Source organism: Urocitellus parryii, chromosome 2 (assembly GCF_045843805.1).
Source record: "Urocitellus parryii isolate mUroPar1 chromosome 2, mUroPar1.hap1, whole genome shotgun sequence".
NCBI lineage: Eukaryota > Metazoa > Chordata > Mammalia > Rodentia > Sciuridae > Urocitellus > Urocitellus parryii.
Window position 1 is genome coordinate 159,431,452 of NC_135532.1, and position 144,179 is coordinate 159,575,630.

The window sequence follows — 144,179 nt, forward strand, 5'->3', positions numbered from 1 at the left end:
GAATGTGGCCCATAGCCCACCAGTCTGGGAGTTGAGAGCTTTAACCATGTAGTTCAAGCTGAGAGTCCTGTCTCCATCGGTGATACTGGAAACTGGTACCCAATATACATGGAAGACTGGAGCTTACCTGCAAACTTGCCATTTGGTCACCCTAAAATCTAGTTCTCTAGATTTCTGATTAGCTCTCTAATATATTGGAAGATGTTCTGGACTTCACATGTTCTGAAAACCTTTTGCAACATTTTCTACTGGGGAAGTTGGGCCATCTTTAAACCTAGATTAGGGAATTCATTGTAGACATACTCCAAGTTAAAGGCATCATCTAGAACAAAAACAGTCTCTTATTTTTCTCTGGCTACTGCTATTTGCTGAAAATTTATGATACCTTGTAGTGCTCTCCAGATTAGACTCTTTTGAAACTGACATTCACTTGAATCAAGTCCCTCTAGGTAAAGTGCCTGTTAGCGTGCTTGGAATCACAGATTGCCTGTCTTCACTCACTACTTAGTCAGCCCTGGCTCTGATCCCCAGTATTCTCAGTGCACTCAACATCAACATGGCTTATATTCTGATTCTACTGACAATGAAAACTTTTAGAAACTGGTTGCATAAATTTAGATAGTATGCCAAGGCCTCTCGAACACCAAGAGAGTGAGAATTTGCATGTTTTTGCCATATTTATGTACTTGGCGTTTTATTCATTAGTTCATTTAATCTTTGCAGGAGTCCTCTGAGGTATGTTTTAACAACCCAGTTCTACAGAAAAGGAAATCAAGACCCAGCAAGGACATAAAATTGCCCAAATTTATCAAATTTAAAATGAAGAATCAAATTCCAAAGCCCACTCTTTTATCAGATTAATTTGTTTTCAACAGAAGGAATCATTCTCAACATAGAATTCACAGAAAATCTGGAGAGCAAACAATATAATAGTTACCTACAAATTACTAGCCAAAAATGACCATTTGATTTAACCATTGTATAACTTTCAATTTTAAAATAGCTTTTATTTTATAGTATTGGGATATCACTGTGTATATGTTAGTTTACAATAGCTGATGGACATTTGCTAATCATTGATAGTCTTTTAAGTGTCATTTTAAATATCTACTGGAAGTGTCTTACATATTATATATTTAGCATTATTTCCCAATTGTTGGTCATTTAAGTAATAATGCTTTATTCTCTTATAAGGAATGCTGTAGTGACTATGATTAAGATTATGTTGTTGAACCAATCATCCATGATATAATGAGTGAGTTGAAGTTGAGACATGATGTTAAGATTTGCTTATTCAGAAAGTTTTGACCTATTTAATTTCTTACCAGCAGTGTGTGAAAGTTCTTTTTAGTTACTTACTTGCATAAGTCTCCAGTCTTGTACCTTATTATATTGACTTCTTGTAAATAGGGTTAAATATTTTCCCCAATGTAATGCAGTGTCATGAAATTAGAACTAGAGTTTCTAGTGAATGAACTTTTACTTTAAATTTATTGGAGTTTGAATCTAAATTCCTCAACCACTAAATCTATGTTTTAGGGCAAGTTACTTAACCACTCTGTGGCTTAATTTACTCCTCTATAAAATAAGTAAGAGGTTAATAATAGAACTTTTTTGTAATACTATATACTCAGGTAGCTTGTTGGTATATTGTGTTAAGGGTTAATATAGTAAAGTGCTTAGAACGTGCCTAACACAATTACAAGTGTCCAGTAAGCATTTGCTGGCATTAATGCTTATATTTAACTGTCATTTGTATTTCTTCTAAAAAAATAAATCTTCATATTGTGGTGTGCTTTTCTTCTGGAGGATTTATTTTTCTCATATTGATCACTAAGAGCTCTTTGAATTTTATGGATATTTACCACTTGTAATATATCTTGGAAATATTTTCCCCAGCCTGTCATCTGGTTTCCAATGTTGTTTATGGTAGTATTTTTACTGTCATACATTCCTTTCTTTTATGTGAACTGATACAGTAAAGATTTCTTCTTAGTGTAAACCATTTGATGAGTTCAAAAATAAACACATTTTTGAAAACATCACCACAATCTATACCATAAACCTATCCATCACCTCCCCAATTATTTTTTTGCTTTCATGTTTTTTATTATTTTTGCTTCTGATAAAAACTTAACATAGAGCTACATTTTTAGAAAAATTTTAAGTATACAATACATTGTTATTGACTGTAGGCACCAGGCTGTGCAGTACACCTCTAGGATTTACTCATCATAGATAACGGAGATTCCTATATCTCCCTCCCTCCAATTGGCCAACCACAATTCTCTTCCCTGCTTCTGTGGATTTGGCTATTTTAGATTCATCATATAGGTGGTATCAGAGGGTATTCGTTCATGTGTGTATGATTTATTTAACTTAACATCTTTCAGTTTCATTCAATTTTTTTCACAAATGTCAGAATTTTCTTCTTTTTTAAAAGGCTGAATATTCATCATGTGCAAGTGTGTGTGTGTGTGTGAGTGTGTGTTATATTTTTAACTCTGTAGTCTGTTCAGGAATATTAGGGTTATTTGTGTATTTAGCTATAGTGAATAATACTTCAATGAACATGGGAATGTAGATATCTTTGCAAAATCTTGTTTTCAGTTATTTTGGATATATAATTTAGAAGTGGGATTGCTGGGCCCACTTTTAGTTATATTTTTAATTGTTGAGGAAAATCCCTCCTGTTTTTCATAGTGGCTTCACCAATTTATAAACCCGACAACAGTGTACAATGGTTCCCTTTCTTTACAACCTCATCAACACTTGCCATCTTTTGCTTTATGATACCAGTTTTTCTAAAAGATAGGAGATGACATCTCATTGTGCTTTTTATTTGCATTTCTTTGATGATGTGATGTTAACCACTTTTCATATATCAGTTATCCCATTTGTGTGCCTTCTTTGGAGGAATATCTATTTAAGTAATTTGTATATTTTAAATTATTTGTTTATTTGCTATTCAGTGTTGGCAATTCCTTTTATTCTTTGACATTAAATTATTTTTTATTTGATCATTTATCATATATGACAGTAGAGTGAATTTTGACATATTATACATTAATAAAGTATAACTTATTCTAATTAGGATCCTATTTTGTGATTGTTTATGATGTGGTCATATATTCATATATGAACATAGAGAAGTTATTAATTCCTTACCGACTGTATGAATTACAAATAATTTCTCTCATTCCATAATTTGTCTTTTTATTCGATTAATGGTTACTTTTGCTGTATAGAAGCTTTTTAGTTTGATGATGAAGTCATATATATCTCCTTTTTTTTTTCCTGTTGGTGCCTTTTTTATTTTATCCAAGAAATCAAGGCTAAGGACAATTCCAAGAAGCTTTTTCTCTATGTTGTCTCTAGGAGTTTATAGCTTTGAATCTCAGGTTTAAGTCTTTATTCCATTTTGAGTTGTTTTTTGCATTTATATAAGATAAAGGTACATAAACTTATTCTTTTGCATATAAATATCCAATTTTCCCCTATGCTTTTTATTGAAGGGACTTATCATTTCCCCATTCTGTATTCTTAACACTTTTCAAAAAGCAGTGAGCTATGCATGCATGGGTTTATTTCTGGGTCTAATTTCATTGGTCTAAATGTCCGTCTTTACACCCCTTCAATACTATTTTGATTACTGTAATTTTGTAATAATTGTTTAAATTAGAAAGTCTAATATTTCCACATTTGATCTTCCTTTTTAAGAAGGTTTTGGCAATTCAGAGTCTCAAGAGTTCAAATAAAGTTTAGAAGTTTTAATATTTCTGCAAAAAAAAAAAAACTTAAAAATACCTAGAATTCTGAAAGGGATTGAATCTATTGATCATTGAAGGTAGAATTGACAACTTAACAATATTTTTCCCAATCCATGAATATGGGGTGTCTTTGCATTTATTTGTATCAGCTTTAATTACTTTACCAATGTTTTATACTTTTCATTATACATGTCTTTTATGTATAATGATTTTTAAGTATCTCATTCTTTTTGACACTATTGTAAATGGAATCAGTTTATTAATGTTTTTTCACATTTTTATTGACAGTGTATAAAAATGCCAATAATTTTCAGTATGTTGACTGTTTTCTGATAATTGGCTGCATTGATTTATTCATTACAATAGTGTGAGGACACATGTATGCATGTGGGGAGGCGTCTGTATAATCTTCAGGGTTTTCTACATGTAAGATTATGCCACTTGCAAACAGAGATAATTTTAATTCTTCTTTTTTTTTCATTTGGGCTTCTTATATTTCTTTTTATTATTTTAGTAATCTGGCACGTATTTCTAATACTATATAGATTAGAAGTGGTAAAAACAGACATCCACGCTTTGTTACTGATCTTAGGGGGAAAAAAAAAAAGCTTTCAGTGTCTCACCATTGAGTGTGTTTGCCATTAGTTTTCATAAATGGTTTATATTATGTTTAGGTGGTTTGTTTTTAATTCTAGTTGTTGCAGGATTATATATCATGCACCTATGTTAAATTTTGTCATTTTTCCCCACATCAATTTAGAAAACTATATGGTTTATCTTTCCCTTCATGCTGTTTATGTGGTGCATGACATTTACTGATAATTTTACAATGAGCCATTCTTGCATTCCTGGAAAAAATTTCACTTGGTCGTGGTGTATAATCTCTTCAATATGATACTTAATTCATCTTTCCAGTATTCCACTGAGTTTTTCTTTCTTTTTTTCATAAAGATTGATAGTAGATGTTGATCTGCAGTTTTCTTTACTTATAGTATCTTTTTCCATCTTTGGTATCAAGGTAATACTATTTTCATAGAAGGAGTTTAAAAGTGTGTCCTCCTTTTGAATAGTTTTTTTTTTTTTGAGAACGTTGAAAAGGACTGATGTTTGTTCTTTAAATATTTTTTTTTTTTAGAATTCACCAGTGAAGCCATTAAATCCTGGGATTTTCTTTGTCAGGAGATTCTTGATTATTTTTCTCAAATACCCTAGTAGTTATAGGTCTAATCATATTTTTTATTTCTTTATGATTTAATTTTGGTGGATTTCCCCCTAGGATTTTGTACATTGTTCTACATTTCAATTTACTGACATAAAATTGTTTATAATACTTTCTTATAATCACTTATTTTTATAGAATAGAATTTGGTGGGAGAGGGTACTAGGGACTAAACTCAGAGGCACTTGACCACTGAGCCACATCCCCAACCCTATTTTGTATTTTTTTTTTTTATTATTTAGAGACAGGGTCTTACTGAGTTGCTTAGTGCCTCACCCTTGCTGAGTTTGGCTTTAAACCATGATACCCCTGCCTCAGCCTCCCGAGCCACTGGGATTACAGGCATGTGCTACTGTGTCCAGCAGAATAGAATTTATAGATTTGGTAAGAATCATTTCAATTCTGACTTTGGTAATTTGAATCTTCTCTCCTTTCATTACTACTCTATCTAATTAAAGATTTTTCAATTTTGTTAATCTTTTCAAAGAATCAACTTTTGATTTCATAAATTTTCTCTCTTTTTATAGTCTATTTTATTCATCTCTGCTCTAGCTTTTATATCCTCCCTTCTGCTATCCTTCAATCATAGTTTATTCTTCTGGTCAGTCTTTCTTTTTTTTTTTTCTTTCTTCCATTATTCTGGGGATTGAACCCAGGCAAGTGCCCTACAACTGACCTATATTCGCAGCCCTCTAATCCCTTTAATTATAATGTTATGTTATCAATTAAAGATCTTGTATTTTACTTATTTAAACATTTATATTCACAGATTTCCCCTTAACGGAGATTTCACTGTGTCCTATATGTTTTGATATATTGTCATTTTGTTTTCATCCATCTCTAAGTATTTTATAATTTTCCCTGTAATTTATTCTCTAAACCTAATTCACTAAAAGTTTGATATTCCTAAACAAAGGTAGGTTCTAGTTATGTGTACTTGCTTTTAAAATTCTCTATTTAGCCCAATCAGTAAATAATGTACAAAGACACCAAACCTTAATCCTTCATGTTGAATTTTTTACATTTTACTCTGAGAGTCAAGAAAGGGATCGATCGTAGATGAGAGATAAGACTGTTATTTGGATAATATTCATTTTATAAACTAACTTCAAAAATATACTTGGTGTTACTACCTTAAATCAACAATTACGAATATTCAATACATTACACTCAGAAACATGATAATATTTAATAGAAAAAAATTTTAATAAAAAGTCAAAAACAATTGCTTTTATTACAGCACCTAAGATATTTCTCTTTAAACATCAATTTAAATAAATGACATATAAATACATTAGAATGTCCTCTAATACCGTTTTACTTCAAGATACAAATGATCTATTTGTATTTGCTAATACCTTTCATTGTGTAATACACACATTTGTTTAAGTCTTTTTTTCATTTATCCATCAGGTATTCTTATAACTCAGAAGAAGAGAAAAAAAACATGAATGCAGTTTCATATAAGTACTTACATGGAAGAATTGCAAAGATTTAACAGTCAATATTAAAATTAAAAAAAAAATAAAACTGCAATATAAAGAAGAATGATGATCTATGGTGTTAATGTAATTAAGCTTGAAGACCTTAGGGAAATAGCAAAAACCATTCTTAATTTTGCCAGTTAAAATCTAAAGGACTTGAATCTCCTATTTCTATAGTATCTTTGAATCACTTTTTTTGCCTAAATCATGTATTATCCATTTCTTTTAGTGACAATCAGGAATTCTCAGTGATTCAGCCTTCCATCTGCTTGCTTTCTCCTTTTGCTCCATATTCTGATTTTATCAACTTTCCTGTATGTAGTGTCTTTTGTTATGGGCCATTTCAAAGTCATTGAGTAAAGAAGTAGTGTGAGACTAAAACCGAACACACTGTACTGCCTCCAACAAGCATCTTATATTACTGAAGATATTTCATCTCCTACAAAATTTTCTTGCTTCAAATACTTAATATTTGTTCATTTCAATTTCTTCATGGCATTGTATTTGCTGCCTCGTGGTCATCAAAATCTGAAATACTCTCTGCATTCCATTACTGCTCTCATTATTCCTCACAGAGCTCGAGACCAGCTCCAGCCATTTGTTTCAGAATGACTGAGAGTAAGTTTGACTTTCACTTACAGAACTCATATCCCAATGGTACTAAAGCACCTAAATCTATTCTGCTCTCTAACAGTTCATCCAACTCCACCGTTCTGAATTACATTCTCTTACAGAAGCTAGTATATCTGTGTAAAAATAGTGTCTAATTAATTTATTCAACATCATCTCACAAACCCTGCTTCAGGAACGCATTCATAGACACATTGTTTATTGGGTCCTGGTCTTGTAAAACATAAGGCATTCAGGCCTATATGGTCTTGAAAGGCACATTAAAGAGTTTAAAAGCATAAAATAATAAGGCATTCAGTTTTCTTTCTTTTATGTTTCATTTTTAATGATGAAAGGATATGATGAAAGTTGAATTTTAAGAACATTCATCTGGTCTTTATATATTCAACAACCTTACCAATAGATCAATATGTGTTATATGACTTTTATAGCCACTCATGATATATCACTGAATAAGATGGATAATATATATAAAAATATATAAGTGTTGATGGGAAAGGTGATAAAGAAGAATACAGAGTTCAGGAATGCAGAAAATGAGCATAGTTATAGAAACGTGTTGTGGTGTGTGGAGGGTTTGCTGGATGAAGTGATATTTGAGCTGAAGAATGAGGGATGAAGGAGAATATATAAAGCAAGGATGGTGAAGGAGGGTGCCCAAAGCAAATGGAGGAGCACATTAAGAGCATGGAAGATTTGAGGACTAAATGAAACCAAGGTGGATGGAGTAAGGAGAATAAGCAGAGAAGTATGGGCAGAAAATGTTCAGTGCTATATTAGATAACTCACAGCCTCAGAAGGCCTCATAAAGGATGTAGATTTTATTGCTGAACAAGTGATACACTCACTAATTGAAGACTTTATTCAAGGGTCCTGACAATCTAAAAAAAAGCTCAGTGGAAAGTTGTAGTATAAGGAACTAGTGAACAAGGTATGCCAGGACTGAGGCATTCCCCATAATCCCAGTGAAAGATGACAGAGGCTTGGATTACAGAGCTTGTGGGGAGCAAGACAGAACTGAAAACTTTGACAAGGTGGAAAAAGACCAAGTAGGAAATGGTGATTGAGCATAAGTGTGAGACTTGGGATTTTGACTTGAGCAGTTAAATGTTGGTGACATTATTTATTATAAGAAACCCTGGAAGAGACCCAGGTTAGAACATGCTAATTTAGAGGTATGTTTGAATTAAATTGAAATGTTAAGTGGAACTGCATGCATGGTTTGGGGATAAGAGGAGAGAACTAAACTAAAGAAATAAATTGGAGAAAATCAATGGAGCAATGATAAGTTAGACTCCTGGGCACAGGCGACACTCTTAGGTAGAGCCCATGGAGTTTAACAGAAGCAAGCCAAGGGGCACCCTTTGAAGGATGTATCCCTTAAGTCCAAAGGAGAAGGATGTTAGCAAAAGAAGCAGGTAAGCAGTAGAAGGAAGAGTAAGTGGAAAGTGATGTGTTATTAAATCCAAGGAAGGGGAGTATTTCCCACAAAGGAAATAATAGTGTGAAAAGTTGCTGAGATTCCAGGTAGAAGAAGGGCATGTAAGAATATATTTGAGGGAAGGGCAAATGGTAACTGTAACTACAATTCAAAAGACTAGCAAGTAGGCCAAATGAGGCCCTTGTGTATGCAGTGATAGTACCTTCAATTAGGTCTCAGGATAAATGAATGAATGAAAAATACGTGGTGGCCAGAAAAAAACAATAAGAGTTGGAGAGCTGGAATTAACAGCTTGATGTGAGATAATGAAATGGTGAGAGAAGTGTCCAAGCATCTAATCTACCTTCTTGGAAATTTTAAGGAGTTAGTGAAATTATAGTGTTTGGAAAACAATTCACTTGAGAGAATATAATGAGTTTCCATCTACTGTCAACACCTATGTCACAGACATGGAAATTTTCTATGTTCAGCTTAATCCATTTATAAAATCAATTTGGGAAAATTTGGGACAATTAAAAATTTCATGATAAAAGTGAAATGTGATGTCCTTGGATAAAAACTTGGTCTCAAATTTGGCATTGTGCCTTGGTTAACTTAGGCGATATACAGATAATAAAGGCTTAGAATATAAATATGATATTTCCACAGATGTTTCCAGTTAAAACTTTATTCTCCTTGGTGACTTGAACCGTCTAGAGAGCTATAGCTGAGGCTTATTTCATAAGTAATTTCAAGTTGCAAAATGATTTTCTATGTAAAGGAATTGACTGATGAATATAGATGACTTCTGGTGTGCTTGCAAAATATTTCCTGTAAACCATGTTTTAGTTGAATTTATTCCATCCTTTTATGCTTGCTAATAAGACATCTCCTTGGCTGAGTCTGGTTTCTGGCTCATCCAACTAAAACTCACCTGCTGTGAGGCTGCAGAGACAGAGCGAGACTTGTCATTCTGTTCTCTTCGGCAGAATGTGACAGGCAAGAAGTGAGCCCAGCAGGCAGAGTGAAGAAGCCAGCAGAGGGACAGCTAAAGGGTTTATAGCTGTGGCAGCATGAAGAGTTTTACTTCCTGAGGATCCCCATGACATGCCAAATTAAATATTTACATTCCCTGGGTTATTAACATTTTAGTGACTGTTCCTAGCACCTCAACTACTTTATGACACGGTAGATGTCAAAAGAACTGTGTGTTTATATGAGTCACATTTTGAAAACAGTATGTGTTACTCAGATTGCTTAGTCCAAAAGATGTTACCAATTGTGGGCTAGGTTAGCAGGTCATAAAATTGGACAAATATCAACACTTGCTACTTGTATGCTTCAAAAGTTGCATTGCAATCCCACCTCAAAAGCCATTCTTTCTCATACAAAATTTTGTTTCATATACATCCAGCCCTAGTCTCAAAGACATGCTGGTAAACTCATGAGATTCTGTTCAGCAAAAATGCCTTAGAGGAAATGAATCACTGAAGTGGTCTCAACAACATTCTGACTTTAAATCCGAGGAATGAAACAAAACAAAGACACTTAGGGAATGGTCAAGAGGAAAATACTTATGCCCTTTAACAAGTTCTCAAAGCCAAATTCTATTAATTTTTTATGGCAAATCTTTTTCTTTAATTCCAGCACTCTTGTGGAATCAATACACCTGAAAAGCATTTGTTATATAAATACCAGTTTAATCCTAATCTCAGGCTATATGGGCCCAATGGAGATGTCTTCCAAATAAACTGGTGCCAAAGGCCAAAGTTTAGATGGATTTTCCTGATGGAGATATCCATGGTCGCAAAAACTAGACAGATAAATCTGAGTCTGTTTCCTTCTGTGTGCCAAATATGGATCTAAGATTCAAAAATACAAGAAAAGCAAAAACAGTTGACAAGCTAAAGTTAGGAATCAACGAAAAGAAGAAAAGTTAATCAATTGAAATAATAACAATTAAAATTGACAAACAGCTGAAAGCAAGCCAAATAGGGTACATTTAACTGAAGTACATGGGGTTCATTCTATGTCATTCAATTCACTTAAAAATCTTTGTTGAACATCTCCTACAGGGCAATCACTCTTTCCATCACTTAGGATTTTTAGTGGGGGTTGGGAGAATCAAAACTCTGGTCTCTTAGATCCTAACTTCTATCTAGATTTCGGGGTAGAAGAAGTTAATTCCCAATAGAAATGTAATTAAGTGAACTATATAATTATAAGTAATCAGAGTTATGAAACATTCAAACTAGGACAGGGAAATGTGGGTTAAACATGAGAAGGGGGAAGTGTGCAATATTTAGAATGATCAGAGCAAACTCCATGAAAAAATATTGTTTAAACAAAGATTTGAAGAAGATGAAGATGAGGGGGTTAGCATGTGATTATCTGAAGAAAGAGTGTCCCAAGAAGAATGAATGGTTATTGTTTGCCCTATAGCAAAAGCATGCCCTAGCCAAAGGAAGTTGATGTGTGTGTGTGTGTGTGTGTGTGTGTATGCGCTCGAGCACACATGCACTTGCTGAATTGTCTTTAATAGTGAAGGAATATCTCAACATGGCAATATCACCATAGCTTATTGACTGACTTTCTTGACTTTCTTTTTCTTTTTTTCCAGAGTTGGAGAGAGGCTTACTTAAGGAAGCAGAGGCACATTCAAGGGACAATGTTCACTATGTCAAGAGTGAGAAGCTTTGAGGATAAAACAAGGAATGTATATTCCAGGGAGAAGGTGGATTATCTCTTATAATTTCTTTTAGGCTGTTCAGAGTGTTTAACTTTAGTAATCTGTGTTAAGTCCATTAACCCCTGAGAGATTCGATCTCTGTGCTTGTGTCAGAATCAGCTACTATTCTTCCCAGTAGACAACTAGGAATCTATATTCATCCAACTGAAGGTCCACCAACAATCACCAAGCACTGTTTTTGAGAGTAGAGTGGATCCAGATGGACTCACTCAGTTTAGCTATATGTAGTAGACAGGATAAAAACCTCTAAAGTTTTAACCCATGAACATGTTGCTTATATGGTAAAAGGGACTTGGCAGATACAATCCAATTGAGGATCTTGAGATGGAGAGATTATGTAGGATTATCTGAGTGGGCCAAATAATCAAAAAGTCCTTATAAGAGGGTGGCAGGAGGGTCACTCATGGAATCTTTGTAAGAGAGAGACCCAGAGGGTTAGAATCACAGAGAGATTCGAAAGGCATGTTTCTGGCTTTGAAGATGGAGAAAGGAGCCAAGAACCAAAGGATACAGATTGTCTCTACAAGTTGAGCAAGGCTTCCCCTTAGAAATTCCTAAAAAAAAAAAAAAAAAAAAAAAAAAATCTTGATTTTCAGTTATTCTACCTCTGTAAATAAGAGAAAAACGTAACGTTGTGAGGGATTAGGCCACTAACTTTGTGGTAATTTGTTAAGACATAAACAGGGAACTAACACAGTATGTCAGTCATCTGGATTTAAATTTCATAGGGAATCCCAAACTAAAAATTCCTGATGGTCCCAAAGACCAAGTAGGAATCTGAACTTTGTGGATTTAAATGAAATTTTGAGACCAAAGTGTTCTCAATTTCTCCCTGATCTTTCTGAACACAACCTTGAAGCTTAGGGAGTCTGTTCACCAAGTGTATCAGAAACCTTCAGTACCTCACGACATGTGCTCCAAAGAATCAGGCAAACCCCAGCTCAGCCCAGAAGCTCAATGAAACACACAAGTTTGATTAACCTTGCCTGATAGGAAACCAAAGAGTTACTTCCATCACTGTTTTTTCTTCTGTATGCTTCATTGTTCTTTTATCTTGACAAAGGTAATGCTTTTAATCTGCACTGACAGATATGAAAAGACTCTTCTATTTATAATCTAAGATTTATAGTTCTAGAACATAGATAATATTGAGAACTTTTATATTCTAGTTTATACATTCAATGTAGAATACTTCATTATCTATTTAAATAAAAACACAGTGGATGTCATAGAACTGATTTTTGTTTTAGATCTTTTTTTATATATATTTATTTTTTAGTTTTCGGCGGACACAACATCTTTGTTTCTATGTAGTGCTGAGGATTGAACCCGAGCTGCGTGAATGCCAGGTGAGCGCGCTACCGCTTGAACCACATCCCCAGCCCTGTTTTAGATATTTTGTGTGGCCTTGAACAAGTCACTTTGCCTTCCTGTGCTCGCAAATTAGTATCTTAAAAGTATAATAATACACAGAGTGATTAAGAGAATAGTTGCACCAAGCTATACATAAGAAGAATTCAAAAGCAGAATATCATCAATATTTTAAATACAAAATGTTGGATTGGATCTTAGATATAAAATGGTTCAAACTTCACTTTATGGGTGGAGAAACTTTTGGATAAAAGAATAAGTGGTTTATAGAATGGCACAGAGCTGGAGAGGGATAGGCACAATGTCACATAGCTACTGGAACTCAGCTTTCTTTGAGTCACCCCAGACTCCAATCCATTTTAACATTTTATTCCCCAAAAGAATTCAATTGCTCAAAAGAATAAGCAAGTTCTTTAATTCTTCATTACATTTTTCTTTTCTAATATTTTAGTAAGTTCTGTCACCAATAAATAACTGCTTCATTAAGACTAAAAGTGGGGATAATACCCACTAAAATAGCAGTTCACTGTGGGAAATGGGCCTGAATGAGTAAGAAGGTAGAAATGGAAAGACTTTGAACAAACAACTTTTAATGAAAATTATGGCTTTCTCTAAGTTTCCTTTTGTTGTTTCTGGATTGAAAAAAAATTCTATGCAATTCAGTTATAGTAAATGCCATGCAACAAATGTTATCTTTATGAGAAACTCTAAAATTAATTTTGGCTTGTATCAGGAGCTTATACCAGATCAGAGAAATTTGATGAACCATCCCAAACCTGAAGCACATCTCATTGGCCAGGTTTGTTTATGTTCATTCTGTTCATGAAATGCTGGGAAACATATATGACAATCACACACACACACACAAACACACACACACACACACACACACACAACTATACACACAAAAAATTAACTGTCACAAAATTAGATATAAAACCAACTTGGGGATGGGAATGTAGCTTAGTAATAGAGTGCATATTTAGCATATGAGGCCCTAAGTTCAATCCTTAGTACTAAAAATATATATATATAGAGAGAGAGAGGAAAAATCAGTTCTGTAAGGGTGTAATTGTGTGTACATCACTATAAGCAAATATAAAAACATAGCATTTATAATAGGAATAATTAATATAATAAACGAATATAAATAAAAATATTTTCCTTGCCAACTATTCATCTTAAGTTTCCATGTTTTTTGGTTTTTTTTTTTTAACCTCATACAACTAAAACTGGACCTTTTTTTTTTTTGGACCAGGAAGTGACCCCAGGGGTGCTTAACCACTGAGCACAATGCCAGCCCTTTTAATATTTCCTTTAGAGACAAGGTCTATGTTGCTCAGGGCCACTCCAAGTTCCTGAGGCAAGCCTTGATCTTGGGATTGTCCTGCCTCTTGCCTCTGCCTCTCAAGCCACTGGGATTACAGGCATGCTCCACCAGACGTTCAAGAGATTTTCTTGTTATCTAAGCAAAAAAAAAAAAAAAAAAAAAAGATAATAGTTTGTCTTCTATTTAAGGTCATCTAATTTAACACCTCAGTTGAAACAAGGAAGAATAGCAGGACACTTAAAGGGTGTGGAGAAGAAGGAAAGGATTCCATAAATGATGAAAAACAAAATGGGAAGTTTTTCTGAATGCCTTGATTTATATGTCACTTACCTCTTAAAAGTGGTTTAAAACAGGGAAAATAAAGGATTTCTGGGAACCCTAGGAAAGGTATATGGTAAGACTGGGTGTGAGCCTCAGGTCTGGAGTTAAGCCATGCAAGGAAGTCATGTCCAAGTTATGGAGCAAGAGAATAGAACAGGAGAATCACCAGGTGGTAGCACTAACACCACAGGGTACAAACTCACTGGCGTGCAAGAAGAAAGCACAAGTAAGTTGCCGTATTCAAATAAAGAGAGGATCATGGCCAGAACATCACTTGAGTTGGGCACAGGAGTTGTGAAAGTTGTCAAAACCAAAATGGAATAACTTATGTCCAATGCTATTAAAATGGAGTCAGGAGGCCTCTCCCACACACGCCTACCACAAAAACTATGAGAAGAACTTTCTGAGAACCATGGCCTTGCACAAAGCCCAACACAAGCCCACACAATAAGATACTTCCGCAAGCATAGCTTCCGACAACTAACTGTTTATCCTTGTCATTGATCCTCCTAGCCAAGGACAGTTGCTTCACAGCAATTTACGCAACCTTTCTCAGTTCACCTTGACAATCCTCCATCTTCATTTACCCTGAATGCATCAACTATCAAAACATGCATGTTCCAGATTGCAATCCTCTCCTTGTTCCCACACAAACTGATTATTCCTACACAGGGCTTTTTCTCTGTTTTTAGTTATGTTGATATATCTACTGAAATGAAATTTTCATAACTTCTGTTCTAGACCCAGATCTATTCTGTAGTACAACTGACCTACCCACTCAGTTGTCCATATTTAATATGGCAGAAACAAGGCCTATATCTTGGAATTACTTGGCATATTTAAAAAGTTTCTCAGCACCATTTATATGTATAGAACAAACTCTTGCTTGAGTACTGAGAAATATGAAGAAAGTGTCCTGCCCTTTGAGAAATTCACAATTGATCACTCAGTGAATTTGTATTTTACTGCTTTTCCTGTGAGAAAGACATTCCTTAGTTTACAGGACCTTGCAAATTCTGAGATAGGTGAATTTGCTTTTATCGATGCCAAGAAATGTCATTGCCATTATGTTTTTATGGTTGGATCCTTGGGGGTTATCCATTATCATCACAGATAACAGTTCCACACTGTGCCACTAAGATTCCAATATATAGAGAGTTGTATGAAATCCCAAGAACTGCATGGAAATGTGCCTCTTTTTAAAAAGTACTTTGAAAACAAAGTACAATGTTTCTTAAAAAATGTAATAAAATCTTAGCAAATAAGACATTATGACTCCAGTCACTGGTGTGATAAAGATTGTAGGCTAAACCCTTAAAGCAGCATTTTAGAAACTTTATTCTAATCAAGTTTGTTAAGGTCATCCACAGCAATTCTTATGTGCTGTGAATTTCAAGAATCACTTATGTCTTTATTTCTTAGATCTACCAATTCTTTACTTCTGAATTACAACATTCCAATTAAAGCATCTTTATGCTGTTCTTGGGAAGGAAGGAAGGAAAAGGAAAGGAAATTCTAAAATATTCATCTCTTCCCATAACAAAAACAGGTTTTCCTCTGAATTAGAAAAAAAAAATTTAACAGAGTTTCCATTTATGTCACAATTGTCAATATTTTTGTTTTTTTTTTTTAAAAACTATATTTACAAAGAGATTATGTTGCTGATAGAGTCCCTCCTGGTACCAAAATGTATTCTAACCAGTGCTGTTGAGGAAACTGGAGAGAGAGACAGAGGGAGGGAGGAAGGGAGAGAGAGGGAGAGAAAGAGAAAGTGGGGGTGATGGTGAGAGATTCTAAAGAATATCCTTGTGCAATAAAGGCTTGCCGAATGTGAAATTTCATGGAGTGGTTAAGCAAGCTGAAAATCCAAGGGGGAACTTTGGTTTCAATCCGAAAGCAGTTTTCTGGCAGAATTCATTTTTCCCTGGGAGACATGAAGTTTTTGTTCTCAGGGGACTTTATTTCTTCTTGCCGAGAGGAGTTTTTGTTCTATTAAAGCCTTCAACTGATTAGATAAAGCCCACTCACATTATAGAGGATTATCTGCTTTATTCAAAATCAACTGATTTAAATCTTAATCTTATTAAGAAGGCAGAGTCATAGAAAACACCCAGAATAAAGCTTGACTAAATATTTGGATAACATGGCCCAGCCAGGTTGATACATAAAATAGACTTTCTAAGCATAAAGGTATAAAGCCAGTTTTGTTGACAGAAGATGGAATAAGGAGAGAGAAATATTTTATCATATATAAAGGAACAGGTATTCATTTCTCCCCTCAGCTCATCTCAGCTACATCTGCAATCTACATGGGACAGCCTGGAGCCTACTTTAACCAAAACTATTACTTCTGAGAATAATGCCTGTACACACACATCCTAACACAGAGGTATTGTTCTAATGACAGAAAATTCAAACAATATAGAGTGATGATTCAGAATATGATGACTCTCCAGTATCACCAGGTAGCCTGTGGCCCCTCCTCAGACACACTATCCACCATTCTCCATCCCCCAAGAGCACTATTGTGTTTATTTTTTCAGCTTCCTGACTTAGCCAGGGTTGCCTTACCACTCAGATATGGAAAATATTTTATGAGAAGTTATATTAAACACTTTCCTTCTCTTTAGTAGTATTCTTCTTAAATGACTCTGCTTTGTTAGACTTATGAAACTTCAAAAGCCAACCATTTCAAACCTTTCAAAGTTGCATGTATATCATTGTGTTGACCATCTCAAAGGACAACAGAAATGGAAAAACAGATCATTCATGCATTATGAACTCCTACAGCCCCCTGGAATATTCACTAAGAGATGGTGATCATAAAGTGAGGATGGCAAGGGTGGGGGTAATAAGAGAAGAGGGTGTAAAAAGAAATTTAAGAGAGGTCATGAATTAGTCAACAAGACTGAGCATAAAGAATCATGATGCAACTTGAACTCTACCACTTAACATGGCATTATTTATCATTTTCATTTCAACCATCTAAATTTGCTGTATTTTCCCTGTCAAGGTTGATGAGAAACCAACAAAGAAGTATGTTTCAGATGAAGAACTTGTACCTTGTTACAAAGACTGATATGAAACATAATTACATTATGAAACATAAAGAAACATAAGGACATATTTGAGATATATATGAAACATAAAAATGAAATATGTTTTGAATTGGATCCATTCCCAAGATATATTGTTATATTTATATGCAAATATTCCAAAATCCAAAAAAAGCCCCAAATACAAAACACTTCTGGCCAAAGATTTTGGAAAAGGGAAAATCAACCTGTATGGTAGCACCCCCCTTATCTACAGTTTTGCCTTCCATAGTTTCATTACCCATAGTCAGTAATAGTTAGAAAACATTGATTAAAAACTCCAGAAATAATTTGTAAGTTTTAAATTATATAACATGGTGCAAGCTCCGATGCCAATCTTCCCTTTGCCCACTGTGTACATATTATATATGCCACCTTCCCCTCAATCACTTAGCAGCTCACTCAATTATCAAATCAAGTGTCATGGCACAACAGAGCTTATTTTCAAATAATCCTTATTTTAACTTCATAATACTCCAACAGGCAAAATTTGAATATGCCAAAGAAAAGCCAGAAAGTACCTTTTTAAAATAAAAAGGTAAGAGTTCTTAATCTAACAATGAAAGGAAAAAAAATTGCATGCCAAGTTTTCTACGATCTATGGAAAAAATGGATCCTCTATCTATGAAATTATAACAAAAGAAAAAGAAATCCATGCTGCATTTATTTTCACATCTCAAACTGTAAAAGTTCCAATAGTGTTTTGTTAAGATGAAAAAGATTAAATTTTGGTATGAATGTATAGTGTATAAAGAGTTTAGTATTATCTACAGTTTCAGATATCCATGAGGGGGTGCAGATCATAACCCCCATGGATAAGAAAGGACTACAGTATTGAGAAGACAGAACACTTCAGAAAAGAGTCACTCATCCTGTACCCTTCAGGGGTCTGTATGATTTGCTAGTCATGTGCTCCTGAAAATCTATGTGACTTGCTGCCCTCCATCTCTCAAGATCTTGCATTATCCTTGCACAGAATGATTATATTAGATATTTCTGGGAGTCTCAAGACTTTCACTTTGCTGTTTCTGTGCATGCTGTGTTTGGTGTTGTCCATTACCTTTTCTTAAAGATAAGTAGACAGTGATGGTTAAAACCTATTGTGTTTCTTGAATTTGTTAATCTGAACTCATACATCCACATGACTGGATATATAGACAGAGTTTTCAAAGAGGTTACTAAATTGAAATGAGGCCAATAGGACAGGATCCTAACCCAATATGGCTTTTATCCTTAGAAGAAGTGAAAGAGACAACAGGGAAGCACAAGTACAGAGTGAAGGTCATGAAAGAACACTAAGAAGGTGACCATCTGCAAGCAATGGAGAGAACTCTGAAGAGAAAACCTTCTCACGCCTTGACCTTGATCCTGGACCTCAGAACTGCAGAACTATGAGAAAATAAATTTCTGTTGCTTAAGCCATGTAGTCTATGGTATTTTGTTAGGGCAGATCTCCCACTCCCCAAATTAATACAATATAAAGTGAGATATTAAGAGGTAATGTGAAAATTGAATATATATATGTACATATATGTGTATATATATGTATATATAACTGAAATTAAAAAACATTGCAATTTGATATTAAAATATTGTATTTCATGTTCTTGACAGATAATATTTACTTCTAATATTTTTAAATTCTTTGCAAAATAGCAGTGCAAATGCACTTGATTTTATTTGCTTTACTTTCTTTTAAAAAACAAATTGAAGTTTTGTGGTAACCTGCATTGGACAAATCTATTGGTACCATTTTTTTTTTCACCATCATGTGTTTACTTTTTATCTTTGTGTCTCATTTTGGTAGTTCCCACAATATTTTGATTTTTTTTTCTATTACTATATCTGTTTGATAATCCATGATCAATGAATATTCCGACAATGGCCTCTAAGCATTCAGGTAAAATATTCACATGTCTTTCACTTTAAATGAAAACCTAGAAATTATTATTATTTCTCTTCAGACTTCTCTCCACTGCTTAGTGATAAAGGCATGGTGGAAGTCAAGATGGGCTGAGAGATAGGCCTCTAGCACCAAACATTAGGCCAAGTTGTGAAGGCAAAATTCCTTTTAAATTAAAATTGCTATTCCAGTGAATACATGCATGATAAGAAAGCAAAACAGCCTTATTGTTGATAGGGAAAAATTTTTAGTGCCTAGACAGAAGATCAATCCAGCTATGACATTCTTTTAAGCCCAACCTAATCTAGAGTAAAACTCTCTCTTTCATTCTGAAAAGGCTGAAAAAGATCAAGGAGCTTTAAAAGAGAAGTTTATAGCTAATAGGGTTGGTTCATTAGACTTAGGGAAAGGAGTTGACTCTAGAATGTAAAAGTCAAGGAGAAGGAGTAAGTGCTGATGTAGAAACTACAACAAATTTGCCAGAGGATCGAACTAACAGAATTGATGAAGGTATCTACAAAACAAAAAATAAAACAAAACAAAAAACCAGATTGTCAGTGTAGAATAAATAGACTTGTTTTGGAAGAAGATGCCACCTGGGACTTTCATAGCTGGAGAGGAGGAGAGGAGAAGTCAGTACCTGCGTGCAAAGCTTAGAGGACAGCTGACTCTCTGTTAGAGTCTGATGCAGCTGGTGACTTTAAATTGAAGCCAGTGCTGTTTTACCATTTTGAAAATCCTAGCTAGACCCTTAAAAATTATACCAAATCTACTCTGCCTGTGCTTTGTAAATGGATCAACAAAGCCTGGATGACAGCACATCTATTCACAATATGATACACTGAATATTTTAAGACATTATTAAGAACCACGCTCAGAAAAAGAGATTCCTTTCAAAGTATCACTGCTCATCAACAATGCACCTTGTTACTGAAGAGCTTTGATGGCATTTCACAATAAGATTAATGTTGTTTTCATGCCTACTAACACACTAAACACTTTGCAGATCATGGATCAAGGAGTGATTTTCAATTACAAGTCTTATTATTTAAGAAGTACATTTTATAAGACTATAGATGCCAAGGGTAGTGATTCCTTTGATAGATCTGGGCAAAATAATTGAAAACCTTCTGAAAAGCATTCACATTCTAAATGCCATTAAGGAAATTTGTGATTCCTGAGAGGAGGCCAAAATATGAACATTAACAGTAGTTTTGGAGAAGTTGACTTGAACTTCATGGGTGACTTTGAGTGGTTCAAGACTTTGTGGAGGAAATTATTAAAAATGTGATTGAAATAGCAAAAGAACCAGAATTAGAAGTGAAGCCCACGAATGTGACTGAATTGCTACCATCTCATATTATTCTAATAGACCAGGAGTTGTTTCATATGGATGATCAAAAAAAATGCTTTCTTGAGATGAAATTGACTCCTGGTGATGATCCTGTAAACAATGAAATGACAACAAAGGGTTTAGAATATTATATAGAGTCATTGGAGAAGCCACAGTGGGGTTGGAGGGGATGGACTTCAATTCTAGAAGAATTTCTACTGTGGGTAAAATGCTATCAAACACAGAGAACTCTTTTGTGAAAAGAAGTGCAATAAATGTGATAAACTTCATTGTTGTTTTATTTGAATAAATTATCATAGACATAAGTAAAATAACCTTTAGTAATCACCCCCCTCATCAATCAGTGGCATCAACACTGAAGCAAGACCCTTGGCCAGCAAGAGGATTATGACTTATTGAAGGCTCAGAAGATTGTCAGCATTTCTAGCAAGAAAATATTTTGACTAAAGTATATATATTGTTTTTAGGTATAATTCTATTGTCACTTAATGGAATATAATAGAGTGTAAACATAGTCTTTTATGCCCTGGGAAATAAAAAATAAATTCATGTTACCTGCTCTGTGACAAGATTCACTTTATTGGAATGATTTGGAACTAACCCTGAGTATCTCTGAAGTATGTCTATGTTGAAAGAGCAATCATTTTTCTCATAATAGTATATATCTTCACACCATGCCTGTAAACCATTTACTGTTTTCAAGACTAAGAGGTAATAGAATGTGTATTAATTATATTTGGTCTAGATATTTCTTTCTAAGTGTTAGAAAGCACTTAGCAGTAACAAAGCCAAATCAATTCCTTGTATTGACTCAAGTGAACATTTTTGATATAGAAAAATTATCTTTTATTAATGAAAAACATTCTAAATGTAAATAAAAAATCTTGTCATAAATCATCTATAGAATGTGCATGAAAGTATTAAAAATCTTTTAAATTCTCAAAAACTTTAGACAGAGTTATTATTTTATTTTTTCTTATTTTTCTGATGTGTAGGCAAAAGAAAAGCTTCCATCATATATTTTTAAGATGAAATAAATATCCATGAATACTATTCGTTTAAGGGTTGTTTATACAAGCTTCATTTTTCTTCAGGGTTATAGTCCTATGCTTTGTGTATTGCCCTTTATAATATTATCTGTGAAATAAGCAAAATCAACATTTGTCATTTAGACAAATGACTAACAAGGCACTGACTTTTTATTAATAAAGCACTTATCAGATAAGACCAATTCATTTTATTGTCATTCTACTAATAAAACTATTCACAAATAGGTAAAAGGATTTGGATGGTCAAAGGCTTTCATTCATCTTGAACAACTTCTTAGAATTTCCAATGCTCCATACTAGGCTTACAATGATACTATGTCTCATATGTGGCAAAATTAAAACTAACTGAGAGAAAGAAGCAAATTTTTAATATGATCAGGTACTTCAAACAATGTTGTTACATTTTATCTAGCTTAATCCTCAGAAAAACATAATTATGAGGTAGATTAACATTTATATTAAGAATTAAGAAATGGAATTTTAGCAAAGTTATTAAATTTGGACCCTGGTCTATTGAACTCTAAAATGTATGTTCTATCTGCTATTTTCAAAGGTGAAATATATCATTATAGGTTTAAATACACCAAATTAAACACTAGTTACATTTAAAGTATTCAACAATTTTGCGTGTCACATAATACTCTGGTGCATACATGACCCATATACATTTCTTCACACTCAATATTCTAGGGTGAAATGTTCTGTCAGTATTGAACTGTACTCTCCAGAATTCTGTGAATTTCATAGGGCTGCTTTAAGGTCATGCAGTGTGCTTCTGTGGTATCCCCACCCTTTAAACAGCATAACTCCTCTTCGATTTTTTTTACATATGGACTTCATAATGAAAAATGTATCACACTGACTTTAAAGAAAAATTATTTAAAAGTATGTGAGGTGATAATTTCCAAAACGCTTTCCACCTGGGATATAAATAAGCATAGGAGACTTTCCTTTCATTCTATGAAGAAACATGTTGTTAATGCCTTCAAGAAACTTGGAGTTTAACCATAGAAATAAAACACACAAAAAAACAAAGAATGCAAGAGGGTCTTGAAGACAGAACATGACCAAACACCAAATAAATGGTCATGGTGGCTGGGAAAGCAGCATTCCCACTCAGTTCAGGACCTTTTTGACACAGCCCAGGTGACTCCCTCTCTGTTGGAGAACATAGGAGCTTTTTTGTACTCTACTGCTGGCAAAGATGTATCCTGGACTTCCCTTGATGTAAGGAGATTGTTAGAGCCCAACATTCTGGAATTTAAAACTTATAAATGTAAACATAGAGTGTGATTTTTGAATAATTTAAAGCTCCATCTTATTAAAAATGAAATTTTAAATAGACAAGGGAGAGGAAAGATACACTGCACCACCTACAAGATAATAATGAAAGTAACAAAGTTAACTATCTGCTACTTTTTCCTCTTAAATCGCCTTTGATAATATAAAATCACCTTTATGAAATATAGATAGAAGATTCTTCAGTAACCTTTACTTTCCATTTTGTGAGTTATTTGGACTTGAGGTGCTAATGAAAACATCCATATTAAAATGGGGATAGGAGCTAAGCAGATAAGAGGTAAGCCAGGAGTTTATCACTGACAGTTGTTGAACTGTGTGCCTTTAGGCTCATTACCAAGTGGGCCTGCTAAGAGTTTACCTAACCCACTCAGAGACACGGACAGCTTAGAACAACCCCTAATCCACTTCTTCTCCCCACAAAATGGTTAAAGTTTTCCTTGTCTTGTGCAGAAGAATTACATATGTTTTCTTCTGGAAGACTGAGCTTTTACCCAAACTCGCCCATTGGAAATACCATTTCTTCCTCAGAAGGTAAAAGGAAGGAGGCCAAGGACTTGACGTTGTCAGTTGGCCCAGACATTTTGTTTCCTTGGCTTTCCAGGGCCTCTTCCATTTGGATACATTTTGGTGTGTGTTATGTGTAATACAAATATTTCTACACTTGGTATCTGTTCTCATATTCCCACCACATTGCCCTACACAACATTTCCTTGTCCTGCAATTATTTTTCTTCCATGTCATTGACTAATTAACTAGGTTACTAACCCCTGATCAGAGTCCTGTATGTATACTTTTCTCACCTCCCACCATGTTCATTCCAAAGTGTAGACAACTAGATGAACCATTTTCAGCTTCACTCCTTTTTTTGTTTGTTGTTGTTCTAATTAATTATACATAACAGTAGAATTCATTTTGACACATCATACAGAAATGGAGTATAACTTTTCATTCTTCTGGTTGTACATGATGTAGAATCACATCAGTTGTATTTGATTCATGCTACCGTCTTTCCTTCCCCCACCCCTCCCTTCACTCCCCTCTGCCTAATCCAAAGTACCTCTCTTCTTACTATTCTTTTTCCAAACATTTCCAACTATTTCTAAAATACAGCCACATCCATTTTTAACTTGTACCCAAATAAGGACCCAATTTGTCCTTAAGACAAAAAGAAACATTTTTCTCTTCCTTCAGCTGGTTATTTAGGACTTTTTCCCAATACAGCTATAGGGAACACACAGGTCCTATGGTGATAAATGATATGAGACTCCATGCTATCTGGTTGCTCGGATAAGTTGGGCATTCTAGTTCTGCATGAGCAAAATAGCATAATACCATTTCCATCTTATGATGGACTGATACTATATCTATTTTAATAACTTAGCAATCCCAGTTGAAAATGGGTTTTCTGGTGGGCATTATAATCACTCGGTAATTGCTATATAATCAATATTTATGTATTATATGCTAAAATTTATGTGTTGAAACCTGATGCCCATGGTGATCCATGGTGATGATATTTGGATGTGGAGCATTGGAAAGGAAATTAGGTCATGAGGATAACTCCCTCTTGATAGGATTAGTGCGACTATAAGAATAAATATGAGATAGTAGTCTTCAGAACTGAATGTTGGCTCAGAACCTGGAACTGAGCAAGAGATCACATCTTTTAATTATGGTGACTACCCTCAAACTCTTGCTTATCCTTTCCTGCCATCTTTTTATTGATGATGTTAAAAGTACCCAGAAGCTGTTCAGTGGCACACACCTGGGAATGCCATATTCCATTATCTATCTTCACAATTCTTGACAGGTTAACCTCCCTTGGGTTTCTCTCTGATTTTTCTACTTGCTATGATAATGTGGTCCCCAGTTTCTGTCAATTAAGCTTGGCCTCTTGGTCACTATTACTTAGAGGCCAGATCCCCATGACAAGTCATTTCTTTAACCAGCTACCTTAGTGGTAGCCCTTTTTTGACAAGGACACACAGACTTGGTTCTGCTGGTGCCCTTTTACTAGCACATTCCTAGGAGCTAAGTGAATATCACATTTTTTGCACATTCTCAAGAAACATACTCCACTGGTGAGTTCCCTGGCTTCACATAATATTCAAACCATCATAGTCACGTTCAACTCTGACTCCTTTCTTTTTAGTATGCCAAGAAAACTCAGGTCATCCATTTTTCTCAGCATAAGCCAGGTAATTAAAAGCCACCCTAATAACATGTTACCCTAACCCCTAAGATTCCTGTCAGGATACTAATTAAACCTTATATCTCTGCAAAAACTGTCCACCAAAATCCATAAATCCTTATTTGTCCAGTATTATGTTCCAGGTGCCTGATCAAAATAAAACCCCAGAGGCGCCACCATGGCTCCTATAGGAACAAGCCTGTTCATCCTTCCAGTCTATTCAGGATGGAATCCTTTCTCTCCTTGTTTAGACATTGCATGTTTCCAAATATGTTATAAGTCAATCACATATACTGACCTGATTACGAGAAAACTAAATGGAAGGGTTCGTAAGTAAAATATCTTCCTTGGAAAAAAGTCAGGGGCTTCTGTTATGTTCCTTTCTAGATGGTATCATCCAGCAGTGGGTCACTTCCCCAAGTTCTGGGGGCTCTAGCAGATCTGAAGATACATCGAACTGAAGATATTTGCAGATGCCTTCATACCTACCGCTATGGTTTGAATGTCCCCTCCAAATTAAGTTTCACAGTGAAGCTTAACTGCCATTGTAAAACTATTAAAAGGGAAGATATTTAAAAGGTGATTGGGCATTAAGGGCTCTGACCTCATAAATTAATTGACGCTGCTATCATAAGTGTGGGTTGATTACAAGAGGACAAGTTCAGGTCTCTTTGCTGTCTTTCACTATTTCTTTCCCCTTCTACTGTTCAGTCTTGGCATTGTTTTCCCTAATACCCCTTCCCTTTCTGGAGAATGCTGTGTTCAAGATACTCTCTTGGAAGCAAAAAAAAACAAAGCAAAAAAAAAAAAACTAGGACCTCCAAGGCACCAAGCTGCCAGTAATTTGATCTTAGACTTACTAGTCTCCAGAAATGTGAGAAATAAGTTTCTACTCTTAATAAATTCCTCAGATTCGAGTATTCTGTTATAGTAGCACAAAATGGATTGAAACCTTAACTTTGGCATACGAATAGTGAATTAGTTAAGCATATACTAAGGTCTATGATGCTTTCAGACATCAACTGTCACACCCCAAGTTTGTCCTCATCTGTGTTCTGTTCCTTTACTACTGGATATAAGGGCTCTTTTGTGTACCAAAGAACCACTTTCTTACATTTAGCCTTTGATTTTTGTTCATAGCCCTAAGTTTCTCTTTACCCTTCTCCTGGCATTAGCGCCTCTTAGTAGAAAATAGCCAATTCCACAGTCCTGGCTTCCTCTATATCTTTCAAATGCCATATTGGCAAAAGGGTTCTCTTCAACTGAGACATGTTTTCCACTGATGGAATCTTCAGCAACTAAATCCTCCTCTTGTATTAGAAACTAACAATGCTGTCCTTTGCATTCAATACAGGGTCTTCCTGGCCTATAAGCAACGAGTGAGACATCATTATGTTACATATTTCCTCAGAATTTCTTAGACCAATCTCAGCACCACTTGTGTCTGTCCACATTGTTCTCAAAGCAGACACTAAAAATGAATTTAAATGTGCAAACAGATTATTAGAAGAAATGCCTTTGAAGTGACGAAGTGGCACAGAGCAACAGTAGACAGGGCTGTGATGTGGGTCTTACACCTAGGGACAAAGGCAGGATGAGATAGAAGGAAACTCAAACTGCCATGCACTTCCCCAGCTCAGCCTCTAGGGAATCCCACAGACTTCCCATTAGAGAATAAGGTAGCCCATTGGAGGAGGCTCATAGAAATGGTACTAGCCTGACTGTAGTACTCCCCACTGTGCTCAACCACTAGCTGGAAGCAAACTACAGCAGCAAAATCCTTGGCAAGCAGTGTCATTCATCAATAGAATGATGAATGTATCCAGTGTATCCAAAGGAATAGCAGCCAGGGTGGTCCCCAGCAGCAGGTTCTCCTGAAGGGATACGTGGAGTGCATCCTCAGGCCTCGTCCCTCTAGCCATTAGCTTACAACCTTTAGAAATTGCACTAAAGTCATTCTTGGAATTAAAACAAGATTCTAGAATAGAAGATCAATATCAGATAGACTGATACTGTCTAATATAATGGAAGAACACCAGATTAGCAGTCAGGAGAATCATGCTTTGGTTGCTATCAGTATAATGCTCAGCTCCTCCAAAACCTCATTTTTTTTTTTCAAATCAGTTAAATAAGAATAATTGAGTTAGAAATCTCTTATCTAAAGTTATTGGATGGGTCACTAAGAAAAACATCACTTAAGGGGGAAACAAGTTGTAGTGATTTATGTCCTTCACCTATATTGTTTTAATGTGGAAAAAAGTCACATGCATTTATAATCTTTTGATCTAGGCTTTATATGTTCGAGTTTGTATCTACTAATTAATTCTGACTTTTTTACGTTTGCATTCTGATTGATGAATCCTTCTAGTTTTAAAAATTAATTTACTTTCATTATAAATTGACAAGTTAGAGCTATACATGTTTGTGAAATATCAAATACTTGATATTTCATTTAAAATATCAAGTCCAGTCTTCAGCTTCACTTAATCATATACATGTTCTTATGTCCTTTTACTATATGGTCAAAACCAGGTGCTTAAACCATTAAATAGTTCTTAGCTAACATGTTCAGTGCAACAACTCCTGTTGATCTTTTATCATAGACAAGACATTACGCAACAAGGAAACGGTTCATAAAGTAGTCCTTATCCTAGTGAAACTGACAATGAATTGGGTAATTTTAAGAGAAATAATGTTCACAAAATAGTGATGGAAATATATTAATTTGAACAAATTGTATTAAAATTTTGTTAACTAAAACAAAGAAACATGACTCAAGGTACAGTGACAATTTTAGAAAGAAAATGAGGATGCCAATATTTGAGCTAAGATTTGGAGGAATGAGAAACAGCCACCAAACAAAGATGAGGTCTAAGGGTATTCAAGGCAGAATGATCAGGATGTATCAAGTCCCTCACATATATAAGCTAGGTGCAACTGAAGAGAAGACAGAGTTCAAAGTTGCTAGAATATAAGAATCTTAGAAGAATATGGTATAAGGAAAGGTCATAAGGCATACATTCACAGACCTGGACTCTTTTCTAAATTCTAGAGTGAAATATTCAGAGAAGATTTTAAATGTGTGTGTGTGCATGTGTGTACACAAAAACAATTAATTATAAAAGTAATTTTTACTACTAAAATTGATTAATACTACTCCTTCTTTGAGGCTGAAAAGACAGAATCCAGTATTATGAATATTTTTCTTTTTTGGGTTTCTTCCAATACGGTAGTTTTGTGATTCTATCCATTGATCCTTTACTTTGATAGGGCCTTAGATACATGACTCTTTCATGAGGTTTTGACACCAAAAAGAGAGTAAAATGACCGAGACAGAAAGATGGCCCATAGATATTCCAAAGGCAGACAACATTCACCAAATTCTCCAAGTACTCTAGTGTATCTTCTAGTTCTCATTAGTAAGTTGAGGCCCTGGAACTAGTAAAACAGCAGAAGTTACTTTTGGGTTAAGCCAGTTAGGAGCCAACACGCCTCCTCCAACTCTCTGGGTTGGAGATGGTGTGTTGAAATGGTTGGGTTACAGCTGAGTGAATCCTTTTTTCATATCCAAATGTTTCCCCCACACTGCTTCACTTTTCATAAGAAGTAGAAGTACATGTTCATGCTCAGCCATTGAAACTTCTCATGGATATTTTTTTAACTGTAGCTGCTAATATCAATTACTCTAACTTATAAAACAGGCAGCCTGTTTTTCCAAAGCAGAGGGAAATGAATCTAAGGAAGGTCCCATTCTACATCTCAGTTATAAATGCCTAATACATTCATTCCTCTCACCACTCTAACATCACTGTGTTGGGCCTAATTGTCCTGTACATTTGCTTGCAATTTCAAGTTTGTGAGAAAAATTCAGGCATGTTATCTCTTGTGATCTTCATTAGAATTAGGATGAAAATCAATTTTGTTTTTAATCACCGAAGAAACTGATCAATGCAACTAGCTACCAAAAGAAAGAAAGATTTTTAAGGCTCTTATTCCATTTTGATCATATGTATGTATGTATGTGTTTGTGTACACAAAAAAAATATGTGTGTGTGTGTGTGTGTTCACAAAAAAATGGCAGATGGTTATAGAAAGAATAGGTCTGAGAGTCAGAAGACATACGGAAGCATAATGGCTGGGCAACATGCCAGTTCTATATCCTTAACTAATACCTGTGAGTTTCAGTTTCCTTGTCTGTGAAATAAAGGTGCTGGAATCAATATTCCCTAATATGTGGTTTAGATGTGAAGTACCCCCCAAAAGCCCATGTGGGAGAAAATACAAGAAGGTTCAGAGGAGAAATTATTGGGTTGTGAGAGTCTTAACCCAATCAGTGAATTAATAAACTGATAGGGATTAACTGAGTGTTAACTGAAGTGGTAGGGTGTGGTTGGAGGAGGTGAGAATTGGGAACCTGACTTGGGATATGTATTTGATTCTCACAAGTGGAAACCTCTCTCTCTGCTTTTTGATCATCATGTGATCCCTCTGTCACTCTCCTCTCTCATGAGATCCTGCCTCATCTCCACCCCAGGAATGGAGCCTGCTGTAGATGGATTGAGACTTCTGAAACTGTGAGTCCCCTCTACAATTGTGCTGGTTGGGTCTTTTAGTTGCAACAACAAAAAAGCTGACTAAAACACCTAATAACTCTTAGATTTTGATATACTATGTCTTTATGTAAAAAAAAAATTAACAAGAAAAAAATCAGATAACATCTCAGCAGTAGAATATTTTAGTTCCCACTGTAAGAGCAGCCAATGATGATTATTATACTTAACCTGGCTTTAAAGATGCATTGCTATAATATAAGGAGTTGGATAGAAAGAATCAAGATATATTTTCAATGGACTTGGTGATTATTTTAAGTCACGGTAACTTTCAGTAAAACCACTTGAAATTTTTCATTTCTTGAGCTCCAGCTTTTAAGGTTATTTTCAAGAACCATAATAGGTGAAATGCAATATAGAGGTCTAGATTTTAATTCTGCCTTCATTATCAACTTCTTTCCTCACTCAGGGCAAGTAAATTAGCTCCTATAGTTCTCATATTTTTGAAAATTGACTAGATAATAGAGGCCTGCTGTGAAAAATTATCATTATAAGGAGTTCTTTTAAAAAATAAAAGCATACCTTTGCACTGTCTTGACTCATAATGATTTAAATAATGATCACTTAGTGTTTATCATTGAGAATCTACTAAGTGTCCATCACTTGTTTTCACTTGAGTATTTAGAAAAATTTAATCTTCCTAACCTATTCCATTCACTGTCTAATGATCAACTAAGTATTCACTTTTAAAAAAATCAATAATTTTTCATTAGCTTATTTATTCTCTAGAAGTTGTGAAATAAGCAAAAATTTACTTTTTCCTTCTCAACTTTTACTTTCTTGATTCTCAACTCTTATGTTATTTACTTTTACTATGCCCCAATTCTGTTTTCTCCCCACTCACATCCTCTCCTATCACAGGTAATTGGACTCCCTCTAGCATGATGCCTTCCTCAGTGCTTCTGAGAAAGTCCATGTATAAAGGACTCTTTGGAAAGATCTAATGAATGTATTATTTCAAATGTGTAAATAATTAGTATTGCTTAATAATTTGTTGAGGATAATCTGAACACAAAAAGCATAGGCTAATCTCTATTTCTAAGTTGGTGACGTTTCAGGTTTTTAAATACATTTGGGAGAAAGCAGTCCTATTTATTGAATGCACAGAGTGTACCTGACACTGGGGAAGGAATTTTACCATATTTTTACTTCTTTTATCTGTAGAGTAACCTCATGGATAGACACTGTGCTTTTTATATTTTGATAGAGAACTGTATTTGAGAAAGATTAAGCAATTTCCTGAAGGTCACAAAGCCAGTAAGTGGTGGAACTGGAATTCATATCCAGGGCTGTCTTAGGGCAAATCATGCATTTCTTTCTCAGTCACATTGCATCTTTGCATTTATGAAATGATGCTTTGAAAAGAGCTGTAAGCCCCTGAGGGGGCTGGTCATGTTTAAAACTCCACAGAAGCACAGTTTTGGCTTTTATTATTTGCCAGGTAGCACTATTTAAATTTTAAAACATCTCTTGCAGTTTGAACCTATTTCCCTATTCAGTATGGGTCCCATGTAAACAACAATGCTCTGAAAAAGACAAAAGAATAATGAGAAAAAGAAAAAGCAAACAGAAAAGCAGTATTTTCCATGCTCCAAGGATAATTGTGTTAAATACCACTTATACCACAGACTTATTTTTTTTTTGCTCATTTAATGTAAATTTACCAAAAATATAAACCCCAGTGAATAATAAAAATGATTTTCATTCTTTAAAGGCTCTCTCTAAAAGGATGAAATAAAAGCTTCATTATTTTTATATTTTAAGGATAATCTGAATTACTTCATTTTGTAGATGCATCACAGTGAGGTGCACAAGACAAAGTTTGAAACTAGCTAAGCAAGTGAACTGGGCCCGCTGCACTGCCATCATCTATGGCTTTAGCATGAGTGACAGCCAAGCTCAAACCGATGGACAGTCTGAGGGAAAGTCAGAAAATTTAGCAATAAGAGAAAGTTTAGAGTATAGAAAATGCTCCAACTCTCTTTACCAGAAAAATACTAAGTAAAGTATAATAAAGAAAAAGAAACGCACAACCCAGTTATGAATATAAAAAGAAAAGTCTTAAAAATAGGCAAAAAGAACTCAGAAATACATTATAAATGACAACATACCACACATAACACAATTTTTCTCATGAATGTGAAGATAGCTTAAAACTGAAAAGTGTTAGTGTGTTAATGTTGATATTAAGGCCCATTCTAAGAGGGGCAAATACATTTGGCAAACAACTTTTTAAACTTAGTAACAAAAGAATACAAAGAATGCCAATTCTCCACACATTTTTTAAATTCTTCTCCTTGAAATATCATAAAAATTTACCTAGAAGAAAAGACTTTCAAAAAAAGGTAATAAAAGTTTAGAAAATTCAAATCATTGCAGAACAATTTTTTTTCTAGATATCATGATATATTACAAATTTGCAATTCATGAAATATCATGATACTATTAAGTATAGCTAAATATATATAATAAAATGGAAAGTGCCAGATCAGAATGCTTATAAGAATTAGTATTTTTGTATTACTATTATTTGGGGTATAGTTTTGTGATAAATACAGGGGCAAAAAATTCACCAAAGCTTGAGATGTTACAAATCTCTAGATGAAATAAATTATTTAAATATAAAAATAAATCTATGCAACTCATAGAAAAATATAGCCAATTATTTCTTCAGTATTATAGAAGGATATGATTTTAAAAGTTTCCCAAAAATCATAAACCATCAAAGAAATAATTGCTAAGTTCAGACTATTAATAATAATACATTCATTGAGTGATTTGACTCCTAAAGATGACCATAGTATAGTTTCAGTACCAAAGGTCACTTAAACAAGCAGTGTGTAGAATAGTATTTTGCTTGTATATGTGGATGTACCTTAGTATGGATCAACTCAGTATGGATCAACATGTCTATACAGAAAATGTCTGCCAGTGCATTCAATAAAATAGTAGCAGTTACTATGGTAGTGAAATGATTGACTTTTGAGATTCCTTCTTTGCATTGCTTGGCTCTTGTGGAATGATAATATATTAGGTTGACATAATTTGCAGATCTTTAAATTCCAGAGAAGGATCACTTTTTGCATATTTGCAGTGGCAGTTTTGATTCATTTATGAATGAAAATGTGGGCTGAATCTCTATTTTGAACACATTAGCAGAAAAAAAAGTAGAATACTAGACAAACTATTTTAGCTTCTAATTGAAATTAAGATCTATATTTAGACCAGTAGCTTCTGCTTCTGAAATCCAAAATCTACATCTTTTCTTAGTGATACTAGGACAAAATTTTCATTTAATTTTTGATTGTAAAACAACTCCCAACTTCAGCATAATTCATCCAACAAGGTCGATCTCTATTCCAACTATACATGCTAAAGTGCAGAAGCACATTGAGATATTGTGCAAACTGCATATCTGATTTATATGATATTTATATGGCTGTATATTTATCTTTTATTGTCTGTCCATTTGATTGGAGTTATTGAGCTTATGTCATTTCCATGGAAAATTTTTAAAAGAGCAAAATTTGTTAGTACACGTAATCTTTTATGAAGGACTATTTATCAACCCATGTAACTAGTGTCATTATTTATGATGTTTAATATAACTAGAACCCTATGAAGAAATGTGAGATCTGAGGTATGTTCCTTCCAAACTGAAGTTGCTCAGAGTTGTTATCATTAAAAGATGTTGAATTAAATATCAAACACATTTCTGCATCCATTGAGATAACCATATGACTTTTGTTCTTCATTTTCTTGAGACAATTTTATTTTACATATTTTGATTTATGTATGTTGTCATATACAAATCCACACAGAGATTTGGGATTTAGGCAGCTTAATTTATTCAGAGGTTGATTCCACACAGATGCTCGTGAATTTACACCCTTTAATTCATTCATCAAATATTTATTAAATATTTTAAAAATTCTAGATACTGCATTAAGACCTGAAGATTCAAAAACTAAAATGGCATGGCAGTGAAGAGATTTTAGGCAGAAGTCACTAATGAATATCTAGATGCTACAAGTTAGATATTGATGCAGTACATTCCTTAGACATTAGTTATGGCAGAGAGTAACTATGAGAGACATGAATTCTGTCTGGAGTATCCTGGAGGCATTTCTGGAGTGAATTCCACGTGTGTAGCCTTTCAATACCATGTGCACATGCTTTGCAAGCTATAAGTTGTATCTAGTGTAGTCTACCATCATTGGTATATTTTTATAAGGCAATCTGTTCCTGGAAAAGGCCAGTTAAATCCTCTCAAGTGAAAAATCATTACTCATTTTTGCTCAGCCTAGCAGTGCTTTCTCATTGAATGGATGCTAGACTATTACCTAGTGTCTAATTGGTGAGCTAGGAGTAGCAGTGTTGGGGAATATATTATTTAAAGATATATTTCTTCAATAATCCAAACGCAGAAGCCGAGAAAATTACTGGTACATTTGGCCCAGGACTGAACTTTAAATTACCTAGTCCAATGCCATATATTGTATGTATTAACATACATTCAGCAATGTCAAAAACTTGTTTGTTGTATCTGAATACTATTAAGAATTTAACATTATAAATAACATTATAAATAACAGAGCAATCCACATTAGATTATCTAACTGTTATACTATTAAAATTGCCTTTTAAAAAGAATTGGTATTATACTAATTCTTCTCAAATTTTTTTCAAAATTTAGAAAAGAATCTTCCAAACTCATTGTATAGGGACAGCATTATCCTGATGCTGAAACTAGACAAGGACACAATAAAAAAAGACTAGTATTTCTCTCAAGCATGTGATGAATTCAATAACATCTCCAAAAGGTCATTCATAATTATCTAGTAGGATTTAACACAGGGATATAAGAATAGGTCAACATATACAAATAAAAAGTATAAAAATCAAATCAACAAAATGATGGAGACAAATATTATATAGTTATCTCAATAAATTCAGGAAAAACATTTGGTGAAATTCAACTTCTCTTAATGATAAAAATCTGAACAACTTTGGTATAGAAGGAACATGCTTCCAAAAAACAAAGCTGATATAATACTGAGTGAAGAAACACTGAAAGCCTTTCATCTAAGATCTGGAACAAGCCAAAAGCTGCACAGTGTCACCATTATTATCTAATGTAGTACTGAAGCCTTTGCAAGATAAATTAGGCAAAAGAAAAAAAAAATAAAAGGCATACAAATAGAAAGGGAAGAAGTCAAATTCCCCCTGTTGGCAGATAGAATACTATATGTAGGGCTGGGGATGTGGCTCAAGTGGTAGCGCGCTCACCTGGCATGCTTGTGGCCCGGGTTGGATCCTCAGCATCACATAAAAACAAAGATGTTGTGTCTGTCGAAAACTAAAAAATAAATATTAAAAAATTCTCTCTCTCTCTCTCTCTCTCTCTCTCTCTCTCTCTCTTTCTCTCTTTCTTAAAAAAAAAAAGAATACTATATGTAGAAAAACCTAAAGACTCCACTAAAAGAATATCAGGACTAACAAATTCAGTGAGGTTACAGGATGCAAAAATTAGTAGAAGTTTTGTGTACTAATAATAAGATTACTGAGATAAATCATGAAAGAAAACATGCTCACAATAGCTTTAAAAATATCTAGGAATACATTTAACAAAAGAAGTGATACAATGAGACTTGAAAAACTGATGAAATAAATTGAAGAGGAGACATCTAAACTGGAAAGACCATCCATGTTCATGAATTGGAAGAATTAATATTGCTAACATGTTCATATTTTTCAAAGGAATTTTTAGATCCAATATAATCCCCATGGACATATTAATGATGTTCTTCACAGAAATAGAGAAAACAATCTTAAATTTCATATAGAAGCACAAAAGACTCCAAATAGACAAAGCAATCTTGAGTAAAAAGATCAAAGCTCATGCTTGTATAAATGTATCAGAATAGATTTCACTGTCATGTATAACTAAAAACAAAAACAAAAGCAAAAAGCTGGATGTGCCATACTACTTGACTTCAAAATATACTACAAAGCTGTAAAAACCCAAACAGCATGATATTGGCATAAAAATATTTACACAGTCAATGAAACATAATATAGCATCCAGAAATAATTCCATATATTTATAGACAACTTTTTGAAAAAATGGTGCTGAAAAATTTGGGTATTCACATATAGAAGATTGATACTTGATTTCTTTCATTGACCCTACATGAAATAAACTAAAAATAAATCAAAGACTGAAATGTAAGAACTGAAACTATACAACTACTGGAAGAAATTATAGGGGAAAAACCACAAAGCGTGGTATGGGTGACATATTTTCGGATGAGATTCTAAAAGCATAGGAAACAAAAGCAAAAATAGACAATTGAGATTTTATCATATTAAGAAGTTTTAGCACAACAAAGGAAACAATCACTAGAGTGAAGAGACAACCTACAAAATGGGGAAAAATTGCAAACTGTTCATCTGACAAAAGATAAATATTCAGAATTTAAAAAAAATTAAAACTCGATAACAAAAAATCAAATAATTAAATTGAAACTGGCCAAAGAATATTTATAAATAGAAATATTTGTAAATATTTATAAAGAATTTTTATAGCTGAAAGTGGTGGCACTGTCTATAATCCCAGATGCTCAGGAGGCTGAGATAGGAGGATCTCAAGTTCAAAGCCAGCTTCAGCAATGGTGAGGTGCTAAACAACTCAGACCTTTTCTCTAAAAAAGCACAAAACAAGCCTGGGATGTGGCTTAGTGGTTGAGTGCCCCTGAGTTCAATCCCCAATATCCCCCCAAATATATATATATATATATATATATATATATAGAGAGAGAGAGAGAGAGAGAGAGAGAGAGAGAGAGAGAGAGAGAATATTTATAAAGAAAAAATTCAAATGGCCATTATATTTATGAACCTTCATTAATCATCAGGAAAATGACAGTCAAAACCACAATGGGATATCATCTCACCCCAGTTCGAACGGCTATAACAAACACTGGAAAGGATATAGAGAAAAGGAAACTCGCATACGTAATTGGTGTTAATAGCACTTGCCACTAAGCAGAATAGTATGAAGGTTTCTGAAGAAACTAAATATAGGTCTACAACATGATCTGGCTATACCATTTCTGGGTATATATATAAAGGAAATGGTACTAGCATATCAGAAAGACATCTGTACACCCTTGCTCTCTCCTTCACCATTCACAACAGCCAAGGTATAGAATCAGCCTAGGTGGCTGTCAATGGATGAATAGATAAAGAAAATGGAAAATACATACACAGTGATATATTGTTCAATCATTTAAAATGGAGTCTGTCATTTTCACCAAAATGTATATAACTGAAGGACATCATGTTAACGGAAATAAGTCAGATTCAGAAAATCAAATTGCTCACGTTCTCTTTTATATGTGGTGGTTAAAAAAAAAAAATAGCTGGTCAGAGGACTGCCCTGCCAACAAGAGCAGGAGCCTAAGCCCAGGCCTAGGTTGTTCCTATCGACCTCCAAGGGAGCCAAGGCCAACGTAAGGCCCAGGACCACCCTGCAAACTGGCAGACCCATGAGAGAGCCCAGGCCTAGCCCACCTCCATCTTGAGATTCTGGAGCCATTGCCATAGCCCTCCACATGCAGTAGCCTCCACCCTGGGACAACAGATAGGGCATGGAGGCAACTACATCCCTGAACAGGCAACCCACCCTTTCAGCCTCATCTCTGAAATTGGTTGCAGCCTTCTTGGGACACCCCCACTGCTATCTTGAGTTACCTCCACTATTGCCACCACCACCTTTAGATGCAGTTGCATTTATCAGTGGGACACCAGCCAGGGACTATAAGCCCAACACCAAGGAAAGGTACAGATAATCTGAAGGGACACTACAAGATTATAGGGTAGAAACTATAATACTTCAGATCTGCACTGCAAGAAAGGGAGACACATAGAAAACATGAAAAGAACAGGGAGGAAAGTGCCCCAAACAAACCAAGATACTACAATAATAGAATCATCCATGGACAGTATACTTGATGAAATAGATGAAATATCAGAGAAGAAGTTCAGAATTATGTAATTAAAATGATCTATTAATTAAAGAATGATGTAAGTGAGCAAATACAGGCTAAATTGATCACTCAAAAAAAAAGATATAAGGGAGCAAATAGAGGTAACAAAAGCTTACTTTAAGAAAGAGATAGAAATTCTAAAAAAAAAGAAATAAAGAAAGAGTACAATCAGAAATCCTTGAAATGAAGGAAACAATAATAAAGCTCAATAGAAAACATCACCAACAGACTAGATCACTTCGAAGACAGAACATCAGGTAATGAAGACAAAGGATACAATAAAATAAATAAATAAATAAAGTTGACCACACAGTGAAGATGGTACTAGTATATCAGAAGGACACCTGCACACCCATGTTTGCTCCTTCACCATTCACAACAGCCAAGGTATAGAATCAGCCTAGGTGGCTGTCAATGGATAACTAGATAAAGAAAATGGGGAATATATACCCAATGAAATATTGTTCTATCATTTAAAATGGAGTCTGTCATTTGCACCAAAATGGATATAACTGAAGGACATCATGTTAAGGGAAATAAGTCAGATGCAGAAAATCAAATTCCTCATGTTCTCTTTTATATGTTGTGGTTAAAAAAAAGAAAAACAGTTGAAGAAACTATGAGCAGAACATCCAAGAACTATAAAATAGCATCAAAAGACCAAATTTAAGATTTATTGGGATAGAGGAAGGCGCAGAGATTCATACCAAATTAACGCATCATCTCTTCAATGAAATAATATCAGAAAATTTCCCAAACATGAAGAATAAATTGGAAAATCAGATACAAGAAATTCATAGGACACCAAATGTACAAAATTATAACATATCTACACCAAAGCAACATTATAATGAAAATGTCTAGCATACAGAATAAGGATAGAATCTTAAAAGCCTCAAGAGAGAGAAATCAGATCATGTGTATAGGGGGATACCAATTTAATCTCAGCAGATTTTTCAACCCAGACCCTCAAAGCCAGGAGATCATGGAACAGCATATACCACGCTCTGAAAGAAAATGGATGCCAACCAAGAATCTTATATCCAGCAGAACTAAGCTTCAGATTTGATGAAGAAATAAAAACGTTTCATGATAAACAAAAGTTAAAAGAATTCACAGTGAGTAAGTCTGCACTATAGAGAATTCTCAGCAAAATATTCCAGGAGGAGGAAATGAAAAACAACAATGAACATCAGCAAAGGGAGAAACTACACTAAAGGAAAGGCTAATCGAAGGCGGAACCAAGTCAAGATTAAAAACCAAAAATAAACCAAAATGACTAGGAACACAAAACATATTTCAATACTAAACTTGAATGTGAATGGCCTAAACTCATCAATTAAAAAACATAGACTGGAATATTGGATTACATAAAAAGACTTAACAGTATGCTTCCTTCAAGAGACTCATCTCACAGGAAAAGACATCCACAGACTGAAAGTGAAAGGATGGGGGAACATGTCATAAATCACATGGAACACGTAAACAAGCAAGTGTTTCATCCTCATATCAGATAAAGTGGACTTCAAACCAAAGTTAATGAAAAGGGATAAAGAAAGACATTTCATAGTGCCTAAGGGAACCCTACATCAACAAGACATAATAATCATAAATGTATATGCCCCCCAAAATGAGTCATCTAGGTATATCAATTAAACCCTTCTCAAATACAAGAACCAAATAGAACACAACACAATAATACTGGGTGACTTTAATACACCTCTCTCACCACTGGATAGAGCTTCCAAACAAAAACTAAACAAAGAAACTATAGAATTCAATGATACAATTCATAAGTTAGACTTAACAGAAATATATAAAATATTCCATCCAGCAACAAGTGAATGCATTTTCTTTTCAGAAGCACATGGATCTTTCTCCGAAATACACCATATGTTATACCACAAAGCTTGTCTTATCAAATACAAAAAAAAATAGACATACTACCCTGCATTCTATCTGACTATAATGGAAGGAAATTAGAAATCAATAATAAAATTAAAAGTAGAAGTCCAACACCTGGAGACTAAACAATACACTATTGAATGATGCATGGATAACAGAAGACATTGGGGAGGAGATAAAAAAATTCTTGGAGGTAAATGAGAACTCACAAACAATTTATCAAAATCTATGTGAAACTATAAAGGTAGTGCTAAAAGGAAAGTTCATTGCATGGAGTTCATTCATTAAAAGAATAAAAAGTCAACAAATAAACAACCTGACATTATAGCTCAAAGCCCTATAAAAAGAGGAACAAACTAATACCTAAAGTACTAGAAGACAGGAAATAATTAAAATTAGGGCAGAAATCAATGAAATTGAAATGAAAGAAACAATTCAAAAAGTTGACAAAACAAAAAATGGTTCTTTGACAAAATAAATAAAATTGACAGAGTCTTAGCCACCCTAATGAAAAGGAGAGAAAAAAACTCAAATTACTAAAATTCATGATGAAAAAGGAAATATCACAACAGACATATTAAAATACAGAAGACAATTAGAAACTATTTTGAAAATTTGTACTCCAGTAATATAGAAAACCTCAAAGACACTGACAAATTTCTTGAGGTATATGATCATCCCAAACTGAGTCAAGATGTCATACGCAATTTAAACAGATAAATTTCAAGCAAGGAAATAGAAGATGCCATCAAAAGCCTACCAACCAAGAAAAGCCTGGGACTAGATAGATTAACAGCAGAATTTTACAAGACCTACAAAGAAGAATTAATACCAATATTCCTCAAATTACTCCATGAAATAGAAAACTAGGGAACCTTTACAAACTCATTATATAAGTCTAGTATCATCCTGATACCAAAAGGAGACAGAGGCACATCAAGGAAAGACAATTTTAGACCAATATCCCTGGTGAACATTGATGCAAAAATTCTCAATAAAATTCTAGCAAATCGCATACAAAATCATATTTAAAAAAAAATAGTGCACCGTGATCAAGTGGGGTTCATTCCAGGGATGCAAGATTGGTTCAACATACAGAAATCAATAGATATAATTCATCACATCAATAGACTTAAAGATAAGAATCATGGAATTATTTCAATTGATGGAGAGAAAGAGTTTGACAGAATACAGTACACCTTCATGTTCAAAACACTAGAAAAACCAGGGATAGTAGGAACATACCTTAACATTATAAAAGCTACCTATAATAAACCCAAGGCCAACATCATTCTAAATGGAGAAAAATTGGAAGCATTACCTCTAAAAACTGGAATAAGACAGGAATGCCTACTTTCACCTCGTCTATTCAATTTAGTCCTTGAAACTCTAGCCAGAGTAATTAGACACAGGAAAGAAATTAAAGGGGTATGACTAAGAAAAGAAGAACTCAAACTATCATTATTTGCTGACAACATGATTCTATACTTAGAGGATCAAAAAAACTCCACCAGAAAACTTTTAGAATTAATAGATGAATTCTGCAAAGTAGCAGGATATAAAACTAATACCCATAAATCAAATGCATTTCTATACATCAGTGATGAATCCTCTGAAAGAAAAATTAGGAAAACCACCCCATTCACAATAGCCTCAAATATGTGCGCACACACACACACACACACACACACACATTCAATTGTGAATCATCTTAATAAAAGAGGTGAAAGACCTCTACAATGAAAACTACAGAACACTAATTAAAAAAATGGAAGAAGACCTTAGAAGATGAAAAGATCTCCCATCCTCTTGGGTAAGCAAAATTAATATTGTCAAAATGGCCAGACTACCCAAAGTGCTATACAGATTTAATGCAATTCCAGTTAAAATCCAAACATCGTTCCTTATAGTGATAGAAAAAGCAATCATGGAATTCATTTGGAAAAATAAAAGACTCAGAATAACCAGAGCTATCCTTAGCAATAAGAGTAAAGTAGGAAGCATCACAATACCAGACTTTAACTATACCTCAAAACCATAGTAACAAAAATGGCAAAATGGCATGGTATTAGTACCAGACTGGACATGATACAGAATAGAAGACACAGAGACAAACCCACATAAATACAATCATTTCATACTACACAAATAGCCAAAAACATACATTGGAGAAAAGATAGCCTCTTCAATAAATGGTGCTGGGATAACTCAAAACCCATATGCAGCAAAATAAAACTGAACTCCTATCTCTCACCATATACAAACTCAACTCAAAGTGTATCAAGGATCTAGGAATTAGACCAGAGACCCTGTGCCTAATAGAGGAAAAAGTAGACCCAAATCTTCATTACATTGAGTTATGCCCCAACTTTCTTAACAAGACACCTAAAACACAAAAAAATAAAATTAAGAATTAATAAATGGGATGGATTCAAACTAAAAAGCTTCTTCTCTGTAAAAGAAACAATCAATGATGTGAAGAGAGAGCCTTTGGGAGCAAATTTATGCTACATACACATATCAGGTGGAGCACTAATCTCCAGGATATATAAAGAACTCAAAAAACTTAACACCAAAAAATTAAACAACCCAATCAATAAATGGGCTAAGGAGCTGAACATATACTTCTCAGAAGAAGATATACAATCTATCAACAAATACATGAATAAATGTTTAACATCTCTAGTAATTAGAGAAATGCAAATCAAGACTACTCTAAGATTTCATCTCACACCCAGGAAGAATAGCATTTATCAAGAATACAAGCAACAATAAGTGTTGGCAAGGATGTGGGAGAAATGGCACACTCATACATTGCTGGTGGGACTGCAAATTGGTGCAACCATTCTGGAAAACTGTATGAAGAGTCGTTAGAAAATTTGGAACAGAACCACCATTTGACCCACCTATTCAACTTTTTGGTCTATACCCAAAGGACTTAAAATCAGCATACTATAGTAATGCAGCCATATTACTGTTTATAGCAGCTCAATTCACAATAGCTAAACTGTGCAAGCAACCTAGATGCCCTTCAACGGATGAATGGGTAAAGAATCTGTGGCATATATCACAATGGAATATTACTCAGCATTAAAACAGAATAAAATTATGGCATTCTCAGGTAAATGGATGGAGTTCGAGAATATCATGGTCAGTGAAGTAAGCCAATCCCCCCCAAAAAAAACAAAGGCCGAATGTTCTCTCTGATAAGTGGATGCTTATCCATAATGGAGGGGAGCATGGGCTAAATGAAGGAACTTTGATTGGGCATAGGGGAGGTAGGAAAAGGTGGGGTATGGGTGCAAGAAAAATGGTGAAATGCAATGGACATTATCACCCTAGGTACATATATGACTGAACATATGTTGTGACACTATATCGAATACAAACAGGGAAATGAAAAGTTGTGCTGCAATTGTATACAGTAAATCAAAATGCAGTCTGCTGTCATATGTACCTAATTAAGATAAATAAATAAATTTATTTCAAAAACAAAAATAATTGGTCAGAATGTATAATATTGATTACTAGAGGCTGGTAGATTAAAGGATAGTGGGAAGTTAGAAATTGGGTATCCCAAACTCAGAAAGAAGTTCAAATGATTACTACACAATAACCTATTATATATTTCATGAGAGACTAGAAGAGAGCCTCAAAGTCTCTAACCACAAAGTAGTGATGAGGAGATGGAAAAGTTATTTACCCTGATTTGATCACTACATATTTTATGCATTCATTGAAATATTGCATTGTAATCCAAAAATATGTGCCATAGTATAATCCATAGTTATGTACAATTATTATGTGTTCCTCAAAAATTTTAAAAAGAATGTTTAAGGAGATGGAAATGTTAACTACCTGATTTGATCATTACACACTGTATAAATGATGTCCTGGTGGAAGGGAGTGGCAGAGAAAAGTTGTCCAGCTCATAGCTGCCAGGAAGAAGAGAGAGAAAGGGATCAGGGACAAGATACAGTCCCAAAGGTCACAAACTAGTGTCCTTCATGCCTCTAATCATGCCTCCCTGCCTATGGTTTCCACCTCCTCCCTAGTAGTGTATTCAAATTATTAATCCATCAAATAGATTTATCCTCCAATGAAGTTATAGGCCTCATTATCCAACCACTTCACAAAAACCTCAACCTCCGGACGTTGTTACATTAGTGACGAAGTCTTCAACACATAATGATTTTCAGGACATTCCAGATTTAAACCCTAACAGGAAAAAAAATAGATAAAAGTTTTGGGGGAGTGTTTCTTTTGGGAGGTGAAAAAAAATGCTTTAAAAGTGATCATGGTGATCTGGTGAACAAACTAAAAACCATGGAATTATACACTTCAAATGAGTGTGTACAAAAATTGTATTTCAATGAAACTGTTACAAAAATTTAATTAATAATGTTGACAACAGGATTTAAGATTCTTAATTAAAGTATGCTGCATAAATTCAAAAACAAATTGTGTGAAACTAACTTAATGTGTGGACACATAGATCTTGCCAAAATACAAAAACAAAGATTACAAAGCTAATACAATTAAATTCAAAAAGATCAAAATGTTGGAATATTTGTCCGTCTTCTGTTCAAAATAAAAAGTTGATATTGGTTTTAATGCTAGAGAAATAGTGCCTCAGGTTTACTTCCAGGCTTAATTATTACCTGCATTTTGACTTCAATGATATTAATGATCAGAATAACTATGCATAAAATTGTTCTTGTAATAGGGCAAGAATGGCCTCAGCTGGTATATGTCCTTAATCACAAGTTTTTAGTGAGCTGTAGGATGCCAATTTATGCATTCCATCCATTGATAAACGTCTTAACTTGTTCTTACGAAGGTGAAGGTAATGTTTTTATATTATTGAAATGGCATTAAAATACATGAATTTTAATCACTGTTGCAATTTGGAACATAAGATGCCTTTATTCCATATTAACAGTTTCATGAACTGCTAAAAATGGCATTTTTACCTCTAGCACAGGTTTAATTTTTCAATCTTTAATATTGGTATAATCCTGTATTGTATGATAACACAATCTTCTGCATTCATTTCTCTTCAAACTACCTTTGAAATATTTGGATTTTTATTTGTTTTAATTAGTTATAAATGACAATAGGATGCACTTTGACACTTCATACATAAATAGAGTATAATTTATCATTCTTCTGATTATACAGGATGTAGAATCACACAGGTCATGTAGACATATATACACATAGGGTAATAATGTATGATTCATTCTGCTATCCTTCCTACCCCTGTACCCCTCCACTCTCTTCACTCCCCTCTACCTAATCCAAAGATCTTCCCTAGCATCCCCCCCACTCTCATTGTGAATTAGCATCAGCATATCAGAAAAAAACATTCAGCCTTTGGTTTGGGGGAATTGGCATATTTCACTTAACATGATATTCTCCAGCTCCATGAAATATTTGACTTTTACAATGTTCTCTGAGCTCATGGTAACAATAGGATGAATGTTTTTAGTGTGAAAGCCCAATTATGGATATGGACATTATGGGACACTACTTGAATATTCAGGGTTAATAAATAGATGCTGATATTTATATTTTCACTTGACCCTCAAAGAGAGAATTCAAATATAAAATATTTCACAGGTAACTTCTCAGTCCTTGAAACTATCAGAAAAAAAGGCAGACACTTCCATTTGGGCATAAGTAATTAAGAATCCAAAGGAATAGTTTATAAATACTTTTATCCCTAGAAATACTATTCAAAAATCTGATGTGGATGTCCCAAATGTAAGCAGATGCCAATCTCCCACCCCACATGTATTAATTTCCATGTAATCTTTTCTTAGAGAGTAGGTATAAGGACATGACCAATGTGAAATTTGTGGGCTAGAAACTTTATTCTTCATTATGAATTCCTTTCGTGTTCTGAATATACTACAAACAAACAAAGATGAATTTGAAAACTGAATACCTTTCAGAGAAGTATAGAATCAGGCATTTACATCCACCAGAGAACAGGAGCTAGAAAGAGTAATTGATCTGAAATTTGAAGCAATACTCCTGGCTCCCTTTTCGCTTAGAGAGTGCCTAGTTTGGGGAACACCAGCAAAGCACTACTCTGCTGTGCTGAACACTACATGACAAGGTAAGAGAAGGCTGATATTCAGGTGGTCAGTAGAACTCCTGGCTGATGTCCTTTGGTTAAGCAGCTCTGAAGGTGTATGGACCACAGTGTCATTATCTGGGTGAGCACGGTAACGGAGCAGGCATCAAGGAAAGCTCCTCCTGCATCATCATGCTGTGTCATGGTCATATGAAAAACCTACTGATGTAGATGATTAGCTATTGGCACTACATGCCTTCATTAACTTTCTGCCGTGAGTCTATGTTTCCTTTAACATTCAGTTCAGAGATTTTTCCTTGAGGTAGATACAAGTTATTTTTTTCCACAATTATTTTCTCTAAATGTCTTTCATCTAAATTTGCAATTTAAATTATTTTAAAATTTTCATAAATGTTGAGACATACAAATAAGAAAGAAGAATAATATAATAAAGATCCATGTGCCTACAATATAGTGTAAGAGAGAGAATTATCAATAGATTTGAAACCTGTTTTTCTAAGCATGGACACCTCTCTTCCTACTCAAGTAGATTATGATCTGCTTTCTCTTTATTCACGTGAATCCCTTTATAATTTTAGTGTCTACACTTCTGTATAAGGGTTTGCCAGAGGGGGAAAAAAACAATAGGAGATTCACACACAAACACACACACACACACACACACACATACATATAATATTTTATACAAAGGCAGACAGAGGGCAGATACAGAGAGAGATGTTAAGGAATTAGTTCATATAATTGGGGGAGTGGAAAATCTGAAGTCCATATGGCAGGCTGACTAGCTGTAGATTTAGATAAAAGTTGATGTTGCAGTCTTGAACATAATGGCTGAAAACTCAGGCAGAATTTCTGTGTTGCATTTTGGTGTGGAATTCTGGAAACCTCAGTCTTTGCTCTTAAGAACTTTCATTGATCAGATGAGACCCAGCCACATTGTGGAAAACATCCTACTGAAAGTCAATTGACTATAAATGTTAATCATATATTTTAAAACGCTTTAGAGGAGCATCTGGTGTTTGACAAAATACTGACCACCATAGTCTATCAAGTTGACACATAAAATTGACCATCATAGTTTCTGTTCTTAAAATATTCACAGTATTATTTTACATTTGGAAAAAACAAGCCTGACTGACTGTTCTCTCTGATAAGTGGATGTTGACCCATAACAGGGGTGGAGGGCATGAGGAGAATACAGAAACTTAGATTGGGCAAAGGAGAGGGAGAATAGGGGAGAGGGAATGGGGGCTAGGAAACATGGTGGAATGAGATGAACATAATTACCCTAGGTGTATGTATGATTGCACATGTGGTGTGACTCTACATAGTGTACAATCAGAGAAATGAAAAGTTGTACTTCATTTGTGTGCAACGAATCAAAATGCATTCTGCAATCATATATAATTAATTAAAACAAATAAAAATAAAAATGTTATAAAATATTAGATCTCAACTTTTCACTTCATTTTATTCACAGGTATTTACAAACCCTGTCCATGTGATTATACTTGGCTGAAGTTTGTTTTTTAATACAGTACAGACTCTCTTCTACTATTTTCACATTCCTCTGGTAATAGACAGTGGGTTATTTTCAATTGCTTATAGTTATGAACTGCACTGCTATTAACACTCTTGCTCATGTATCCCAATGAAAAGTACTAGATTTTCTCTCTAGGAAAGACCTCATTGCTTCTGGATATATATGCATTGTATTAATCTTTTCTAGATGTTGCTAAATTGTATTCCAAAGTTGTTTAATAAGTCTGAGATCTCTAATTCAAAACTCTTAGAGCAGCTGTTCTTTGGAATTCATAATGTTTAGATTTTAGAAAGGTAATTTGATGATTGCTCTCATACATCATGCAATAATAATCCAACAGCACAAAGGTAGCATCTCATAAACAATATGTTAGTATCTTGCAGTGAAGGGCAGAAATATCACAAGTAGGTTAAGACTATAAACATCACTTCAGTAAAGATCAAATTTTACTTCTGAGTAAAGGTAGGTAAGGTTGGATTTTTCTGCAAAACTATTAAAAATAAAACTTGGGCTTTAGAATGTTTTTGAATTTTCATTATAAATAAAAGCCCATTTGTTCTATATCATTGCCTATTAATAGAATTTTATTTGTGCCATTCCAATGTAGATGAGATTTTTAAAAGTATGGTTTACACTGGCATTTCACTGATGAGGCTGAACATCTTTTTAGGCCATTTGGGTTTCCTTAAATGTGAATTGCTTGTTTGTGGTTTTGCCAGATTTCTATTATTTGTGTGTGTGTGTGTGTGTGTGTCTTTAAATGATTGGCTTATAGGAAATTTATGCATTTTCTTACGTTAATCCTTTATTACACACATTATTAATATCATATTCCAGTCAGAGTTTTGCCTTTTCACTGTTAATGGGGTGTGTATTTGTGGTGTGTGTGTGTGAGTGTATGTTTGTTGTGTATTTTTCACAGAACTTCCCTAATGTCTTCTAATTTATCAGTCTTCTTTGCAGTGGGCTGCTGCAAAATTTAAGACATTTATTTTAAGAATCCTTTCCTACTCTGACATCACTAAGATAAGCCCTTAATTTTCTTTCAAAAGTTTTATATTTTGCTTCCCAAATTTAGGTCTTTAATTCTCACTGTAATGACATTTAAAGCACTTATAAGGAAGTGTTCCAATTTCATTTCATTCCATGTGCACAGCCAGTTGTTCAAGAAACATGTACTCAAGAGCCCATACTTTCCCATTGATGCTTGCTGTCCTTCTTGTCATATCTATGTTTGAGTTACAGTTCTGTGTTTTCAGCCTTTGCTCCATTGGTTAACTTTTTTATCTCTAAATCATTAGACTCTCCTAATAGTTTCCCTATCTAGAAAGATTTTTTCTGTATAGTATTCTTAGGTAATCTGTTCCTTTAACTTAAACATAAATTATAGAATCAGATTTTTTCATAAGACCTCCACTCACACTTTTATTGTTTTTTTCTGTTTTCCTCTCTAGCTTCCATGTATGAGAGAAAACACATGACTTGAGTTTGGCTTTTTCACATAACATGATGTTCTCAAGTTTCATCTATTTTCCTGCAAATCACATAATTTTATTTTTCTCTATGGATGAATAAAACTACATGTGTGTGTGTGTGTGTGTGTGTGTGTGTGTGTGTGTGTGTGTATCACATTTTCTTTATCCATTTATTTGTTGATGGACATCTAGGCTGGTTCCATAGTTTGGTTATTGTCAATTGTGCTACAAATGCCAGTTTCTAAATATAAACCTCCTGTCTCTCCCTCCCTCCCTCTCTCCCTCCTTCCCTCCTCCTCCCTCTCCTCCTCCTCCTCCTCCTCCTCCTGTTTTTCCTCCTCCTCCTCCTCCTCTTCTTCTCCTTCTCCTCCTCCTCCTCCTCCTCCTCCTCCTCCTCCTCCTCCTCCTCCTCCTCCTCCTCCTCCTCCTTCTTCTTCTTCTTCTTCTTCTTCTTCTTCTTCTTCTTCTTTCTCTCTATCTCTATCTCTCATTTCTGTTTCTCCATTGGAACTTTACTAGTAGAATGCTGCATCAAAAAATTACAATCTATGAATTTTTTTTAAAAAAATGGTAGATTCAACTGCAGGTTTGATAAGTTGAAAATTGAAAGTTTTTGCTAGTCAAAAGACATAGCCAAATGAATAAGAAGACAAATCACAGATTAGAAGAATATATTTGCAAATTACATGTCTAACAAGGGCTTCATAATGTATATGTAAACAGTCCTCAAAACTCAACAATAAAAATGTAAACATACAATTCTAAAAATGAACAAAAGAGTTGAATAAATGTTCCATCAAAGGACAAGCACAGATGACAGGCACATGAAAATATGCACAACACAGTTGTTCATTAGGGAAATTCATATCAATACTATAGTGAAATGCTACTACGTACCACTTAGAATGTCAAACAAACATGATAGTACCAAGTGGTGACAAAGATATAGAACAACATGAATTTTTTACATTGTGAGTGAAAATTCAAAATGTTCCAACCACTTATCAAAAAGAGTATGGTAGGTTATTCCATTCTTAGGTATTTACCCAAAAGAAAAGAAAAAATGTTCACACAAAAACCTGCACAATTGGGTTGCGGCTCAGAGGTAGAACACTTGCCTATCGTGCATGAGGAACTGGGTTCAGTTCTCAGCACCACATAAAATAAAGATATTGCATCTACCTATAACTAAAAAAAAATTAAAAAAACATGCACATGGATGTTAGAGTACCTTTGTTCAAAATCATGAAAAGCTAGAAACAATACAAGTATTTGTCAAATAGTGAACACAAAAAAGATAAAACCATAGAATGTAGCTAAAAGAAAAAAGGAATCAGCTTTGATGCATGTGACAAACATAAATGAATCTCAATTTTGTTGATAAGTAAATGGTGTCAGAGCTAAAAGTCTAAACTCAATATAATTCAATATGACATTTGGAAAAAAAAATCCACTGAAATAGAGAATAGACCTGTGACCTCAGAGGTAGGAATTGTAGCAAAGGAATGACTGAAAAGGGGCAACACAGGTAATTTTTTTTCAATAATGGAACTGTTCTGTATCACAACAATATTGACAGTTATACAACTCTTTGTCAAAATTCAAAATGTGGATGAAACATTTATTGCATAGCAATTAAAAAGCTAGATTATAAGATATTCACAATTCTTAGTGCTCCTGTCCCAGGTTCCTTGGTGTATGTGTTGAGTTGAAACTTTTATTTCTATTTTCTAATGAGGAGCTGTCTGATGATTTGTATATTACAGATCTATTTCCAAGGAAAGAAGTTGGGATAATGGAGAATAATTAAAATGGTGATGCCCAATTCTGATCAAGTAAAACATTATATGTTTTACATTCATAATGCAATGAAATTCTCACAGTGATTTTATGAGATAAGGTGTTACCATATAGACACTTATTTTATAGAGAGAGCAGGAAACCAAGACTTGCAAGGCTAACCATGCACACTACTGATTCCACATTTGTGCATCTCCAACAGGGTATAATGGACACTTTTGTATTATTAATTAGGATTTTTGTGATTTATAGATGGAGAATGTGAAAGCAAAAAAAAGTAGTCTGATTATTTCTGGTTGTTCTCTCCTTCCCAAGTGACCAATTGTGTGGTTACCTTGAAGAGATCATAAGGCACATAGCTTTGAAGAGAAAATGCCATGAGACAGGTGGTCTAGATGAGAAAATGTAACTTAATATAAATGAGTCTCTTCAGGAGATTCCTTGTCTTCCCAGGGCTTGCTGGTTAGGTGGTAAAGTGTAGCCGGTGTTACACAGTAACTAAATAACATACTGTTAACAAATTAATAGGTTCTGCCTTTCCTGAATTCCTTGCAAAATTCCGAAGTCATCAAATGTATAATCATCAAAAAGTTCATCAAATTATTTTTCTGTAAATAATACAGCTGATCTTAACCATGTTTTTTTGAGTCCACGTTGACAGGTACACAGGCAAATGAAACATATTTCTTTGAGAGAAAATCTGAGTCATTAAGTTGTCTAAGTAATCATTTACTTTGCAAACTGTGCTTCATGTGTTATTATTAACATTTAGTGTGAGTGGAGCACTCTACCTAACAACATTCCTTTGAAATGACATGATGTAAGGTTTCTGGGATAAAGTAGCTTTATCAGCATGGTGTTGAAGCCCATCCTGTGTCATGTTTGTAGATGGCTGACTGAGTTAGAGAATGAGGGAAGGTGCTGTTAGCAGCCTGTTAACCGTGGGGCAGAGTTCAGAAATGCATATGAGTCAAAGACAGGACATTTCAGAACCTTATAAAATAAAATAGTACAAACTATTATCTTTTATTTATCTTTAAATCAATGGGTGTAAATAGTATTATCTAGTGATTATTATCTATTGGGGTATTAATTTGTGTAAGGTTTTGGTTTTTTAATTTGTTCTCTCCCATTCACACAGATAGCCAAGCCTACTTATCGACCCATATTATTTTATGATAGAGGAATCAGAGGTTCCCTAAAAATAGTTGTCCTTTATTTTGTTGAGCAAATGAAGAGGCTATATTTAAAATATATTGAAGAGACTAGATAGAGAATTAAAAGGGGGAGAATTCTAGAAATCAGAAAGAAACAAATTTCAGCAGGCACTTGTGACCTACTTGGAGGTAATGTCCGGAGGAGAAAGCAAGACCTCAGAGAGGAGAAAAGCTTGACACACAGGAGGAGATTGGCTTTTGGGCAGATGCCCTGGCCTCTGCAAGAATGCCCAGGCCCCATGAGGATCACAGAGCTGAGCCCTGACAGATGTAGAGAATACCAACATGATGCAGTAGACACTGAAGGACCTCTCCAACTTTCAGAAGCCACAGAATCTTCCCAGCCTCTGGGGCCATCTTGTTGAAAGAGTTCTGACTCTGATTAAAGAGAGTTTCCTTGGGGGTTAGCAATGTGGTTCAGTGGCGGAAAATTTGCCTGGCATGGGTGAAGCCCTGAAATTGATCCCTAGTACTATTAAAAAATCTAAGTTTCCTTCTAGAAGTACAGGAGTAAATAGGGGAAGGTTAGGAATCAGTTGTAAGTTGATTTAAAGAGAATTTAAAAAAAAAACTTTTTGGAATCCCCTGAGTTTGCAAAATAATAGTCATGACTGGCATGTGCTTAATCATTCTATTTTATATAGTAAATGAGCAGGGCTAACTTAACACAGAACTTAGAAGGTCCCACATAGAAATGCTGGTCTTGTTTAGATTTAATTGGCATTTCTACATGCATGTTTAATTGGTGTTTGCTACATTTACAGAACTGTAGAAAATTAGGAAGAAACAGAAAGGGTCATTTCAGCCTATTTCATTTTATTTTGTTGTTGTTGTTTTAATATTTATTTTTTAGTTGTAGTTGGACACAATACTTTTATTTATTTATTTATTTATTTATTTTTATGTGCTTCTCCATATGGTACTGAGGATTGAATCCAGGGCATTGCACACACTAGGCAAGCGCTCCACTGCTGAGCCACAACCCCAGCCTCTTTGTTGTTGTTTTATAAGATTAAGTATTTTCTGAAATACAAAGTTATGAAATGACACATAGGATTAGGCTGGTTCAAGGGTGGAGGTGGGATCTGGTCACAGACATCCTGAACATCACAGCAAACCCCACCTTCCCACATTATGTTTATAACAAACCCAAGCCAGTCTAGCCCTACTTCAAAAAATGCTAAACTGAAGAAACAAAGAAAACTTTGTCTTCATCTATGTTAAATTTGTCTGGTTGGTACTGCTGCGTTTAGAAAATAATATTCTTTCAATAGATTTTCCACCAAACAGAACCTCTCTTTACAGTGAACTCCAAAGTATTTGAGACCCTAATTTGGATTTATCATCTGGCTCTACTTTCACCAGTCCATATGCGAGACCTGAGGTGAGAAATTCTAAATAAAAAGATGAGCTGTTTTAACAACAACAACAACAAAAAATCTCTGCAAAGAAGACATAACAACAGACCTCAGTCTTATTTCTGGTCCATGTAGCAGAGTGGACAGCACAGTAGGGGAGGAAAGAGATTATCCCAATTGTCTGTGGGTTTGTGTAGTGTGTGCTGGGAAGAATGCAGTGTGCATTTGGGATCGAAGCCTTCAGCATCTTAGCAGAAAAATGGGGAGGGCAGGCATAGGAAGCAGAGAAGGCACCTTTCCCTAGAACCTCAGACCTGTGGAAGACAGTGTGCCTAAGACCACAGCCATTGAAGGCTGTGGCATTGAAAGAAAGATACAAGTGGCAAGTATTGCAAGGTAGCGGGCAGAGACCAGGAGTGACACCTGTGCAGGACTCCCAGAAGAACAAGGCAAGAGGAGAGGTCTGCAACTTTTCAGGAAGTTAAAATTCCTACACGTCTCTGATGGAAGGATATATCCACAGAAACAGAATTTTAAGATTGTTAATGTGATCCATTGTTTTCCTTTGGGCCACCATGGCATAGAGACAAATGGATTAGGCTGGAGGAGTCATGCAGTATTTGCATATTTATCCAGTCCCCATTGCCTTCTTTGTCCTCTGCATTCCTCCTCCTCTCTGCCTATCTCATAACTGCTTTTCCAGTTTAATCTGAACTTCACCTCTGAGAGCTATTTTGTCCTACCTGCTCCTGGATCTGATCTTCAATGTCACTTCTGCTCTGCACCATCCACTTATAATTTACCCTTCACTAAGGTGTTTTCTTGGTCATTTTTTTCATGAGTATGTAATTTTCTTCCTCTTAGATAACAACACTGATTTTTATTTCTGAGTAATATAAAATGCCCAATAGAGCACCTTAAACCCCTTGTTTTATTTAATTTTTTCTTTCACCGCTGTGATCAAAAGACCTGACAAGAACAGTTTTAGAAGAGGAAAAGTTTATTTGGTTTCAGAGATCTCTGTCCTTAGATGGCCAACTCCATTCCTCAGGGCCCAAGGTAAAGCAGGACATCATGACAGAAGTGTATAGTGGAGGGAAATAGCTAAGAACCTTGCCCAAGAAGGAGAGAGAGCTATGCTTACTAAGAACAAATATAGCCTAAAGGCACACCTCCCAATGACCCACCTCCTCCAGCCATACCCTATTTGCCTACAGCTATCACCCTGTTAATTCCTATTAGAGTATTAATGCACTGGTTAGATTGAAACTCATAAGCCACACATTTTACCTTCAAACTTTCTGGCATTGTCTCACACATGAGTTTTGGGGGGACACTGCATATCTAAACCATAACACCCTATAAGACTTTAATAAATGTTTATTGATGAAATTCTTGACACCACATTTAAGGGTGAGTTAAACATTGTGTATACCTCTAGTTAAACACACATATGTAACATTAACCAAATTCTACAAAGTGACTGTATTCTTATAGTTACATGAATTAAAAATGTCATAGTCATTTGTACTGGTAATTGAAAGACTTCCTGCTGTATCTTTGCGCACTTAAAATGGTTGTTGGATGAGCAGTTATTACCACAAATAGATGATAAGGGTTTTTTGGTTTTTGCTTTTTGAAGTGCTCCTAAATATCTCCCAATTAAAAAAAAATAGGAAGCTGTAGTGCTATTCAAATGCACTATAGAAAAAAAAAACAATATTATAATGTGGATTTAAAATTTTAAAGCATTAAAAATTAGATTAAAACAGCAAATACTACATTTCAGACTTTTTAAAAAATGTGCACTAGTCAATCTAATTTCAAATAATAACCATAAGTTATGTCTAATTTTTTTTCCTTTTAAAAAGACTTCCATCAGGATTCTTTTTTAAAAGTTGAGTTCCATGTTACCTTTAAAAACCTAAATCAACCAAACAAAATACATTTTAGAATAAACAAATTAATAAAATATTTAAAGCACAGAGGGCCTCCATGCATCTCCTGGTTCAGCAGGGGACTTCAGGCTAGCCCTCACCTGGTCTTACCTACTCTTTGTCCCCAGTGTCTAGTTTTTCCACATTGTACCTTATGTGCTCTTGCAATTCCTGAAAGATGTCCAAGCTTTCATGACCTGCCCTTGCATTTGCCTCTTTGTCTACTTGGAAGGTTTCCTTTTCTTTTCCTTAAAGACACAATTTACACCCTTTCTTTGGGAAAGTTTCCTCTTCTCTAAAGTATTTCTTCCTAGCTCTCAGCATATCTGGACATGGCCATTGTGTCTTTTCAGCTCAAAATGTCCCAAGACAGAGACATTTCCCCTGACCAGGCACAAAGTGGCTTCCCTATTTTCTCATTCACTGGCTCACTGTCTAATTATGGTTATGGACAGTTTTAGATTTTCTTGCCCATTAACTTTTTTACTTTTTGATTGATCACCCATGTAAACAGTAGTTGTCTAACTGAGATAGAGACCTTATGGCACTTGCTCAGCCCTCTGCATTCCTAAATTCTCCTTCTATTCCTGTCACGTAGCTGGTCTCCTGATAAAAGGAATGGGTCTTCACATGCCTGAGGAAAAAGATATAAACAGGGACACCTTGGTATCAAGAAGAGTGTCAGGAAACCTTTGAGACCTTCTGAAATCTGAGAAATGAAGGCCAGCCATCAGTGGAGTTCTTGCTTCTGGCTGTGTGGTGGAGATAGCTTGAGATCTGGAGTAGGTTAAACTCTATGGTTCTTTGATTAATCTTCTATTTTATATTCTAGCAATTAAATTGTACATGCCTTTAAAATAAGCAACAGTTTGTACTACATTTTTTTTTCTTTTTCAGAGTTAGTGTCCTACTTCACAGAAGAACCTGAATTTTTTTGTTTTGTTTTGTTTTGTAATTCAATATATTGACCTGTAATCTGAAAGGGCAGGATGAGAGAAATATTACTGAAGTTGCTTGGAGGGTTCTCTATCCACTTGTTGTTGGTTTATGGGTTTACTAGTTTATGATGGAGAGGCTAATGCAAGCAGAACAGAAATCAGCCTTCAGAAGAGATGCCATTAGACTGCTGCTGGGATCTGCTGATTGAGGCCAACTTCCTATTACGTGCAGGTAGAAATGTGCACATCTCCTGCCTCCCCTGTGCTGTAGTAATTCAGTTAAGATTGAAGTGTCTTTAATTGATAGCTAAGATGATAAGACAATTGGCATGGTGCCTGGCAGATAGGAAGCCTTAACTAAAAGTTTGCTGAGATAGTTCTTAAAAGCTGTAATCCCAGTTTTGATTCCAGGAATGACAAAACAATAGCACAGGTAGTGGTAGCTCAAGTGCTGCAGGAGTGGGTATGTCACTGATTTAGAATTGCCTACCATCCTAGTAATTGATACTTTTAGAGTCCCTACACGCCCCACCCCACCACCGAATGTTTGTCTTTCTCTTTCTCTCTTTCTTTTGTTTGTTTGTTGTGTTCTGTTGTGGTAGTGGTGGTGCTGGGGTTAAACCCCGGGCACACAACCACCTTTGAGCTATATTCCCCTTAATCTTATTAAAGATAAATGCTCCTGTTTTATTCTGTTTTCAGTTGTTTACTAATGGAAAAGCTAGATCACTCCAAGATGATGATGTGATGACTTGGAAGATCCATCAGATAGATTTCCAGAATTCAAAGGACACTAAGTAACTGTGTTTCCCAGAGGATAACCCTGTCATAAAGTTTGGACTTATCTGATCAAATACTCTTGGTTGGAAGGTGACCATACTGAAATTTAAAGTGAAAATACTTGAGATGTTAAGTGCAATGGTCTAGAGTTTCCTGGATGAGTATCTGTAAGCTCTGCTACATATTAGGTATTAGGTCACTTTTAGAAGATTATTAATCTGTCTGTGCCTGTTGCCTCAGATATAAACTAATGCAGTATCGTACCTTACTCCCTAATAAGTACTTTTCAATCATTTTCTCTTTTGGCAAAAGTCCTCCTAAATGGAATGCTTGAGAAATCGCATGACTTTGGGAGGGATGCCCTTGGAGAAGTGAGAAAGAAGGGTGCCTACACCTGAGCGTAACCAACCAGGTTAATGCTGACGATAACTGATGCAGCAGTATTACTTTCTGAGACAGATGAGCCTGGTAAAAGACATAAGCACCTCCACATCCCATTATCTAAATAGAAATTACATCATCACTAATTACTTCTTTAGGCATTTTATAAATATCAGAGTGTATAGTACCTGAAAATAGGATTTGGAATTTGAAGGCATATGTAACAAACTTTCTAAACTTGTTGACTGGTAATGTGAATCATCATAATTAGGAAGCTGAGTGGGAGGGCAAGTGAGATGGAAGGGAGAGGTAATGGATTTTCAATCTCTCTTAACCTCACTTGTGAAGCAATATAAACACATGACCATGTGATAATAACTCATATATAAAATTTATTAATTATTTCAAATAGATTTCCAGAATTAAGCAGTTGCTACTAAACATTTATGGGCAGAAATAAAGCCAATAAAAATGGATCATCATTTTATATTGTTTCTTTGAACCATTTCTTTGGAGACATCAATCATCAGTTCCAATTTTCCAAGCTTTACTATGTAGATATAGTGTGAAAGTCAAATTGTAAAATAATAGTTATTTTAAAGAATATGTGAAAACTTTCATGGACTTGTGCCATTTTTATGCCATTTATTCTGTGTTTTCATATTTTTCTGAGTGTCTTTCTTTAGTTTGATTTGGATTACTCTAGTCTGGTTTAGTTTGGAGAGATTGTCTTTATTTCATTCAATTTTTCTATCAGACCTATGTAGCTACAATTTATACATGCTACCTATGTCACTACAATCTAAAAACTTTGACATCCAGCATATCCAAAACATTTGTGAATTTTGTGTATGTATTAGCATATTATGTCAGTGTTAAACACAAGACAGACAATGTTAAGGTTTAGTATGCCTGTTGAAGCCCCCTAAGTTGTTGATAGATCTTTTCTATATATAGTTTCTTTTTAAATTTATTTTTATTTTTTATTACTTTTATATTACAGTGAAATGTATTTTGACATATTATACATATATGAAGTATAACTCCCATTCTTCTGGTTTTACATGATGGAATTACATTGGTCATGTATTCATATATGCAGATAGGAAAGCTATGTCCAAATAATTCTATTTTTCTGATTCCTATTCCTTCTCCCTTCTCTTCATTTCCTTTTGTCTAATCCAAAGTCCTTCTATTCTTCCCTACTCCCCATCTTATTGTGAGTTAGCATCTGCATATCTGAAAGAACATTCAACTTTTGGTTTTGGGGAACTGGCTATTTCTCTTAGCCTGACATTCTCCAGGTCCATGCATTTACCCAAAAAGCCATCATTTAATTTCTCTTTATGGCTGAGTAGTATTACATTGTGTATTTATACATTTATGTTTTCATTATCCATTCATCTATTGAAGGACACCTAGGTTGGTTCCATAGGTAAACTATTGTGAATTGAGCTGCCATGTACCTTGTTGTGGCTGAGTTACTGTTATGCTGATTTTAAGTCCTTTGGGTATAAACTGAGGAGTGAGATAGCTAGGTCAAATGGTGGTTCCATTCCAAGTTTTCTGAAGAATCTCCATACTATTTTTCCAGAGGGGTTGCACCAATTTGCAATCCCACCAGTAATGTATGAGTGTACATTTTCCCCCATATCTTTGCCAACATTTATTATTGCCTATATTCTTTTTCTTAAAAAAATATTTATTTATTTAAATTAGGTATATATAACAGCAGAATGCATTTTGACTCATTGTACATGATTGTAGCACAACTTTTCATTTCTATGGTTGTACATGATGTAGCATCTCACCACATGTGCAGTCATATATGTACCTAGTGTAATGATGTCCATCTCATTCCATCATCTTTCCTACCTCTCTGCACCATCCCTCTCCTCCTTCCCCTCCCTTCCCTCCCTCCTCTTTGGCCAATCAAATTTCTTCCATTTTTCCCATGCCTCCCTCTTCCCCGTTATGGGTCAGCATCCACTTATCAGTCAGAACATTCAGGCTTTGGTATTTTGGGATTGGCTTACTTCACTTAGCATGATATTCTCCAGCTCCATTCATTTACCTGCAAATGCCATAATTTTATTCTCTTTTAATGCTTTGTAATATTCCATTGTGTATATACACCACAGTTTCTTTATCCATTCATCTATTGAAGGGCATGTAGGTTGCTTCCACAGTTTAGATATTGTGACTTGAGCTGCTATGAACATTAATGTGGCTATGTTACTATAGTATGCTGATTTTAAGTCCTTTGGGTATAGACCAAGGAGTGGGATAGGTGGGTCAAATGGTGGTTCTATTGCAAGTTTTCTAAGGAATCTTCCTACTGTTTTCCATATTGGTTGTATCAATTTGCAGTCCCACCAACAATGTTGATAGATCTTTATTTTATTTATTTATATGCAGTGCTGAGAATCAAACATGCCATTCAAGCATGCTACCACTGAGCCACAGCCCTAGCTCTGAGGATATGTTTATTTTTGATAAGTCTATTTTAAAAATAAAGTAAGTAAGAGGTTTTGTCTTGTTAAGGTTTAGTATGCCTGTTGATAAGGAATTTTATATTTAATATGTAAATGTCCAGCATTAGAATGTAACAGATCATGGTCTTCTTGGGGAGTATTGAACATAACTAATTTATCTACTTGAGTATTGCCATATGCCAATGGTCCTGGCAGATTTGAATGAGATCGAATATGATCAATAAATATACGAGAGTTTCTATGTTGTAAAAGTTTTTGTAATGTAAGAAAAAGATTTTGAAGAACAGGTTTATTAGAATAAGCCACAGCAGTATAGATGTTTTTTACTACTCCCACAGCATAGGCTGAATCAGTTATAATATTGATGTCTTGACTGTCAAAATCATTAAGAACTTGAATAACTGCAAAGAGTTCATTTTGTTGTACAGATTTGTAATTAGTTAATTGTACCCAATATCGATCTTCTGTCCAATAGGCACTTTTGGTTTTAGAACCATCTGTGAATATAGTAACAACATTGTCTAAAGGATTTTCACTAATAATAGTATTGATAACAAAATTTTGTCATTTTAAAATATCCCACAATTTACCTTTTGGGAAATGATATAAAGTAGTTCCTGTATATTCAACAACTATATATAGAAAAGATATATCAACAACTAATATATATATATATCCTCTAAGTAAATTTAATTTGAATACTTTCAAGTTGAAGTTGTAAAATCTAGGAATGGCATTTTGAATTGGGTATGTTCTTTTGATTCTACACAATTATATTGTCTCAGCTAATATGCCACATCTATCTTTAATTAGAAATGTAATGATGTAAATTAAATACAAATTAAATCTTATTTAATAAATACAACAAATCTCATATAGATACCATTATTTCCAAAAATTCCATTACTCAACCAAAGTTTCAGTTACAAAGTAATGAAGTGAGGCATTAACTTGGATTGATTTAACATAATTATCAGTCTTAGCTATTAAATTACTATATATGTATTTTATTTTATGTATACATATACATACACTTTATTCTTACTCTGTTCAATATAAAATGAGCACTCTCAACATTGAATTCAATACATTTAAATCTTTTTTTAGTGTTTGTATCTGCCCTCTGCTTTCTCTTCTCCTTCTCACTTCCTCTATTTTCAATGCTTTGTAAAAAAAACAGGGGCATGAAATTTGTTAGTATATTCTATATTCTCAAAAATATTTCCATTACTTTTTAATTTAATGTATTTCCACTGAAATCAATCTATCTTTAATAAAATCATACATCAGATAATGTTTAAAGGAATTCTTTATGAATAATATTTATTTAAATCTATAGATTAAAGAAGATCTAAGAAAATAAAATAAGCCAGTTAGCAGTAAATTCAAATTCCTTTTTAACACAATAACCATTCTTAAACACCTTCCACGTTTGGCAGAAGAATTCAGCAGAGTGATTATATTAACTTGAGGTAAAGTACCTGTAAGCAAATTGAAAGTAAAGAAAATCAAATTCATGTGTTGTGTGGACCTCCATACAAATCTTAGCATAATTATATTTAAATTTGAATTGAATTATTTCTTAACAATTGCATCCTTGTGAGAATTAGTGGGAGCATTGTGAGGGGAAGAAAATGGATATTCCATTTCTAAACAAATGGAACATATTTAAAATGTTTGGGAATATAGTTGCATGTTGAAACAGTATTGTTTATAGTTAATAAATGAAAGCCAGTTGTTTTAAATAGGTAGTCCTGGAAGTCACTCATTATAGCTCATTTCATGGTACCCCATGGATTTGAGCTTATAAATTGGCTTTCAGTAGGGAATAGGATTTGCTAGTAGAGGTGAGTATGGCAGTAGAGGGGTTTGAAAGGTTATAATGCCTGGATTTTGATAGCTATTGGAAAGCCCTGGAAAGAAGTCCATATTATTCTAAACTCTATCCTCATGATGTTTTGAATGAAAATAATTTAGTAATAGAATTATGATTTGATTCGCAATAAAGGAGAACTCAGATGAAATCTCAGACACAAATTGTGATGCAAACCATCAAATTAGAAAGACCAATAACACAGACTGGGCCTGGGTTCTCACTGGAGGTATAAAATCCTCTTTAAGGGCTGGGGATGTGGCTCAAGCGGTAGCGCTCTGGCCTGGCATGCGTGCGGCCCGGGTTCGATCCTCAGCACCACATACCAACAAAGATGTTGTGTCCGCCGATAACTAAAAAAAATAAATAATAAAATTTAAAAAAAAAAAATCCTCTTTAAGACAGTGGTTTTGAAAATATGCCCAAGACTTTTTACATCTTAATTGTTAGGGTCTGTAAACAAGTCAAGATGGCACCTGGCATTTTGCCAGGGGGAGTGGTTTGTGAAGTAATGCCATCGAGCCATTAAGTGTGGAGATTCCTTATTGGTTGACTGCTGTATCTAGTTTATGTTAATTAAGATAAGCTGTGTGGAATGCATATATGCCCCTCCTGTCCTACAATAAAGGGCTCCCACTCCTGCTGTATCAATCTACACAAGTTGTTCGTCACCCCACCCCACCCCCCGTTTATTTTGCTGCAGCCGGACTGCGGCACTTAATTCTATTAAAAGCTTAATAAAAAAACAAACTTCTGGGAATATTCCATGCTACTAAATAAAAATATCTATAGGAGACCCCAGAAATTTATACTTTCGTAAGTACCCCAAATGACTTTTAAAATTGAAAAAATAACAAAGTACAGAAATTCAAGGGTGCAGTTGGATGAACATATACTCATGAAACTGCCACCCAGAATCAAGATATAGTAAATTCTCTTCACTCTAGACGAATTTTTTATCTTCCTTTCTAAGTAATAAAACACTCAGAGGAAAAATACCTCAATTTTGCCTTTTTGTAAACTTCATGCAAATAGAGTGAACATATGGTATATGATCTTTGTAAATGACTGACTTCTTTCAGTACCCCATATTTTAGATTCATTCATGTTATAGACTATATTGTTTTAATTGTTTTATAGTTGCATAGGTGATATGTGGGTAGTTTTCCAGGTAATTCCTACATATTATAATTTTAAAATATTTCATTCACCTGCAACCTACATAAGAACTCTGAAAATTCCCAACTCTTAAAGCCATTTTATCATAAGATTTCAAATTCGCATCATCATGCCTTTGATTAAAAGTTAATTTCAAAAGCTGAATTTAGACTTAAACAAATGTTATCTGAAAGAACTTTAGGTGCATAAACTACATAGAAAGCTTTTTCATATTATCATGTGTGTTAGCTTTTCACCACTGTGGCAAAAATACCTGACAAGAACAATTTAGAGGAGCAAATATTTATTTTGGCTCACAGTTTTAGAGGTTTGAGTCCATGGTAAGATGGCTCCATTTCTTTGGGCCTAATGTAAGACGCAATATCTTGGCAGAATGGTGTGATGGGGGAAAGCTGCTTAAGCTCATGACAGACAGGAAACAGAGAGAAAGGGGGCCAGGGACAAAATAAACCTTTTCAGGACACACACCCCTAGTGATCACTTCCCCAAACTACGTCCCACCTCCCATTACTCCATTCAGCCATCAATGGATTAATCCATCAAATAGATTAGCCACTGGTAAGCTCAGTGCCCTGGTGATCCATCACTGCCTTAAAAGCCCCATCTCTAAACCTCACTGCTTTGGGGACCATGCTTTCAACACAGGAGCTTTGAGGAGACATTCTAGATCCAAAACAAAACATGTTGTATAGGCTTATTGGATTAGCTGAAATAGGGAAGGATGATAGGTACACATTAATAGGAAAACTAGTGAATAAAAGTCAATAGGTGAAGTGCAGCAGTCTGGCTGGGCACAAAATCACGAACCACTCACAGCCTTGTAGATTCAAACAGCAACTCTTTATTCTTGAACTGTCACCGGCACTCTACACACACATTCTGGGAAAATCCATGCTTCCACTGGGCTCTGCATCCCAAAATACTCTCTGAATCCCGAGAGAACTCAAAGGGAACTCAAGGAGCAGGAGCGGGCGGGGTGCCTGAGGCAGCAGGATACGCCCTATTCCCAGCAGGGTCCACCTTAAACCTGGAACCTCCCTAAACCCAAGGAGCGCCCTAAACCCTGATCCACCCTAAACCGGGATCCGGATCCGCCCTGGTCCTTGAGCAAGGTCACCTTTCATGCAATGTCAATGCAAATGACCTGGGTCATGCCATGCGCCATTCTTACTTAGCTATGGCTCTCAGCAGTGAAGCTTCAGGAAATCCTACTTATTCTCATAAGGGATGGAGAGGTAAGATAGAGAGGAGGGAGTGAAGTATACAGAAGATCCACACCTTTTCTTAGGGAAGTTACACCCCCTTCTAGTCTTATTCACTTCTTACCTTGCCATAGTCTGCTACCTTCTACCACTTTCTATTAAACTCATCCTAGAGAGGGCTCAACACCCCACTCTCTTTCCATGTGTCCTGAAAAAAGTACCAGAATCAAATAGGCAAGATTACATCCTGTGCTCTTCTTTTCTAGGTCCTTACACCACGTCCTAGGTTGGTAAGATTTCCCTCAGTGCAGTGGTTGTGATGCCCCACTCCACCTGACATTAGCGTTATCTTTCTCAGACAAAAACATAAAGTTTCAGTGATTCCTTATGAGCATATAACCTCCAACTTTACCCTTCACTTGGCATAGTGCTAGTAAACATGCTGAGTAAATTCACAAAGTAGCACAATCTTTAGCGAAAATAAATCAGCATTCTAATTTATTTGTTGAATAGTAGCAATATTTATTATGGAGGTAATGTAACTAGGCAGTTACTGAAAAAGCCTTCAATTTGACTTTGGAGTTGATCTCTCCTTAGGTCTCTGAATATCACACAAGAAAATGAACCAAGAGACAGTGAAGAAATTAGTATTAAAGCAGCAACCTAAAACGTTTTGGAAAATTCAGTGTGAAATTATCTCTATTTTTGCACATTCACAAACATTTTATGTGTGTGATAATTTATGCAAATATGTGTGGTGATTTATGCAAATTATTATAAACATAAGCACAGGGGCCATTGGAGAACAGGTTCTCTAAAATGTATGGAACTAAGCTTGAGCCCCGCTTATGTTTTCACTTATGGGCTCAGTTTTGCAGGCTAACTCAACACTCAATTCTACAAAATTTCATTCAAAAGTGGAATGTCTAGCATATCCTGAGATCACTGAAGAAAATATCAAATATGCTCAAAAGTATGTTTACTTGAGTGATGTCTCCAGTGTTTTATATATTTTGCATAGAATAACTTGTAAAAAATCTTTCTCCTCATCTTTAAATTTTTCTGCAGCTGTATAGACAGATAATTTTTTGAGTATTTCTGTGACTTTCTATCCATCTATAGTGATTTATATAATGAGTTCAGGAAAGTTTCAGTATTTAATGTTTTCTAAATGATTCATGCTGAAGAATTAAAAAAGCTTTTGAAACTTTTATAAGGCAGGTCAGAGAATTTTTATTTACTTTTGAGAAATTGAGCAGCTGAAGCAAGAAGAAGTAGTTAATTCATTTGAGTAAATCAAGAAGAGAGGCTGCCTGTAAAACTTATCTGTTGGATTATTACCTGATCATTTTTACAAGTTTATGGTAGAAAAAGACTAACTAATTTCAGAAAACTTTTATATATCATTAATAAATTTACTAGCTCAGCATCACTGATCTAAAGAAATCACATGTTAAAACTGAAAAAAAAAGCATGTCTCTGTGCAGGAACATTCATGTCAAGGCTAATTTCTAGACATGCTTTGCCTTTCATTATGGGGGGTCAATATGAATATTTTTATTATAAGAAAGTTGAAAATTATCTTGTATTAATTTAGCACTCACTTATTTTACTCAAACACTGTTAAAAAAAAAAAAAACACCTGGACACATGTCTCCCTCCCTCCTGCTGCATACTTAATGGTTACCAGAACAATTTAACTTCTATTCCCAGCATGCAGCAAGATTAATCTGTGACGATTGACATGGCTTCATGTCACTTTGCCAAAAATTTTCAATGGCTTCTAATATCTGGATAAAAACAAATCTAACCCCCCGCCATCCAAAGTGCTTATATTGGACCATAAAATGGTAAATTATATGCTCCTTCCCTCGTTTTATAACCTAACCTTCTCTTACAGGCTTTTAACCCTTATCCTTAATGGCTTTCTCACACTTCCTTAACCACATTAAGCATGTATCTATCTTGGTGCCTTCCACTTTCTGAGACCTTTGTCTAAAATGTTCTTTCTAGCACTATCTGTGACTTGTTCCCTACTCAAAGATCATGTTGTCAGAGGACCTTTCTTGACCATGCTATATAAAACAGTCACTTCTTTCTACTTTGGTGCTCCTTAGCCCTCCCACCTACCATTTACTCATTCTTTAAACTTTTATAGACTATTTATCCAAACTAAACTTTGAACTCCACAGGTCTTGCTTTCTTTGTTACATTTTTCCAAGAATGAAACACAGGATGCAGTTGATGCTGAAAACATATTTTTAATAAATAAAGGAATATGGATAAATAATAATATGAAAAACTTAAATAGTGAAACAGCTGAGTTTGGGCTCAATTTTGTTCTTCTTTTATTAGTAAAGATGTTATTGTAAAGACATTACAGCTGGCCTAACAGGTGCCAAAACAAATGTTTGAAGCTCACAGATAAAAGGTTTGGTGGTGGTGGTGGTGGTGGTGGTGGTGGTGGTGGTGTGTGTGTGTGTGTGTGTGTGTGTGTGTGTCTAGAACTGATTCCTCTGGAGGTCACATGCCCTGGAGGTCACACAGACATAAATCATGAAACTCACCCAATGTAACAGGTGTGACCCGGGAACCTTAGCCTGCATTTGGAATTTCAATATGTCAACAAAACCACCACATACCAGAAAAACAATGAGTTCAAAACTGCTTGCCAGATTCTGATATATATATATATATATATATATATATATATATATCATATATATATTCTCTTTTTCCTTGATTTCCCAATTCTTTTTCCCTTCACATTCATCATTTTTCTACCTTCCTGAAAAGACAGTTCTAGAATATCTTTATTATGCTTCTATGTTCTACCTGGATACCACTTGGTGGGGAAAGAGGCTTTGGATGGCCATGCTATTCCTGAAGCCAGCCTGGCCCAACACCACCCTGTATGCTCTGCTAGGAGTAAACACAGAGTATATCAAAATTTTGGAATCAGTGAAAGCAGGGAGCAAACATTCTTGTTGGTGCCAGCTCTGCTCTGCATCTCCTGGATAACTTCTCTTCAGGTGGGCATGCTCTAAAGCTGGCAGGAAGAGTGACAGAGGAGACATGTCAGAAGGGGTGATGGGAAGGTGTGAGTGACTGGTAGTTGTAGCAAGAGTACTGCTCAACCCATTCATAGTTTTTCCTCACTGCAGATATCATTAAGGTGGTTCCACAAAGTGAATGGAAAATGAGGAGAAAAACTGCTGCTAATATACTTTTGAAAACTAAATCATGAATTTGTAAGGGAGCAATGAATCAAATGGAACAGGAACTTAGGAGGGGTTACTATAATAGACCTGGGAGAAAGGAAGTCAATTTTTCTTAATTTTGAATTTTATTCTATTTTAACTTTAAGAAAATACACTAATAATCATTTAAAATTGAGGAACAAGGTGGACACAGTATTGTGTATTTTTTATAATAAATTCAGAGATTGTAACTGAATTCTTAGAATAAAATGTATTAATAAAGATCATAAGTTTTTTTGTAAATAGCCAGCAAATTGCTATTCTTCAAAGTACAAAAATTAAGATTGCAAGTGCCAGTAGTTCACACTTTGAAAACTGAATGTTGAAGACAATTTCACCATAACATGGAAGCTCAAACAGGAAGGAAAACAATATTTGTTGAGCAACTAATACATGGAAGACGCATTTCAGATAATCTTATCACCCCATTACAATCCTAAGGATTCCATTACCCATTCCAGAGTAACCAATGCAGTCTTAGAATGAGACTGTTTTCCAAAATCAGAAATCTTGAGAAGCTGACTTAATCCTCTTCCTGCCACTGCTTGAGATAGGAGTCGATGAAGATGATTATTCACTTAACCCCCAATAAGTTTAGTAGGTTTTCTATGAACAACATTTTTTTTTCATCCACATTTAAATGGTCTAAAGCCTCTGGTAGCTTTTGGGAACTAATATTATTATACTCTTACTTTTTTAAAATGTTTTTTACTTGTACATGGACACAATACCTTTATTTTATTTATTTATTTTTATGTGGTGCTGAGGATCAAACCCAGTGCCTCACATGTGCTAGACAAGAGCTCTACCACTGAGCCACAACCCCAGCCCATTATATTCTTATTTTAAGGAATCTTCATAAAGCAAAAAATATACTGATAATTGTACATGTGTATGTGTATATAATGTCTCACAATCTACCCCGACTTGTCAGACTGAGTGACATTAATCAATCCTTCTATTATATCTGCTTTTTGAGGATCATATCATTAAATGGTTTGGCCATAGGCTAAGATAAGTGTACTTATATACATTAAATACATGAGTGATTTCTAGTAAATTATTTATGTTTGTTCCCAAACTTGTTTATATGTTACCAAAATACAAAATTTAACTAGATTTATATAAAAGACTAAAATAATAATAGAGAAAAATACTAGATTGGTGAAAACTAGATTGAATGTTTTCAGAAGACTTATAAAGATGTATCTTGAAATGATTCTTGTAAAACCAGGTGTGATTCAAACATCCAAAAGGATAGTGGGTAGGGGACTCCAAAATTCAAATGGATTCTGGAATCAAATTATTTTACAACCACCTTTTAGGACTTGCTTCATTTTAAACAATTCAAAATGAGAAAACAGAAGCAGCATCATATGTCTGACTTATATAAACTGACAATTGTAATGTCAATTACAAAATCCATTTGTCCTACAATGAAAATCAGTAAATTAATAAACATTTGTCTAGTTTTAAAAACTTAAATATGTCTGTATCACTTATCATGATTTTCTGCCTTAAGTAACTGTCTTGATTAATAAACCAATTCATCTTTAGTGCCTCACAATATTAGCAGCTTCAAACGACATAATTTGCTTTTCACTGTTTCTGTAGGTCAGAAGCCTCTGCTCAGGATCTTATGGAGGTGAAATCAAGGAATCATGTGGAGCTGCCATCTGGGGCTCAGAGTCCTCTTCCAAGCTCACCAGTTGTTGGCAGAGTCTATTTCCTTTTGCAGTTTTAGCACAGAGACCCTATTCTCCTGCTGACTGTTAGCTAGGGTCTGCTCTCAACCCAGAGAGGCTGCCCACAGTTTCTTGCCACATGGTCTGCAAAGGCCACTCCCAGAAACAAGTTCTGCTTGTTTCTTGCTGACATGCTCTTCTAACCATCTAGAGAAAATGCTCTATATTTAAAGCATCCATGTAATTAAGTTGGATCCACCTGGATAATGTCCCTTTCAATTTTCTCTTTTTGAAACAGCTTTATTGAGTTATTATTGATATACAAAGAACTACATTCATTTAAGCCAGGCACAGTGGTGCACACCTGTAATCCCAGTGGCTTTTGAGGCTGAGATATGAAGCTCACGAGTTCAAAGCCAGCTTCAGCAACAGCAAGACGCTAACATTGGTGACCTTATCTCCAAATAAAACACAATATAGGGCTGGGGATGTGGGGATGTGGTTTAGTGGTTGAGTGTCCCTGAGTTCAATTCTAAGTACCAAAACACACACACACACACACACACACACACACACACACACAAACTACATACATTTAATGTGTACAATTTGATGGGCATATGCAGACACCCTTACCTTACCTTGATTGTGCCAATGTTATTCTCCCTTTCTTACACTCCACCATATTGTATAACCTAATCACTAGAAGGTAACAAATTATAGTCACAGTCTCTGGGATTATGCAGGACACACACAGCAGGGTGAATTGGACTCTGAGACCATATGAATTCAGCCTATCACATCACAGAGTCATGCATAATCCATGGTACCCCGATATGGCCTGTCCACCATGAGTAAGCAAAGCCACACCAGAGCATATGGCTCCTGGAACCTCTGTCTTCTGCTTTCACTCCTGCTTTTGTCGTTCTTCTGTCCCTCCCAAAGCAAGCTGAATGTTTACAGGGTAATAGGAGGCTCAGGATAATATTAGCAACGAGTGGTTGCTCTATCTAAAGAAAGAGAAATTCTGATTTTTATGAACAAAACACTGTGGGAGGAATTCTCAGTTGATTTCAGTCAGACAGCCTCCTACTCTCTGACACCCACATCACTTTTATTTAAAATAAGACTTAGTTAAAAAGGAAAAGGGATTTATTTGGGGTATTAGTAGTTTGGGTTGGTGAGAATAGATCAAAATCGTGATTCCTAAAATAATGACTTCTTCTCTCCAGCAAGAAAATACTCCACAATAAAAATTCAAACTATAGCAAATGTGAATAATAGCAATAATAGTTTTACGAAGTATCAGAAAATTGGAGAGGAGGATGTGATCAGCTTTGTGATGAAAGAAGATCGAGCTAATTGGACGCAATTTTTTTATTTGTTTTTATGAATGCATTATAGCTATGCATAATCACATATGCATGGGGTATAATTTGTTCCATTTTGGTCCTTAGAGCCTCTGTCCTCCCTCTCCTTCTCTGCCCCTCCTCTATACCACTGGCCTTCCCCTATCTATTTATTTTTATAAACTGGTACTTTATAGGTGATATATTTTCATATACACACAGCACAATCTGGGTCAGATATAATATTTTAAAAGTCAAGTGGGTGGCACAGCATTGTGGTCCTTAGGTACAGGCATCTTGCAGTTTCACTCTGTCAGACTGTGCTTTCTAAGGGTGTAAAATAGCCTCCACTTCCTGGTGAGTCTTAGTGCCAGGTAGGAGGTGGGCTTTTGGTCTTCCTGCACTTTCTCCACATTTTCTTTTGTCTTGGGATGAAAAAAGGGAGCATAACTAACATGAATGAGGAAGAAATGATAAAACTCACTTCAAAAGCATAAAAATGTTCTCCAACGACCTTCATTGTGCCCAATGAAGCAAATCCTTCCATTACAAATCCTTCCAGGTAAATAACAACTGGAGGAGATGTTTATAGAAAATTAAGCATCCATGAGAAGTTCTGACCAGATATTTTTTAGGTCTGTCTCTACTCTATTATTATAGACACCTAAGAATACAAGAAATATCATAAAATATTTAAATTCTGGGAGTCAAGCAAAGTGGATATGTGACCCCATAGTCAGGAGTCATTGTATTCTCATTCTGTCTGTTCACCAAAAAATAAATAAATATATCAGTGATTCCTTCTTCAACTACCCAGATCTTACCCAGTAAGTAAACAGTTTCTTATTTGAAACACAAATGTGATTATTTATTGTAAATAAATGACCTTCTAAATCACTCATGGTTTAAAATGCTTCATAAGAACTGCCTGTAATATTACTAGCTAAGCCAAACTGCAAATAATACAGATTTTCAATAATGTTTACAAAACTCTAGATTTACTGCAAGAATAATTTGGACTTCAATTAATAGAACTAAAAATTAAATTTTTCTATTTTCAATATCAAATCTCTTATCGTAATTCCACACTTGTTTTTTGGATATGAAAGTGAATTACGAATTTCTAGGATAATTATCAATTCTATAAAAGAATAAGCAGGGCCAGAAATTATGCACTAGCTTTTGTAATTTAATGAGGAATGGTTTACAATGAAGTTATCTAGACACTCTTTAGAAATATGAAGAAATACCTAAAATCCCAGCCACCAGAGACCAACTATACCTTAAGAAAACAGAATTAGGAACAGAACCAAACCTATAAATCTCTCTAAATGGTTTGGAATGAGAACTTCAATAGAGTAGGCTCATATTTTTCTCATCTCTTTTAATTATGTCCTTTTCTATTATATATATGCTAACATTTCACACTCTATACCTCAGCTGTTACCATGTGTCTGAGAAAAATTATTTTGTGGTCTGAATTCTCCTCGTTCACTTACATGGAGTGTAAAATAGCACAATTTGGGTAGCATGTTTGCACTTTCATAAAAGGTTAAACATATATTTACCCTAGGACTCATCAAATCTACTCCCAAGCATTCATGCAAAACCCAGAAAAGCCCATGTCCCCAGGGAGCTTCTTGAGGAAGTCTTGTAACAAATTTAATCATAATAGTCAAAAAGCAAGAAATTATATTGTTTCCATCAAGAGAAAAACTAATCAATTAAAGAATAAAATGAAACACAACTGAAAAGTCTAAAGGACTGAACTACTGAGACAGGACTGGATCACAAAAAACAGTTTGCTGACAAAAATAATTTAGACAAAGAGTGGGGTATACAGATGTCTCCATCTATAGGAAAAACACGCACAAAAAAATCTCCAGTAGCGTAACTAGATTCTTGGATTGTCAGAACTCAGAAGGATTGACTGGGAAGGGACACCTTGGAGCTTTTTCAGTGATGAAGAGAGGTATGGATCACTTAGGTGTTTATATTTGTCAAAGCTCCACAAACTGTAAATTTAAGATATGTGTATTAAATTAGATATAAACTAATAAAAGTCAACATTATAAAATATTATAATAAGTTTCCTTAATTAAAATACATATGAAAAACATAGGGTTAACCAAAGTAAATTTTCTTTATGAATACTAACAGTGTTATTTTCTAAAATAGAACTACTACGCACTATGACTCTCCAAGAAAGAACTATGGTAAGCAAACTTTTTTGCCACAAAATATTTTAAAGACTGCCTTTACAAACTAAGCCTCCTCAGAATATAATTCAAAGTTAATTTTTTAATCGAATGTATACAAACAGTAAAGATAAAAATTGTAAGTGTATGTGTGTGTGTGTGTGCTTGCATATATATTAAAGTTACCATGGTAGGAGTGAGACCAAATTAAGAAGACGTTATTTCCATGGCATTATGACACATATCATATCTTTGGAGCCACCTGTTAATAAGGTCAGGAAAAGAATGGAAATTATTACAGAGCTTACAAAGAAGATTAGAGGAGACAGCTGAAAAGAATAGCAAAAGGAGATGCCCAGGACAGTAAAAGAACAGGAATTGAAACTTCAATTCAGAGAAGCCAGCCAGTTGTATGGGAAGAGTTAGCAGTTTTATTTTTGGCTCTGCTACAGACATAGCAAGGGGCCCCTGGGCAATTCACACATGCAATTTATGACACTCTGACTGGCTTTGTATATCTGTCCTGTGAGTTTGTAATTGTCTGTGACTAGTGGCAGCTGTCACTGAAGTACAGTAAGCAAGGTGATCCCTCTCTGCTCCATGCTTTGGGAGACACCAGAACTACAGTACAAAATTTGCTAGTGAAGAAAATGAAATGTTATTAGCCAGGATTGACTGTAAACAGGTCACCTTGTAAACTGTGTTTGTGGATTGTAATCCTCGCTGTAAGGGGACCCAGGTATTTTCAGAGATTTTAGAGAACTGCAGAGTACACTCCCAGGGTTGGAGGGGGAGAGCAGCTTGGGGACAACCTAGTGCTAAGAGATCACTTCCAGGCATCTACATACCCACCATCACCAAAAACAGTGGGTGAGGAGGCTTTGGACCTTTCACATCCATCATCCATGCATTTGTAAATAATATTGCATTTCTAGAAAATGTTTACTGATCATTGTGAACAGATACATAAACAAATCCCACTACAAGTTGTCTTCTGTTCTCCTCTCTGGAACATAATTCATTTTTCCATGATGTCTCCTACACCGAGTTGTGGCCTTGTGCAGGAGCCGAGCAGTCTTGGTAGTCACGTTTCCCATCTCACACCTCAGATGCCTTCAGAAGAGTGCCTCACAACTACTTAACACACAACAAACAGATTGGGAACAAAACGACAGTATGAAGGAAAAATAAATAGAGGATGGGTGAAGGGGTGATGGGTGGATAGACAGATGAATGGATGACATAGTGCAACCCTGCATATCAGCTGAGTGGAATATAATACAAAACAAATTTAGAAATGAATACTGGGAGTTCAGGTTTGAGCCAAGATAGGATAACCCAATTCCTTGCTGGTTTTTATAAAGAGTTCTGAGAAGTGTATATATATATATATATATATATATATATATATATATATATACACACACACATAACAAGACAGAGAAAAAAGGAGAAAGTTTGACTAGGAAGTTGATTAGGGAGTTCGGTATGGAACAGTAATAATGTTCCTGGGTTATCTTTTTGCCATCCATTTATCCTACAAGGCATTGATGAGATCTGTAGCAGAGCACCTCCAGCAGGCACAAAGAAGGATGGATGGAGCCTCAAGAAAAGCCTGTACCCTCTAACCAAGGAATGAATTGAGGGTGAGGGAGAAGCATAGAAAACCAAAAGAAAAACTTCCTTTTCCCTGAGAATCACAGGGGCTGATGGGGAAATGAAATTCTAGCCCCACCCAGTGTAATGAAGGTAAGGTCAGGTAGACGCTCAAGTCTCTTCTGATCAATGCCAATGGGAGCAAATGGAAAGCATAACTTAGAGGCACACTTTGAAGCAAGAGGTGAAATTTAGGCGGTGCAAGGCAAGGTTAGTTGACAGTATGGAGGGGTGATCCACTCCAGGCCTTTACACCCAAGTCCTTTACATAGACTTTTTTAGACTTTCTATCATAAAAAGATTAGCTAAGGTCTAGAATATCATCCCAACACAATACCCAAGACAAAACAAAAATCTTCGCATTCTAAGAACCCCAAATCCTCCACTTGCATGACGAAAGGACACCAACCCCAAGATGACATGGATATGAAGCACTGGCAAGGGTTGCAAAGCAGGTACAGGTAGTCATGGCTCTATAGGCAGTTTCAGAAGATCTTGAAGCAAATGAAAAGATAGAAAGTCTCAGCAAAGAAATACAAAACATAAAGAAGAAACGAATTGGAAATGTTGGAAGGAGAAATAAAATAATAAATATAATAATAAAAATCTTAAGGATAGGCTCAATAACGTAATGGACAGAACAGAGAAAAGAATTCACACATCCAAAGATACAGTAAGTAGATACCCACAGTCAGAACAATTGAGATACAATAGACTGAAAAACAAAATAAAGATCAGGGCCTCAGGACCTGGGCACTCTAATAAAATCTCACATTTATGTCATCAGAGTTTGGGGAGGAGAAGAGAAAGAGTGTGAAAGACTCAAAAAAAGTAGGGAAAAATGACTGATGAATTCAAAATTTAGCAAAAAGACATAGACATACAGATTCAAGAAACTGAGCAAACGTTAACCAGAAAGAACCGGAAGAAATCCATGCCAAGTTTCGACATAGCCAAACTCTGAAAAACTATAAATTAAGATAAAAATTACAAAAAGTCAAAAAAGAGGATTCGAGAACTAGTTAACAAAAGATTAGCAAAGGGAGGTCCCAGTATGGCCCCAAAAGGTGCCTGATGAATGTCAGCAGCTTAAAGACCAAGAATCCAGTGGCATGGGAAAAATAGAAAAGATGTGGGGCGATAGATGCTGAGCCACACTCAAACGTGTTACATAGAAATATTGAAGTGTTTAGGAAAATATCATCCGCACTTACAACACCAGCCAGGCATGTGAAGAAGGAGGTAAATTAATTTTTAAAAATTGACTCATGCCAAAATAAGAAAGTGTGGATGTGTTGGATGTGGCCCACTCATTTTATAAACGTTATTTGTATCATTGTAATAATGTGAAAACTGATGATTAACTTACCTAAATATCTTCACATTACTCTGTGGGTGGACAAGGAAGCACATATGAGAGAACAAGTCCTTTGCTGTCTTCTCTCCAGTGCAGTGGAGTCAGGGACTCACACAATGGTGGCAACAATAGAACATGTCTAATGTTAATAAATAATATTTATATTTTTCTACATTAACTCTGTAGAAAAAATTATGTTCATAATTGTGGGTTCTTTGAATGACCTGGAATATTTCTGCCTTATGTCCTTTGCACTTGTTGCAATGGTGCCCATTATACAGTAAGCTTTCATTAGATATTCGATGAGTAAATAAATATGTGTTGAAGTTTATCTCTAAGGAGCAAGATGACAGTTGTGAAGAGGCAGGTGGCTTAGAAACTTGCTGTTTTTTACATTATAAGTTGTTTTTCTATGACTTTACAAAATGAGCATTCACTCAATCCACTGGGAAAGTACATTTGTTTAAAAAGATGAACTGATCAAATATAAAGAGCAAGACTTTCTAAAATTATATTTGTTGTGTCTGAAAAATATTTAGGTTGTCCCTGAGAGGTTTTTAGATGTATGTGAATTTGACTTACTTTGATACCTAATTTATGACTTAAGTAATAAATAATAAAGGAAGAAAAGCTATTGAATCAAAACTAAATATTTAAACCTTCACAGAAGAGCTACTAGCTGAAGTGTTTTCAAGACACAGATGAAGAGATAAACAGGTGAAGATAAGTCAGGGGTTTTTAATTCTATAAAATCAGTTTGAAGATTATTTTAATTTTTTTCTTATACAATACTTAGAAAATAGGCATTGGAAAAAAGAAGAAATTCAAAGTTACGCATAATTCTACTGCTCAGAGACACTTTAAATCTTTCTGTGAACTTTCTTCAGTTCTATTCCTACTTGTGTATAAACATGTCGAGTTTTGTGTGCATTGTGTGTGTTTGTGTGTCCTAGTATATGTGTGTAACTTTCCAATGACTCATGAGGCAAACACTATCAGAGTAGGTTTGGGACACCCCTTCTTTCTTGGAAGCTGGAAGCATTTATACTCTAGTGACTTCCTAGCCACTGTTGACCCAGGGTAGGTTGGGTGCTTGACCTTGAGGGTAAAGTTTCCAAGTCTCCTATTACTAATCTCCTGAGACAGCTTGTGCCCTGACAATGTTTCTTTTGGACATGTTTTTGTCCAACTGTCTTCTCACAATAAACCACCAAGAAGCTATCAATCTAAGGACGATGGTGAAAGCTGATCCCTGGAAAACCACATTGCATTTCCTGAGATACCCTTTGAACTTGTATTCTCTTGTAGAAATTTCATGGAAGGTATGAATTTCCCTACTAAGAAAATTGTCCATGCTTTTGATTCTGAGGAACATTCAGATTAAAACAGTTTGAGATAATAAGTCTGTGGGGTAAAGACACAGAAAGAGCTTACTAAGAAATAGCTTTCCAAAACAGAAATCCCTTTTTGTCCACTCATTATTCTGCATTTTTACAAAGCACATGTCAATGTTCATCTTCCCTCTTTCTTTTCTGTCTTGTACTTGTCACCATTTAGCCAGTCACACCCTCCCAAGCCTACATGTAATTAGAAAAAGCAAAAACACAGTATTTATCTTAAGCTTACCATTTTTCTACTTTTATTTATCACAGGTATATGAAATAGTACCAATTAAAATCAAAACAAAGAAAAATTCCCTATAATAGACTGAAATTCCAAAGCAAATTTCAGAAAAGCAGGAAACTATTGTTCCATCTACAATTTTCACATTAGAAATGCCTAAAATATCGTCTCTCACCTGTGCGGGAAATTTTGCATCTGTTTTGCTGCCATTTCAATACAATCCTTGGTGTATTGCACTGTATTAACCTTTGGGCACCAATTGACTTCTTCCATTGTGATGAAATTTGTTTAAAGAGCTACTTTAGCAAACCTGATCCTCTAATTTCCTAAAGTATTTACAGTGTAAAATTTGGTCAAATATTAATTTTTTGTACTCACAAATGTTACATGCCACCATCTTTATTGTCCAGATAAACTAGGGACATTTCTCTGCTGTGATGGCATTTTTCCTTTGTGTATTTTCTAATTGGATTAAAAAAATCATAAATTTGAATTTGGAAATCTAATCTCACTAAAGGTGGAGGAGTATGTTTATACATTTGGAGGGAGTATTTCTTAGTTCAGCCTAGATCTAAATATACAGTTTAATTTTAATTGTTAAAGAGTTACAAAAGCCATCCTGACTACTACTATTCCTCCTCCTCCTCCTCCTCCTCCTCCTCCTCCTCCTCCTCCTCCTCCTCCTCCTCCTCCTCCTCCTCCTCCTCCTCCTCCTCTTCTTCTTCTTCTTCTTCTTCTTCTTCTTCTTCTTCTTCATATTCTTCTGCTCTTTCTTTTGTGGAAAGAACTCTTTAATACAGACACAATTGCAAATAATCACAAATAATTCTTTAATATGAAATGCCCAATTAATACATAGATTATTCCAGCTCTTCCAAATAAATTTTATAGTTATACACAAACAAATCAGGTTCAAATTAGGCACATTCATGACATCTGATTACCAAGTCTTAAGTCCTCCATTTCTTGCCACCTACTTATTGACAAAAGTAGTTCATTTATACTGTTGAATCTCCAAGTCTGTGTTTTGCTTCTTCTCATAGTGCCTGGGATTGAAGCCAGGTCCTTACACATAATTGGCACCATTCTACCACTTAGCTATAGCCCACCCACAAGTTTCTTTTTTTAACAGACACAAATACAATATTTATACATAAAATAAATTTGAATTTTAGCACATACATCTCAGTATTTCTCAAGTACTTTAACACTCTAAGATAAATGAATCATTAAAACATGAATTGAAGCAAGCAATGGGGTGCACAGTAGCCCCTCCCTCAGGTCAAGGCAATGGACCCAAGTAAGCCAGTGCTCTGCTCTAGCCAGAACAGAGAAGCCTGGAAAGGCCCCAGCAGCAATAGGAATTGGTGATGACAAAGAAAAACCATACATACCCTCTTCAATGAAGAACTTTTCATGGGTCTTACAAATGGATTGATTTCATTAAGTTCACCTTTGCTAGGTTCTTCTCAAATCTGCCCAGGAAGAGCTCTTTGGAGCGTGCTTAGCTACCTGGCATGCAGCAGACCTCTTGCCTTGGAGAGAGCCCAGCACCATCACATAGTCCACAGTGGTCCCAGAGCCTGTGCAGCCCCTCATACGACAAGTTCTCAAAAGGTGCCATCAGCACTTGCCAGGTACCATGAGGAGCGGCTGGACCCTATCTCTTCTTGAAAAACATGTTTGTTTTTGATTTTTAAAAAAGGCAAAAGAAACAGTAATAAAACTCTCATCTAAAGATAAATTGAAGATATTTATAACTCAAATTACAATGTGTGAGAAACTCTCTCAAGCAGTGAAGGTAAAACAGGTTTAAAAAAGCTGATCAGAGTGAAAGAAGCTATAGCCCTCGGCCATCAGAGCACAACCATCCACATGGGATGGCCCATTAATGGCGGGGGGGGGGGGGACAAGAATTCATGTCAGAAACAACTAATATACGGCGTGGAAATAGATGTAAATTCTTGCCCCCAACCCAGGAAGTCTTCTGCTTGGGGAAGAGATCCTGAACCCCCCAAATCCCTGTAGCTATAAATCCTGATGCTGAAATAGAAAGGAAAAAACCCACTAAACACATGTGGAAAGGAACGTCTGTGTGAGTTGGGGAAAATCCCTGCTCCCTGTTAGCCTGTGACACACAGTTGCCATGACTGCCCTGTAACCCAATCATCCTGCTAAACCTCAGCACCTTCAATGAACTGGAAGCCATTAGGAAAATATGAGGGAAGGAAAGGACAGGAAAAATAAACCACAAATGAATATTATGGCACAGCAGTAAGCTTCCATGAGTTTGAAAAGTTTAACAAATCAAGAAATTATTTTCGCAGCAGAGATATAATAATGCTGAGACTAGAGAACATAACCTATGAGCTAATGGGCCTCAGTAAAAAGGTAGAAAAAACGGAAAATCACCACAGAAATGAAGGCCACCTTTACATTGATGGAAACATAGAATTTAAAGTCAGCGACATAAAAGTGAAGTTTTACAGAGAAAATGTGAGATATGGAAGAGAATCAAAGCAGATACTACATGAACATAACCACCGCTGAGAAAGAAAAACCAGTCCTCTGAATGGAAAATATATTTAAAGATATAAATCTGGAACTTTTCTAGAAATAAAAAGGGTTGAATTAACTAATAGAAACCATGTACCATATCCTAGAAAAAAAATTGTTCTGTGTACAATGATGAGCACCAATATAGGGCCTAGTAAAATTGTGGGACTTCAAAGATAACTAAGAAAATAAACAGCCCTTTGGGCATACACACACCTGCAGAGAAAAGATCTTGGTCACCCACTGGAAAAAATTCAGATTGTCCTCAGAACCGCTGTCAGCAACATCACTCAATAACAGGATATAGTGGGCCATATCCAAAGGTACCAAGAGGAAACCACACTAAGATATAAGAATATTATACCCAACAAACTGTTGGTCTCTGGCTGACAGTGCTCTGAGGCCAAACAGTGTCTGGAGAATAGTAAACGGGATGGAAAATTGAATGAGCTTTGTGATAACATGTGCTAGTTTGTTTGATTCCTTATTAGATATCCATGGAAGGGTATCTATCTAAAGAGAAACCTTTGCAAATCATTATAAATTAGAAAAAAGTATAAGTCAGGAAGTCCTGAGAAAGTTCAAGGAAAAAACAACAAGTTTTAAGAACCTTTCTTTCCAGAAGCAGATTCCATTAGACAGAGTAATAACGCAAACAGAACTAAAATAATGTAATTTTCCAGGCATTGTCATAAGCCCTTGACATGATTCAACTTATTTAATTTTCACAAGAATCATGTCACTAGGTATTGTTAATATGACATTCGTTTTACAGATGAAAAATCTGAAGTATAAATTCTTTTGTCACTTGCCCAAGTCATGCACCTCTCAAGAGCACATCCTACCTTTGGACACAGGACAACTCCACACTCACAGTGGAGAGGAAATGGGGTTAGAGGCTTGCAGTGGGGAAGAAGAAGCATTTTAAGGCTACACCATTGAAAAAAAGGATAGATTGGCCAGAGAGGTTTGTTGGTATTTGGCAATTAGGTGGACACCTGTGACCATTTAGAAAACAATTTCTGCAAGTGTTAAAGGCAAAAAAACAAGACTGGGGTGAGTAGAGTATGTGCAGGCCAGAACAATGAAACAGTAAATATAAATAAATAATTAGAAATGTTTGACAGGAAAGAAGTATCATGGGAATCTCTTCACATGTTCTGAAATTTTTGTCCTTTCTCTGTAAGAAAAGTCTAAAGGAGAGACCATTACTTTTGCCAAATGTGGGAACTACATCCCAACAATATTCATGCATGAGACATCTGCATTTTGTCTCCATGTCTTAAGTAAATAGACTTTGATTGACTCGGAGACCACACAGTACAAAGGGCAGAGATGCAAAATGGGTACTTGGAGCATAAGCATCAAAGAACGGTGGGCAAGTCCACAGCTGTCTGCTTTTTCCTGGTCATGCCTGACTAGAAGTCAGACCCATTCCACCGCAGTTTTTTGCATCTTTGTTTAAAGCTTTGGGAATTTTGTTCTTGTTGGTGTTACAGTTTATTATATTATTTACTTAGAATAGTGGTCAAAAAAGCCAAGTAGTTTTTAAAAAAGCACAATTCTGACATATTATCCAGGTAACAAGCTGGAGAACAATTAATAGTGTGGTTTTACCTAAATAAGAAAAGCCCTTTGGAACTCTGTTGCCTCCGCTTTAGTTATCTAGTGATCTTGCTCAGTAACAATCTGTCTTCCCAAGCTGAGCTAAATAAAACTGGTCTGTATATGCTATGTATTTTTAGGTTGTGAATTTCCACTGCAGAGCCCATTCCCTGGAGGCTAGAGGACACAATGTAAATAGTCATGATACACTCAGGAGATTTGGGTACCTCTCCAATAGTAGTACTAAGGGAGTTTCTTTATCAAAGTCACAAAAATAGTTGACCAGCTGTTGGAGCACTTCCCCGACTAGTTTCAAGATAATTTTTCTCTTTCCTTTGATGGAGGATGCCAACTACCTTTCCTTTGCCTTCCTCTCTTTTAAGCTTCTTACAGCATCTGGGAGAAAAAGAGGGGGGTTTTTGTGTTTGTGCTGTCACAAAACAGTCTGTCACTACTTGGAAATGCAGAAAATGTGTATATAAAGCATTGTATATAAAAGGAGGCTGTCCTGCAGTTGGCAGGAGAGAGATGTGTGAACAGACACAAACAAGCCTGAGCTACTCCTGCCAGCTTGCTGAGACACACACATCCTTGCAGAATCCGCTGTGAGCAAAAGTCCTACATCACACCAACTGGTAGCAGAGGCTCCAAACTGACACAAAGACTTTTCTGACTTTAGGGCCTTCACACCTGCAGTTCACTCCAAATAAATAGATATTCCTTGCTCTGAGTTTTCTCTAAGAGCTAACTAAAATTTATCAAAGGTAAAAATTGAACCTTAGGCACATTGCCTGTCTGCATGCCTGTCTGCCTGCCTTCCTCCCTGCCTGCCTTCCTTTCTTTCATATCCCCGGTGTCTCACATAATCTGACACATAATATATACTCAATAAATACATCAAAGTTAAACATTTCTCAACTTTCTCTGTAACTACATATGAGTCAGTTTTTTCAATTGAACCAAAAGTATCTGTTTTGTGACTGACCAAATCTTCAGAGAAGCCCCAAACATGTCATAAGACATAAAGTTATCAATTTCTTGCCAGTAGGACTTGTGTACAGTATAAGTTTTGAATATGCTTCCTTTTATATGGTTTCCTTTTGGCCACCACTGTCATCTCATAGTAATCCTCTCTACTGCCTTCCACATTTCCTTGCCTAAATGTATCAAAACACAATTATCTGTCTGAACCTCCCATTTAAAGTCACTATCATACCTTTCCACATGCTCTCTCCTCTCTCCTAGGCTGCAAGAAGGGGTCAGATCTGAGCTATCACAACTGCAAAGGGAAGAGCTGAGGCCAATCCTGAAGAGCAGTACCTGGTAAGCATCTGCTTCTGGGAGACCATGTCACCCTCTCACCCTCACAGGGATGCATGAGAATCACTGCATGGCCACCCTGGGTGGATGGATCTCAGGCTAAAGAAATAGTCCCAGTGTTTGCCCATCAACATAAACATCATGAAATCCCCACAGTGTTTGTAGGCTGACAATGACTGTAGCCTAGTAGAAAATCAAGAATTCTCCCTTTTTTTCCATTGATTGCTTATTGATTGATTTCTCATGTGATTCCTTACCAGTAATCCTAAAAATCAGAGACTATAACTATATCACAAGATGGGGATACCATAACATTATTTTTTCTCATGTAATTTACCTCATTCATACTTATATCATATGGAATTATATTATTGATTTCATTTTCCTTTTACAGAAAAAATGTTATTTCTGCCTTACAAAATGTACATATAAAATTATGGAGTATTTTAAAATTTGTCTTGCCAAGAAAATTATTAAGCTCTCTGAACCCCAGTTTCCTTTTCTGAAGCAAGAGATGTTATAATAGTCATACCCACCTCATAAGAAATTCATACAGGAATGATTATTTGAGTGGTATCTGACATGTGAAAGCTAGCTGTTATTGTTTTGTGGCATTAGCATGATTACTGATAGCATTATTTTTAAATAAGTCATCCTAGAAAAGTAGCATGATTTTCACTTTACAGAGACTTTTATGAGGATGTCTATATAAAGAGCTTCAATAGTAGATTTTTTTTTTATCATAAGCCTATGTCGGAACACGAATAAATAGGGCATTTCTTTGTGCTTCTGCTACTACTATTTGAAAGGGGCTAATTTAATAAGAGTTTCCTATATGCACCTACTGAGGTACAGATTTTCACCACTTCCTTCATAGCATTCCCAGGTATGACTCATATTTTAAGATTTATCAGAGTCATTTAATTTCTGTGATTATGTAGCACTAACTAAGTGTATTTGGCTACAGGAAGTGTGCCTAATTTTATATCCTCTTTTTTTAGAATTTAACACATAATTAATTGTGAAAGCAGAATGTGGTGTGGTATGTGTGTCAAGAGATGTTACCAGAGAATATTTAAATTTAAGTTTTATGTTTTTAATTCCAAAAGATTGTATCTCCACAAATAGATTAAATTGGAGATTAAATAGAATTTGCAGGCTTTATTATAACCCAATATTCTTTAGAGTATGATATCTTGTCTTCAGCAGGACAAAGGCAGACTCAAGCCTGTTATCTTTGCCTGAACTCTGATCCCTGAGCTATTCTTATGAGGAAGACAGAGCTAATTTTAAGCCACCTCTGAAGAGGACCAGGTATGACTTCAGTGTCACATATGTGCTGCTTCACTCCATGAGTGCACTCTCTATCTGCCTTTATAGACCTGCAAAGCTGGCAGTTCTGGTCCTTGGCTCTAAGCCAACAGTTCTCTATGCCCCCCAGTGCTGTAAAGCCTGAGCACATTCGGGATGCTGCCAGGACAGGCCTTGTGTGTACAACTGTGCTAATAACTGCCCCTTGGAATTGGCCCTGCCTGATTGTCTAGTCACTAATTCCAAAGGTCCACCAGCCTCACTGGTCTTTGACAATGCTCACTCATTCCTTACCATCACTGGTGACTGATACAGTATCTTCAGATACCCAACAGTTGGGGTTGCCCAGCCCTGCCAGTCTTGTTGAACATGATTGAACTTAGCTTTCCTGTAGGTAGTGCCCACATCTGGTACGTGGGCACTGCTCAGGCAGCCTCATCCCAATATGCCCAGAGATTGTAGATTTCCTAGTCCTCTAAATCCCCCCACAGAATGCCTGCAGAGTAGTTACACAGCTTCACATTCTTTAGATTTGTCAGATAGGAGGCAGATATAAGGCCACATATGTGGCACTTGATATGAAAGACAAGGATCCCCTCTCATCCATGGATAGAGTACCAGGGGAGAGGGACAAATCAAAGCACACTGACAGTGCTTTTCAAAAAATCCTCTTCTAACATCCATTTGTGGATGAAGAGTTGATTTACAAACCAGAACTGCCCATCTCATGGGTAATACTGGCATGACAGCCTGTCACTTAATTTCGAAATGTTTAGGGGCTTCAACAATACTGAAACCAAAATAATTCAATTTTGAAATAATGTTACTAATGCATGAAACATTATGAAAACCTTAGAAAGGAGAGATAACATTTTTGCCAGATGAAACTCAAGAATTTCAGTGGATAAACTGCCAGTATTGTCTAGAAGATTTCATAGAAATAGGGACCTTGTTAAGCTTCAAGAGTCTATGTGTTTAACATAATGTGATTATAGGATGCACACCAATTAATGTAAAACTAAATAAATAAATGTAGATTTTCAAAATTACAATGAGGTGAAAGTGTAATTTAAAAGGAGACCTAAGTTTTGCTCAGATTTCCCCTCATTCTTTTTCCCATAAAAGTTCAACATCCATTTATTAGCTAAAGAGGCTCAAAATTGTGAACTTGTTTTGCTTTTGCTTACCAATTCCATGCACTAAAAATTTTCATAAAATATAAATTCAAAAAATAAAAAAAAAAATCATGTGAACAGGGGACAAATGATAAAGAAAGCAGCAAAAGGAAAAAAAAATATTGAGGCTCAAATAAAACTTCACCTGCACTTACACTGCAGTCTGTTCTGAGCAGTTTCTCTTCTTTTAGTCTCAGGAATATTCCATACAAAAAGTGTGGTTGTCCTCCATTTCTTTGTGTATTTTCCACTGTAGATTAAGAGCTGTATTTAAATTCCTTAAACATTTTTTTTCATGAAGGTACCACCCCTACTCCACCAAAGTCTCATTTCCTCTTCTTTTCTCATTTTTAAGTAAAAATCTCTTTCCCACCACCCTGTCCTTCTTCCTTTCCTTGTCTTTCTTCTGTGATACAGCCAAATGCCCCTTAAGATTTTATATTTCAGGGTGAATGAAATTAGAACACTGGAACCCGCAAAACCTCATGGAGAAATTCTTGCTTGCTATGTCAAACTAACTCCTGCTACTTATTTTTAAAATAAAAGAAGTGAAAATACATTTCTTTTTACTTCTTCTTTTTACTCCTGGCAAATCTGTTATTTTCCATTATCTGACAAACTTTGTACCACATTGCCTTCTGTATTGCATTAGAAAAATAATTTTATGCTGGACATCATCTGCAGAAATTTTGAAAATGTTCAAGCTATCCTGGAGGTGGTAATCTATAGTGAAGATGTCTAATAAAATCAACCTTTGGTCTTCAGCCTGTCCTTAATTCTAAAATGATTACTTTGGCCTATCTAAAATTAAATTTTATTCATCTCTTATTAGGTTCAGATCAGTGTTAGCTATATTCACAAAGTCCACTATTATCTATGATTGCACAAAAAGAAGTACAATCATTATAATATGTAATTGTTATGATAGTAATGAAAATATAAGCTGAAAATACATTATGTACTAAGATTAAACAATCATACTTAGTGTAAGATAAGAATAAAAACACAAACACTACTTAAAGAAAAACCTTAAATCATGAATTTGATCCACAGCAATAATATACAAATAGAAAAAAATAGTAACTATATAATCTGCTTTCAAATAAATTAGAAACATTCCTTATCAAAAAGTACCTGTTAACTTTTTTAGGGCATAAGTTAGTGTTTGAAAATCTGTCAAGAATATTAAAATGTTTCTGACCATTGACCCAGTACTCAAGATTATCAAAGATGCATAAATTACTTGGGTTTTAGGATTTACACTGTGCACTTAAATTATTATGAACATGTTTACAAGGAATGGTTGTTGATACTGAACGACGTTCTGAAGGTGAAGTAAAGCTGATATAAAGTTGTTTGGAAAAGAATATTCTTAAATACATGAATACAAAAATATATATGGAGCCCCATAAAAACAAGGGAATAGCCCTAGGGAAAAACATACTAAAAGTGTTTAAAAGTCATCATTCCTTGGTCATTGATACATTCTCTTTTTTCTCTATTTTTTCTGATAAGTTTGTATTACTTTTATGATGAGAAAAGAAGAAAAGTTTATTTCAAAAGCAGAATAATATAGACAAAGGTAGAGAAATAAGAAGCAGTAATAAAAAAATGGAAGAAAGGAAGGAGATGTGGAAATGAGGAGGAGCAACAGGGATAGAAGAAAGGATCAAGAAAGGAGGGGGACAAGGAAGGAGGGGGTAAACATTGGCTATGCCTGATAGGAACTCCCGAATGTCCATCTAGGAAGAGTTGGGGAATATCAATCCGACTGGAATAGGTAAGCTCCTTAATTCTCTGTTAGGTAAAATTATGACAATATTTTATTTGAACTTGTATTACTCTTAGAATTATTGACGTATATATGTTAAGCTTTTCAATAAATACTATATGAAATACAGGGAAGATTCCTACCAATTGTATCCCATTACTTTTCTTCAATTAATAAATGGCAATGTCAGGTATTAACAGAGATACTTCTTCCCAAGTCAGCATAAAATATTGATGAAAAGAAATTATTACTCAGGAGGAAGGAAGATGGCAGCGAAGGGAGTGCATCACCCCCGGGTGCCGCTTCACTGTGCGGGAGAATGACGAGTTGAAACAGCTGAAGGCAGTCTTGTTGGGAATTTCCAGCGAAATTGAGGTGCTCTAGAATCTAGTGGAGGGATTTTCATCGCGGGAGGATCTGCTGTGGGGGCTCGGTCGCAGGCGATTTCTCCGCACGGAAGGTCGCATTGCTTGTTCGGCGGATTGCCCTGTGGCTGGAGTCTGCAGCGCACGCTGGGAAGCAACGAGGTGTTGGCGCTGGGGTGCAGGCTGTGGATTCTGCGGGCTCCTGCCAGCGGTACAATGGCTGTGCTCAGTGCTGAGTTTTGGGTTTGAGATGGAGGAGGGAAGCGGTCCAGTTTGGTTCTCCACACTGGTCGGACCACAGAGGAGGCCAGCGGCCACCATCTTGGAGAGCTGATGTAATCATCCCTGTTTTCTACTGATCTCAGCTCATTCAGCTATGGAACAGATGATTTCAGGCTGGTATTTGCCTGCGTCTCGCAGACAGATTGCTCAGGCTCAGGGCTAGAGAACCCACGGAGACTACTTCTTAAAGCTTGCTCCTAGCAGAGCGTGCACAGAGCACTGAGCGGCCGGGTTCTGGCTACCGGAGCTGCTCTGGCCCAGGGCTGGGGAACCTGCGGAGACCGCTTCTTGGAGCCTGCTCCTAGCGGAGCGTGCACCAAGCTCGAAGCAGCCGGGTTGTGACTCCCGGAACTGTTTTGGCTCAGGGCTGGGGAACCCATGGAGACTGCTTCTTGGAGCCTGCTTCCAGCAGAGCGTGCACCGAGCTTGAAGCGGCCGGGTTCTGGCTCCCGGAGAGGCTTTGGCCCAGGACTGGGAAACCCACGGAAACTGCTTCTCGGCCCAGGTCCTGCTGGGTGCTGTGGGGGCCAGAGGGGCAGAGTGGAGCTGCCGCCTGCGCCCAGAACAGGCCAAGCGACCCTCCGGCGTGGTATCACGTCACCCCAACTGAAGCTGGGGCTGAAGAGAGCAGCCGCCCATGCCTGGCACAGGACCAGAGACCAGACGGCGTGGTAGTCAAGTCACCCCATTTGGAGTAGGAGCCGTGCAGAGCCGCTGCCTGAGCCTGCAAGGTAGGCAGACCTGCAACCCACCGGCAGGACAGGCCCGGTGGCCTGCCAGCGTGGTGGACACGTTGCACCAAGGCAGACACGTCACACTGGTTGGAGTGGGGTGGAGCAGAGCCACCGCTCATGTCCAGAAAAGGCCCAGCGACCCGCCGGAGTGGCAGTCAGGTAGCCCCATTTGGAGTGGGGGCCGAGCAGAGCTGCCGCCCGAGCCTGCAAGGTAGGCAGACCTGCAACCCACCAGCGGAACAGGCCTAGAGGCCTGCCAGCGTGGTAGACACGTCACACCAATTGGAGTAGGGGCCCAGCAGAGCTGCCGCCCGCATCCGGATCAGGCCCAACGACCCGAGGGCATGGTAGTCACGTCACCACAATTGGAGTGGGGGCAGAGCAGAGCCGCCACCCGCGCCCGCAGGGTGGGTAGACCTGCGACCGACCGGCAGAGCAGGCTTAGCGGCCAGCCAGCGTGGTAGACAGATCACCCCAATTGGAGGAGGAGCACAGCCACTACCTGCCCTGCAAGGGAGATTTTTCAACTATACAAGAGCAATATAAATAAATAGGGGGGAAATTTCAAAAACACAACAGTTTCACCAAGCAGAAAGAAACGCGAACAGTATGAAAAGACAAGGAAAGAAAGGACCACAAGCAATGCAGGTCAACTCAACTTTAGAAGAGGTAATAGCTGCAACAGATGGAATGTCAGATAAGGAATTCAGGATATACATGCTTCAGATGATCTGGAGTCTCAAGGAAGACATGAGACAGCAAAATCAGATAATGAAAGATCACATTGACAAGGAACTACATAAACAAATCCAGGAAGTAAAAGATCCATTTCACAGGGAGATAGAGGTAATAAAAAACAAACAAATAGAAATCCTAGAAATGCAGGAAGCAATAAGCCAACTTAAAAACTCAATTGAGAATACTACCAGCAGAGTAGAACACTTAGAAGATAGAACATCAGACAATGAAGACAAAGTATTTCAACTTGAAAAGAACATAGACAGCTCAGCAAGACTGTTAAGAAACCATGAGCAGAACATCCAAGAAATATGGGATAATATCAAAAGACCAAACTTAAGAGTCATTGGGATACAGGAAGGCACAGAGCTCCATACCAAAGGAATAAACAGTCTATTCAGTGAAATAATACGAGAAAACTTCCCAGACTTGAAGAATGAGACAGAATCCCAAATCCTAGAAGCCTACAGGACACTGAATGTGCAAAATCATAAGAGATCCACACCTAGACACATTATAATGAAGATGCCCAACATGCAGAATAAGGAGAGAATTTTAAAAGCTACAAGAGAAAGGAAGCAGATTACATTTAGGGGTAAACCAATCAGGATAACAGCTGATCTTTCTGAAAGCTAGAAGAGCCTGGAATAACATATTTCAAACACTGAAAGAAAATGGGTTCCAACCAAGAATAGTGTATCTGGCGAAATTAAGCTTCAGGATGGAAGATGAAATTAAAACCTTCCAGGATAAACAAAAGTTAAAAGAATTTGCAGCTAGAAAACCATCTCTTCAAAAAATCCTTGGCAAAATATTACAGGAAGAGGAAATGGAAAATAACAATGAAAACCAACAGTGGGAGGTAGGACAGTAAAGGGGGGAAAGTAATCAAAGAGGAAAACAAATCAGGTTTAGTAACATTAATAAACAAATATGGCTGGAAGAACAAACCATATTTCAATAATAACCCTAAATGTTAATGGCTTAAACTCACCAATTAAGAGACACAGGCTAGTTGAATGGGTCACAAAACAAGACCCAACAATATGCTGCCTTCAGGAGACGCATTTGATAGGAAAAGATATACATAGACTGAAGGTGAAAGGTTGGGAAAAATCATATCACTCATATGGACTGCGGAAACAAGCAGGAGTGTCCATACTCATATCAAATAAAATAGATTTCAAGCCAAAGTTAATCAAAAGGGATAAAAAGGGACACTACATACTGCTCAAGGGAACCATACACCAACAAGACATAACAATCATAAATATATATGCCCCAAACAATGATGCAGCTGTGTTCATCAAGCAAACTCTTCTCAAGTTCAAGAGTCTAATAGACCACCATACAATAATCATGGGAGACTTCAACACACCTCTCTCACCACTGGACAGATCTTCCAAACAAAAGTTGAATAAGGAAACTATAGAACTCAATAACACAATTAACAACCTAGACTTAATTGACATATATAGAATATACCACCCAACATCAAGCAGTTACACATTTTCCTCAGCAGCACATGGATCCTTCTCAAAAATAGATCATATATTAAGTCACAGTGCAACTCTTAGACAATATAAAGGAGTAGAGATAATACCATGCATCTTGTCTGATCATAATGGAATGAAACTGAAAATCAAGGATAAAAGAAGGAAGGAAAAATCATGCATCAATTGGAGAATGAACAATAGGTTACTGAATGATCAACGGGTTTTAGAAGACATCAAGGAGGAAATTAAAAAATTCTTAGAGTTAAATGAAAACACAGACACAACATATCGGAATCTATGGGACACTTTGAAAGCAGTTCTAAGAGGAAAATTCATTGCTTGGAGTTCATTCCTTAAAAAAAGAAAAAACCAACAAATAAATGATCTCATACTTCATCTCAAAATCCTAGAAAAAGAAGAGCAAAACAACAGAAAAAGAAGTAGAAGGCAAGAAATAATTAAAATCAGAGCTGAAATTAATGAAATTGAAACAAAAGAAACAATTGAAAAAATTGACAAAACTAAAAGTTGGTTCTTTGAAAAAATAAATAAAATCGACAGACCCTTAGCCATGCTAATGAAGAGAAGAATAGAGAGAACTCAAATTACTAGCATACTGGTGAAAAAGGCAATACCACAACAGACACTTCAGAAATACAGAAGATAATCAGAAATTATTTTGAATCCTTATACTCCAATAAAATAGAAGATAGTGAAGGCATCGATAAATTTCTTAAGTCATATGATCTGCCCAGATTGAGTCAGGAGGACATAGACAACCTAAACAGACCAATAACAATTGAGGAAATAGAAGAAACCATCAAAAGACTACCAACTAAGAAAAGCCCAGGACTGGATGGGTATACAGCAGAGTTTTACAAAACCTTTAAAGAGGAACTACCACCAATACTTTTCAAGCTATTTCAGGAAATAGAAAAAGAGGGAGAACTTCCAAATTCATTCTTTGAGGGCAACATCACCCTGATGCCTACATCAGACAAAGACACTTCAAAGAAAGAAAACTACAGACCAATATCTCTAATGAACCTAGATGCAAAAATCCTCAAAAAATTCTGGTGAATCAGATTAAAAAACATATCAAAAAAATTGTACACCATGATCAAGTAGGATTCATCCCTGGGATGCAAGGCTGGTTCAATATACGGAAATCAATAAATGTTATTCACAACATCAATAGACTTAAAAATAAGAACCATATGATCATCTCGATAGATGCAGAAAAAGCATTTGACAAAGTACAGCATCCCTTTATGTTCAAAACTCTCGAAAAATTAGGGATAACAGGATCATACCTTAACATTGTAAAAGCAATCTATGCTAAGCCACAGGCCAGCATCATTCTGAATGGAGAAAAATTGAAGGCATTCCCTCTAAAATCTGGAACAAGACAGGGATGCCCTCTCTCACCACTTCTATTCAACATAGTCCTCGAAACACTGGCCAGAGCAATTAGACAGACGAAAGAAATTAAAGGCATAAAAATAGGAAAAGAAGAACTTAAATTATCACTATTTGCGGGTGACATGATCCTATACCTAGCAGACCCAAAAGGGTCTACAAAGAAACTATTAGAGCTAATAAATGAATTCAGCAAAGTGGCAGGATATAAAATCAACACGCATAAATCAAAGGCATTCCTGTATATCAGGGACAAATCCTCTGAAATGGAAATGAGGACAACTACTCCATTCACAATATCCTCAAAAAAAAATAAAATACTTGGGAATCAACCTAACAATAGAGGTGAAAGACTTGTACAATGAAAACTGCAGAACCCTAAAGAGAGATACAGAAGAAGATCTTAGAAGATGGAAAAATATACCCTGTTCATGGATAGGCAGAAATAACATCATCAAAATGGTGATATTACCAAAAGTTCTCTATAAGTTCAATGCAATGCCAATCAAAATCCCAACAGCATTTCTTGTAGAAATAGATAAAGCAATCATGAAATTCATATGGAAAAATAAAAGACTCAGAATAGCAAAAAAAATGCTAAGCAGGAAGTGTGAATCAGGTGGTATAGCGATACCAGACTTCAAACTATACTACAGAGCAATAGTAACAAAAACAGCATGGTACTGGTACCAAAGCAGACGGGTGGACCAATGGTACAGAATAGAGGACACAGTAACCAATCCACAAAACTACAACTATCTTATATTTGATAAAGGGGCTAAAAGCATGCAATGGAGGAAGGATAGCATCTTCAACAAATGGTGCTGGGAAAACTGGAAATCCATTTGCATCAAAATGAAACTGAATCCCTTTCTCTCTACATGCACAAAAGTTAACTCAAAATGGATTAAGGAGCTTGATATCAAATCAGAGACACTACGTCTGATAGAAGAAATAGTTGGCTATGATCTACAGACTGTGGGGTCAGGCTCCAAATTCCTCAGTAGGACACCCATAGCGCAAGAGTTAATAACTAGAATCAACAAATGGGACTTACTTAAAATAAAAAGTTTTTTCTCAGCCAAAGAAACAATAAGAGAGGTAAATAGGGAGCCTATATCCTGGGAACAAATCTTTACTCTTCACACTTCAGATAGAGCCCTAATATCCAGAGTATACAAAGAACTCAAAAAATTAGACAATAAGATAACAAATAACCCAATCAACAAATGGGCCAAGGACTTGAACAGACACTTCTCAGAGGAGGACATACAATCAATCAATAAGTACATGAAAAAATGCTCACCATCACTAGCAGTCAGAGAAATGCAAATCAAAACCACCCTAAGATACCATCTCACTCCAGTAAGATTGGCAGCCATTATGAAGTCAAACAACAACAAGTGCTGGCGAGGATGTGGGGAAAAGGGTACACTTGTTCATTGTTGGGGGGACTGCAAATTGGTGCAGCCAATTTGGAAAGCAGTATGGAGACTTCTTGTAAAGCTGGGAATGGAACCACCATTTGACCCAGCTATTCCCCTTCTCGGTCTATTCCATAAAGACCTAATAAGAGCATGCTACAGGAACACTGCTACATCAATGTTCATAGCAGCACAATTCATGATAGCAAGATTGTGAAACCAACCTAGATGCCCTTCAATAGATGAATGGATAAAAAAAATGTGGCATTTATACACAATGGAGTATTACTCTGCATTAAAAAATGACAAAATCATAGAATTTGGAGGGAAATGGATGGCATTAGAGCAGATTATGCTAAGTGAAGCTAGCCAATCCCTAAAAAACAAGTGCCAAATGTCTTCTTTGATATAAGGGGAGTAACTAAGGACAGAGTAGGGACGAAGAGCATGAGAAGAAGATTAACATTAAACAGGGATGAGAGGTGGGAGGGAAAGGGAGAGAGAAGGGAAATTGCATGGAAATGGAAGGTGATCCTCAGGGTTATACAAAATTACATACAAGAGGAAGTGAGGGGTAAGGGAAGAATAATACAAGTGGAAGAAATGATTTACAGTAGAGGGGGTAGAGAGAGAAGAGGGGAGTAGAGGGGAGGGGAGGGGGGATAGTAGAGGATAGGAAAGGCAGCAGAATACAAGAGACACTAGAATGGCAATATGTAAATCAATGGAAGTGTAACTGAAGTGATTCAGCAATCTGTATACAGGGTAAAAATGGGAGTTCATAACCCACTTGGATTAAACTGTGAAATATGATATATCAAGAACTATGTAATGTTTTGAATGACCAACAATAAAAAAAGAAAAAAAAAAGAAATTATTACTCTTCTAAAAAAAAGGACACTTTTTCAATTATGCTATATGATAGCCTTAACAGGGTGTTCTGTAACCACCACGGAATAAATACATAATTATTCCCATCTAATATTTTATTAAACTAAAGTCCAAAGACTCTACTTATGGATCTTCCTGTCTAATGGTCCAAATGATATTATTTAGTGGGTCATAGCATCCTTCAATATGTCCATCTTCTGCACCCTAGACAAGCATCTTCTCTTAGCATCCCTCTTTTATGGAAAAGGTATCTTAAAGTTGACATTCTAATCATCTTTACTGGATTTATTGATCACCTTTTAGAGTTAGACAAATATATATGACTTTGATTACCTTAAATCATTTTCTTCATAATTTAATTCACAGATAATTTATTTATTCCAAATCCCTAGAAATACTTTTAATTATCTATATATTTTTGACATACATTTTGTGATAATTTTCATAGACTTAGGTAAGGCTTTAACCCTCTGATCCTCTGATATTGGAGTGACAATAAATGGCCTGTTTTAATTTGCTTTGTAAATAAAAAAGTGATACCATATAAGATATATTCAGTTATTTTTTACTAATATAAAGTTCCTTTAAGTAGTTTTAACTGTGCTATAGAGTTTGCCAGTTTGTTTCTATTGATTTCAGTAACTGGGAAAAGTACAATGTTAGCATTCCATTTCTATAACAAAATACCTATGATAATCAACTTATAGAATGGTTTATTTTTACTTATGGTTTCAGATAGTTCAGGGCAGGTCATTTGGACCCTGTCCTTTGGGCTAGGTGTGAGTCTGCACATTATTGCAGGAGGGCAAAGCACAGAAAGCTACTCACCTCTGGGCAGCCAAGAAGCAAAGAAGTGGCTGGAGTCCCAGTGTCCACTCCAAGAGCTCGCACATAATGACTTATCTTGCTTTTTCAAGGTCCTACCTACTAAAGATTCCATCCTTCCCAATAGCAGTACAGGCTGGGGACCAAAACTTGGTTCTTCAACACTTGGTTCTTCAGGAAACACTCAGGAACCAAGCTGTAACAGGTAGTATGCATTTGCACTTGGCATACAAAGGCATTTTATGTGCACAGGCACACGTAAGCTATGTATGCATGCCAGATAGACAAGATGAAATGGCATACCTTTACATATTCCAGGGGAAACTCCCAAAACAGCAATGAGGTTGTCTTACATCACCATTATCAGAAGCTAAGTAGGAAATTCTACACAAACATTCACTGGCAACTGAGAAAAGCAAAAGTTTCCATCTAAACACAAAATAAGAAACATCAAGAAGAGCTAAAGTGGCAGAATATTCCCAGGAAAAAATTCAAAGGAAAAAATATATCTGGTTAAGAAAAGAAATAGAATAAAAAAACTAAGGGCAGGCTCAAAAAAAGTAGCTTCATTCACCAGAAGTCCATATAAATAAGCTTTTAGAAAAATATCCTTTCCACCCCTTTTTACCCCCTAAAACTAGCTGTTCAAAATAAGCATATGCAGCCCAAATTGCTAACATTTCCGTTTCTGCTAAGATTTAAGAAGAGTTTCATGGGTAAAATATGTTCAATAGCCAAAACTTTATGATGTCTATTTGACATTACAGTTTAATTTTCAGAACCTAGCGGAAAACAGCAATTCCATTCTGTAGAATTGCTGGGATAAAACAACCTCTAAGAAAATTATCAGTAGTTTTGTAACATGTCTCCAGAATATCAGACACTAAAACATTAGGAGATTTGGTGATGGGACAAATAAAACATTAAATTCAAGAAAGATTTAATTTGCACAAACCCTGCTTATGCACATAAACAAGAATCTTTAGAATGTCACTCTGGTAGCTTTTTACATCCAGAATAGATTATTCACTTAATAAAACTCTCAGCAACTGGAGGATTTGCTATCTAAAGAACACAGTGCTTTATATACAATTCTTTTCATTGCTCCAATACTAATTTATTAAAGGATGCTGATAGCCAGTCACTTAACTGCTACAAGCCTCAATTTCCTCATGAATTTAAAAACATGAATAAACCCTAAGAAATATGGCAGCTTGAACAAACTGTATATGGTAAATTGAAAATGATCACAGAATCTTTGCTATTCTTTCCATTGAAAAGTGGAGTCAAATTCCCAAATTCCCTTTAAGTAAGTGTTACCTGGCCTTATAAATTGCTTAAGTAGTGGAATGCAGAAAAGGATGTTCTGGAACTTCTAATGTTAGGTGAGAAAAAAAAATCATATCTTCTCTCTGGGACTTTTGGAATACTGGAGTCATTTACATGTTTAAAAAAAAAAGTTCCACTAACCTTAGATTGCCATACTGTAAGCTGTCATACCTGAGCAAACTAGTGGTCACATAGAGAAAGAGGGAAAGCGAACCAACTCTCAGTTGTTCTAGCCTCCCAGGCCATGTGCCCAGTATGTTCATGAAGAAATTTCCAATGATTCTGCTCCAGCTGCCACTTAAGGGCAATCACATGGGAGAACCCAAACAAGAATTTTCCAGGTTTGACAGAAAAGAAAAGAAAAAGAAAAATATATATATATAATATTACATAGTCCATCCTGGTAACCCAAGCACTGTGACAAATAACAATAAATTGTGCTGAGCTACTAAGTATGGAATGGTTTATTACTTAACAATAGGTAACTAGAAAAGTATAAAAGAACTTGTAGAACTCCAGTTTCTCAGACCATATTTCTCCACTAGTTTCTATAGAACTCTGGGGTTCTGTAAAATATTTTTGCTAGTTTTATAATGGAGACAATTTTCTTAAAGCATAAGTTTTGAACATTGTAAGCTGTATAATGCTTGTATTAACAGTGATTGGCAGTGACTAAACAGTTCTGTGTAGATTTCATTGTCATCCACATATAGAAGCAAACACTAGGACTGGGTTCATTTGGTTGAGTGTATTCTCTGTTTTGCAGCATGAAAGGATGTTGACAATAAGGATTTGTTGTTGTTGTTGTTTTGTTTTGTTTTGGTTTTTTTTGTTTGTTTGTTTTGTTTTTTGGTTTTTGGTAATGCAAGAAGAAAATGATATTGGGTTGATGGCAATAACCAGTCCTTCCCAAATCACCTTTCTCAATTTCCCACTAATACATCACCAACTGATGAAGGAAAATGAAAATCTCTACAGTGCAATGTAAGTTGGAGGGAAAATTTCATTTCAACGAAGAAATTATTATACATTCCAACCGAGCTGCATCTATCTCTTTGCCATTGTTGTACCTCTTATAATATATGGGATGAGGTCTATATTAGAAATTAATGGGACAATTTCCTTACTTCTTGTTAAATTTTCAAATTTATTGATTTGTTATATCTTTCTATTTTAAATTTTATTAGTGTTTTTTTTGATCTACAAACATATCTGAAGATGTGATAATTTTTGAAGATGGAGTATAAAGAGGAAAAGAATTTTAGATCTGCCTTAGCAGATAATTCTTGTAAAGCTCATGATGAAGATATCAAAGATCCCAGTCACAAACTCTATTGCAAAACAAAATGGGAACATTAGCAGTTTAAGAGCTAACAGGCTGTGGTTTTTCACACTGACACACAGCAGTTCTGCTTACTGACATTTAACCATAGAGGCTTGCAGTGGCTAACAAGTACCTATGACAGATAAGTGCAGTACCTTATTCAGGAAACAAAGCAGTGGGGACCAAATAATACCCCTCTAGGATTAGAGCAGTAAAAGTCTCTAAGCTGTATGAGCTAAGAGCCCCTAGGCTGTTGACAAGATTGCACCCATATAAGGAATGTAGACTATGCCCTCCAATAAAATTGCACCAACCCCCTTGCCTTGCTGAACTCCAAGCTATTCTTCTCAGAGGATTAATATCCAAAGTACACAAAGAACTCAAAAACTCAATATTTAAAAAATCAAGTAACCCAATCAGTAAATAGGCATATGAACTGCACACTTCTCAAAAAGATGTATAAGTGGCCAAAAACTATATGAACAAATGTTCAACATATTTATCCATTAGGGAGATGCCAATCAAAACTATACTGAGATTCCATCTCATTCCAGTTAGAAGGCAATCATATATAAGTAATAATAATTGTTGGTAAGGATGTAGCAAAAGAAATTCTTATGCACTGTTGGTGATAATGTAAATTAGTACAGTCAGTATGTAAATCAGTATGGAGTTTTTCAAAAAGCTAAAAATAGAACTGCCATATGATCCAGCTATACCAAACCTTTATATTTAGCCAAAAGAAAGTTAGCAAACTCATGTTTATTGAAGCTTAATTTAATAAATGTCCAAGTTATGGAATCAGTCTAGGTGTCTTTCAGCAGATGAATGAATAAAGAAAATATGGTATATACACACAATGGAGTTTTACTTGTAAAATAAAGAGAATATAGTTATGTCATTTTCAAGAAAATAGATGGAACCGTAGACCACAATTTTAAGTGAAATTGGCCAGATTCAGAGAGAGAAAAAGAATATATTTTCTATCAGAAGTAGAAGCTAAAGGGAAAAAAATAAAAAGGAATTCCATGAAAGTAGAGGGTGATCTTTAAGGTAGAGAGAGAAGATTGAGGGCAAGAGGAGGGGATAGTGTGGGGGGATATTGGAGAGTGAATTGATCAAACTGTGGGTGTGTGAGTATGTGTGTGTGTGTGTGTGTGTGTGTATACACACAAATATGTCACAATAAAACCTACCATTCTATATAATTGAGATATGCCAATAAAAAAGACAAAAGCTATAAAAAGAGACAACGAAGTTTACTCTACAATGATGAAGGGATATTACTACTATGGATGTATATGCAGTTAATGTTGGAGCACCTAATTTTATAAAACAAACACTGTTAGAGCTACATAATGGAGAGGTAGGCTCCAAAAGAAGAGTAGTGGAGACTTTCAACTCTCAACTTTCACTAATGGACTGATTTACAGAGAAAACAACAAAGCATCAGAGTTAATCTATACTATGCGCCCAATGGACCTAACAGATATTTACAGAACATTTTATTCAATAGCAACAGAGTGCACATTCTTTTCATTAGCACATGGAATATCTAGAATAGACTATATAATACACCACCACAAAAAATCTTAAAAATTCAAAAAGTTGAAATCATCTCATGTCTTTTCTGATCACAATAGAATAAAACTAGAAATCAACAACAAAAGAAATTTTAGAAATTAAGAATTTATACAGGGCTGGGTATATGGCTCAAGTGGTAGTGCGCTCGCCTGGCATGCCTGCGACCCAGGTTCGATCCTCAGCACCACATACAAAGATGTTGTGCCCACCAAGAACTAAATAATAAATATTAAAAAAAATCAATCTCTCTCTCTCTCTCTCTCTCTCTCTCTCTCTCTCTCTCTCTCTCCTCACACTCTCTTTAAAAAAAAGAATTTATACAAATATAAGAAACTAAATAACACATTTTTGAATAAGCCACTATTCAGCCACTGTGTGCACATATACATAGGCATTACAGAACAAAGAAAATGAAAACACAACATCTCAAAATATACAGCAAGAGCAATAGTACGAGGGAAATTTATTGCAATAAATGCTTTTGTTTTAGAAATATAGAAAGACTTTAAACAAACAGCCAAATGATGTAATTAATTCAAAGTTCTAGAAAGTCAAGAACACACCAATGCCAAAATTAATAGAAGAAAACCAAATAATGACAATCAGAAGAAATAAATAAAATAGACTAAAAATCAGTACCAAAGAGCAATGAAGTGAAACATTGGTTATTTTGAAAAACAAAGCAAAACTGATAAAATTTTTGCTATCTTAACCATGAAAAAAAGAAATAATATCCAATTTTTTAAAAAATCAAGGATAAAAGGAAACATTAGATCTGATATTACAGATTTGTCATGAAAAATTATACAATAACAAAATGGAAAACTAAGAAGAAATAGATAAACTTCTGGACACATATAACCTACTAAAATTGAACCATGAAGAAAAAATTTTAAAAATAGAGTAGAACAATTACAACTAACAAGATAGAATCAGTAACATAAAACAAAGAAAAGCCCAGGACTGGTAGGTTTCCCTGTTGAATTTTCCCAAACTTTTGAAGAGTTTTGCCAGTTATTCTTAAACTATTCTAAAGGATTACGAGGGAACAAACCCTTACAAACTTATACAAGTCTAGCATTACTCTGATACTAAAACCAGAGAAGGACATAAAAAAAGAAAACCATACACCAACATATCTGGAAAATATAGATGCAAACATTCTCAACAAACTATCAGAAAATCAGTCCAATAGTACTTGAAATAAAGATTGCTTACCATTATCAAGTTGAATTTATATGAGGGGCACAAGGATGGTTCAACATATGCAGATCAATAAATACAATACCTCATAACATTAGAATGAAGGATATTTATCATATAATTATCTCAATAGGTATAGAAAATTCACTTTATAAAATCAAGTATCTTTTCATGATACAGACTCTGAACAAATTTGGTATAAAGGTATCATAACTCATCATAATAAAGGCTATGTATGATAAACCTGTAGCCAATTTCATACTGAATGGTGACAAGCTTCCTCTAAGATCTGGAGTAAGACAAGAATTTCTGCTCTCACTTCTCTCTTTCAAACAGTACTAGAATTTTTAGCCAGAGCAATCAAGCATGAGAAAGAAATACAAGAAGTAAAAGCACACTAAAAGGAGGGGAAAATTGAATTATCCCTGTTTGTCCAGGTTATGATTCTATACGTAGAAAAATCTAAAGATTCCACAAAACACGAGGGGAACTGATAAAACAATTCAGTAAATTTGTTTACTAAGCAAGTCAGGTAAATGACAAAGGCAGCTCTGGCCCATTGTGTGGCTTGGGCCAACCATGCAGCATGGGCCAAATAGGATGCTAACTGGGGAGGCAGTGTCCCTCTGCTCCCATATATCACCTGTGATGTAACAGCCTGGGAGTTGGGGGTTCAGGGAAAAACAGTGCAAGTTCCTTCTCTGGAGCAAAGCTATGGGGTAGACTCTAAGAAACTTCCCTATCTGGGTTTCAGGCTTGTCCTTTTTGCTTCTATAATTTCTGCTCTCTGTGACAAGGTTGCCAGTGTCCATAGCAAAGTGTCCCATGAGACTTCCATTCACCATTTCTCCTACACTAGGGAGCAACTCTGGCCAGGGACCCCGGTGACAGTCTGACAACTTTCACTCTGTACCACTGCTCCAGGTTTCTGTGTCTAACAGGGTTTCCATCTCTCCATTTCTGGGTTCCATTTCCACTCACCTTGAAATGTACCTATTTATTATTCTCATTCTTCTTAATAGATTAGAAGGTGAATGCTGGGAATCTCTATTTGGTAATCTGTCCTTCATTCTCTCAAATAGATACAATGCCCTGGTTCCAGAATGTTTTAACTTCCTCCCTTAGATCTCACAGTATCTATACATTACAGGTCTATGCCAGAGACACCTGTGATTCCAGAGTGCAGGAGAGAGCCTTGGAGACCAATGCATACATATTTCCAAACAACACTGTAAACATGATAAATGGGTACAATTTTATTTGCAAAAAAATAATTGTGTGAATTAATAAAAAATAGTATCATTATAGTTTTATACTGGAAGTTCACAAATAACAATATGTGGTTTACTGATGCCAAATAAATTTAATACTGAAACTTGATAAACTCCTCCAAATTGCTTTCTATTGTAGTTGGCTCTGCTAACTAAAGCCAGAAATACCAGAAAAATTCAATCCACAAAGAGGAGTTATTGGTCTGTTTAACACAGCTCCAATTTCAACTAAAATAACTCAATTTTTTTTCATTGTCATTCCCTAATAAACTTCTGTCTTATCTTCTAAAAGAATTTTAAAAGAGTGATTTTGTTTTCCCTGAGCTTTTGCAATGATGTGCCTTGGACAACACTTATCAATCAACAGAGACTCAGCTTAGGAGTACAAGGATTGAGAAGTATCCAGAGGGCTCAAAAAAATGATTACCTGAAGTCTCCTGATTACCTAAGAGATAACAAAGAGGTAGCAGATTTATGAGGTCTGTTCAAACACAATCTACATGAAATACATTCCTGCTTCATCTATATCCTAACATATCCAGCAAGTTTCTCAATGAATATTTATTAATCATACTATTACAGAAAAGGGTCATCCTCAGAGCCAAAGTGGTCACAGAGATCCTCAGTCACCAGTTCTTTGTGATCACTCCAGGAGGATTTCAGAGTAGTTGCTCAGAGCAGTGGGCAGGAGATTATTAGGAGTAACAGGAAAAGGGGAAAAGGCACACTTATGAAGGAGAAAGAGGACAACCCCCTGACCTCCTGTTTAATTGGGGGTTACAGGGAAATTTTCAAATTAGTCCCACCCAGGTCAATATCTTGACTTTTGACAGACAGCAGGATTGCATCAGACTTCCAAATTCCCACTGAACATGGCCAGGGAGGGGAGATGTCACTATTATAATGACATGCCAAAGATCCAAGGAAACTCTGGTCACCTTGAGCCATGCTGACTGCTTCTAATTGAAACTCCTTCTTACAGATTTTAAAGATGGGGGCTTTGTTTCTAATTATACTGTCTCCTGGAGTCCTAGCAGCTAGTCTGCATAAAGGTCACAAAGTCACCCCTTTCAGGGTAACTTGTGATCTTATAGGCAGATTGGAGCCCTTGAGGCCTGAATTTCTCCTGAAATTAGCAGGTTGTTTGCTGAGGAATGTAGCACATCCTATTGAGGGAAGCCAGGTAGGGCCAAGTGCCCTTCAAAAGAAAAAAAAAAAGGATAGGGGTTGGGGGGAGCACAGAAGGTCCAGTTCGCAGAACCATACCCCAATCTCACGTCTCCACCTATCAATAACATGACCATCATTTTCTACAGTTACCTTCATTCTAGTGGGAAACCTTTCAAAAGAACAGAACTTATTAGAGGAAATATGAGACAGGAAGTATCTGAGGTTGGGATCAAAATCCCACCCTGCTATGAACTAGCTATATGACTTAGGCAAATTTTTCCCTTCTCTTGGCTTCTCAGCCTACTCATTTGTAAGACTGTGAACATGAACATAACATCCCAAAGTTTTGTTCCTGCTCTATCTTCCCAGGAATCTGAATGGCTCCATTAAGCCAATGTAACAATCAAGTGGAAAGTTTATCCTCTCAATAAATATCTGATATGATATAGAGTTATTTATTAAAATACTATAGAGCAAAAGGGGAATAAAATACTAATACATGTAATATGGACTGATCACAGAGGTACACAATTATGTAGAAGCCAGATACAAAATAATATTTATTATATGACTTCTTGTGTGAAGTTCAAGAACAGACAAAAGTAAGTGATGGCAAAAGAAGTCAGAATACTGATTACCTCTGGAGTGGGTTGATTGATATTTAATGTGAAGAACAAGGCAGAACATTCTGTCGTAGTATAGCTGTTCTTTAATGTAATCAGGATGGTAGTTACATTGATGAGTACATTTAGAAGTATTTTTTGAACTATAAGCTTCATATTTGTGCAACTTCCATTGTTTAATACATGTGTGCTAGTCAGCTTTCCATTACTGTAACAAATACCTGCTATAATCAGTTTATAAAGAGAATATGTTTATTTTGGCTCACATTTGGAGGTTTCAGTCCATAGCTTATTGCTTTCTTTGCTTTGGGCCTGTGGCAGCACACGGCATATGGCAGGAACACTTGGTCCCCATTCACCTAATGGCTGGGTATAAAAGAGAGGAGAAGTGAGAGGAAGAAATGGGGTTCACTATTCCCTTCAAGGGCATACCTCCAATGATAATAAAACCTCCTAATAGCCTCTTCCAATTGTGTAGCTAAGAGGAATATGCCTTTAGCAAAAGGGCCTGTGAGTGATATTTCAGTCCCAAACTATAACATCATCATACGTATGTATATTTTAATAAGATAGGCAAAAATAAAAGTTTGTTTTTGATTTAATTTTGGAGATCAAATTACTTAATTAAATAATTTAAGAAATTAATACAACATATACATGTCCACCTTCTTTATAAGCAAGGATGGGTATTGTAACATTCTCGTGATCATATAAAAATTGGAAAGCATCTTGTAAAATAATTTTCTGGTATTTTTAATAGTTCTTTGCACTCATAACAACAATGCAACAATGAAATATATGATGATATAGAAATATGTCTGAGGTGATAGTTTAATAAAAAACAAACCACCACAAATAATAATAATAATAAATCCCACACTTCAGAGCTAAAGCATCCATGTACCATGCCACAATGTGTATTACAAAAGAACATCTCCACATCTGTAATTATATGTCATGGAATATTCATCAAAAGATGTCCACCTTAGTTTTTTCTTAAGGAAGGTAGTCTGGGAGTTGGAGATCTAGGGACCCCTGCTTTTTGCTTTTTATACCTCCACCATTTGAAGTTATGTTCACGAGTATGCATTTCCCCACCAAATCTAGTTAATGATAGCTAGTCCCTTTGGAAAATTCCAAGTCCAATGCCTAGATTCAAAGTTAAGGAAGACATCACTCTGGAAAATTAGGATGCAGTGATGAACAAGGAGACATTGGATGAAAAAGGAGATACGACCTCTCCTTCCCTGAAAGACATGGCATTTCCTTTAAAACCTAATGAAGATTTTTAAATGGGGATCATTAACTGGAGGAGTTGGGGAGGAGTGAGAGAAACATCCCTGTCTAAATCAAATGTTCAGGATTTTATTTCATATTCACCTAGTCACAAAAATGAGAGTTGGGGGAGAGATGAGAGGGAGAAGAGAAAAAGAAAAAAAATGAGAAATAAACAGAAAAGGCATCAAAGATAGAAATAAATGACTTAAGAGAAAAACCTATTCAGAGACAAGCAAGATCTAATCAAAATGTAAGTATGTTCATGCTGAGCAAAGAAAGGAACTAAACTGGACCATCCTTAATAGATTGCATGATTCTGGAAACCTATTCATTTCTTTTAGGTTATCCAATTTGTTAGAATATAATTGTTCATAGTAGTGACTGGGGGGAATTGATATCCTGGAGAAAGAGGAGATGTTGACCAAAAGGGAAAATTTCAGTAAAAAAAGAAAAATAGGTTTAGTGATCTAATTTAGTCACTATAAATAATATAATAAAAAATTTAGTATATATTTGAAAATTGCTAAAAGAGTAGATTCTAAATGAACACACCACAAAAAATAGATATGTGAGGTGACAGATGTTAATTTGCTTCATTTAATAATTAGGCAGTGTCAACATATGTTAAGGCATCACTTTTTATCACATAAAAATATGATTTATATTTGTTGATTAACGATGACATTAAAACAAAAAAAGAGAAAGAACTAAAGTTCAGAAAACACATTCTGATCATTTTAGAATCCAGAAAGGAGAGGAGTGAACTGGTGCAGAGATTAGAAGATACAAATGGCAGTGTAAGGAAATGAGTTTTCTGTGGACTCCATCTTTATAGAAATAAGTTTAGAGAAACCCTCGGGAATTAGATACTGGACGATGAAAGAGAGAGTAACATGGAAGAAAGGGGATGCTTTGTAAGGATGTTGCCTGAGCCTGCAGTGAGCCAGGTTTCACCCAGCAGGCATGATAAGTGACAGGTGAAAGTGCACAGAAGGTGCGGGTCATCCAAGGTAGGTGGCATGGACGGAGAGTGAAGGGCATCCAGGGAGAAGAATCCTAAGGGAGAAGACAGACTTCTCAGATTATTCAAGGTATGTTCTTATTTAAATGAAAAACTTTAAGCAGAATACAACTGACACTAGGATTGCTGCAGGTATACACATGGATGTAGAACCAATGTGACCCTGCAATCTGTACACGTGGAAAAATGACAATTCATACCCTATTTGAATCAAATGTATGATATGTCATTGTATTGTCTTGAACAACAAATAAATAAATAAAATAAAATAAAATAAAAAAAACTTTAGCTCTTCCAGCTTTGAAGAGCTACAAAACTCATATTTAGGGCAGAGCACAGAAATTAAGTGATAAATAAGGAAGTGCAATAGGATATTTTGCTAGTAACTCCTAGGTTTGTAATTTGAGGATTCTGGTAGTTTCTATGCTAATTTTTATCTAATGACACAATGTTGGTGCTTAATGTCAAAACATTCTTAGGTCTAACCATATATGCCGCAGTGGACCAGAGCATACATTCTCTAATTCAGTATTCTGTCACTTCATTTTGTCACATTCATTCCCTATGTCAGTCATCACCTAAATTTACCTCTAATATATACTTGCAAGTTTCCCTAGTAATCACCTTCTCTGAAGGGCCATTCCAGATCCTTTAATCTTCCTGAAAGCTTGCCTTTCCTCAGTCATAATTAAATGATAATTTTAAAGCCCTACATGATCCCAGCTAAGAAGATGTAGGTAATAAAATGAGTGTTTTTTTGCTTCTGATATCTGAACTTCCTGCTGGACTGTATCTAGATTAATCTAACTTTAGAAAGGGAAAAAGTATCTTTTTGCAGATACATTTATAAAATATGGTTATCTAGAACATAAGGAGTTTTTGATGATAATTATACTATTAGTAATTGCTTCTGAAGTTAAAATTTTATGAAAAAAATTCATTTTTTTAGGAAATATAATCTCTACATATACATATGATTCAGATCTCACTTATAGATTTGACCCAGTGGTCCCAGTGGTCCTAAAGAATATTAGAAACAGATTTAATGTACACAGGAACCTAACACATGCAAATGGTTCCTTCCCTTCTTGCTTAGGTGAGCACACACAGTCAGAGGTCAGACCACACCATGAGGAGAGTCATATCCCAGATTTAGCCAGATATTTCCTCTTGATGATACAGTAAATTCAGTAAATACTAATAAGTCCATTACATGCTGACAGTTCTGACAGTATCACACTGAAATGGCAAAAAAAAAAAAATTTATGAATTTCACTCCAAGTATGGTCAGTTTGAATGTTTGCTGAACTCTATTGACTGTGGTACTGGGATGAACCCTCCAAAGCTTTGCAGACATTCCTTGGGGGTGACTCATCAGGTTTTAAGTGTCACTAACTACCTGCCTCACTGCTTCTTTTCATTTCCATATAAAAAACCTATGAATCTTTGGGGAAAAGTGAGAAATGAGTTTCAAAAGAGGCTTTAACAAGTGAATGGCACAGAATTTGCCCAGTGGAGGAAGAAAGGCAATAGGGAAAGTAATTAAAGCCTTTAGAGATTCATTTAATTTACCAAGATAAATAAAGGAGCCATGGGTTGAGTTGTATCATGGTTAACATTATGCAGGAACACTATTGCTTTCTTTTCTTTCTTCTCTGGAAATGAACTTGTATCATTTTCTTCCAGTCATTTGACAGAAGGTGGTACTTACATGCTATTGAAATGTACTGCTTTGTCCTTGAGATGTGTGATTTGATTTGAAGTAAAGGAATTCAAAGAGAACTTTTCACCTAGACTCTGCGACCTAGATCTCGCGTACAGATGTGACCCTGTGGTTCTGGGCTTTTCTGAAGAATATTAGAGAAAGATTTAATGCACACAGGGACTCAACACTTACAAATGACCTTGTCATTCAGAAAGGGGAGTCTTAGAAGTTGTGTGATGAGAGTGCTCCTCTTCTTAGTGGTCCAATTATTGGCAAGGCAATGCATGCTGAGCTTAGCTCACAGCATTCTTTATACTGAATATATCTTGCTATATCCTTCAACATTTTCACTACTTACTGCAGAGTCCAAAGTCCTTAGCATGATCCAATATGCCCTTTTCAGTATGGCTTCTGACTCCTCCATGTTGCCTCGTTCCTCCCACACCCCCCAACAAGAGGCAAGGTACTCTGAAACAGAATGCATGCAGTTCTGCAAGGCTCTAAGAAGCACACTGTGGAAGATGCTTCTGTCCCCTCATCAGGACCTGCCCCTTTTCTTCAAACCACAACCCAAGCTTCATCTTCTCAGTGAAGGCAACTTTTATCAAATCTTATAAATTTTGTTCTGTTTCCATGACTCCCATAGGTTTTATGTCACTGATCACATTTAAAGTGTTCTGTTCCTACACCAGACCTAAAGCTCCTTCGATGTAAGAACTGTGCCATCCTGCAATTTCATCCCTTAGAGTATGACAGTGCCTCAAATAAAATAGGAGGCCCATTTATTTTTATAATTTATTTTTAAATGAGTTTTCATCTTTCCATTTAAGTAGCATAGGCAGCCTCTAAGAGAGCCTCCAATAAACTATGCCTCCTGAATCCATGCTCCTGTAAAATACTCTCCTTTTGAATTGGATTGAATGACTCACTTCCAGTAAAGATCATGAAGCAGAAGGAACAAAAAATGTCATTTCCAAGGTCAGATTACAAAAGGACTCGGATGCTCATATTGGTCACTGTGCTTGTCAGTTTTTGGTTGCTGTGACAAAATGCCTGAGGTAAACAGTTTGAAAGAAAAAAGAGTTAGCTCATGATTTCAGAGGTTTTAGTACCTGATCACTTGGCTCATTTGTTTCTGGACCTGTGAGAGGAGTCTCATGGCAGGGAGTGTGTGATAGAACACAGCTGCTTGCCTCAGGACAAATAGGAAGCAAAGAAAAAGGGAGAGAGAGGAAGGGAGCAAAGACAAAAATATATCCTTTAAGGGCACAATCCCAATGTCCACTTCCTCCAACAAGGTCCCATCTCTCAAAGTATCAACCCACTCCCAATAGCCCATTAAGCTATGAATTCATAAATGGATTAATCCATTGATAAAGCTAGCATCCTTATGATCTGATCATTTCCCAAAGATCAACAGATTTGAACATTGTAACAACCAAGCCTTCAACATATGACTTTTGGGAGACTATCCAGATCCAAACGTAACAGTCATTCCTGATTGGTCTCTTTCCCCTTGTCCTCTCTGAGGAAAGTCAGTTGCTACATTATGAGTGCACTTTGGACAGGTCCATGTAGTAAAGGATTCTGGTCAGCAGTCAGAGAGGATATCAGGTCATTAGTAAAGTATCTAGAGAACTGAAATTATGCCAACAACTGATTGTGGGCAACACTTAGAGCAGATCACTCCCAGCCTAGGACTTCAGACAAGACTGCAATCTCATAGGAGACCTTGGGGCTAGCCACCCAGCCAAGTTACACCTTTATTTATTAAAACAGACAGTTTTAAATTTCTTGGTTTGGGCATAATTTATTATGTAGCAAGGGGATAATTAATCCAGGGAGTAAATAATTACATTAAATAGTAACACCCCAAATTTGAGTTTGGTCCTATATAACAAAATTGTTTTTAAAGCACAAAGATGCTTTGCACTTTTTTCTTTAATTTTGTTAATTTCTACTTAATGTCAAAAAAAAAATGCATTACTTGCCTATGGTATTAAAAAAAAAACTGTACATAAATAGGTTCCAGTTCCAATTTGTGATGTTTTAGCATGTATTCAGTCACCCCTCTGATTGATAACAATGATAAATAATAAGTAATAAGTGAGGGATAGGGGATATTGGAAGTTATCTGAAAGCACAGAAAAGTGTCCAAAAAATAGAAATCACAGAAGATTTGAACCTTGAAAAGCATCAGGAGAGCCATGTTTATTTTCCTTTTCCCTCAAGGAAATTCCTCAGTTAGAATGAGTATATAACTCAAAATCCTGGAACCCAAAACAGAAGCTAAAGTTCCACAGGTATGCCGGAAGAAGGAGAGATCAGGCTGCCAATGGGGCTCCAACTTGTGGTAGAAGGGGGGTCCTAGAAGGAAAGGTATCACAAAGCACATGTACGCAGAAGATAGATGTGATTTTTAAAATGTATTTTTACAAAGTCAAACTACTCGATTTTAAAAAAATGGTCATAATCCCAGAAGCTCAGGAGACTGAGGCAGGAGGATTGTGAGTTCAATGCCAGCCTCAGCAAAAAGCAAGGCACTAAGCAACCCAGTGAGACCTTATCTCTAAATAAAAATACAAAACAGGGATGGAGCTGGGGCTCCGTGGTTGAGGGCCCCTGACTTCAATCTCTAGTATCCACCCTTCCCCCAAAAAAATAATCAAAAGACTTGAAAACGACTCCAAACATCACATGTGCTAGAAAGATCTGTCCGTTTCACTGTATTTATGTTTTCACACATTTTTAGAACAAGAAAGAAAGAAAAAGAGAAAATGGTGCACAATTTCTATTGATGTGAAGCATTTGGCACGAATGTGAATTTACATCACTGGTTAATTAAGTTTGAGAAGTGAGATTTGAGCATGAGAATGGATGGAATATAGGAGAGGAAGTAGATTAGAGTGGAGTGGGGGCAGAGGCAAGCATTCAGGGAACCTGGAAGAACTTGGAGATACCTAGCAGAGAGGAGGTCACTGTGATGCTGCCTGGCTCTGGAGAACAAGAGGGCTTTACCAGGCTTTTCTAGGCCCACAGTCAAAGAGCTTCACGTAGACTTTATGCTGCGACTTGCAGGCAGGGAAGTAGGTTATATGACTTTCCCAGTAGGTGTTGACAGTGCACATCAAAGCTAGGTGGTTGGGAAGAAGGATTTTAGCCTTGGTAGTATTTAAATTTACTGGTGCATGATAATAACAACAGAAAATTGACTTTCAGTCAATTTTATTATTGCTTTTAAATTCCCTACCAAAAACACACCCCTTGATCTCCATGTCGGAGCAGGTTTTTTCCCAGGCCATATCTTTCTTCATACAGCATTGCTTGGCTGCCTTTCTTAGACCAGCTGGACTGAAAGATCAGACACCCCTCTTTACTTGCCCCCATCACCTCTGAAATCCCTAACATTTGCAGATTCTTTTATTTCACCTTCCTCCATCTGCACAATGGAAAGAATGCTAAACTGAGACTCAAGAGACCTGAGAGTTATAACTCTGTGTTTGCCACATAATCACATGTGTTAAATGGGATAAGTATATGGAACTGAGATCACATTCTCCTTTGAAATTTAAATGAAATCGCTCAAGCTCACTAACCCACAATTTTGCCATTTTTGTGGATTCCTGAGGATTTAGTTCCTTATAATTACATGGGGGTTGAAGATGCTGCCTCTTTTTGCTTTCTTATTTCACTGTCTTCTTTATTGCAAAAGTTGTTTTCTCCTCTGTCTTCTTTCTGCCCCAAGTGTGGAAAACATTCTTTCCTTGATGTCACCAAATCCACTCACTCAGGGAAAGCAACTATGTGTGTTAAAATTCAGGACCAGGAAGAGGATTACAAAATAATAATGTATATAATTAAAACTGAATATTAGATCTCCCTATTATTAAGTCCTCCAGGTCCCTGCCCATGAACCTGTTCTGTAGCATGTTTTCACTGGGCACCAGCTCAAAACAAATCTCTTAATTCTCTCTCAGTTTCTCAAACTCTCTTCCCAGTAAACCTGTCTTCATCTCTGAGCATGTATTTATGTGCTTTTCTAAATGGAGGTGCATCTATCTGCTCTGAATTGTAAACTAAGCAACCCCCCCAAAAAAAAAGACAGAGATGCTAGACACTGTATCCTGTCATTTTTCTTTCCCCCATGTGACCCTGAATTAATAAAATGAAGCTAGTTGTCGCCATTGATATAGTTTGAATCATCCCTCAGAAGCGAAAATAGTTTTTTTTTAACACATAAATGTCTTTCCTTGCAATGTTATAACTCTATAATGCATATAAAAATATACAATATTGCAATTTATATAAAAATTTCAGCACATTAAATCTGTTTAATTAATTTGTCTCTTTCCTTTCTCTAATAATTGTTGTTCCAATTATTTCATCTCCTTTGGCCAAACTATTTATCTTATACTATAGGACATATAATACTGACCTTCCTATCTGCAGATAAATACAAGTACGTATCTGTACATGTGCGTGTGTGTAAAACAGGAAACAGAAACAGCATGTGCTCATGTGTCCATCTGTGTCCCTATGTGTGTTTTATGGAATATTCTCCCACCACTAGTTCTACTTCTGCATGATCAAACCTTCTCTGTCTTCCCCACACAAGTCTAATGTAATCTAATTTACTTAAAAAACAAACAATAAAAAAAAAATAACTTTGATTCTCCATTTTGAAGGGTTTTCTTCTGAACTTCCATAGCACATTGTGTTTCTCTGACATAGGTCTGCACTCAGTCATTTATTCCAACTCTATCAATGGTTGAATATAGCTCCTTTGAGACTACTGGTGATTTGAGGGAAACCTCCCCCATTTGATTTCTTTCTTGCATTCTTTCCTAGAGTCTGGCATAATGCTTGACCCTTGTAGACACTCGTCAAATATCTGTAGAAAGGATGCATTTCAGTGGACATTGACAATTTTATGTACTTCCCTGTGTAGAATCAGAGAATCTTTTCAGACTATTACTTGAAGCATTGACACCAAATTTTATATTTGTTTTAAAGTCAAAACAAATTATATTTCAAATTCTACTCTTTAACTTGTCCATTTAATAAAGTCAAATCTTTATTCTCTTTCTATCCTATTTGTTAACCTTAAAATACTTTTTTCTAAATGTTCATAATAGATTTTATGGCCAAACTAATTTTCTCTTTTGCTCTCTTAAAAATCTCAGCTACCGCCTTGAAAGAATTTATTGCTTTCTGCTCAGCTTCTCCATTAAGGAATTGCCTGCCTTACCTTCCTAATAATGAATCCCAGCTACAGAATTAATTGTTACTTATTTGTTCTTATTAATGAAGCTTTAAACAATAGAGTAGCATATCTGTTATGCTAGTTACTGTTTGGATGTATTTTTACCTTTTGGGGGGGAAAAAAGGAAAGAACAAACTCTGTATGTTTAAAATTATAATAGCAATGTGAAATATTCTAACCATTACTTTAAAAAATAATGGAAAGACTAACAATATTCACTGTATTCTTAAGACTTTCCACAGTTCGTTATTCATTAAATACTTACAGAATTATCAAACATCATATTTTAGGATTTGTACATAGAATGGTAATGGCTCAAAAGTATGTACTCATTGATGGCATTTCTGAATAAGTTATCATAATCCATTAAAAATGTCATCATTTACATATGATAAAGTAAAAGGGAGTATGCAACTTCCCAGCAAATATTTTACATTAAATAACCCTCAATTCCCTGCATTATTTGTAGCCATTGAAATATTATACTCTCAAGTCAAGGGCAGCATTGGGAATGGGAGGTGCTGGTGATATCTAAAAGAGAGCCTGAAATAATCTCCTTGGAACTGGTTTATATCAATTGGTTCATGAGGTTCTATATTTATTCATATAAAAAGTACTAAAGTCTGTCACAGGCATTAGAACCCCCATAAACTCCCTAGATCATTGCTTCATAGGTAGACCACATGCCAGAATATACATCTCAAACTATAATTTCTAAAAATGAAAAATGGGACCCTAGACATTTCAGAATGAGTACTATAGTTGATGTTTTAAATTACTTTTAAATTGCCTGTAAGTTGCAATTCTCTCTTCTCAAGTAAATGAACACTGAATCAGGTCGACTAAAAATGCAGGATTGGTTCAGAGAACAAAACAATACTTCACCTCCAGCCACTAGAAGGACCAGAGGTGGACCCTGCAACCTAGGGGCCAAGCCATTTGTCACTTAATGATCAGATCCTCTCTCTAACCTGAATGGACGAAAAAACAAATGGCAGGTGCTTGAACCAAAAGTTCACATAGGGTCAGGTTTGGAACCTTCATTTTTGATCATGTGTACAAAGATAAAAAACAGACAAAACTAGTCCTGTCTCTTGGCTAGAAGAACAAAACAGGCATACAAAGGGAGGCCTTAGCCCTGAAGAATACCAGATTCTCAAAAGTCATGTCTCATGGTGACATTTGCTTCTATTTTCTTCAATATAACCTTGTATTTAAGCTTGCCTAAATTGTGTTCCTATTACCAAAGCATCTTGATTTAAAACACTAGAGTCTGAGATATAGCTTGCTACATGCTGGAGAAAATATATTGTATAATTGAGGCAAATTCCTGGGCTATCTTGATTAAAATATACTCTATGCAGGGGATACTAAATAAGAGACAGATGGTTTTCTTTGATAATATTACATCTCCTCCTTATCTACCCCCAAAATACATTAAACAAGATTTTCCTTAAGCATTGTCTCCTTTCAAAAAAATAGATGAAAGATTATTCAAATTAATGGCTTTTTTAACCAATTAAAGAGAGCAGGGAAACAACTTAATTATCTTTTTGTCCTAACTTTGAACAAACTAGCTGTGTGGCTGTGGGCAGTCACTTTCTATCACCAGGACTTATTTCCCTCATATAAACACAAAAAGGTTAAATAAGATGCCATGAAAGATTTCTTCAAGCATTAAAAAAATTATAGTTCTAAATTCATAGGAGCTTACAAATGGTGCTCAGAAAAAATTATAAACAGTTGCAATTAGGTTTTTCCAAGTTTTCAATTAACTTGCTCAGCAATGAGCATTGTGATAAGATTACAATATATTTGTGATTAATATTGTAATCATTATGATAATTTTTATCATAACAAATCAGGAGGAGATATCCTACAGACACAAAGGCAACAGAAATGTACAGGTTGCTGCTAATATTAAAAACACCCTTTATTTACTTGGTGATTTGTAACTTAAAGTAATTTATATACATTATCTTACTAGCTCTCGCATATATTCTATGTAATGTGCCTTGATAAAATATGCTCACAGCACTTGAGAATATTTGAAGGTAAAATCATGGAAACTCTCAGGAAGAGGACTTCTACCTTAGGGAAGAAATTAGTATGATTTATAGGGCAGACCAAATAAAGATTCCCAACATTTTAAGTGGGTTTGTAGGTCACAGATCATTTCAAAATTTAAAGAAAGCTATGAAAGCTCACCTAGAAAATGCATATGCATTCAATTACTGACACTTAATGTCCCTACAAGGAACTTCTAGGGACTCTTGTATCCCTTATTATTTATCCCTGATTCTATGTCTAGAATGCTGCACATCTTGGGAACCCATCAAAGGGAAAAGAAGAAGAAAAAGCTCTCTGATGTCTACAAAATTAGAAGGAGGCAATATATTTAATATTTATTGAGTAATGCCTATATGTTAAATACTTTACATCCTTTTCCCATTGAATTCTAACAATATCCCCATAAAAGAATTATCTTCACTTTATACTTGAAGTTCAAAGAGATCTAGTAACTTGTCACACAATTTGAAAGCAACAGAGAGAATTTAAAGTCAGGTGCCTGGTCTGATAGGATGTATTCCTTCCACTACACCATATCACTAACATGCTAATAACACACAATAACACACAGCTCAGAAAAAAAAAAAGAAAATGAGCACTTTTATTCTGACTGCTCTTGGAATGATTGGACTTCAGAATCTAGATGTGCATTTTTGCATAACTACATCCTTAAAGTTCTTAAAGAAGGTGAGAATGAGGCCAGTAAGGAGTCAGTGTTGTGTTACATTTTAGGCATGGTGTGAATTGGGAGGATATATTTGAGGCACGTAGCAGGCTAAGGATAGAACAAGCTCAGGTAAGCACATCACAGATAAGCCCTCAGGAGAGAGGTTTTATCTGTGACATAAGAAGTGAGACATAAGCATTACTACCAGAGTAAAATGTCAGATTGTGTGCAGGAAAGGGTGAATTTATAACTGGCACTTGTCTTCAGATACATAAACTTGACCTCAGGGTTGGACCCATCTGCAACATTTGGAAAGTTCACCTCCTGCAATTTGTCTGGTTCCATCCCAGAATCTTTGGGCATAGCTTACTGTACCTTTACTGAGCCAATTTAATCCCCCTTTAACAAACTCCAAACCATTGTCTTGAACATATTTCAGAGGTCATCAACATGAGCATGTTATTGAAACTGAAGCACTTTAGCTCTCTGGGCCTTTGAATCCATTCAGCTCATCTGACTGCTAAAGGAAGGAACCAGCACCTTTATTGCAACTTCCAAAGGAAGGCTCTACCCACCAGTTCCCATGGGAGCTCCTTCTGAGCATTTGATGTGGCTACTGCTGGGCAAAAAGCCACTTTTCCAGGAGCTAAGCCCCAAAGAATCATGTTTCTCTCCTTTCATGTTTTTATGTGATATGCTTCACTCTTGGTCTCTGCTGCAATAACAAATGTTTCTCCAACTTGACCGAATGTCAACATCATCTGGTTAGCTTTTACATATGTTGATTCCAGGACTCTATTCCTAAGGCTTCCAATTTGGCAAATGTGAACAAGGATCCTAAAAATTATCTATATGTCCATCCAACTAGTCAGCCAACCAACTATCCAACTATGCATTCATCCACCCCTCTATTTTTGTTAATCAGTTGAAGTCTCTCCATACTACAGAACCTGCAAGTGTAAGTATTTAGTTCAGATTTATACAAGGAACATCAACAAAGGTTCAAAAATTAATTCAGACTCTATAATATGTTATAAGCATTTAAAGATGGACAATAATTTTCATGATGACAGCTTAGAATGCAAACCACATGTATGTTTGTTAAGATATAAACAGAAAGTCATGTGTTACTCATAAAGTTTGGCACAAGTTTCATCTATAGAAAAGCTACAGCTTCTCTCTGTTCCAGTCATCAGACCCACCTTGATGCTTTGACTTCTTTTCCTAGGCTCAGGCTGAACTCTCCCAGTGGGCATCACAGCATCAGGAGATAACAAGGTACTTTTGTGTTTGAAGTTGATTTATCCAAGGAATTGTTGCCTTGATGCCTTCATCAGTGGCTCTTGAACTCTGACAGTCAATCTTCAATGCTTTAATCTCTGTATCAATGAGTGCATCCCAGCTTTACCCATACTCTTTGATAGTTTTTGTTTACAGAGACGGTGCTGCAGGATCTCCTTCCAGCTATGCTGCCTGACCATCTTCAGTTCCCCTAGCATTATCAGAGTTACTTTGATATATTTTTATTTTAACACATAAACTCAGAAACAGGGGCATCCCAGCTTGATTTCTAAGTATTTCTACAATTCCATAAAGTACAAGGGAAAATCTCTGGGCTTCAAAATTCAAAAATCATTGCATAGCAAATGTCACCACAGGACTTTGAAACACTCAGATAAAAACCAAAGAATGATGATTCTAGAATTTGTCATCTTATGATCTTATTGAACATGTAAGACTTAAGGGAAAGGGATAGAAGAAATTACATAAGTAAAAACAAAATTAAGAAAGTAGAAATTAAAGGTCACTTTTAAGATAGAGACTAAAAATAAAAAAGCAAATAACAGAATGCCAAAGGAGCAGGCAGTTCCTCTCTACTTCAGTTAATTAAACTTAGTTAATTCTCCAAGCACAGTTTTATAGGGTTTGGCCATTTTGGAATCATATGGATTACCACATGAAGCTTTTATTATTTCCTTTGTGTGACCCAAATATGCCATTTCCTGATCTCACTAACACATTTTCTTTAAATTGCCTTGCAATTCCTAGTGATTTTGACTTCAATTAAATGCCAGCAATAATTGACTCCTGATTAATTCTGAACTTCATTCACAGAAAAGAGATCAATATTGTGGGCTATGTTTTCTGAGAGCCACCCTAACTGTGCTCAGAGGGAGCTGGATCTTACATCTTGTCTTCAAGCCAGGAATCATGGGTTCCCTTGCACCGCAATGAAGCAAGAGTCAAGAATAGGAACTACAAGCTAGGTTAGCTCTGTATAATATGAGTCCACAGAAGCAGTGTTTCTGACAGGAAAAAAAAAAATACCGTAGTAGAATTTGTGTTATTAAATAATTGTGTTTCGTGCCTAAGAGGTTGTATTTTGAAAATGATTCAGAACAGTGTTAGAATGTGTTCACCAACTTTATATTAAAGATAAACAACATTCCATAATTTTCTGAATAACTCTGTATTATTCAATGTATTCTCAAACAAATGCCATTGCTTTGTCTTCATGGCAGTTATTTGAGGTAGACAGATTTGAATCGATTGTATTTTCAAATACAGAAGCTGAAACAGAATAATGAAAGGCTTGCCACAAATCATTCAGCAGAATATTGGTGGAGCAGGATTAGAAATTATAGAAATTACTTTACCAGTCTGAGTCCTTAGACCTTTTCTTTTCTTTTTCTTTTTTTTTTTTTTTTTGGTACCAGGGATTGAACCCAGGGACACTTAATCACTGAGCTACATTCCTTGCCCTTTTTTATCTTTCATTTTGAGACAGGATCTTGCTAAGTTGCTCAGAGCCTGGCTAAATTGGTGAGGCTGGCTTTAAACATGTGATCCTTCTGCCTCATCCTCCCGAAACTACTGGGATTACAGTTGTGTGACACTGTGCTCAACTATATCTTTTTATTATCTATTATTATTGTTAATTAAATCACAGCATGATTAAGACGTTGTATTTTTAGAAAAAAGTGTGCTAGGACAAAGGATATAGGCGTGCAAGCAGTGTACATATAAGAAAACATGAAATTTGAGAGACAGTAGGGTTGTGATTAAGAATAAAAATTGTAGCCTATGCTTCCATTTTTGTATCTGTAAAATATAGCTAATGATATTTACCTAGCAGGGTTACTATGTGCATTAAAATCAGTTAACATATGTAGAACACATAGAATTTTAAAATAATAGAAATAGTATATACAATGGCATTTTACTTATAAGTTGTACTGACGTGATTATAAATATGAAACATAACATAAACTTAGTTTTAACTTTAAAATTTTAAACACGAAATACTTCAAAGGCACACAGCAATAGTGAAACTAACACAGTGGGTACCTATATGTCTAAAGTTCAGATTTATCAAACGTTAACACATTGCTATATTAATTCTAGTTCATAAATTGCAAGGAAAATATAATATTACAGATAGAGCTAGGACCCCACTCCTGTTTCTTCTCCCTCTCCCAGAGGTAAACACTATGCTAATGTTCATATGCATCAGTATTAAGAACCTATATTTTAAATACATACATATATATATATATATATATATATATATATATATATATAAACACACAGAGACACATACATACTATGGCTTATAAATTTTTAATTTACATATATATCATCATACTAAAATATTACTTTATCATTTAATCTATTAATATTTATATATGTATGTATTTTGATATATGAAGTTCTGATTGATTCACTTTGATTGCTTTGTAGCACTTCACTTTATCAATTAAATCTACATACTTTTGCATTCCCCTACTAAGGGATGCCTAGATAGTTTTCTTTTTCTCTATTAAAAACAAAATCATCTTTGAGACAACTTTTACAGAATAGATATTTAGGTATCTACTATTTTTTAAAATATTTTTCTTTTTTTAGTTGTACAGAGACACAATATATTTATTTATTTATTTTTATGTGGTGCTAAGGAAAGAACCCAGTGCCCCACAAGTGCAAGGCAGGCACTCTACCACTGAGCCCCAGCCCCAGCCAGAGGTATTTATGATTTTAAATGTCTAATAAAATCAATCAGCACCTGCAGCTCTCGAAGAAACTGTTTTCCAAAGTTTTGGTATCAATCCATACTCCTATCAGCAAAGCTACTTCCCCTTATTCATACCATGGTATTAAACTCTTGAATTTTACAAATTGATAGTGCATGAAGTGGTATACAATTACTTTTAATTTGCATTGTCCTGCTCACTGGAGGGATAAAGCATCTTCAGGAAGTTCTCTTGTTTTTACACTTAATTCTTTTTGTTGTTCTTGTTAAAGGCATGTAATAATAGTGTGTAGAGGCAAGAAGGAGAAAACCAGTAAGTTACAGAAGTAAGTGGTCCCTATTTAGTCATAGCCTAGATACACACAATAACTAAATTGACGGCTGCAAATGCATTTATAAATACAAGTATAATGTATAATAACTTACATTGACATTGTTGCATTTGTATTAAAACATTCTTCTCACAATTATCATGTATTTATTCTTCCCTTCCCAGAATAATTGGAAAACACAGAGAAAAACAAAAACATAAAATAAGAATAATTTGAAATAATTGGATATATTTCTCTCAGAGTTGAGATGGATGAGAAAACTCCCACATGGTTCTCTTGGATAAAATAGCCCTTTGAATATTTAAGTGAGTTATGAGGATGTGAAAAATTCAATTAACAAGCAACAACTAAAAAACAAAGAAAGGCCAAGTATGGTCAGTCTGTCAGCTATTTCTGAGACAAGAAGACTTCCATGACAATGAAATAGCTTTCTAATTTTAATTAAGGGATTATCAATCATAGAAGATTTTACTGCGGGAGCTTCTTTTTAGAGCAAGTCATCTAGCACTGTATCACATGAAAATTTGAAAATGGAAAATCTTAATTTCTCCATTCACTGTAATTACCTCTGGTATTAATTGCCATAGACATTGTGGGTACCTTGGATGAGAAGCTTCAAACAAGCACAATTACTATGATGGTGCTGAATTTTGTGACATTTCATACTTTTCCCTGATTTATATACACTTTTAGGTTACCATTAACATGCTTTGTTGCATTTCATATAAAATGAAATGGGATCAATGCACATCTTAAACTCATTATGCTGATATTACAAATGCAAATTGCTGCTACCTACAGAGTAGTTAAATATCATCCTGCAGTTTCCTGTTACTTATGAACAATTTAGAAATAACATCTGTAATTTTAAATGTGTTTTCTTTGTCTATTCAACCTTGCAGTGCTCCCAAATACATGCCGTGTCCTGGAGAAAGACTTGCAAAGTCAAACAGACTAAGACTTCTATGCTTCCTGGATTATTGAAATAAAAAGAAAAATGCAGTCACTTGTCTTGAAATTAAAATACTAGAACATTCTGAATAGCTTCATTATATGGCTGACACTTGTATCTACCTGCTGAAGTATTAACACAAACTCCTGTGGTCCACAACAGGGGCTGTACTTTCAAGGAGGTGGCTTTATAATCTCTTGCAACAAAGCAGCAATCATTGAACATCCTGGCAATCAAAAAAATGTTGCTCTGTGAAGTATCTGCCACCAGCAGTCACACAGATAATCAATAAAAGAAGACTCATTTGACCCAATGTGTAACAGCATTTCCAGAACCATATAAGCTTTAAAGCATAATTATGGGACTAACTCTTGCCTGAAATGGCTTAGGACATATCTCAATAATTAGTGTAAGGACATATTCTATTCTTATTTATGAGAAAAATGTTGGATTTCTTTGCCACTCTTGGGTCTCACCTTTCCAAAAGACTAATCTCAGAGTTCAATTACCATTTGATTTTTCCTCTGCAGGCTTCTCATTTGACCTCCCAGTAACTGAGAATTTATGATGGCTTTAAATTATAATGGATTTAAATTTCTAACCCTTACTTCTTCCTTATTTATTCACCACTGGATATACCTGTACATGATCCATCCTAGATCTCATCTCCTGACTGTGAATTTTCCAGAGTAGCAATTAGGTAATCTGATAAACTCATCCATGCCATAGGGAGGACAGTGAAGGAGATGTAAACTGATGATGCAGTTTAAGGTTTCTTTGTTCTTCTTTCCTGTTGTCAAAAAAAAGTGATTTTAATTGAAATTTCAAGCAGAAGAAAGAGAAAAATAGTGCAGAAATAGGTTGGAAGTGGTGCAAGAGAAAGTTAGCACTTTCAGATACAAAAGGCCTTGAACATACTTTGTGGGTTACCTCTTCAGTTTCCTTAACTGAAGTTTATGTAAGAGTGGTTCAAAGTATAATGCACTATATAATTTAAAATGCATTATCCAAGCTGTGTGCTGTGGTGCATACCTGTAATCCCAGCAGCTGGGGAGGCTGAGACAGGAGGATCGCAAGCTCAAAGACAGCCTCAGCAAAAGTGCGGTTCTAAGCAACTCAGTGAGACTCAGTCTCTAAATAAAATAGAAAATTGGGCTGGGGATATGGCTCAGTGGTTGAGTGCCCTGGGTTTAATCTCTGGTTCCCTCTCCCCATCAGGATGAAATTTTGTAACTAAAATTACATAGTGCAATATTAATAAAGACTTGCATGGTATGCCAGGATTTCCATAACAAAATAGCATGGCCTAATCGGCTTTAAAATCAGAAACTCTTTTCTCATAGTTCTGGAGGCTACAAGTACAATGTCAAAGTGTACTGGCTTGGTTTCCCCTGAGACCTTTATCCTTGGCTTACAGATGGCCACCTTCCAGCTGTGTCCTCACATGTCTTTCCTACCTGTACAGATATCCCTGGTATCTCTATGTCCAAATTTCCTCCTATGAGGACATTGGTTAGATTTGAAGGAAGTTCGCTTGTCTAGCTCCATTTAACTAAATCATCTCTTTAAGGCTTTTCCCCCAATACAATCACGTTCTGAGTCACTGGATATTAGAAATTCTACACATGAATACAGGGGCAAATTAACTCAGTCCATAAAAGTCCTGAAAATCATGTGCTCCATTTTGAATGTTTTGCTTTAAGAAGTATTATGACAAAATGCAGTGTATGCATTAAACCATGACATAGTTTTAAATACCGGCCATGCTCTCCCTACATCATATGAATGAGATAGAAATTTATTAACATGGAAAGATGACAGTAACTAAGAAGATAATACAAATAATAAACTGTGCTACAATATGGCTCGAATTATAAAGTGTGTCTGTATGTACGTAAATATATAAAAAGCTAGAAATACATAACAAGTTTTAAAATTGGTTCAGGATATTAGAATAAAAGAAGTTAGTATATGTTAATGTATTTGTGTGTGTGTGTGTGTGTGTGTGTGTGTGTGTGTTTAACTTATCCAGTTAGAGTCGTACTTATGAAATTTTGAAAGAAAGAGAAAGAGAAAGGAAGGAAATAGATTTAATAATTTGATTTGAATTGTTCCTTGTTACTTCATGCCGATTCTTAATACACAATTCTATAATCTTTTCTGAATTCCTAATATACCAACCAATTTTGTCATGTTCTTCCTTGCCTCCAGATCTTGACCTCGGCCATCTTTTCCTTCTCCAAAGCTCTCTCCACTCCCTTCCCCAACATCTGTCCCATCTCTACCCACACATATACCTTCACATCTTAATCACTTCTACTAAGAGATTAAAACTGTCTATTTCAGGCTCTTTGGAATCCCATTTTCTATTAATTTCTCTTACATTCACTGCCTATTTACATATATGTAATCACTGTATTGTTAACTCTTTCAAGCCAGAGAAGGTTTCCTGGTTTTTGGCTATATTCTCAACCCTAAGACCATGTATGAAACATTGAATATCAATAAATGATTACTGATAAATCAATCAATATATTGCCCAGAGTGGACATTAAAGTTCCTAGTGGTCTGGAGCTTATGGAATAATTTACTTACTTCTTTGCAAATTTCTGGCAATTTTTTCTATCTTCCAAATATCATGTCCTGAATGTTTAGAATTGACATCTGAGACCCCTCAGTAAGTAATTTAGCTGACCTTATAACCTTGAATTTAAAGATTAAATCATTTTTAAATCAATAATAATTTTAGGTAAATAAATTAAAAATTATTTATTTAGAGGACCCAAAGACTCTCTTATTTCTTCTGGATTTCCCTATGTTTCTTAGAAAATCCTATTGGAATTCATATTTAATAAATCAAAATTATGAAAATCATTGTTACAAATTAAATTCCTACAAAATAAGTTCTTGATTCAAAAATTTTTAAAATATTTTTTTATAATTAATGAACACAAAGTTTTTGAATACTAGCATTTTGAGAAACAAGGGAAATTTCATAAGGAAATCTATCAACTACCCATGATAAATGTTGACTGGAAATAATTAAATGATAATAGTAATAATCAGAATCATAAAAGCCACTAAGTCTGACTTCTCTTCTCACATTTAAATGCTCTCAACTGTAAAACCCATTATAAACTGTGAAATTACAATTGTTTCCCAGCAGAAATTGATCATTAATAGTGCTTGGGACCGATTCCTAATTTAGATAGACTTGCCAAGGCCTGCCTCTGATCTATGATGTATAGAAAACAAACAAAAAACAAACAACAACAAAACACACACACACACACACACAATCAAGATTTTATCATGAGCATTTTTCTGGTTTGCAAGCACCAGCTATCTTGAAATAATTTATTTAACATGTCAACATTGTCTAATAAGTATCAACCGTTTTATTGCCCAGAGGTTACACAGGGGCTTGTTTGACATTAGCAGCATGTGCCCTCACAATTCCAAAGACTTTTTTCAAAGATAATCAACATAGAGAGATGCTAGAAGGAAGCATGTGATTCAGAGGTGAAAATGAGGTCGCACTAATGACTTCCTGAAAAACAGCCAGAGCACAAGGGGAAAAAAGATGATAAAAATTTTAGAAATGCTCTTTTAATACAGACAAAAATGGTTTACTTCTAAAGGCATGTTGTTTACCATTCTGTCTACTAGGGGAGATAATATCCCCAAATTCTGCCTGGTTAATCATGTCTTTATGCTTCTTTAAATCTTCAATGCATAGTCCAATTAGTTCTACAACATAAATGTGCAAAATTTCCCCACAGTGGGAACACTTTATCCGGTTAATACTGAAAGAATTCCAGAGGAGTTTTCACAGCCATAGAATCACAAACCTCTCCTACAAGTCCTGCAAGCTGGTAGAGCCCATAACAAACAAAGAAATAAACAAAAAATTCTCAGAGCAACCTGGCCAATAAGAGTTTAGTGGGATCACAAGGGGAGATATGCTTAGTCTTTGAAGGACTCTGGGTACAAGAATAAATAGGGTTATGAGTGATAACAGTTTTCTCTTTTAAATTTTTCTCTACTTTTCTTTCAACCATTCATGATTTACATATATGATTTTTTCTCTATTGGAAAGGAGACAAAATGGGTTTTTGCAGTGTTTGTTGAGCACAGCATGACACTGAGCTGGGTGCAGCACAGAAAAGGTAGATTGTTGAAAAGGCTTAGGCTGAATCATATTAAACGCAGTTTAAAAATTAAGTCACAAACAGATTGGGGAAAGGGAAATGTAGTTTAATCAGGGAAAAAAATGTGACTTTTAAGAAGCAAATAACTGGTAGGGAAAATTGATTAGTTTTGTGTATGGCAAAAGGTAAAGAGTAGGGTTCTTCATGAATAATTCTGTGGTTATTTTTTATCCAATATAAACTATCTGAAGTGGGAATAGAGAGCAAAATTTCATAGTATGAGAACACACAATTTTTTTCCAAGTGAAGTAACAAGTGAATGAAGATAACCAGAGGCAAATTTCTCAGAATCTGTGCAAGTGGACAGAAGCCCAATTCTCAGAGAACACTTTGAAGGCAGAGACTATGTTATGTTCATTCACAGCTGTTTCTCTAGCCCTAACCACAGAGTATGAATTCCAATATTTATGCATAAAAAGAAGAAAGTTTTTAAGGTAGATAACCAAAATACTAAGTCCAGGAAAGCAAATCTAGTATGCATGTGTAAACTAAAGAACAGTTAGTTATTATTCACGCCTCTGCAAATGGACATGAAAATAGCTAGAAGACGAACCAGTATGTTTCCAGGACTAAGAAGACCATGTAATTGATTCAGTGCTTAAAACGGACCCAGCCATAGACAGACTGGAAGTGAATGGGAATAAACAGGCCTGTGTTAAACCATTCTACTCACCACTGGGGCATAACTGAACTCTTCACAACTCTCCAATGTTAGTTAGCTAGTAACTTTTAGTTTATTCCCTGATAAATCCCTACTGGTAGTAGAGCAGCTTCTTAGAAGACAATGACCTACATATATGTTCCCACAGAATTTTGACATAAGACAAAACCAAAGACTATCTCCAAGTAGGAAGTCCTGGAGGACTCAAGTGGTACCAGCAGAAGTAACCACAGGAGTAGATGGCTACAGCTTGTGAGATAGTAAGCTTGCATTTATCATCTATACCATATGCCTACCATGCAGGATTGGCCAGTAGAAATAGGAAAGGATTGCTAAAAATTCAATATCAGAAGTTGATATACAAACACACTTAATCCAGTCCTCCCATGAAGGGCAATGAAAAGAGAAAAAGAAAGAAAGAAGGTTTCTAAGCAAGGAAGAGCTCTGAAATACCCAGTTATACTTAATGCACAGAATATTTTTGATAATTCTCTTTGGACAATGCCTTCAATGATGGTGGGGCTTGTATTGATTACTTTCAAGGAAGGCAATCTCTCTTAACTTGAAAAAATATATTTATTATTTAAACTTTCAATGGAAATTTTTAAACATACAAATGAGGATAAAATAGCATAATGAGTCACCATGTTCATTATAGTTGTTGCCAATTGCCAATATTCTCTGTTAAATCTCAGAGCCTTGCTTCATGGGAAGCAGTCCACGTGTACCACAGACACTTTCCTTCTAACTTAGACCATTTTGAATTCAATTCCAGATGTCAAAACTTCATTCTAATTTTTTGAAGCTTTTTAATCATAAATGATAAGTACTCTTCTTATAAAAAACATAATCATGATACCATTTTAATAGCTTAAAACATTATACTGATTCCTTAATATCATCAACTATCTAATCAGTGTTGGAATTTTCCCATGTTGCCTTGTGTTTTTTCTATAGCCAGTTTATTCAAATTAGGATTACAAAAGAGATATACTTTGGAATTAGATAAGAGAAATGGGGAGTTCACTTGAATAGCATAATTTGGGGGGACATATGGAATATGGAATATGACTAAAAAAATTTTAAAAAGAAATTATACACACATTTTAACCAAAAACTCTATAATTTCAAGAATAGTTTCAAAGATTTTTAGAAATAATTAAAATACATATAAAACAATACCAAGGTGACAACTGTTGAGATATATGAAATTTCCTTATGTTTGAAAAATTGGTTCTTATTGCTGTTGCTTTAATGACCTTGACTCTCAAGAGCTTAAAGCCTAGTTGGGTATGCACAGCTGATAAAATTAAATAATTAGCTGAGTGCGGTGGCACACACCTGTAATCCCAGCAGCTTGGGAAGCTGAGACAGGAGGATCAAAGGTTCAAAACCAGCCTCAGGAACAGCGACGCACTAAGCAACTCAGTGAGACCCTGTCTCTAAATAAAATACAAAATAGGGCTAGGGATATGGCTTAGTGGTTGAGTGTCCCTGAGTTCAATTCCTGGTATCAAAATAATAAAATAAATAATTAAAGAACACAAATTAATGTATTAGAAGATAATAAACATTGTTTAGAAAAGAGAATTGCCATTAAAAGGGTAAGAGAAAGAGAAAGGGGGAACTTTATGTATTGGAGTTATATTGAATAATATAAAAATCTTGCTAAATAAGTAAAATATGAAAAAATAGCATCAGGAAGAGATGTTTAGGGATGGTGCAAGACTTAAAAGAAGTAGAATGACAGGAAGAAAAGAAGATATTAAAATAATTTGATTTTCCAAAGTTCAACTACTATACAAACATTTAGACAAGTTTCACCTGTTGTTCCTTCTAGATTTTTATTAGATTTAAGGTATTATCCTGTTTTGATGAATGTAGCAAAGTAAATAATACTGATTAAATCAGCTATGCATAAATAAGTTGGTTGTGATTTTAATAACTCTTACGAAAATAGTTTAAGAAAGTTTAGTAGGTAAGGAAAATTAAAAGCATTAATGGAGTACTAGAGTAGTTAAAATTAATGGGCTCAGTGTGAGAAAATGTGTTTACAAAAAATTAATGGCTATGGGTGGGTTAAGCCCATCAAAAAAGAAATTCAACAGAATTTCTCATCCAAGGACATTTCTCTATTGAGACTTTTTTATTTAGTAGTTCTCACAAAAAACATGCTGAGGACTACAAAATTAGTTTTCATGAGACATGTTAATTAGTAGAATCCCAAATGTACCATGTGATAAAATACATCAGATGGTTAAACAATCAGACTTAGTGTGGTGCAATGTATTAACAGCAGCAAGTACAACACAACCTGAAAACTGCCTAAGGAAGTTCTGTGCAGATACAAAGCATCCATGTGCCACCCTGTCACCTTCTACCCCTGGACTCTGCTCAGAGGCGCATCACCTTACACTGGATCATGGGACAATAAGAGTACTGAGTATCTGCCCACAATAATCATGAAGGAATGAGTGTACATTTGTATACTTATTTGGAATAAAACTGTAACTAACAAATTTTGTGTCCACTGAAAATTTGCCTAAACTTTTCTCCCTGACATTTCACATAGCAAAAAAATAGCAGATGTTTAATTTATCCTCCTGACATTTGTTCAAACATATTTCTAGTGGTCTAGGAAATGTGTTCTAGCTAATGCATCTTACTTGACCTATCAGGAGAATTTGACACAGTTAATCTCTTCTTATTCATTGAAATTCTCCTGTCCTGTTTCCAGGACACAACACTTACCATTTCCCTTTGACATCACTGAGGGCTTCTTTGCCCTTCTCTTTTTTTCTGGCTTCTCCTCATCTCTCTGACCTTCAGACGTCAAAGTGCCCCAACAATGAGACTTCTGATTTTTTTCTTTTCTCCTCTCCTCTCCTAGTAATCTTACTCAGTCTAATAAATGCCAATACCCTATTTATGCCAAAGACTCCCAAATAAGGACTTCCCACCCAGACTTCATCCAAATTGTTGTCTCACATTTCCACCTGCTTCTTCCTAATCTTCAGTTGGATATCACACAAGCATCTCCAATGCAACCTATTCAAACTTTAGTGTTTCCCCTATAAATTTTTTCATCAAGTTCAATGTTGTCTTTCCAGTTACTCAGACAGAAGAGTCAGGAAGACTGCAAGAGTCAGCCTACCCATCCCATCAAACCTCAAATCAAATCTCTCAGCAAATTATGTTGATTATATTCCAAAATATGTCCAGAACTTTCTCTCCCCTCCCCAGTCCTGTTACCACCCCCTCCCAAACAGTCCAGCTCTCACCTGGATTAATTCAGTGTCTTCTAACTAACCTCCTAGCTTCAACTTTGTCCACTGCTCCTTTCACCCTAGTGGCCAGTCTTCAATCTAGTGGCCTGAGAGACCACTTTAAGCCTTATTCATTGTGTGAAGCTCTTCTTCTCAGATCCTTCCCATCTTACCCAGATAGCATCTTTCTGGAGGACTGAGGCAAAAAGATGAGGTCAGAAGGGAAATGGAGTTGAGAACAGATCACAGAGGCTTTGAAGGCCTTAATGAGAGCCCAGGGGTTTACTGTGGGAAACCACAGTGTATTGAGCAGATAGCAAATTTATGTTAGATAGTAATAATGACTCTAAGAAAAATAAAGCAGAGAGGTAGGAAGGAGAGAATGCTGTTAGGAAGGGCCAATTGTAGTTTTGAACTGGATGGGCCAAGAAAAGCCTGGTATCTATGAGAGAGCAAGCAACATAAGCATCTAAGAGTGTGTTGTTCCACACAGAAGAAACAGCAAAAGCAGAGGCTTGGTGCAGGATCATGGCTTACATATACAAAGAAAGTTTGAGAAGGGCAATGACTCTTCAAACTGTAGATCGCAAGCTACTAACTCCCTAAATGTTATTTCATAGGGTTATAAATGTTTTTAATCTTGCTTTCCAGTGATGCATCTCTGGATTCTAGAAAAATGCTTCACATGATGCACATTTAATAACAACTTATTGAATAAACTCATAAAATAGGGTATAATAACATACACTGAACCATACTTGAAAGTTATTTTCAGTGGCCTGATTCTTATATTAACAAAGTCCAATATATTCCAGTATCCACTGGCTCCTGCTTTCCCCATAGCATTAGCTCAAGAGAACAGAAAAATTCTATGTGTACACATTAAAAAATATATTTCCTGAAGATAGTAGTCTTCCCAGTAGGGATAGGTGTCCCTTTTCTGCTATCATTCCACTCTCTAATTACCTTATGGCATTCAGAGTGCTGAATGTATTCCTCTTTAACCCCACTACTGAGATTTTAGAGTTGAATAAACAAATTATTCCTTGTCCAATAAAGAGGAATAGAGACCAAAATCAAACACATACAGATTCCAAGATGCTAATTTTAATATTTATAAAAAAAAGAAGAAAAAAAAACAAATGAAGGTTATGACCAAGTTATATGAACAGATAATTATAATATTTCACCACTGAATTGGATGCATCTTACTTTATGGGTTGTCACAGTTTGATTGTCATTGACTTCTGTATGCATGAAAAATGCCCCTTTTACCATATGACTAAGAGAAGACCTGAGCACTTGCCTTCTGAAAGAAGAAAGATTCCAATATGAGAGTTTCCACAGGAGTGAAATCAAGCAATCCAAGGGCCTAATTCTAAGCTTTCCACTAAATAAAACATTTGACCTCTTCTAGGGAGGATCTGTAAAGAGGTAGAGAAAAATCTAAGATTAATTTTTCTCTACTTGGAAACAGAGAGAGTAGGAAGGAATTAACCCACCCAACACTCAACACCCACTGAGCTGTAAAGACCCAACACTTAGGAATGTCTGTGTGTCATGTTGTCCATTGAATTTGTAATGCCTAAGAGAGCGTGATCTAGAGAAGGTGAAAATCCAGCATTAGAGAAAGTAAGTTGTTGAAATGTCATGTCTGATCAAATATTATTTCTCATCCCGAAAACACAAACCAACTAAAATTGTCCAGAAGAGCAAAGGTTGATTGATTATGTGTTTAAGTTTCTTGCTTGATTTCTACAGAGCACAGAAAAAGTTGCCAAAACTTATTTTATGTCTGGTTCAGAATTAACCGCTTGTATAGGATTTCCCCTTGCCCAGCAAGAAAGAACTGTGTCCCTAAGTTCACCAACACATAAGGAAAGGAATACTTCCAACAATGATTGAATAGGCTTGGAAATGACCCTTTCCCATCTGAGCCTTCAGATTGAGACAGCAAGACCTTGTGCCAACATCTTGATTATAAATTCATGACATTGTAAAGCAGAGGGTCTGGGAAGCTAAGCCATAGAATATGTGAGATTAGTAATGTGTGGGTCTGTGGCCATCCCTTGTGCAGCAATAAATAATAAATAGTCTTTATGAGAAAGCTAAAGTAAAAGTGTGATAAGTTTGTTCCAATATGATTTTAAATCATAAACTTTCAGGGAGGCTGGAAGTTTAATCTCTCTAGCAAGGACTGGAAATTCATATACCAAAAATAAATAAATAAATAAATAAATAAATAAATAAATAAATAAATAAATATTCTTTGCTTTTCCATTCAGCTTCCAACATTCGACCTGGTCACAGATGATATATTTGATTTTACCAGAGGTTAAAATGAGTCGCATCTTTGGTTGGTTTGCCTCTTGATTCGAAATTTTGCAGGTTCAAGTCTGTTCCTGAAAATAGGAACCAAACATAATTAGACTGCTAGAACTCCAAACCATTAGACTTGGGGAAAAGCAGGCAATACCATGAAAGCAAAATCCCATAGACCACGAGAGTGTGAGACTAAGAGATCATGGGATCTCTCTCCCATTTCTAATGCTACTGCCAATTTCTATCTACTCAGCAAAATTCCTATATAAGACAATTACTTGAGATAAAGAAATATTTGTGTATTTTAAAATATTCTAGTTTCAAATTCAACATCCCAGCACATAGGCCTTTGAAAATTTGACTGATTTCTATTTCTCTGTGCAAAAGCACTTCTCTGCTTGTCCCCAATATCAGCAACTGGATCCCGACAGAAAATCATGCTATGTTTCTTGCTCACCTAGAAGGCTTGGATCTATGAAGTTTAGATATTTGATATTTATTTGTGTACACATGTCTTCAGTGAAATTTTTAAATGTATGGTTTGTTAGTTTGTACTTTAACATGTTAACATTTAACATTTAACATTTTTGCTATTTTGGAAAGAATGAAGTTCTTTCATATCCATCTACATGATATACAAAAGCATTTCATTTATTTATGAACTTGCAAATCTACTAGTTAAACTAAGTAAATACAACTATCTATCTATACAATGGAGGTACATATTCAGAACTTTTCAGTTGAAATCTTAAATTTATTACAAAAGATTAAGGAATATGTATTAGGTATAATTATCTATTGTAGTTAAAACTTTTTGTATTGTTTTGGCAAAAATGAGAGCAAAATAAAAATTATTTTTCTGTTCTTTTAGAAATCCTTAAAGAATGCAGGAAAAACTCAAAACTTTAAATGTGGAAGAGGATCAATAAATACAATTTGCTTAACTAATCTCAACTTTTGTATACAAAGATACAATAAAACAAATTAAATTGAGATTTTATAAGATATGATGTCAGAATTAGAAAATATATTATCAAATTTAAAAAATCAATTTCTAAGATTTTCTTACAGAATCTTACAGTTTCATTAAATTATTCTACAACCAACCTAAACATAAATTTTAAGAGTTTTTCAAGATCAAATATTTATATTTACAAACATGAAATATTACACTTGATTATTGAGATACAAAGAAGCTACCCACTTTAATTCATCTTGACTTCATATAATTACCGTGAAATTTCTTCTAACAGTTAAGTTTGAGAGTGGTCTTTTTTTCTTCAAAGCTCATAGGAAAGATCATTACAAAGTAATTTAAATTAAAAAGCCATCTTTTAATTTAATTCTGAATAATTACATTCTAGCAGTGGTCAATGTTCACAAGGAAAAATACTCCAATAAAATGTCCAAATAAAAGATTTTTTTCTGTATTCAAAGTAATAAGAAGTACAATACATATTAATTGTCCTGAAGATTCTAACAAGAGAAAAGTACTCTTTTCCCATTATAAGATAATTTTATTTATTGTACAATTTCAAATTGGAAATGAAGTGCTCATTGAAAAACAGCAAAATTAAAATGAAGAGGTTTGTTAACTTGTAGAAACTGATCGATTTCATCTTATAAACTTTTTCTTCTATAATTTGCACATATGAAAAAAGCTTTCCATTTAAAAGATTAGTTAAATTGTCTCATAAAACTTGGAAAAAGTTTGAGAAGTTTCAAAGAGCAGAGACAGGGAAACTCTCTGAGAGTTGACATCTTAATCTCTTCTGAATTCTGGAAGGTTCACAGATAAAATTGAGGCCCATTACATTATGATGTATGTTTGAACTAAACTAAAAATATTGGGAAGATAAAAAGCATTTCAAAGCTTTTTCTGTTATTAAGTAAATGATCCGTTTACTTCATTTTGTTGAAATTTTTCATCAAGTGAAAAAAATTAGACTTTACAAATCAGCCAGAAAGCTTGTGAATAGAGAATACAACACTGTTGGTTCCTCTATTTATCTCCTCTCTAGTAAAACCCTACTCAATTGAACAAGGTTTAATTTCAGTCAAATCCAACTGAAACATTTAATATCTATCATATACTGCAGTCCAAAAGAAGAAAACATTGTCCTCACCTCAAAAATACTTAATGTGTAGAAGGACACAAAATATTATATGTTAGAGAGAAACTTCCACCCATATTTAATTTGGGTGGAAGCTATTTATAACCTTTTATAAGTTGCTTACAAGAGAAATACTTCAAAATACAAAGATACAGGTTGATGAGAAGTAAATTAATTTAGATATGTTTTTAAAAGTTATATGTATGGAGATTCATCAAGAAGTTTCTTCCTTTTATGGTTCTGACCAACCAAGACCTTACTAGATGAGTTTGCTTCAGAAAACTACCATAAAACTAGGACATATTGCAGAATGCAACTCTCTGAAGTTAATGGAGAGAGAGCAAAAACTTATTCTCTCAGAACTGCACACTAACCAAAGCAAGAAAGAGAGGAGCCATCCAGGGAAGGGAGTACTCAAGACTTTTAGCCCACAGCACTGAAGACCACAACTAAGTAAAACCACAGTCTGTCTGGACTGGGAAGCCAGAATACTGGAGCCAGAGAACCATAAATGCTAAAAATAGCAATAAAATCCAAGAAGCGAAGGACTCAGAAGGGGAATCCCTAAACTGTTTTCTTACATCTCTAATTCCTGAATCATTCATGTTAAGCACAAACTAAAGCATACCAAAGCAACTTGGCTAATTGACAAAAGATCTGAATGGAGATCAGAGAGGCGGTCCAAGAAGCAAAGTTTGCAATTAAATTCCATCCAAACAAAAATTTCCTCCTAAAGCAAAGGAAACCATCACTGGAATAAAATAATGCAGTATAGAATCTCAATGACTTAACATTCAGAATATTTAACATATCACTCCAAGTTACAGAAAAGAAGAACCAAAACACAAAACATTTTCTCAAGAGAAAAGAAAATCTATTAGGTGTTTCTACTAAATAAACCTGATATTGGAATAAATTTTAAGATAGGTATTTTATATGCATATACACATATGTATATACTTATGCAAATATATTTTAAAATAGGTATTAAGTATGTAAATTACATATATATATATATATATACACATACACACAGTGAAGTAAAAACAACATGTTTTAAATAAACAAAAATATGAATAACATAACAAAAGCCATCAGCCAAGTAATAAAAAAAATGACAGTTTTAGGATATAATTCTGAAACAAAATTTATTGGATGAAGTTAAGAGCTAAAAGGGCAAATCAAAGGAAAGAGTGATGGAACTTCAAGATAGATCAATAAAATTTTTACTACATGATGAATAGAGAAGACAAAAATTAATAGAAACACAGGGAGTTGTTAGATTGTGTAAAATTGTCAAATATATGTATTACTTGAAGGCCAAAAGTAATGAGTCAGAAAAAAAAACTATTGGAACAAATAGTGGTGAAAATTTTTTCAAAGTTTTTAAGACAGAAATTTGGAAACATATGATGCTAAAAAGGCAATCACTAGAAACATATAAAGAAATCTATGCTCAAGTACATCCTAGTAAAACTGTTGAAGGGAAAAGAGGCAGAATAAATTCTGAACGCAGTAAATAGAAACTGATATATTACATACAGAGTGACAACAATCCAATTAATAGGTGATTTTTCACCAGAAACCAGAGTGGCTAGAAGAGTGTAACAAGTGTTTTTGATGAATCTCAAAAGAAAGAATAAGTGAAAGGAGTGAGAGAGAGAAAAAAAAAGAGAAAATGGGGGGGGGGGGAAAGGGAGAGGGAGAGAGGGAAAGGAAAGGAAACAAGAAAGCTAAGCAAGAAAGAAAAGTGGAAACATTGTAGGGGTGGTGGCTGCCAAACCGGAATTCTATAACCAGTCAAAATACCATTTAAGAATGAGGAGCTAGCCACAGTGGCACACTCCTGTAATCCTTGAAGCTCAAGAGGCTGAGGCAGGAGATTTGCAAATTCAAGACCAGCCTCAGCAACTTAGAGAGGCCCTAAGCAACTTGCAAGACCTGGTCTCAAAATAAAATCCAAAAAGGGATGGGGGACTTGGCTTGCACCCTGGATTCAATTCCTGATACAAAAAAAAAAAAAAAATGTGGATTATGAGCAAAAGAAAGATAGTTTCAGGGAATACAAGCCACAAACATACACCATAAGAAACACTAAAGTTATTTCAACAGAATAAAAGGCAATGATGCCACATAGAAACCCAGATTCCGAAAAAAGAACAAAGAACACAGAAAATGTCAATATCTAAATGAGTGCATATAATGTTTCACTATGTAATTTTCCTTCAATTCTTTATAAGCCATGAAAATATTTTTTAAAAACCTTAAGACATTTTCTTGCATGATATCTTATGTATTATATGTAACAACTATTACAAAATGGAAGGGAAAATGAACCTATATAGCTTTTATTTAAAATATCATAGTATTACCTGTAAGTGGACTGTGAAAAGTCAATAATGTATGTTGTTGTTGCTTATTTTAAATAATCATTTTAAAATGTAAAAGTAAAACAAAAAGTCTATGGGATTTTTTTCATTTTGCAGTTCTGGGTGTTGAACCTAGGGCCTTGCACTTAACTAGTCAATCATGCTACCACTTAGTTGTATCTCCAGTCCCTCTCCAGGAAATGTTAAATGGAATTAAAAATTTATTCAAACATGTTTTACTTATAAAAGGAAGAAGAGGAACAAAAACCAAAAGTGACAATTAAAAAGCAGAAAATAAAATGCAAACATATGGTTTTTACCTTGAAGTTTAACTAAACACTCTAATTAAAAGATAGAAACTGTCAAAATGGTTTAAAAAATAAAACAACAAACATTTATAAGCTACTTACAAGAGAGATACAGATTGCCTAGAATTAAATTAATTTTTAAAAGTTTCCTTGTGAACCCTGAGTATAGAAGACTAGAATCAGAAAATGAAGAGGGACAATGCATAAATGTAAATGTGAAAACTCATCAGGAAAACACTGATCTCAAATATGCAAACACCTAACAACAGAAATTTAAAATATGTTAAACAAAATTTAACAAAATTGAAGGGAAAATTACATAATTCCATGACTTTATATAAAAAATAATATACCTCTATAAGCAATTTATTAAATAACTAGACAAAAATTAGCAGATATGAGAGATCTAAACAACACTGATTAATATCTTGACTTAATTGATATTTATAAAACACAACACCCAAAATACCAGAATACAAAAAAAGATTTAAAATTTATATGGCACAATTGCCATGGTAAATATATTTCGAACAATAAAAGAATTCTCAATTATTCTATATAAAGTTTGAAAAAATATACAAGACATTCTCTAATCCAGATTGAATTTAAAACCACCAATAAACACACCAGAAAATGCTTAAATGTTTGTAAAATATGGATTGTATTTCTAATTGAATATTGGGTTAGAGATGAAATTACAAAATTGATGATAACAAAAATATGTGTTGAAAATTGTTGGATACAGGTATAGCAATGATTAGAGGGAAACATAAAGAAATAAATATGTATATTAGAAAAAGGTGTCTGAAATAAATGGTCTAAGCTTCTGCCTATGAATCCAGAAAGACAAGAGCAAATTCATCTTAGAATAATGCAGAATTTGGAAAATAAAGAGTAGAAACCAATGAAGTGAAAACAGAAAATAAAGGAGAAATTTAAAGAGATTAAAAGTTTATTTAGGAAAAAAACAATGAAATGATTGATGATTTTATTAATTTTAATTAATTATATAATCAATATGCTAAGAGAAAGTGAGAAAGGAAGAAAGGAAAGGGGAAGGAAGGGAGAAGAGACAGAGCATAACTTATTAAAACAGGCATGAAGGAGGAGACATCATTATAGTCTTCATGCTTCCAAAGGATAATAAGGGAATATTATTAAAAAACTTTATGGTAAATATTGAAAATTATACAAGTAGCCATGTAACTCCAAAGACATAACTGCCAAAACTAACCTCAAGTGAAAAATGTGCACCAATATAATAAACTAAAGGAATTGAACTCCAAATTAATCTGCTTCCTTGTCATTCCCCCCAAATATTCTTCCACCTCAAAAGAATAACTTTACTCATGATTTTTTTCAAACATTTAGGAAGACATAATTTCAATTTTACATGCTCAGAAAATATAGATGGGCGCAATTCCCAACCCATTTTGTGAAGCCAAAACTACCCTGATTTCAAAAATCTGTAAAGATGTCACAGAAACAAAAGAATCACATACTAATATTCCTTATGAATATAGGCAAAACCTTTCTTAAGAATATATTAGGAGGGGCTGGGGCTGTAGCTCAGTGGAAGAGTGCTTTCCTGGCATGTATGGGACCCCCAGGTTCGATCCTCAGCACCACATAAAGATGAACAGGTAAAATAAAGGCATTCTGTTCATCTACAACTACATTTTTTTTAATTTAAAAAATAATTTATTAGGAAATAAAATCCAAAAGAAACTTTGAAATAATAATATATTATGACTATATGGAAGTTTATTCTGTGAATACAATGTTTAATAAATATCTGAAAAATCTACTAATGTAATTCAGGATATTAACAAAATAAAAGATAAAACCATATGATCACTTCAATGATGCAAGGAAAGTACTTGTAAAATTCAACACTTGCTGGATATGGTGGTACCTGCCTGTAATCCCAGCTACTCAGGAAGCTTAGTCAGGAGGATCGAAAGTTCAAGGCCAGCCAGGGCAGCTTGTGAGACCCTGCCTCAAAATAAAATAAAAAAGGTCTTGGGGGTAGTCTGTGGTAACACACTTGTTACACACGGTCCTGCATTTTACCCCCAGTACCTCATGAAACAATAATAATTTGGTCCTCAATGATTTTAATTCTCAGCAAATTGGGATTAGAAGAAAGCATTTCAAATTTATTAAGAATAATTAAAAGAAAAAAGTCAACAACTAGCATAATCTTCAATGCTAAAGAGTTCAGTGACCCCTCCCTAAAGTTAAAGCAAAGGAAAGGTGTCTATTCTCACCACTTATATTTATCATTTTAGCTTACATCTCACTAACACATTAAAATATTTAAAATAAATGAAACCAAAAAACATATGAATTGGGAAGAAACTATAGAACTGTCTTAATCTGTAGATGATAATTGTATATGTGGGAAAAATATGCAAAAATATTACTGGAATAAATAATGAATTTTACACTGATGTTGGACACAAGATCATTCTAAAGGATTAATTGTATTTCTGTATGGTAGCAAAAATATTTAGAAAATATTTTTTTTTAAAAAATCAGCATCAATTAAACTAGCAGCCAAAATATATAAAAATATTATGGACAAATTTGACAGAGATGTACAAGACCACACACTTAAAGTATATAAATTTAAAAACTGAAGTTAAAGAAGATGTAAATATGTAAACAAATATGCTATACTGAAGAATAGAAATTTCAATAATGTTAACATTTAATCCTCTGCAGTTGAACTGCACGTACAATTCAGTTCCAATCAAAACCCTATCAGACTTTATAAAGAAACTGAAAACATTATTTTAGGATTTCCATAGGAATTAAAAAGGCTGAGAATAGTCAAATAATTTTGAAAAATAACAACACATTTGTACAAAGTTTTAACACTTATACTAATTTCAAGACTTACCATAAACATATACTAATCAAAACAGTGTTATTATTATTATTGAACATATGGTTTTACTTATAAGAATTTACCTAAGAGAAATGAAAACACATGCCCAATATATATATATATATATATATATATTGGGTTATAAAAACATTTTTTTGATAATACCCAAAAAATTAGGAACAAACCAAATTTCCATTAACTGAGGAAAACATATGAACAAATGTGATATATCCATAACATGGAATATTACTCAATAGCAAAAATAAATAAATAAACTAAAATGCATGAGTCCATCTAGAAAGCATTCTGCTAAGTGAAAAAAGTCAAACAATATATTTTATGACACCAATAATACTAAATTCTAGGAAAGACAAACCTATAGTAACAACAAGCAGATGAGCTGTTATCTGGGGATGAGAATACCCTAGAATCAGGGAGCTGGTCTATATTTTGATTATAGTGGTGCTTACATGATTGCATATAATCATAAAATTTTATCAAGACTTAAAATGTATGAACCTGAATTTTGCAAATAATACAGCTTGTTCAGAGGGTTAAGAGAGTTTTCATTAATAGTTTTGAGTGAAAACTACAGCTTCAATGATGGATAACATTTTTATATTTTAATCTTTTATCAGTGCATCATAATTATATCTCATAGTGGGATTCATTATGCCATATTCATACATGGACAAAACATAATTTGATCTGTCTCATTCCCCAGTACCTTCCCTTTCCTTCACCTTCTCTCTTACCTGATGTACTTGCTCTAATTTACTGATCTCCCTTCTATTTTTATTATTATTATTTCAATTCATGCATTATAATCATGTATAAAAGCAGGATTCATTGTGGCTCTTTTGTACATGGACATTGCATACTTCGGTAGATTTGTTCCATGGTACTCCTTTATATTCTCTCCTCCTCTCTCCCTGTCCATCCCTTTCCACTATGCTATTGGTCTGATGGATAAAATTTTGTCAAGCTCTGATTTGCATGCAAATGTCATTTATAGAGACTTCATTACTTGGCATGAAACCTAGTAAATACATGAGCACCAGAATCATCAATGGGGGGAAGAAGGGAAAAAGAAAAGAACAACAACATAAAACAAAAAAAAATCATCCATGGTCACAAGAGGAAAGAGAATATCCAGGATGAAAATTTTTCTCAAGTTCCTTGATCTCTAAAGAAGAAGCATAACTGATTTGGTAAAACATTTGGATTTTATTCAGACAGTGCTGGGAATCCACTGGAGAATATGGAGTGGAGCAACACTGTCTCATTTATGTTTTAAGATGATTATGCTGCTGCCTGGGTGAACTGTGTGTGAGAGGAGGACAAGGATGAATGTAGGCAGATGGCTGGAAGGCTGTATCACATTCTCCAGGAGAGGTGACATGTTGAAACGGGCAATAGCCTTGCAAATAGATTTATAAGATTTGCTATAATGGTGGTGAAGGAGAATGAAGCAATTGGCTGGAGAAAATATGAAGGTGTCCATGCCATCTCCTTAGACACCGAGGATTTCAATCTACAGAACTAGCATGATTAATTAAGATTTTAAAACTCTTCCCCTTAGCATACAGCATATATCTGTTGCTTAACTTTTTTTTTTTTTTTTTTTTTTTTTTTTGTACCAGGGATTGAACCCAGGGCACTTAACCCTGAGCCTCATCCCTATCCTTTTTTATTGTTTATTTTAAGACAGGTCTCATTAAGTTGCTCAAGGCTTCACTAAGTTGCTGAGGCTGGCTTTGAAATTGCTATCCTTCTGCTTCAGCTTCCCTAGCCACTGCGATCACAAGAATGTACCACTCCGCCTGGCTATTGTTTGAATTTATAACATGCCATGTTTATGAACATATCATGTATGAAAAGGAAGATCTATCTATATTTCAGACTGGTTTGCTTTATCATGCTTCACAATTCAGTGCTGACCTTTGATATTCCAAGCAGCAAGTTTCTTAAGCATGAAACTTTTCTTGTCAAAATATAGAAGTGCACTGGTAAGATAAAATTCCATTAAGCATTTGAATATATGCTTTCAGATAAACATGGTAGATGGGAAGACAAAGAGTTTTACAATGCAACATAAATACTCATTGGGCAGCTCTGACCCCTCTCCTAATTTCTCCTGAATCCTAATAAAATATATTATGAGACAAAAAGGAATCATTTTCAGCTGGTTCCCTGGTGATGTATTGTCTGTCATGAATTACTTCATTAAAATTAAACCATTCATTGTTATGGGGATTAAGATGACTTGAAATTTAAATTAATCTCCATGGAGAAAGAATCTTCTCTTGCTTATATTTATAGGTACTGGAAATTCTGGGAGCTTGTAAGCCCACACAGCACTACAGAATTTAAACTGACCAACTTACCTCTGCAGTGACTGCTAAGATTTAAAGCTCTGCAGCTGACAGAAGATCAAATACAATTGGTTTTTTGTAATCCATGGAAGTCAAGGAATAAGGACTCAAAGCCCTCATATACCTGACCAAAATACACCTGCCTTTGTAGCTCATGAAGCCTCCCATCAGAAGGCAAAGCTGTAGAAAGCATGCCAAATCTGGAAAAGTTTTCCAAGGCATGGTGGGAGCATTTTAGACCCAATACACATGTTTTAATGCTAAAATTTGATGTCCAGAAAGTTCTTCATGTGTAAATTGTTTCACTAGTCAAGGAAAGGGTCAAGAATAGATGAAAGCAGACACATCAAACAGTTCTGTGTGGACACAGGGCAGATGTTCTGTAAATTTTTGCTTACTGATGTATTCACTGACAAAAAAAAAATACAAGCTCACATCTTGAAATACCTCACTTTATCATAATATTGGCAAATTAAATTAGAAGCTGTATATATGATACTGAAACATTATTAGCAGATTAGAAACTTTACAAAATAATCATTCTATTAATTTCTTTTCTCTCTCTTTGGTGGCTTTTTTCATTTAATGCATATGATGTTATTCTTTGACACTACAGATTATAAAACTTTAGATATGTGGTTTGATTTCAAAAGATTGATCTTTAAAAAATACTTCAAGTACTAAACAATTATAAATAAAAAAATTTGATTTAAAGGTAAGCTATTATTTTCCCTGGTGTTTGTATAAATGTTTGTAAAATAAATTAATCGTTTAAACCAGAAACTTTCTTCTCCATTCTTTGATATCCCAATAACACTGAGGAACATAACCTTCAGCCTAGTTTGAAGGCACCTACTTACATGATGTGCTGAATTTGATCTTTCTATATATCATAACTAAAGCACCAGATTAAACTTTAGGATATAGGACATCAATAAACTATTTTAACTATTCATTTAAAAATGTAAGTGACTTCAAATTAACGTTTGTTAGCCAATTATTAAAATGTTATTTTCACCAACAATGCATTTGTATTTATTTTGAAATATTTTAAAATTTTGTCAAATATATAAATATGACAAATATATCTGACACTTGTGCTCGGGGTCATCTTTTAGCACATCTTAAATTCCAGCTATTTCTATGTACTGCTTGGGGAAAAGTGCAACATGACAGCACCTACTCTCAGCTGCATCTAGAATTCCTCATACTCAGCTCTTGGGGCTTCTCTGACTGAGTATCAAGTACTCCTGCAATGCAATGCAAAAAAAAAAAATGAGGGGATACTCCAAGGAATGACTGGAAATGAGTGTGACCTCTTCAGTCCCTTGAGTGGCTGTTCTGTGAGAGGTTCTTCAGAAATTTACAGCCTCATCTGTCTCAGTTGTGCTTGCAGGGCCAGCTTGGTATTCTCTGAGCCTTGCAACAGCCTCTCCTCCTTCCTCTGTTTCTCATCCTGCATCCCTGGCTCCTGGAGTGACTCTTCAAGTTCTCTCCCTGCAAGCCCATGCCTCAGGCTCTGCTTTCATAGGGGAAGCCAGTATAGGACACAGAGTTCTCATGAAAGTCACAGAATCCACTGAGGCATGTAGCTGCAAATCCACATACTTCCGTAAGAGAAGTTTCAAAGAAGAAAAAAATTATGAATTTATTCTCTGTTCATATCTTACCCAACAAAACAAAATTCGTGCTTCTTGTTAAAGGTTCTTACTGCTCTGCGGCTCAAACCCAGTCCCTCCACCCTCAATATCCAAGCTCACTTTCTTCCTTTTTGTGAACAACCCAAATTCATCCACTAGTCAAACATCTCCTTTCTTGACCTCTTTCCCCTCTCAGCCTATACTACCAAGTTAAAAAAAAATAATCATATTATCTCAAAATCTTACTTAATTACCTTGTGATAGTCTTTGAAATTTTTCTCAATATATTTTAGCAATTTTAAGGACAGAAAAACGATTTATACTATTTATAATCTGCTTTTACATTTCACAGTGCAGAGGAAAATAGTAGTATACATATGTTTCAGTCAGCTTTTTCCCTGCTATGACTTAAGGACCCAACCAGAACAAGTGTAAAGGAGGAAAAGTTTATTTGGGGGCTCACGGTTTCAAAGGTCTCAGTCCATGGACTCAATTCCTCTGGGCTTGAGATGAGGCTGAACATCATGGCGAACTGTGTGGCAGAGGAAGAAGCTCATATAATGATCAGAAAGCTGAGAGCAAAGAGAGACTCCACTCTCCAGATACAAAATATATATCCCATACCACGCCCCCATGAACCACTTCCTCCACTGCCACTCCACCTGCCTCCAGTTACCACTTAGTTAATCCCATCAGAGATCAGTTCACTGCTTAGGTTAAGTATATATACCCTGATCGTTTCTCCTCCAAGCCTTTTCCATGGACTCACATTTGAGCTTTTGGGGGACACCACATATAAACCCTAACAACATAATAGAGCCTTAATAAGCACACAGAATTGAATGATTTCCCTCCCAGCCTACTTGACAGGATGCGGAAAGCTAATCCAGGAGGCAACGAGTGGGAGGGAAAAAGGGATGGAAGAGAAGTACTGGGGAGTGAAATTAACCAAACTATGTTACATGCATGTATGAAAATGTCACAGTGAACTCTGTTACTTTGCATAGTTATAATTTGGCAATAAAAATAATTATTTAAAAAGAAAAGTACTCCCAAGTGAAATGATGAAGAAAAATAGCCTAACTTCACCCAAGATCAGACTCATTACTCTATGCTTTCAAGA